Consider the following 137,881-nt stretch of genomic DNA (forward strand, 5'->3'; position numbering starts at 1 on the left):
CGTCTTAGGGAGAACCCACTTGCTTTCCTTCTCTTAGCATTGGACAGTCATGCTGACATGGGGGTCACAGTCAGACCTTACACTGCTGAGATGGAGACTGGTTTCTGTGTTCTACTGACTCCTGGGAAGGGTGACCCAGGAAGGATGTTGAGTGCTTATTTTTAGTGGAACCATGATTATACTGCTAATAATATTAATAACAATATAATCCTACTAATCATGCAAGGAGACACCCACTTGTCTGTGATTGAGCCAACCTTGCCTGAAGGCAGGGAATGGCCTCCTGGCCTCCTGAGCCTGGTCACAGCCCTCCGGTTCTATTACCACCTTGTAAACCTGAGGATGTTCTGCTTTTTCACTAAGACACTGTGGTTAGAACCTGCCAGAAATTTCTCACAACGTTTCTCCCAAGAGTCACTGCCTTTTGTCACATGTCTTGTCATTTAAGGCTTAAGAGTTCCCAGCCAGGGGCAGAGAGGAACTGGCCCCATAGATGAAGGCAGCAGCCTTTATGTGACACCTGCCAGGGCTGTGAGGCTATGTTCTATTGCTGAAGTCTGGTACCTGTCATCTATTGTGGGGTGACAGACATACTGCATCATTCTCCTTTCATTGATTACACATTTAGGGGGTCCACTGTGCTGGTCCAGCCAGAGAGAGAGAAGCAACGAAGCCATTACAATGCAGTGCAGTAGGTGCCAGAGAGGGGAAGACCAAGGGAGAGGGGAGGCAACAACTCAGGAGTAGGGGAAATGGCGGCAGGGTGAGCTAATCGATCAGGAAAGCCCCCTCCCACCTCCCTCTCCCCCCGCCCTCGCCCCCAAGAGCCAAGCCATGTTTGGGCTGAGATCTGAAGGATGTGTAGCAGTTAGCCAGGGAAGAAAGGAAGAGCAAGTGGAACAAGTGTGCTCTGGATGAATGGTTTAGCATAGGTAATGGATTAGCGCAGGGGTGGGGAACATCCGGCCTGTGGACCTTATAAGACCCATGAAATCATTTGGTCTGGCCCTACCAAGGCATTAGGGGTGAGTTAATTAACATTTGACCATATATAGCAGGCTAATTTTTAAGTTGGTAATTTTGTGGGGCCCTCGAATGATGTTATACATATCCAAATGACCCTTGGCAGAAAAAAGGTTCCCCACCCCTGGCATAAGCAGAAAGAGAAAGAGGGGGGAGATTGTCTGGCCTGTTTGGGGTCCTGAATGGAGTCAATATGTAGAATGACAGGCGAGAAATAACTGAAGATGAGGCTGAAAAAATAGGTGCCAGATCCCATGGGGCCTTGGGCTTCACCATGCATTTCACCTCCCCCTTTCTCTCCTCCACCCTCAATGATCTTAGCCATGCCCAGGTATTCTGGGTTTCACCTGTGCCAGAGGACTTGTGAAGCAGGCGTCATGTGATTTGGGCCATGGAAGAAATATTGCAGGTATCCGCTGGGAGGCCTAGTGGTATTGGAGGCAGACAACCTGGGCTCCTAGTCCTGGCTCCATCAACCACCAGCCATTGATGTGGGGGAGAACATGTTTCCTTTCTGAGTTTCTCTTCTGTAAATGAGGATAGTTTTATGGGATGGTGTGGGATTTAAAGGAGGTTTTACTTGTGAAAATGCTTTATAAACGGCAAAGCTCTGAATACATGTTTATTTGGGACTATTACACTTTATTAGAGGATTCTACTGGAGGGATGGCAGGGAGAGAAATAGAGAGATCTGTTGTGTTAGGATATTTTAGTCCTGTAGATATAAATATAGGTAAATATATGCCTGTGACAAAATTTGTACAAAGAATGTGAACTTTCCTCCCAACCCTGTTCCCAGCAACAATATTCATTTTTTTTTTGCTGTATATTCTCTCAGATACACACAAAGTATATATGTTTAAACAAAAATACTATCACATGATAAACCTTGTTTTTAACTTTTTTTTTACTGAATATGGACATTTTTTAATATCATAACACATAGATGTAACTCTATCTTCCTATATTACTTCACTAGAGGTCTGGTGCATAAATTCGTGCATGGGTGGGCTCCTGAGGGGCCTGGAGAGAGGCGGGGAAGTGATTGGCCGGCTGTGGGACGCCCTTGCCGGCCAAGGTTCTGGATCCATCCTGCTGACATTCGTGCTGGTTGTCGGGAGCCACCTGATGGCTGCTTTTATAGTGTTTCGTCCTTGCGGAGCTTCTAGGGAGGGAAGGCGGCTGACTTCCAGGAGGCAGACGGCGCTGTTGGGATTGTGCTGGTGGCGCTGGTCCATCGGTGCCTGGTTGGTTCTCTGGAGATTGGACCTGCAGGACTACTGAGGGAGTGGTAGCTGCAGGTGGGCTGGTGGGCCACCTGGGACCGGTCTCAGCTGAGCAGTGCTCCTGCTGTGTGAGCACACTGACCACCAGGGGGCAGCTTCTGCATTGAGCATCTGCCCCCTGGTGGTCAGTGCGCATCATAGCAACCAGTTGTTCTGGTCGTTTGGCCACTTAAGCTTTTATATATATAGATGGTATGTAGTCCACAGTTTTATGTAAGTATTCTCCTATTGAGGGACTCTAGTGTTATTTTCAGCAAATATTTCTGTGGTCTTGTGTACATATATCTAGGGGGAAATTCTGAGAAGTGGGGTTTTCAAGGATATGAACATTCACATTTTGATAAGATACCACCAAATTACTCTCCGTAAAGATGGTGCACACATACCCTCCCTCAAGTGGTGTGTCTGCCTCCCCAGTCCCCAACCAACCGTGGTGTCATCAGTTCTGGTGGGGCTTTAACGATGAAATCCTCCTCCTCCCTCCACTGGCCATGAGGCCACTGAGCAGCTTTGTCTCCCTGCTCCTGTGCCGAACAGGCAGAGTGCTCTGTGACACAGGAGGCAGGAGCCATCTGAGAAATGGTTACCCAACAAGATGGTAGGAATCCGGCCTGAGGCTATATGGAAAGATTGCTTTGATGTTTAAACAGCATAGCACAGATTTTTGTTGTGTTTGGAGGGACGGTAGTTTGAGATGGGAGAAGGGTGTGGACAAGATGGAAGTTGTTAGTTTGAAAAAGTATGACTTTGGCCTGACTGATGTGGCTCAGTGGCTGAGCATCAACCTATGAAGCAGGGGGTCATGGTTCAATTCCTGATCAGGGCACATGCTCAGGTTGCAGGCTTGACCCCCAGAGTGGGGTGTACAGGAGGCAGCTGATCAATGATTCCCTTTCATCATTGATGTTTCTGTCTTTCTCCCCCTCTCCCTTCCTCTCTGAAATCAATAATATATGTATATATATATTTATTTTTAAAAAGTGTGACTTTGTTATTGTCAAGCTGTGGCTGGTCACATGTCCTGGTCACATCAGGCCTTGGGTGTTACAACATGCAAAACACCAGGTAATCAAATAGTATTTCCGTGGAAAGAGCCTGTGACCTTTGGTGCCATGTGCAGGTGAGACTCTCAGAAAGCGGGGGGTGGGTGGGGTGGGGGGAGGAGCAGAGTGGAGAGGGAGGGGAAGGAGCCTCTCTAGCCTCTGCAACCTAAAACAAGGGGCCATTGGAAAGTTCCGGAACCTGATTACGGACAACACAGGCCCCACTGCTGGCAAGTCTGGGGTAACCAAAGGCTTAAGAACCTGAGTTTGCAGTTGGTCGCCAACTCAACTGGCCCCATTTTTTAAAAATATATTTTATTGATTTTTTACAGAGAGGAAGGGAGAGGGATAGAGAGTTAGAAACATCGATGAGAGAGAAGCATCGATCAGCTGCCTCTTGCACATCCCTCACTGGGGATGTGCCCGAAACCGAGGTACATGTCCTTGACCGGAATCGAACCCGGGACCCTTGAGTCCGCAGGCCGATGCTCTATCCACTGAGCCAAACTGGCCAGGGCACTGGCCCCATTTTAAAGCTCCCATAAGTAGGGGCAGGGTGTTAACCCCAACGAACAATGGGGAAATGGTGATCAAAATGAAAATCGTGAAAGACAGAGAAGGCTGAGCACCGGGGAAGGAGGAGGCAGAATTCAGATTATGGAAGTAATAAATCAAATAACTAACAAAAGTTTCCCTTTGCATGTATTATCTATTTTAGTTCCCTTAAATGACCCTACAGAGTTAGTATTGTTATAGCCTACATTTAATAAATGAGGAAGTGGAAACTCAGAGAGGTAAGTCACTTGGCCAAGTCACACAGCCAGATGTGGAACACAAACTTAGGTCTATCTGACCCTAACCCAAAACGCTGCCATAAATTGCTGGGTTTGACAGTGGTAGGTTTTTATTTTCTATCTCGATGAAAAAGGACCTATTTATAACTGGTTGTAGGACACCACGAGGAGCCATGAATTCCATTTTTCAACCACATTGCTGTTTCCTGTATATTTGATAATTCTATCACGCCCTCCTCCCATCCTTTTTGAGAGAACTGGGCTAGTGGGGGCAGTCTTGGGGGACTTAGGCATAGAGTTACGGAGAGAGGAAAGGCAAGGAGGTCATGTGAGGTGGTAGTTGGATGGCGAGTGGGGAGTTTCTTGTACTTTTGTTTAAAAAGTTCTAGTTGGGTCCCCAGTGGCTTGGTGGAACCTGTAGACCTCCTCAAAGACTTTGAGGTTGTGACTCATGCTCAAAGTTCTATAAACCAGCCAGCCCTTTGCCTCCTGCTGCCTCTCTGCCTCTAATTACCTTTGCCACAGGTTACTGCCTGGCTTTGTTCTGTGGGGAGATGCTCTTGCCTTGGTCCCTGGGGGTTGCTGAGTCACTCTTAGGTTCACAGATGCTTATCAGGATGGGACTGCTGAATAATTTGCTATCACCTCAAAGGGCAATACTGTTAGGGAAGGAGGAGGTGCTCCCATGGAGGGACTGTGCCCACCCAGAGTCCCTCACTGTCCTTTCCAGGCACTACTAAGAAGCAGGACTCTGAGAATTGTGGATGGGTATGTTCCTGTGAGTTGGGCACGTCCACATGTGTGATCTCATTGAAAGCTTTACAGAACATGTTACACAGGGTAACGAAGGAGAGAGGGTAGTGAGCAAGATTCTTCTGTTGGACCGCCTGGGTTTCAGACCCAGCTATGCCACTTTAGATGTAGGACTTTGGCCAAATTTTCTACCTCCTCTGAGCCTCAATTGTAAAATACAGATAAAAACAGTAACTGCATCGATGGGCTTTTGAGTGGATTTGATGCGAAGATGGGTGTGCTGAGCACACTGTACTTCACAAGGGGTGTCGATGATGATGATGATGATACTGGATGGACATTCTGCCCATTTTGCAGATGGGAGAACTGAGCCCCGAGTTGTCCGAAGTGGCGTTGCTTGTCAGCGGTAGAGCTGGGGTAAAAGCCTGTCCGTTTCCAAGTGAGGAGTCCTTTCCTCTGTGCTGGACAGTTTGCAGGAAGGGGTCTGCATAATAGACTGTTGAAAAAATACATGTTCAAACTTCAGTGGTTCACAGGCCTGGGTTGGTTCTATGCTTTCTCCTCAGTCTGCAGCTGAGGAGCAGTGTAATGTAATTATGTAAATACTTATGCAGGGTTCTGGGAAACCCAGCAGGGTTTCAGGGTAATCCATCTCCCAGCAAGCAAGGGCTCGCCTGCTAATTCCTCTTCTCTCCAAGGCTGATCAGATTGCCCTGTGCCCCATCAAATGCCAGTTTCCTTCTATTCGAAGCGGGGGAGAAAGTGGTCGGCTTCTACCGAGGCACGGGGAGAGAGTGGCTTCTGCATATGGTTAGGTGGTGGTTGGGGCTAGAGGCCCTGAGGTCTGTCCTTCCCAGCAGTGCGACCTTGGGCAAGTTATTAAATCTCTCTCGGCTTCAGTTTCCTCGTCCTTAAAATTGGGGATTAGATTGCTACGTGGAGGGGCTGTTGTGAGGACTAACTGCGCACACGGTACTTAGTATCTGGCACATAGTAAGTGCTTGATAAAAGCAGTAACACCGAGCTGGGCGGATGGTGGGTTTCTTTTGCTTTGCTGGCAAGTCTCTTGTTTGCTGCCATTCAGAGACCCTGGTGGAGACCACCTCTGTTGTGGCTACATGATCCTTGGCATGTTGGCAGCTCATAGATATTCAGCAGGCATTCGCCAGCTCATAGGTCCTTTGCCACTGTGGCAATGTCTTTCTACACTGCTCTCAGTCTAGCCTCCAAAGATATTACGAACAGAACTACTTAGGATGCCCTGGCCAACTCCCTAAACATACATTCCCTCTTTTTTCCCCCACCGCAGCCCTGGGGGGTGGTGTTATCTCCATTTGCAGAGGAGAAAATAGGATCTCAGAGATGGTAGATAACTGCCCAAGGACACACAGCGGTTAGAAAAGATCAGATGGGAGCACAGCCTACGTGACCTACAGCCGGATCGACAGCCCTTTCTGGTTTGCTTGGGATCACGGAGTTCCCCGGGAGATGGGACGTTCAGTACTAAAGCTGGGAACGTTTAGGTGAGTTGGTTACTCATTGCAGCCAGTTTCGGCTGTGCTTCTGGAAGAGAGACGGTGAGAGGGAGCTGCAAGGAGAGGACAGCAGGAGAACTCTGCACTGTTTCTTTCTGAAAAGAGGTCCAGGCTTTTCCCATCCCTGCCAGAGTTTTTGAGGGTCCTCCTCTCTTCAGCAATAGTTACAGAGCCTTGCACCTGTAGGTGCTCAATATATTCTGTGGGTCTGATTCCTGTTGGGAATCAGAGTTGTCTGTGCTGAAGGTGTCTCCCTGCGGCTCACCACACAGGCAGAGGAGCCATGGGAACCATGGACTTGACCACTGATGCGTGGCCTCTGGAAAGACAGGAAGATCGGTGGGGGCATCCTTGAAACCATTTCGTGTGCATCACATGTTGCAGGGACGTGGGGAGGATCTCAGGAGATGCACAGAGGAAACAATTTCTCAAGTGCCATAGACACACAGGATATGTGGGTTATGAGAACAGACACCAGAGCCCCAACTCTGGGCTTTCAACCTCTGAACAATGTCAATTCTCAGGAGTCATGCCAGGCTTTTCTGGGGATAGGACAATGAAGACCCTGTCTGCCCGGGCACCCAGGTTCACTGGGCAAAGCCACACCCCAAAGTGGCCCCACACAGCAGAATAGGACACGTGCTGATGTCTCACTTCATTAGAATCTTTGTTTCATGACAGCAGAATTTTCATCCTTTCTTTCCTCCTAAGGCTGAATTCTCGTCGCCTGGCACGGTAGAAGCTCAGTGAATATTTGTAGAATGTTGACAATTGAATGGCTCCAAGTCCCAACGCACCGTTCTGGGAGATTTAAATTCTGATGAAGCAATTGGGATTGACTGATGAGGAAATGGGTTGGGTTCCACTGAGCACAGATAAGAAAGGACAGTCCACATGGTGGGAGGAGCAGGAAGCCGGGAAGCAGGTGATACCTGTGCAGAAACGACCTGGTCCACTATGTCTGGGATGTAGCTTATGGGTCCGTTGGAGACCAGGGGGCTTAGGACATGGGTGAAGAGCAGTTGGTGGAGGATGGGTAAATGGCACACCCTCAGGGAGTCTGCCCTGTCTGTCTTTGAGCCACTGTTTCTAAAACTTCACATTTCATTGCCACTACTTTTGCAATCTCTGTATACCCACCTCTATTATTTACTTAATGATTTTCACATTGATTCTCTCTTTTACTTTACTAAGTTTGTTTTCATATCAGAATGATATAACTGTTAAAATAAAAATAATTAATTGCATTTAAAATCATCTTGCGCCACAGCCTTCGTAGGTGTACTTCCCTCTGAGGAGTACAGCCCTAAGGAAAGGAGAGTTGGCAAAGATTTGTGAACAAGGGAATGATCTAGTTGCTTTTTGAGAAGGCAGCCAAGGAATGGGCGTGTGTGTATAAAATTCTGGTACAGTTGTGACTACAATGATAAGAAATATTACCAAGGTGAGTTTTGGGGGCACTGGGATAAAACATACAGAAACTCCCCACCACCCCCCCTCTTCTGTCTGTTTCCTTCTCGGTCTCACTTTACCCTCTTTCCCAGCAACTTTCTCTACTGCTGGTGCTTGATGCCAACTGCTCTGTGGGATGGAGAGGATCTGCAGGTAGAGGAATGAACAGTCCACTCCAAGTGAGGCTGTGGGCCACGCAGTGACCTATGGTGGATCTGGATACCCGGTAATCGTGTTTATTTTGGCACAGTACTGTGGCTTCCTAGGCATCTTACCTTTCCACAAATGTTACCCCCAGCCAAGGCTCAAGTTCTCAGAGCATTGACCCAACCCTTAATAAACCCATTTTCCCAGCTGCCCATTCAGTTTCCAAGTTAAGGTGACCTGCCAAGCTAGAAAGAAAAGGGATTAGCAAATCTCAGACATTTGCCAAGGGTAGCCTCCTCCACCACAACCACACACAATTGTGAGATCTAAGGTGGGACTCCCTGAAGTTTTCTGCTCTAGTGATCTGGCAACTCTTGGAGAACCACAAACTGGTGAGTCTGAGAACAGTAAACCCTGGGTAGACTTTGAAGTCTTCAAGTGTTGATGGGAAAAGTCCATCAGAGTCGGACTTCGGTGTTGGTGGAGAGTGTCCACAGCAAGCTGACCATGCCCTTCATGCACACTCACCTTGTCAGGGGTGGCTCCTGACCCTTGCCCTCTGTATCCCGTTCTTTCCAGCATAACAGAGTTCAAGGGCCTCCTTGTGTTCCACTGTAAGGAAGGGGTAGACTGTGGCTGGTCCCTTTCACAGCTGGGCTGTCCTCCCAGAAGTTTTCAGATGAACCGACTGTAGATTTGGGGCTGGGTTTGCAGAGGAGTTCCTTATTTCACTTTTACTGTACACCCACCTACACAATATTTTTTGGTTCCCAGAATTTCAGAGCTGTTAACCTCCAACCTTAAATCAGGATTCTCATAAAACTTTCCTGGGGCCCTGTCATAAGAGAAACTAGGTCTCAAAATGGGACTGTTCTGTATGCAGTCCTTGTTCAGGAAAACAGGATGACTAATTCCAAACCCTGAACTCACATGAGGTCACCAAGAATGGGGGTGGGGGAGAGAAAGGGGAAACAATCATATACATACCATGATACACGTGGGGAGATTCATCTGGACTTCCCCCCAATATGGAGTTATTCTGAAATAACTCCAAGGGCTTCTTTCTTGACATGCCACCAGCCTACAGGTGCATATGTTTTGAATGGACCCAATGGATCATTTATTTATGCAAATGAGTTTGTTTGTGTGTTTGCATAGTCTCAGCACTTGTCAATTCTCTGATATCATTTCTAGGAGGTTTCTAGATGCATTCTTTCCAGAGGAATGATCAGGTCCAGAATTCCTGATTTCTATCTGGAGGGCATTTAGGAGCAGAATCTGGTTGATGATCATTTTACATTTTCTTGAGGCACTCTCAATTGTTTATGAAAAATGGGGATTGAGAAACTGATTTAGTGGGGGGCAGCCCCACGCCCAACAAGGTTCCCCTGCTGCCCTCAACCTTCATACTTAATGCCTTCATCATCACTCCATCTCTTTGCTCTATTCCTCTGCTGTTTCTGGATCCAGGTGCCGAAGGATTTCTCACTGTGGTATTTAACCTGCTTCAGCGCCATGAGGTCTGGGGGAAGAGGAGGACAGGGTGACCTTTGTGTTAAAAGAGTCTCATGACGTCCCAGGCAAGACCAAGTCACAGCTTCTTCCAATGGGTTTCCCCTCAATTCTTATTCTAATCATTTAATGTTTAAAATATTTGGTGTTGAAGGACAAGGGCCGAAGACTGTCCTAGGAGATCCACCACACGTCTGTTTCCCTATTTCAGACATTTTTTTTCAACTTTACAATCTGTCTTCTAAGAAAGATTTACATTTCTAATCGCCTTCCAGAACTCAGCTTGGTTCTCCATGTCAGTGTAAGATATTATAGTCCAAATTTCAACAGGCTGTTAAGCTTCTCTTTTTTGAAGAGGGTTGTGGTTAAGAAATCTTCTTTTGGAATGACAGTAACTCTGGCTACTTGCTCCACTGTGTGACCTTGGCCAAGTTACTTATCAAGCCTGTGAGGCTCAGTTTCCTCATCTGTAAAGTGAGAATAGTAATGGTACCTTCCTGATGGAGTCTGGTAAGGATTAAACGAGGTGATGAGGGTTAAATTCTTAGTCTAGGCACTGGGACGTGGTTAAAGCTTAATGTATGTGTGAATGATCATGATTACTCTTCCTTTTTCCTAGAACTTTTCCACTTCTGCCCCCCTCTCCTGCTTTGTATTTTGAAATGTGGAGTTACCTAAACACCTGTAGGTGACTTCATATACTGTGGAGGGGGTCTCTTGGGATTCAAGTTCTATACTTGGAGGACAAGGTAAACATTTCCCAAGACCCCACCAAGTGCCAGGCACTCTGCAAGTGCTTTATGCAATTTCCCACTTAACTTTCCAAAAGGAGAACATTCATATTCCCAACAAACAGATGGAGAAACTGAGACTTAAATTTTAAGTAAATGTGACAAGTTTTTCCTGGTCTGTTTGGCTTCAGAACCAATGTTCTTTCTACTGCACAGGCTATTTCTGAGAAAGCTGAGCCAGTTTGTCTTTTTAGGGTAAAGAAATAGGTTCTGAGCACCCCTAGTCTTCCAATACCAAGGTTCTCCCAAGTCATTTGACATGTAGATGGTGATTTTAAACATTTTCTAGATGGGTTGAGAGTTTGCTATCTCTCATGGTCTCTGGGTGAGAGACCAAGCACTGAGACCCACACCCAAGGTCAGCTCAATGCAAATGCCTCCTGAGATGGTAGCAACCACGTCTTCTGGTTTATCGGCAGTGGAATGATATGGGAGTCCACACCATCTAAATGGTTGGTGATGGGCGCAACATTGATTATTATCTCTGCGATCACTCCACCCCTAGAGGTGCCAATTATATGGTGAGGAACTCAAGAATCAGAACCTGTAAAAGGGATTCTGATGCTCCATTAGCTTGGAGCGAGGACACAGAGTCCAAAGGATGATATAGTAGAAAAGGCTGAGTGCTGATGGGTGAGGGGAAGGGTGACTGATTAAAGGAGACTGCAGCTGACTCACCTCCATTCCCTATGCAGCCACAGCTCTATAATCTGCTTTATATTTGGGGGTTCCATGATCATGGAAAAAGAATTCTGCTAAAATAATGTGTAAAAAAACAACTGCTGTAATTACAAGAAACTCTTTCCCACACAAAAAAAGAAAATACTGGCTGTAGGAAGTTTGCTTGGAAGTGGCCAACTTTTGCCTGGCCTTCCCTCCCGCTCAGGGACTGAGAACTGAGCCTTCCTAAAGACCTGATGGAAAACTTGTTTAGAATCCCAAATGGTTTCATTGAAAATGAGGTCGGCAGTGAAGTTGGCATTAAGTCAGGGCACTATGTACAGCGATTTGTGAGGAGAGATAAGGCCACAAAGAGAACAATAAGATATAGGTGAGGCAGATGGAGTATCACAGAGGTGAGCTAAGTTAGGCATGAATGGAAGTATCTTGAGAATAATTAAAATATGAGAGGGAGTTCAGAAAATTCATCTTTGGTACATAGGTAAGATTGGTGACATATTAAGATTGCGTGTCTGTGTGTGTGCGCACGCGCAGTGGGTCATTCTTTCCAAAAATGGTGAGCCACCTGCCCCCCTCCAGCACTGAGGTTGCCTCCCACCTCAGCAGTTCAGTGGTATGTGCCTTTGGCAGAGGATTTGCTCAGCGTGTAGGCCTGGATGTCATGGCAAAGACACAATCAGAGGATGCCCCACAAATCTGTTAGGACAGCTGTCGATGTCAGACCTCCCAAACAGAACTCAGGGGCACCTTTATGTGCCATGCTTCTCCTCAGAGGATTTTAAAAGGGCCAGGCATCTAATCTAAGCCCAAATATAAAGATTTTGAAAATGTGGCTTTTAGTGGTTGAGTAGGAGAATAAGAAGCAAGATTATATTTGTTAACCTTAATTCCTTACTTGACTCTATCCAAAGTAATGGATGATAATACAGTGGGACCTCAGTTCTGAAGGCTGTTCAAGAAGTAATTTGTCCAAAAACTGAAGAATTTTTCCCCCTTTAGAAATAATGTAAATTCAATTAATTCATTCCAGACCCCCCAAATGATTGTCTTAAACTTTTTTTGAATACATGTCAAATGTACGGTTTAATTTATTTTTAAAAAACCCTCCTTTTTCTTAAATTTATTGGAACCCCCCCCCCCACCACCACCACCACTAGCCTTAAAAGAATCACTTTCAGGATTCATGCCATGGGTGTCTTTCAAGAAGTCAGTTTTTGGCATCAGGAAGTGGCTCGTTTTTCCATTGATATTTTTTTTAGAGAACAGAGGGGAGGAAGAAGGGGGAAGAGAGAGAAACATTGATGTGAAAGAGACACACCGATGGGTTGCCTCCAGTTCATACCCTACCTGACCAAGCCTTTGACCCAGAATCAAACCTCGACCCTTCAATCCATGGGCCAATGCTCCAACCAATGAGCAAAACCGGCCAGGGCTTGGCATCGTCACTTTTTCACATATCATTACCTCTGAACAGCTTTTCTCCCTCTTCAATTGCTTGTGGTCATTGCTTCTTTCACACCCTCAGCAACATTAGCACTCTTGTGGCCTCTTTATGTTTTGAAATTGTGCTAATCTCCTTTGTTTGTTGCCTGAGAGACTTTTTTTGTCATGCTGAGGTATCAGCATGAGAGGGTGATCAGGTAGAAAACAGAACTTTGGTTTGACAACAGAGAAATTTTTTGGTGAACAACTTGGTCAAGAACCAAATTGTTTGAGATGGGAGACGTTGGAGAATTGAGGTTTGACTGTCTTCTGCTCTATGTAATCCCTTCCCCAACACTAGATAGAGGTTCTTGTTCCTGTCAGTCCTACAGTTATATTCGTAGGTGTCGCTCACTAAATAGTTGTCATGTTCTGCCCTGGAAGTAACTCCATGTCATCAGGAGGGGATGATAGACAGAAACATATATAAACACACACTTGCTTTCAAAAATAAATATAGGGCTTCTAAAAGGTGCTGTGTAAAGTAAGCAAGCATTCTCTTCCTTGCAAAGCAGGCACACACTCTCATCGACCTTGTAACCACAGCCTCTGTTGGTATTAAGACTCAGACCCCTTAGGGCTTGATACTTGGCTTAGAGTGATTCTTTGTCTTGGCCTTGATTTCGGAATTAAGGTATTTGGGCTTCTTTGGTTCTGTAATGTATATCTTCTAACAGACAATCCAACCAAAAGCAGGATCCCCAGGCTGCTGCACACAACCTCCTCTGGTTTGCTCTGCCCCCTTTTCCTCCATGGGAACCAGCGTCAGGACTCCATTCAAATCCTCCATGTTTTTGTGAGGGTCTGAGGCAGTAATAGGGAAGACCAGGAAGATCTCTCTGCAGAGCAATTGGGTCTGTAAAGTTGGTTCCAGTTCCCAGTGTTATCTTGATCTTGGCTTGAGGATATAAAGGCTCTGGTGTGTTTGATATTTTTGTGATTATACCTTTAAACTTCTGATCCATGAGAGACATGGTTGACTATTTGAGACTCATGTGATAGAAGTCCTCAGCCTCAAATCCAACTTTTAGTATTCTCAGTTAAATATCAGAACTTTATCCATTCTATCATCTATCTATCTATCTATCTATCTATCTATCATTGGTCTATTTATCTCTGTCATCAATCTTTGATGCAAGTACTATCTTCTTGAAGTTGATCATAGGGTAAAAGACTTCATCTATACATATAAAGAAGAAATATGCAAATTAGGCCGGAACACTGTAATGGGTCACTACTGGACAAGAGGAGGGTGTGCACGCAGGTGAGGCCTGGAGTGGAGACGAAGGCAAAGACAGGGGGGCTGGTGAGCCACCACACCTGGCTCGGGCCGGCCCCCCTGGAGCTGGAGCGGACATGGACAGGGAAGGGGGGCCGGCCTGCAGCCTCTACAGCCGAGCACAGGCCCAGAGAGGAGATGGCGAGCCCACCTCCCACGGAGCAGCGTGGCTCCCTCCCGCCTCCTGCAGAATCGGTGTGGGTCCGGGTCCCTCTTGGCTCCTGCAGAAGCGGCTCAGCTCACTCCTGGCTCCTGTGGGCGCCAGTGGCTTGCTTCCACCTCCTGTGGAAGCCACATGGCTCCTGTGGAAGCAGTGCGGCTCCTGGCAGTGTGCCACGGTTCCCACCCACTCCTGGTGGCCTGCTGCGGTTCCCGCTGGCTCCCGCAGAAGTGGCAGGCGGCCTACTGCATGCGATATCGCACAATGGGCTACTAGTCTATAATAATAAAAGCATAATATGCTAATTAGACCTGATAGCCAAATGACCTTCCACATAACCTTCTGGACAAAGCCAGGGTTGTAAGGGCTGAGGCAATCACCATGGCTGCGAGGGGTGAGCCCCTTGCATGAATTTTGTGCATCGGGCCTCTAGTACATACATATTCTGAAGGAATTTCTCTATGCATGCAACATGTCTAAAAATCTAGTTTTTGGGGGGAGTGAGGAGGAGATGGGGGGTATTATTTTTGTTTTTCTTCTGGGTAGTTCAACTAAGTCCCAAGTAAAGAAGAGAACCAATAGTAAGTACCCACTAAATACCAGACACATTGTTAAGTACTTTATAGACATAAAAACTCCACAAATACAGTGGCTCATGAGTATGAGGTGACATCTTTCCATCCCCTTTTGTCTCCACCATCCCAAAATGATTCTTCTCAAGAGTGTCTTAAGGGAGCCATCCTCTGATCTAAAATGGGCAGGATAAAGAAATGGAGATGTTACTGGAACTTTTCTGCCAGAAAATAAAGGGCTTACAATTATAGGTGGTTGGCACTGGCCCAGAGAGTGATGTCACTTTTGGAGTTGCTTTTGACGTTCACCACCTCTTGACCACACAGCCCCTATCCACCTCCCCTCTGTGCCCTCTGTTGTCTTCAGGCTGATCTCAGACAAAACCGTAAAAGGAGTCCCACTGGCACTAATAATACCCTGCTTCTCCAACACACACACACACACACGTACATGCACACACACATGCCCTGTAGCGGGTGGAGTGCTACTTCAGTTGCTACTCCTGATTCATCACTCAAGAAAAACAAACAAACAAAACACCAAACAAACAAACAAAAAAACCCCATACATCACCAGGCTGTTCCTTCAGGCCCTGCTCTCAGATCTGGAGCTGATAGACTAATTGGGGCTAATGTGATAATGGGCAATCATGACAGTTACTGTTTTTATCAGGCATTTACATTTTAACAAGGCTCTTGGGAAAGACATGATTGAAGAGAGGGAATGGTGGGGAATGCTTAGTGAAGGAAAGGAGGCAGAGGGGCTTTTCGGAGCCTCCCTAAGTGGCATCCCTAACCTCAAAAACCTTCCCCACCTGCCTGAGCTCCAAGACCCCACCAAACCCACCCGAACCCCCCCCCCCCCCCCCCCCCCCCCGCCCAAGTCTTCTCCACAGTCACAATCCTTGGCATTCATGTTGCATTAAACTAGGCAGACAACCAAGAAAAGGAATGTTACTACTGCTCACTCACCTTAACATGACAACCACTTAGTTTTTGTTCGATTCGGCCTTTGCTCATACACAGACTTTTCTTTTTCACACAAGGAACTTCTTGGTTTCAATCACAGAATCTTTGTGTCTTTGCCAAAACTCAATTTCCCTTTCCTCTCCCAGAGAGGAGTTAAAGAAATCTGCTTGGACGCTTAGCTCATGCCAGGCCAGTGGCCAGAAAGACCTGGGAGAAAGTTAATGGTTAGGGGAGGGAACGTTTCGGTGCCAGGAACAGTCCCTCACCTGTGTGCCCTGGGGGCCCAGTGAGCAGGCCCTTGTCCCACGGGGACTGCATGGGTATTTAAAATCCAAAGAGCCTTCCCAGGGGGCTCTTGCCCAAAAGGTGTTTTATTTCTGGTTTCAGCATCTTGGCATTTTCCTCTGTCAATAAATAGTTAAAAAGACCATGTACGTGTCAGGAGGAAGGAAAGATTCTGGATAACCCACCAACCAGATAGTCAGCTGTTCCACATGAAAGGACTCAGGGGGTCCTCTCTCCTGGGATCCTCCCTTCAACCTTTCTCTCTAGGCTGTTACCTGGGGGTGGGGGAGACGGCCTTTTCAAAGTCCATTGAAATTGCCACTGCCCAACAGGTGATTGTGGTGCCTAAGAAGATAACCCATGTGTGCGTGGGGCGGGGGGGGGGGGGGGGGGGGGGGGTACCTAAAACCTGCTAAAGGAAGTCCCTTCAGAACCTGCTACCTGCATAGCCAGGGCAAAGATCTTAATGCCAAAGCAGAGGAGACTAAATATAATGTCACTCCCCTATCCCATCGTCTCCTCCAGACTTGAATTTCTGCTCACTTTGCTTTTACATTCTCCCTTCCTGATGGGAAGGGAGCGCACAGGTACTTTTCACCTGAAACAGCCGAAAAGAACAGTCACCACCAAATCAATTCCTCACCCATTAATAGGTTGTCTCTCTGCTCCTGAGACACAGGCATAACCTGGTTAGACCTGTTTTGTTTGAACACTAACGTGTGAGTTGGCCAAATGCAAATGAGCCAATGTTTGTAATCCTTTATTTTATTTTTTTTAAAGGGCCCGGCAGCCAATCAGAAGAGGAGGAAGTGACTTAGGGAATTCCCGGTTGGTGGCTTATTGCTTAACATCCTACAAAATGATTTAAAATTATTGTCATATGCATTTATCTTCACTCTGATGAGGGCTCAGACGTGATAACAGCCCAGGTTCCCCATCCCCGCAGGAGCTGGCGTGACGGCTGCCGGCTGCCTCCCCTCCATTAGCCACAGCTATTGGATTTCCCACCCAGAATCTTTAGCAAATGAGGTAAGTCCTTATTTTTAAACCTTCTTTGGAATCTGGAATTCAACCACCTGAGTGGAAAGAGAAGCCTGCTGGAATCAGACAGATGAAACTAAAGCAGACTCCCGGAGGCAGCAGGCAAGAAGTGAGCTCCACTCCCCTGTGCTTGCCTCACTGGGTCTTAACAGAAGTGTATGTTGGGGAGCAGGTGGGCTGCGTTGGATGTGCGCTGTGAATTCCTTGTATTGAGCCTGGACGTCTAGTCACTGTGAATTTAGAAGCCCCTGGTTTCCCTCTATCTGTGTGACAAAGCCATTTCCCTGGGTTGAATTCTGAACCCAATAGGCAGCTAGCTCGGTGCAGAACTGGTTGGCTCAATAGCTGTTGGGGCTCATGTTCTCACTTTCTAGAGATGTCTTCTGTTGGTAACTTTTCTGACTCGGTTGTAGGAAAAGGCAGAATCCTTTTTAGTATATTCGGTGGTGGAAGATGGTCGGAAATGATTAAGGGCGTTCGCATCCACACCGGGAAAAGTGGCCAGGCAGCCCAGGCAGGCAAGGGCATCGGGGAGAGCTGCTTGCCTAAAAATGACTTTGCCCAGAAAAAAAAAAAATTGGCAAAGAGTTTCGCCATATCACAAGGTGACAAAATAACCTTTTGTTTGTCCCATAATGGACTACTATGGCCACACAGGCAGAACGTGAGTCAGCAGCACCAAACGCCTTCTAAGGCTGGGACTCTTTTTGATTTTGCTTGGACACCATGGGGAAATATTGGCCCCAGGGTGGATGCAGCTGGGAACAGTGAGGAATTCATCTCCTTGTTGGTAAATAACAACGCCGAGTTGGGAAGGTGACGTGTTCGCCATCTGCCTTTGGCAAGGTTCAGTATGCTCCCGGTATTGAGGGAGCATGTGTCTTTTTCAGATGAAGTGCACAATTCTGGGAGCCTATGTACACAGGTGTGTGTGCCGGTCACTTACCTTAGAGGCAGGTAGAGAGTGAGTGTGCGGATTCAGAGACTTTCAGACGGAAGGTCTAATTCAGGCATTGATTCTGTAGACACGGGTGTGAGGATGTGGTCAGAGAGAGCCTTTCCCTGTATAAAAGGGCAGCTGGGGATCATGAGTGGACGTGTGCTAATTTCCGAGGTCCAAGGAAGAGCCAGTTTCCAAGAGGAGCGATGAAGTTCTGTTGTTAGGATGAACTGCACGGAGAAGCAACATTATTCGAAAAGGCTCTCCGGAGATTGTAAGAGTGACATTAATCGCTGCATTTGGAGTGTGGAGAAGGCCCCCTGGTCCTCTTTTGGTGGCCCGGAATCCTGAGACTGTCAAATAACTCGAAAGCCATTTTTTAATCTGAAGTCCTGTAGGATCACGCCACTTCCACACCAGTGGCTGTTGGCTTATGTGGCTAGATATTTTAAAAGTTGGAACCTGGAAACAAGAAATGAGGGTCATTTGGAAGTTTGTAATCACATTTGAAAAAAATGAATACAATGGGGACAATCCTTTTCCATGATTCCAAAGTATTTTACAAAGGCATGTTTTTTAAAAAAAAGTAACTTTGAGGGAACCACTGTGCTGTAAGTTCTCCCGTGTTACTATGTGAGATGGCGGCCCAGACTGGGCTGTCTTAGGGTGGCTATGGATAGGGTGATGCCTTTGATCCAGGTGCTATATGTACAAAAGAGCTCCAATTTAATTATATATTTTCCTTTTGTGCTAATAAGCTTCTATTTGTTAAAATTCAAAGAATCCTTTTTTGTGACATTCTTATTTCTTTTAAAAAATACATTGTGAGCTCCCCAGCATGGAAATGCCTTGTTCCTTCCTGAACCTCTGAGAAGCCTGGTTCCTTCACACTTCCCATCCTGTGTTAATGCACCCATTCATTCACCAACTTTACCCAGATCCTCTTTCAATGCCTTTCGACTCCCTGAGAGGCTGAGACAAAATGAAAACTGAGAGGTTAAACTATTTGCTCAACTGCATTCAATTCGTGAATTGGAAACTGGAAGGAATTCATAGCAGGTCTCGGGTCAGAATGTGAGTGCTTTGGGTCACCGTTCCCTGCTAGGAAGTGGAATTTAGCTTTTTGTGAATCTTGTACTGTTTTATTTCCTTCTCATACCCCTCACCCCCTCCTCCAAATTAGGGGATTTTAGCCCTGGGCTGTGTTCTTGAGACCATCTTGCTTTTCTGAAAGCCCAGCGCTAAGAACCTTGTTCAATGTTAAAGCATCAAACACAGACACAGAGATTTATACAAGTCATTAAAAGGTTATTCGGTCTCCCCCGACCTCAGATGCAGTCATTTCTAAGTCCTTTCAAAGAGAGGTGATTTTCAAAGGCCTCTGGGTGGGGTGACAGCCATGGCAGAACCTGCTAACACACTGGAGAAGCAATGCCACAGTTTTAAGGAACCAGATACTATAAAGTTGGAACCTGATTTTTTGGTGACACCCTTTTGCTGCGTTTCAGCTCATTTCTCTTGTAAAGATGGCTTTCTGCTAGAATTAAAGTGACAATCACTTCTGTTGTGGGTGGGGCCCTGGTCGGGAGGCATTGACTGCACGGCAGGCTTGGTGTTTAGAGCCCACGTGTTCTCACCCTGGCGTGGTTACTGGGGGTAACCGGCCGAGTGGGTCAGCCGATCGTCATCTGAAGACAGAGTCAGGGTGGCAGCCATATCTTGCCAGGATTCTCTTAAATCCATTGGATGACTGCAGAGGTGGGAAAGTCAGACTTTATTTAGTGTGTTCTGATTGCAGTTTTAAAAAGATTTTAAATAATATGATTTGTCCTAAGGAACAGGCACTTGTGCTCTTATTAGAAATATGTGACTGCTATGTTTTTATTTAAATTGGACAGGGTGTTAAAGGGCCAGACCATTAAGCTGTGCAGGAAATAAACAATGTGGTAGGGAGAATGGTGATAATATTGAATGGGGCATGTGTTCAAGCTGAACAGCACCGATGTCAGGAAGCTGGAATGTGCTGGAGGAGAAATTTCCATGGGTCCCTCAGAGTTATTTGATAAAAAATGTATTGGACTTCAGAAGGGAAAAAACACATTTCTTTAAGAATTGTCCCTGAAGAATTTCAGATTCACCTTGGGAGTGATTGGAGCACAGCGTGGACAGGGGGTGTGCAGGACAGCACCCAGGACTGGCCGTCAGAAGGCCTGCTTTTCTAGCTCCGGCAAAGCTACGTGCTCGGAGCCACACACTCCACCTCTCTGGAATTTAGTCTCTCATCAGGACAAAGTATCTTGACTCTGATTGTCTTTAAGATTCATTTCAACCCCTGGAGTCTGATGACCGGGATAGAATGAAAGGTCAGCGGAATACATTCCCAACCCCTAGATTCTGACGACCTTCCTGTGCCTGGAGGTCAACAGGTTTTCCTGGAGTCTGTGAAAGCTGAGAATGGGGTGGAGACACCCTCCCTCTTCAGGATGAGACAGGTAAAAACACCAGTAGGAGCCTTACATGGCTTCCTTGGGGTCTTCAGAATGTTGGCTAAGGGAAACAGGTGGAGGTTCCAAGACCGGATACCTGGAGCCTCTATTGAGGTGTTAGAGTCTGTTCCCACGACAGCATCCCATCTTGATCAATCTGCCTCCTGTGTCCAAGGTTGGCGGGAGTGTCGAGGTGGATGAAGCTGACTGTTTTGTGACCACAGGGAGCAGTGGGTGTACATGAGAAGGCACACTACTGACGTCTTCTATAAAACACAAAGCTGTCTGTTGGAAAGTGAACATACAGACACTCATGGAGCCACTCAGCTTGCGTGGTGCTGATCAGCTCGCTTGACTGACAGTCCATGGATTATTGGGTAGATTGGATGGACAGGGACTCACTTCTAGAGGAAGACCCTAGGGGTAGCAGAAGGGGCGCATAATTGGCTGAGCCACTGGGCAGCCAACCTGGGGACGTGGGTGTTCCCAGAGGGCCTCAGCCTATGTCTGCACCAGGGTGAAGCAGGGTGGCCCATGTAAAGAGGCTCCCAGGGTTTTAATTGGCCCCGTTTTAAAAGAGACCTGTTGTAAAAATACTCTTTTAAAAATTGATTTCACTAGCACCTAACCACACTCTGTCTCCAGTTTGTTTTACAGGGCTGGGCCCCTTGTTTTTACAGGGCTGGGCCCCTCTTGTAGTTCATTAGATCCACATTATCTTTTTTACTCTCTACAATCTTCTTCCACACCCTGACCCTCAGAGCCCCCTCTCCTTCCTTTCTCAGAAGCATCTTCATCATTATTAAAGTTGTCTGCCTAGTTATTTAAATTCTGGCCAGCATAGGTTCATTCAAAACATGCTTTCTGATGAAAACAAAGCCGAAGACAAAAAGGAGCCCCAATGCCTATGATAGTATTTTGATTATTAGACTAATAGACCACCTCATTAACCCTACTGTTTTAACACAAGGACTTACTTTTACTTGTGTACGACCTTATCTAGATGCACACGTCCTGTGATACTGTTGTAATTGTGGTGAACTTATACTTTCATATCCTGCCCACTGCCCCCTCACTCTGTATTACAGACACAAACAATCTTGGGGGTTAGCCATCATTTACCCAATTGTGGATTTGAGAAATTTTCACCACCCCGCTGGCTCTTTCTCCGCTGGATGTAAACTTCTTCTAACTGTCTGAATAGTCTTTCCTGGAATATGAAGAAGGTCTTCTATTTTTTGCATATGACAAAGGATCTTGGAGAATGTGGCTGTCTTGTAGAGATTACTTTGGGATCCCTCTCAGGACCCTTTTCAATAGTTCCCTTAGTGGAGATAGTGATGTGTTCTGGTGGCTCAGGTAAGTGTGGTCGAAAAGGTGAGGCTGTTTTCAGCCATGTCTGCATGCCGACTACCAACAAGACTTATTTAATCTTTGCAGTGGGTGTTAGATTTGGCCCAAATCCAGCCTCAGTCTCAATTATGTCCACTTGTGAAATTAGAAGCACCTCAGTCCGATTTTAATTCCACTGGTCAGAAGGTGATGGCTTGAGGAACGCAGATGGAGGGCAGACTTTGCTTGTATATTAAAGGGGCAGGAGGCTACGAGTTTTGATTGCCTGGAAACAGCTGGAAGGGTACAAAGAACATTAGGTTTAGTCAAAATACCTGGGTTCAAATCTGACCGCGCTGTGGGTAGCTGAGTGACTCTGCGTGAGTTATATAAGCCCTAGGATCTAAGTTTCCTTACCTGGGAAATGGGGTTAATGACATCTGCACAGGACTGCTGTCGGGATTAAGTTAGACACAGAATCTGAAAGCACCGAGACAAATGCTTGTGAGTAAATATTTGGTAATATATGGAGTGGAAATCGAGGATAGCGCCTCAACATGAATCTGTTCAATGAGTCTCTATTGGGTTGAAGTGTATGAATAATTCTGGGATTTTGTTTTTTGAAATGATTGATGATGGTTCTGCACTGTGACCTTGGGAAAGAAACGCGATAGGTTTTCACTGGGGAAGGGGAGTGGCAGGGAGATGGGCTAAATCATCGTAACTGAGCCTTGTCTCGAGCTGGCTGCAAACCACACCCCATGGGGGTGCGGAAGACCTGACGGGGTGAGCACAGCTCGTTCTTATCCCTGTCTCCGGATGCCCGGCAGGCAGGAGCCTTCAGAAGAAATGGACCCTCCTCCAGGCAGTGCACATGACTAACTGCAACTTCACCTACCACTGCCCACCCCTACAAGTCTGGAGCGTGCTTCCACATACTACTGCCCACTGCAGAGAAGGCATTGCCCTGGGTGTTCCACAGGCTTCAGAAAAAATTCCTTTACTTACTTATTATGGGGCCTGCCTCCTGTAGTTTGTTCAAATGAGGCTTCTGGCCATGTGGAAGTGGTTTCTAGAAGCTGTCTGAGTTGAACAAGCAGTCTTTGCTGTTAATAAAACAGGAAGCGTTCCTAATCTGGGATCCGAGGGTCCCTTGGTGTCCATGGAGAGAATCCAGGGAATTTGTGAGCTTGGATGTGAAGAAATTGTTTTTATGTTCAGCAAGCTAACTAGAATTTAATGTTTTCCTGTGACATGAATGTAGGCGAAACTTCCGCAGTAGCACGAGCTGTAACTGTGACTGTGACCCGGAGACGGTGCAGGCATGTTCCTGTCACATTACACTTGTCACAAATTGTCTCCAAATAGTGCCATTCAGCACTCCTATATTTCATGGAGGTTATTAGACCCGCACTACATTATCTTAGTTTATGTCTTAATAAAGATGTACATATCTTGTTATATCGCACATTTATTTTAAAAAGCGTTTTGGTCATTGTATTTCAATAGAAATTTGCTTTCTACTCTTATGTAATTGATTTTGCCATTTAAAACAATTTTGAGGAAGGGTCCATTGGTCTCATCAGACTTCAAAAATGGGTCTACGTTATAAATCAAGGGTGAGGAACCCCTAATTGAGAGCATTCCCTCGCACAGGCCTAATGAAAAGACTTCTGAGCAGCGTCAGCTAATGGATGGTCTCTGTCAAAACACGAGTATGTGTTTCCCCCGCATCGTTCCTGCCTATGGGGAGCTTTAGAGTTGGGGCGGGACGTCGGCATAATGAGAACAATGGCAACAGCAATAATAATAATGGTGATAACAGCTAACGTTTGCGGAGGGCCTGCTGTAAGCCAGGTGCCTTCATAGGCACGCTCAATGTCATCTTTAGTTTATCTTTTTATTTTATTTTTTGGTGTCATATTTAGTTCAATTTCCCCAACAACTTCAGGTGGTCATTGGTGGGGCAAAGGTAGACAAGATCTCCCTCCTGTCCCCCATGGGGATAGAGCACTGGTGCAGGTGAAGGCCAAAGTGGGGACCGGCCCCTGGACCAGTCAGTGTCCAGATCTGCAACCTGTGCCGTCACGCAGGGCCCCTCCCTTTGAAAGACCTGTGCTCGGTTTCCTGCCGGTTGTTGCTGCCTTGTAATTCTCAATACACTGTGAACAGGGGCCCTGCGTTTCCCTTTTGCAAATTATGGAGCTGAGCCTGCCTCTGGATGCGGTGAAATTGTTCCAACAGGTGACGACTCCCGAGGCCGGGAAGCTCCTGTGGAGAGCCAGTCCCTGCTTCTTCTCCTCTGGCCCGTCTGGCTGAGCGGTGGGGAAAGCTGAGGCCTGGCCAGCAGGATGCTGTGGGTTTTTTTTGAGTTTGGTGCATCTTCTAATGTTGTTTGAGCACCAAAGACTTCCTCTGAATCACCTGGAGGAATGGGAGAACAGCTGGAAGGAATTTGATTCCTTGGAAAACCTTTCTAGTGAGGAGTTGCTTGCCTTGCAGATGATTCTTCCCACCCCCCCACCCCCGATTTTAAAATAATTTAAAAGTTTTTTCAATTACAGTTGACATACAATATTATATTAGTTTCAGGCGTACAACATAGTGGTTAGACATTTATATACCTTACAAAGTGAGCCCCCCTCAATAAGTCTAGTACTCACCTGACACCATGCACAGTTATGACAATATTATTGACTCTCCTCCTTTTGCATTTTTTATTTCCCAGAGGGTTTACTGCCTAGACCAGTGAGCTGGGAGAGGCAGAGTAAAGTGTGTTCCGGAAGGGAAAATGGGACACAGTGAGCCAAGTCTATCCTTCTTGTGTGAAGGCACTAAAAAGAAACTTGAGCTTTCTTGCTGTCATTTAGTGATTATCGGTACAATAAAAAACACACACCCCAATTCTTCTAAATAGGATATCTGCTGATCTGTGAGGAAAAATTCAGATATTGCCCTAACCAGTTTTGCTCAGTGGATAGTGTCAGCCTGTGGACCAAGGGGTCCTGGGTTTGATTCCAGTCAAGGGCACTTACCTTGGTTGCAGATTCCTCCCCGACTTGGGCCCTGGTCAGGGCTTGTGCAGGAGGCAACCAATCGATCTGTTTCTTTCACATTGATGTTTCTCTCTGTCTTTCCCTCTCTCTCCCACTGTCCCTAAAAATCAATGGAAAAATACCCTCGGATGAGGATTAAAAAAAGAAAGAAAGAAAAGAAAAGAAAGGAAAACTCAAATATTATTTGCTTCCTAAACTGCAAAGACGATCATGGAATACACCTTGTGAGGATCTAAGTTTTTACAAACTGTTCCAAGGTTTCAAACAGGGTGGTGGACTCGGTGGAGGAGGGTTGGAGTGATGGATTATTTATTCAGGCTCCTAGAATGACACAGCCACGGTCTTTCTCTTGTCGCTGTGATGTCCACAACACGGCAGGTCTGTCATCAGGACCCGAGGCAGCTCAGACATCAGATGCTTTTCCAAAGAAGCCCTAGTTCCCCCTTAATTTTTCAGTAACAATACCTGCTCTTTGGTCATGGCTAAGAAGTCAGAGGCGGCTGCAGGCAGCCAAGCCCAACCCCTGTGTCAATCAGGGGCCTTCAGCAGGAAGCCAGGCTGAAGTTTTGATGGACGGGTGTGAGTGGCCATGAAACAGTGCTCCTGTAGCGCCCGCACTGATGTATGCTGGGGGGAACTTTTTTTTAATAATATATTTTATTGATTTTTTTACAGAGAGAAAGGGAGAGGGATAGAGAGTTAGAAACATCGATGATAGAGAAACATCGATCAGCTGCCTCCTGCACACTCCCCACTGGGGATGTGCCCGCAACCAAGGTACGTGCCCTTGACCGGAATTGAACCTGGGACCCTTGAGTCCACAGGCCGACGCTCTATCCGCTGAGCCAAACCGGTTAGGGCTGGAGGGAACTTTTATACCAGGGCACAAGGATGATTAGTATGCCTCCTCCTCACATGTAGGGGGAAAATTATAGGAGCTGTACTTAAAGGAATCTCGACTTCCAAAATAAAAGTATGAAATGCTAAGAGACATCCCCCCCCTTTAGAAATGTAAGAATTCGTTTTCAAAGCTACAAAGAATTATGTGGCACGCCCCCCTCCGATATATTTATGATAATAAATCCAGTTCATTCACTAGCTCTGTGTCTTTGGGCAAGTTGCTTAGCCTCTCTGTGCCTCCTCATCTATAAAATGAATAATATTAGTACCGATGTCCAGGGTTATTGCAAGGAGTCAATGAGGTCATTCCTGTCAAGCCTAGCTCAATTCCTACCACACCGAGAATGCTCAGTAAATATGAACTGTCATCACTGTCATAGTTTGAGTTGTTGTTTTGTAATTATACAGTCTTTGAGATTCCAAATTAGTGGCTGTTGACCTTTCCTTAGATAGAGTGTCTTGATCTTTTCTTGGGACGAAACATGAATCTTAAAATGGCCAAATCCATGATCCCAGTCCATCCCAGCCCCTCTCTGACTCCAATCCTCCACTCTCACCTCCCTCCACCCTTTCTGCATTCCTACGCGGTTGATCTTATTTATTTTTCAGTCGACTGAGGGTGTTGTTAAATCTTTTCTTTTTCGGGCTTCCCGATTTGGTTCTGAGGCACTCCACTCCCTACCCTGCTCATGACAAGAATGCTTGGGAATGCTCAGCCAGCCACATCCCTCCCCTGTTGGAACACCCTGTTCTTAACGCTCCTTGAGAAGCGGTGTTTCTGAGGCCCTTCCCACTGCCCTGACCCCCCACTGAGCCAGTGGTCTGGTGGTAATGAAGGTCAAGGGCACAGAGACAGCTGGGGAAGGTGGTCACCTAGGGAAACATCGTGTGTTGCCCACGCCCTGTGCTTTCTTCTCGAAGCTTAAAAAGAGATGTTAAGAGGCTTCTGCTCTCTGGGTGATGATGCCATTGCTTAATTGGTGTTGTCATGATCTCCATTTGAGTGATTTGTTTAGCTCTCTGTGGCCCTTTTGGGCTTGAGCTCATCATGTGATATTGACAAAGTGATGAGAAATGAGAGTGTGATGATGCTCCGATTAATGTAGAAATCACACCTTGAGCTTAGGTCCTTTCTACCTGGGACGTGGGACCTCAAGTCACTTGGCAGGACATGGGTGAGTCTGCACAGCCCGCCTTTGAGGTAGGTATGGGTAACTTCATTTCCCCAGTGGGAAAGCTATGGTCTGGGGACTGGGGTTTTCAAATTATACTGTTTGCCCAAGGCTGGACATAGGAAGTCTGTGGGAGAGGCCAGACTGCGTTCAGACACTCCCAGGCTGTTTCAGGAGGTAACTTGCAGACCACACCTACTCCCAGGACCATATTGACTTTCGGAAGTCGACAATTTGGAGGAGTGTGGTTTGGTTTTGATCCTATCCCAGCAGCCCCTTCTCTGCCCATGTTAATCTGATTCATGATCTTACCCTGGGCTGGCTGGAGGCTGGCCATGTCATTCTGCAGATCTTGGACACCCCTCAGCGCCACCATGGAGCCAGCCAATGGAAAAGTACAGTGTCTTCTGGCCTCTAGGCCCGACCAGCTCTGGCTGGCCTACCTGATTCCCTCTTACTTCCGAGGGAGTGGGAGGGTAGCATCTGAACTGAAAATGCAGGGTTTTGTGTGTGTGTTGGGTTTTTTTTGTGTGTGTGTTTTTTTTATTTTGGTTTTTATAGGAAAAACAAATTGGCATGAATGCTCAGTCAAACCAGCTCAGGCTGTTTGGGCAGATGCCTTTCTTTGCTTTTTTTTTCCTGTTTATTTTCCAACAAATCAATGCTTAACTGGTTGTTATCGGAGCAGAGCAACAGGTGCAAAAAAATAACTCTGCTGCCAACTCAAATGAAAAGGTAGGGCTTATACCCTCTGGGGGGGTATTCCGAAGATAACAGAAGCCCCTGCCAGCACCCGAAATCACTGCTCTGTTTACGGTGGGTTTCATGTTAACAACCTGCTTCTAACCCTCCTACACATAAACACGCCATTGTCTCGGGGAGAGACATTCAGCCATCCAGACAACCGACAGCTTTATTCTGCCCCAGTGGTGATTGGTTTTGGCTGAGGCTGCTCTGTGAAACCCAGGGGCCTTACCCTGCCTGCCAACGTGATGACTGCGTAAGGGTTTCCTTGTGAAGGCAAGGGCATGGGGTTGCCGGAGAGAAGAGGATCGGTCCTGCTTTTAAACGTAGTTCAAGTTCTTTTCAAGGTTGGTCATTTCCAAATGCCAGAGAAGGTTGTCTGTCTCTCTCTGCTCTTGCTCCCCTCTGTCCCCAACCTGAGGTGGGGACTGAGCTCAGATGACTTTGGAGAGAGCTACCATTGTTTTGGAAGTGCTGTGCTTGCTGAATAGTCTACCGGGGGAGGGGTAGCGTCTGTGTTTTGTCCCCAGCACCCAGCATAGTGCCCAGCATCTAGTAGACACTATATGTATACAGATGTTATTATTTATGGAAATGGATAAATACTTATAGTAGCATGACAAGACTTTCTTGATGATCATTTCTCTCCCCTGAAGGTTAAAAGGCTGAGACCCCACTTTTCCTGGATATGAGGCCTCAAATCCAGGGTGGTTAAGTAACCTTTTGAAAGGCTAAGGTGGGGGTGGGATCAGGTAAGGGGTGAGTCAGCCAGCCACGAGATTCTCTTCGTAGGAGGAACCGTCATAAAAATCCTCTGCAAATGCTGTGCTCTGGGGCCGGGTTTGTTTGTTCAGGCTTCAGAGACTCATCCTCATATGCAGCTGAGCCCTGCTGAATTTCCCAGCTCGGTGGTACCGGGCATTGGGACCTGCTTTGGGTCAAGTTGACAGACAACATGGTGATAGAATCACACAGACAGATTGGAGGTTAAGTTCTCCGGATTGAATGTGTAGTCTCTGACTTTTTCAAGGATTTCCTGGCATCTATGGATGTTTCCTTCAAGACTGAGATCTCCTTATTGTGGGAAATGAGGGAAGGCAAGTAAGTGAACCTATGACCAGAAGTTCTTACCCATGAGAGGGCTTAAGCATTGGTGAAGGGAGGTTGGTAAAAATGCAGGTCCTGATTCCAAGATCATGGGTAGGATCCCAGGAAACTTCAAGTTTAACTCCTCCTCAGGTGATGAGGATGCGGGTGGTCTATTGAAACACCTGTGTGGCCTCTTAGCTAAGCAGGAAAGTAAGGTCATAAGGGTCATCCTAGATGCAACAGTCCCTCTGCCTCTCCAAAGACCTGCAAAGGCCTTTGGTTGTAATAAGAGGTGAGGCCTTTTTTGTTTTGTTTTGTTTTGCTATACTTTCTTTACTTTGGGATCATTTGTTTTTGGAATAGAGAAAGGGGGTTAGTGGGAAGACAGATGCTGAAGTTCAGGAAAATTTGCTGAATTCTTCACTTCATTGCCAAACAGAGGTCGAGGCTGACCTTGTTGGATGCATGGCTCCCTTGTCAGCTGCTGAAGGACAGGGACAGCGGGCCCCTTCTGGTGTCCCTGTAGGGGAACAAGGCAACAAGGCTGAGTGAGAGAGAAGAGAATCTCTCAGGCCTTCTCTTGTCGGTTGGAATAAAGGTGTCTCCCAACCCCAACTCCACTAAAAAGTCTTCTTTAAATTTCAATTCAGCCTGAGTGCAAGAGAGAATTCTTAAAGATCCTTGGTGTCCATAGACCTGTAGGGGTCAATGGAAGGTCTTTGGAAAGCCCAGGCCCCACAGAATACATGCAAAACCAGGTGTGGACGTGCAGTTTTGGTAAAAGGGAAGAGCCTGGCTTCTACTGAGATCTTGAAAGGCGCTGTGACCTTTAGATTCAAAGCTTGCCTTATTCTTCTGTTTGTTACATCTGAACGGGACTGATAAAGGCTCTGGAGGCCATGTACGGTCATCTTGTCTTTCAATCAACTTCAGCGCTTGTCTGCTGTCAGTATCTTCGTCTTGTCTGAGTCTGGCACCAAGAATGATAAAGATCAGCATAATATGTATATTTATTTCCAAATGGCTTACAGTCAGTAAAGTGTATCTCTAATGGATCAACACTTGGCCTCCCAAATCTGCATCATTGCTCACGAAAACTCTTGAAAGCCCAGGAATAGTACTTCAGATGTTGCCCCTGGGAGCATGAAATGTCTGCTTCAGAACACATTACAGGGTTATGAAATTACCTGTGATGTCATCCCGAGAGGATCAAATACATTCCCCAAGCTTGATTCACATTTTGATTCACTTGAAAAACATGAATTTTGCCTGTATTACATTCAGCGAGACCTCGCACGTACGTGAATTTTCTTCCCTCCTGGTTGGGAGTGTAGTTCCTTTGAAATGACAGTCATACTGAAACGGGAAGTCAGGACACTGTTGCAACATCCGTAAGGCAAAGACTTGGACTTCACCTGCTGGCAACTGATTAAGGGCCGAGAATGGTCTGGATATTGTTGTCATTGCCATAGCAATTGTTCAAAATGCCTACTTGCTCTTCTGGCTGGAGGAGTAAAATTACCCGGTTTTGTGGCAATTTGGGGATGGTGTGGTTGAATGAATACAAGAGCTGGGACGACGGTAGACCATGGTTTTGATTTCAGTCCCCTGGGGCTGGGGACAGAGAATACAGGCACAAGCCCTGCTTCAAGTCTGCTCTGTGGCCCTTAGCGCCCCCAGTCTGTCTTAGCCTTGCAGCAGGACCAAACTGTGCTTTTTGGCCTGAGGTCTCATTCAGGTAAAGCACAAATAATTATGGGCCAGTTTAAATCCAAAATATAAAAGAAAATGACTTTATAGAGTCATAGAGAAAGTATTTTGCCAGGATATGGCAAAAGTAGGTTTACAGTTGTGAGTACCTAAAGCACAGAGTTTATTCCTGTATTATTATTATTTATTAATTATTGTATTGTTTTCCATACGAACAACTAATCCTACATTTGCCCTATCCTGTGTGTATGTATGTATACATGTATGTGTATATGTATGCCTGTAAGTGTGTACCTATGTATATGTGCATAGTTCTGCTTTAATGGCTAAAAGAGTATCATGGGTGAAACTGTCCCAGCTTTGGAACCACTAGCATATTCCTGCCTAAGCATATTGTAGGAGAGGCAAAATGAAGGCAGCTTTCTATTCTTTCATCCTGAAAGGAGCTCTTGGATATATTAGAATGTGGGACGGTCTGAGATTGCTCTGGCAAAAGGGAAAGAGGGTCTCAATCAGGGTCCTGCATGATTGATGGGCCAGAGAATTTTATCACCTTGGAGAAGCTCAGTAAAGGCGTGCGGCCCCAAATGGCACAGGGAGGATGCATGATTATGTATGGAAGGGTGTGGGGGTGAGGATGAGCGGAGGGCAACATTCTTCTCTGAGAAATACCTTCTTCTCAGCAGAAAGTGGCTAAATTCCCAGGGTTTGTTGCTAGACAGTCCAGAATTTGAATTCTCTTCTAGCTCCAATTCTTGCTAAGCTGTGCAACCTTGGACAAGTTACCTAACTTCTCTGAGCCTCAGATTGGCCATCTGTGAAATATCTGAATATTAGCCTTATGGAGTTATTGTCTCGACTGAGGTAATGCATTTAAAACTATTAACAAAGAGCTGGCACATTTTAAGTGTCCTGTAAGCCCTAGATACTTTAATGTAATCTATTATAATAAAAGCATAATATGCTAATTAGACTGGACAGCTGAACGACCTTCCAGATGTCATTCCGGACGTCCTTTCAGACGAGGCCACCATGGTGGGGGCCAAGGCAGTAGCAGTTAGGGGTGACCAGGCAGGCAGGCAGAGTGGTTAGGGGCAATCAGGCAGGCAGGCAGAGGCAGTTAGGGGTGATCAGACAGGCAGGCAGGTGAGCCATTAGGAGCCAGTGGTCCCAGATTACGAGAGGAATGTCCTGGATTGTGAGAGGGTGCAGGCCGGGCTGTGGTACCCTACCATGCATGAATTTCATGCAATGGGCCTCTAGTAATAATGATAATTATCATTATTTTTATAGCATTCAGTCCCAGATCTCAGTAACCCCACCATGGAGCAAAAGACATTCCCTCCAGCTGAACAAGCCCAGCTTGTCTTTGCTGGGAGGTTCTCTCTCGGCATTTAAGAGGAAAAGCCTGTTGAGCAATCCCTGGCCTTGATAGGAGTCCTGAGACTGGACATAGCCTCCTGGGTTCTGGGGTACATGGCCCCAGCTCCCTGCCAGAGTCCGAGTGGTGCCTCCTTCCTCTTGCTTTCTTGTCTCTATTCGCTCCAATCCCAGACCCTATACTTTGTGGTGACTGAGCATTCCTCATGCGAAGGGGCCCTGTGGGTGAAAGGAGCCCTGTGGCCACTCTCTGGCAGGAGCTCCCATTTAGACATGATGCTCTCCTTTGCACCTGTACAACAGCTGTGGTGTGGGAGTGCAAAGCAGAGCGATACCCGGGGTCTGTGGAGGTGTGCCCTCCCACTGCTCCTGGCAGCCTCGGGCACAGTGGGAGGAATGGGGGCAGGAGGAATGGCTTTCAGTCCCCCAGGCAGGCACCATGCCCACGGGGGCATAGCACGGCTTCTGTGAGCAATGGCTGAGAGATGCTGCTCATAGCTCAGCCTAATGGTGCATCCACACAGCAGCCCGAATGGGGGATGAGGAGGCGGAAAATCCAGCTCTAGGCTCCATGGTGCCAGCTAGTAGATGGTGTAGATGGAAGAGGCTACAGGCCTTGCTTGAAATTAACTTGGCCCTCAATTTCCTCCTTGGATATTCAACAAAATAGTAACAACACAACAAATAACAAGTATTATGATAAGAACCAGCTAACATTGACAAGTGCTTACTATGTATCAAACACTTCTCTATGCATTTTACAGTATCCTCTCATTTTATCTTTCAACAACCCTTTTCATGTCTTCTTTGTTTTGTAAATGAGGAAGCTAAGGCCCAGAGAAGTTGAATTCCTTGTCCAAACTTGCCCCTTCAGCAAATTGGCAAAGCCAGGCAGGATTTGAACTGTGGCTCTTTGACTCCTGAGTCCGGGGGATGGGGGGTAACCATTATACTATCCTCCAAGGATGTTTCCAACTCCAACCAACACAGTTTAAGCAGACTCGGGGGCAGGCCCTGTGACAATCGCTAACATTTCCTGGCACTTGCCATGTACGAGATGACATGCCGAGGATTTTACAGACATTCTCGTTGAATCTGCACATCAACTCCACCCCCTCCCTGCTTTTTGTCATATGGGGAAACTGAGGCTTTAGAGAGGGTAGTACTTCCCTAAGGTCAACACAGCCAGCTGGCTGGCGGAATTGAGATTTCCACCCTCGCTTTCCACCCTCACTTCCAATCTGAGGCCTGAGCTCTGACTCTGCCCTGAGAAACACAGCGACACTGGGCTGGTGTGAAGCTCCTCTCACCTTGAATTTGTCCTTTCAACTCAGAGGCCAGTGAGCTCCCGTCTCTGTGGCCAGGCTCACCCTCTCCCATGTGTGCCACTGAGCTGCGGGCAAAATGTGAGACTCTGAAACGTTAGGGTCACGCCAAGTGTTGTGGTATCTGCCCCCCCCAGGCGTGGGGGTGGTAGAGCTGGGGCCCGAAGGGACTCTAACTTTGATGAAGACCTAGAAGAGGTGTGGGCACAGGGTGGTGGGTCGTCTCCATGTGTGGGTGGCACAGAAGCAACTTGGGGCTGTGTGGGAATTTGTGTTCAACCTGAAACTGCCCATTAACAAAGTGGGGAGCAGAGAGTGGCCTCGCTCTCCCACCACCACGCAGGCAGGGGCCACCCCAGCACAACACAGCGCTGCTTCGGCAAAAATGAATTTCGGGTTGGCCAAGCCCTCCTGGCCTGTCGTCATTTGCAGGGTGGCTGCTGCCTAAGAGGTTCTGGCTGGAAGCCTGGTGTGAGGTTCTCATCCATACATACTCTAGTCTACTGGGCAGGAGCATGGCTCCTCCTCTTCCAAGAAATTGTACATGTCTGTCTCCAAAAGTGTCCGTCTTAGAAGCTTTTGCACGGAGGTAACGTCTTGGTCAGTGTGAAAGTTTGGATGATGAATGGGAGTCTGGAGCCAAATACTGCTCCTCCCATTTTTCTTATATGTGAAGGGGGATAAGAGAATGGAGATGAAACCCCCCCTGGATAACCTACCTTCCATTTCAGTCCTTGGGTTTGAAATGCAATTTACAGTTTGCGTGTGTGTGTGTGTGTGTGTGTAATTTTTAGTAGCCCAAGCAACAATTTATGCTATATTTCCAGAATGCCACCTGGGAATACAAAGTTGGCCTTGATACCCAGTGCATTTTCTTAAACCTCCACTTAGGACGCCATTACTTGGATTACTTGGTTTGGACCAGGCACTGTCCTGGGGCCTTACTGTCCCCTATCTCATTTCATCCTCCCACAAGCCTAGTGGTAGGTAGTAATGCCATGTCTGTTTCCCAGGAGAGAATAGAGAAACTCACAAAGGGTAGAGGACAGCCCAAGGTCATCACACTAGGAAGATCAAAGTCAGAGCTGTCACTGCCATAGGCTCTACTTTTAATCCGGTGTTCTCAGCTGGGGATGATTTAGCTTTAGGGGGCATTTTGGGGGGGTTGGGGATGCTACTAGATTCTAGAGGCCAGGGATGCAGCTAGACATCCTGTAATGCACAGCATGATCCTGCAACAAAGAAACACCCCAGCCCAAAACATCAGTCATGCAGAGGTTGAAAAATGCTGCTTTTCACCTACTGCACATGACTGAGGACCACCTCCCAGAATTCCCCCTTGAGCTAGAGATGAGGAGGGGTGAGTCCTTTCTTCAGCTTGCTTTTGACTCGAAGGGTGGAGTCAGCCTTACTTTAGGCTCTGAATTTACTTCTTCAGTCCTGGAAAAAGTAAAGTGTGTTAGAGAAATATCTTGAGAATGGATGTTTAAAGAAAGGAAAGGAAACTGATGTTTATTGGGGGCACGTGTGCTGGTGCTGGGTTAGACTCCTTTAAACCCATTAGACTACGTATCCTTCAAAGCAGTCCTAGGCTTAAGGGACATCAATGTTTACCCTGACTCCCCCTTTTCAACCAGGGAAGAAATAAGTTAACATACTTAAAGTCACCTGGCTCAGAATGGAGCCTGAATTCTACCCCAGGCTTCAAAGATCCCAAGTCTCCACCTCACATCCTAGATGCTTTGCTGTGTTTTGTTTTGTTTTTTTAATTTTTTCTTTTGGTAGAAAACAATAAAAGCGACGATGAAGGTAAAGTAGGAAGCTTAAAGAAGGGCATTAAACGATCCCCCTACTTTTAAATGAAAAACATTGCTTTTCATTCCCCATAAAGGAATCACAAGGTACCACAGAAATTCTGTATTAGTAAATGGGAGTGTGGGTGGGTTGGTTATAATAATGCTTTTAAAAAAAATAAATTTCAAGGCACATTTATTATCCATGATCTCATTTGATCTCCACAACAGTCCTTGAGGCTGTTGGGGTGCAAATGCCCTCGTTTTACACCCGAAGGACCAGGCCCTGGGGTGGTTCTTTGCTTCAGCCTTTTTAGGCCCTGGGAGGGAGGGGGTAGAGCTTGGTGAAAGGCCTTCAGCTGTGTGAGCCCGGGGCCTTCCGTGCCCACCCCAGGGGCACTGTCCCTGCAGTGACATGCTGGACTAGAGACACTGACCTCCTTTTCTCACAAGCCTGGGTGAAGCTCAAGTGAACTCTGACTCACTAAGGATTAAGTCACATAAACTCTTTTATGAGTAGTAACCATTTACTGCGCCCTGTAAAAAAGGGGCCCTCGCTATGCTGGCTGCTTTCCCTACGAAAGGGGGTGCCAGCTGGGAGCAGTGCTCATGCATGCCAGCCTCTTGGGGGTGGGGGCAGGTGGTGATGGGCAGCTGCGACCTTGTAGTCCTCAAGGTTCTTCTGTGGGTTGAGGAGTTCTGGATGCCGCCCGAAGGTCATGGCAAGAAATGATGTCTGCCCCGAGGAAAGGGGCTGGTGGGCACCAGATCTCCAGGGGAGAACTGGTCCACGTTGTCCTGTGACATTCATTGAATTCTTTTTTGCTGCTCGCTAAGTTCTCTCCGGGCACAACCTCAATGGCCTCCTAGGACTTTGAGTGTGGGGTTGTTCCCATTTTGCAGGTGGAGAAAGCGAACATCAGAAAGTGTTTGGCTAAAGAGACTTGGAAGCGGCTCAAGGTCAGGCACAGTAACCGGGGGAACGAGGATCTGAGCCTGCGTCTCCCCAGCTCCGAAACCCCGGAGCTTAGCCCTTACATCACCCTGCCTCCTGGGGTTTTCTTTTGGGAAGTGGTGACAGGTCTGAGCCAACCAAGGAGGTAACTCAGAATTGGCCAGGGCAGGTCTCGCTTCCACTGAAATGGCCACTTAGAAACAGCCCTGCAGGCAGATCCTTGTGAAATAATAGTTTCAGGGAAGGCTTCCCTGCCCATCCCCCAGCCTGGAGGGCCTATTCCTCCCTGCAGATGGGCTGGGCTCTGAGCTTCAGCCCTTTCAGGGTTAAACAGTAACCTTTTTACTGCTTGTGGTTGAGCACATTTTGGCGAGGAACAAGCCCGGCCTTGAGCAAACAGGAGACCGGCCATGCCCCTTCCCTTCCCCAGCCACCCCTCTGGGGACTGAGAGGTTTTCTTTTGCCTTGAAGTCCCTCACCTGATTTCTTAGCTTTACTGCGATTGTCCTAAAAAGTTGGATGGGAAAAGGCCCAGTTATTGTGAAAAAGGGAAAGCTTTCAGTTGTTGTTGTTTTTTTTTCCTTCTCTGAGGGTAAGAATCAAAGAGGTTTCTGTAAGGGAACTTAACAAGCAATTTGGTCGCCCTGGCCAGGGTGGCTCAGTTGGTTGAGCGTCATCCTGTGTATGGAAAGGGCTCTGTTTCGATTCCCAGTCAGGGCACATGCCCAGGTTGTGGGTTCAATCCCTGGTCAGGGTGCAGGCGGGAGACAACGGATGGATGTTTCTCTCTGAGTCTTTCCCTCTCCCTTCCCCTCTCTCTAAAAAGCAATAACATAGTTTTAAAAAATCAATTTCGTCACTTTCTTTAGGTGTTTGCATCAGAGAACTGAAACCCATGGCTGTTTCTGGTTCAGGTTATCCAAAAAGATTGCGTCTCTCCTCATAGTGACACCTTCATGGAGCCGTTCCCTATTTTGTGCCAAGTGCTTAAGGTGTAGGAACTAATTTAATCTCCAATCAAGGCCCTTTCTCATCTTCAATATAGACTGGATTCAGGCCCAATTTTTGCCAAACAACTGTGATGACGATAAGAACAGGCTCAGATCTATTTAGTTATAATCATCATAAAGGTTTCTGTATAACCTAATTAACTCCTCATCACTCCTCTGTCCCTAGTACCTAAGACAATGCCCAGACTATTATAGGGCTGATACATTTTTGTTGAATAAATGAATACACGAATGATTTTGTATTCCTTTTCCAGCTCTCCCCCCCCCCCACCCCCCCCCCCCCCCCCACCCCCAGGCCCTCCACAGAACCAAAGGAGCGGTGGCTAAATCAGAGCAAGGGGTTTTCTGGGCTGGAACCACTCTGGGTGGGCACTTTGATCCTGGGGGACACTTAAGGATGCAAGATCCCCCTCTCCCCCCCAAACAGACAGAACATTTTCCATGATCTGCTGCTATGAAGCTGGCTCCCTGTCCCTACCCCAACATTTAGGGAGTGCAGGTTACATTCCAGATCCCGGTAAGGGTCAAGCACCTCTGGAACCTGGCTGATCTCCTTTTGAATGACTGAGCATTCATTCATTCGCATGGGGCTGAGGTCTGATGGTGGAGGGTTGCCTGGCTTGGGGTGAGAACATGATAGATGCTGGAGAAGTGAAGAAGTATTTTCAAAGTGTGAAATTTGTACATTGTTTAACAAATTCAAGCAAGCCCATGGAAGACAGGCTCTTCTCCTAGGCCCTTTGCTGAGAAAATGAGCCCTCAGACTGAAAAAGTCACTGCTTGATCACTTTCGGAGCTTATGATAGTCTAAGAGGAGAGAGAAAGCTGGTCAGAATTTGTACCGAGAAGGAAGGGGAGGGGCAGTATCTTGTCAGGGAAACCAATGGATTCCTGATGTTATCATGCAGCCAGATACTGGAGGAGCTCTGGATGAAATATGACCGAGGCCCTCTGACCCCTGCCCACCCATGGCAGATACACTTGCTGGGTGCCCGGGTGAGGGCCTGCCTGGTGGGCTAGGACTCCCATGCAGGTGCCAGGTCTGTGCTCTACCAGCTTGGATTTTCATTGTTTGCAATTCCACTTTAAACAAAATCTCTTTGGCATTTTCACCATTGTTAAAAAAAAAAAAAAAAAAAAAAAAAAGAAGGCTTGGCTTCTGGCCAGACGCGCCCGGTGAGCAGGTATTGCATTTTCCCTTCGCTTCACTCCCGATCGGAGATTATTCATTTATGAATGGGTGGCTGTAAAAACTTGCCTCGTGCATATGAAAACTGAACCTGGAAATTTTTAATTGCCAGTGAGTTTTGCTTTTACGGAAAGGGCCGTAGCAATAGGCTTTGGAGGCAATGGTGGGAAGGGCAAATTCTTTTTTCCTTTCCTCCTAAATTAACTCTCTGACCTGTACTCTCCGGTGACGTTTGTCCAAGAGGCACTGACTGAACAGGTTGTTTGACTGCCTTACAGATCATGATTCTGGAAGGAAGTGGTGTAATGAATCTCAACCCCAGCAACAACCTCCTCCACCAGCAGCCCACCTGGACAGACAGCTACCCCATGTGCAATGGTAAGCCCCTCCCGGCCCCCCTCCTATGGGTGTTGAGTCTCAGGGGGGTTTTGCTTTGCTTTCATTAGGCTTCGTTTTCCAACTTAAGGTATGAGATGCGGCAGGAGATGTGAGGAACCGCAGGGATGGGGGAAAGTCTTCGTGCTGGAGTTCTCTCTAGGCCCCCGGTGCTGCAGGCTGAAGCCCACTTGTTAGATGTCATGGTTTCCTCCCAAGATTCAAGGTTCTGGGTGGGCAGCCTGGCAGATAGGGTTGGAGAGGAGATGCCCAAAGGGAAGGCCACCTGTTGAAACTTTTAACAGTATTTGGCTTAGGATATCCAGATAGGATAGGAGAGAAAGGTGTGTGTGTGTGTGTGTGTGTGTGTGTGTGTGTGTGTGTGTGTTGCACGGAAGCATGGAATTCGAGGAGGAGAGGGTTTAGCGGCTTCAACTTTTTATTTCATGCTCCAGTGACCTACCTTTGTCAGCGGAGAAGAGCCTTGCCAGGAGATCGTGGGCCCCCCTTTGGTGCTTTAATCTAGAACCTATTGATTAGAAGAGGGAGGGGTTGGTGGTGGGGCTTAGAGAGGGTTTGGTGACCAAGCCCGTGGCTTACTGTAGAAGCGAAACTGAATAAAGTGGTTGCTGAATCAGGGCCCCACACCCCGTGTGAAGGCATTCAGTTGGGGCAGACTGCTGGGCGGTGAACTGCGGGGCTTTAAGGAGCTCTGAGTCTTCTCCTACCCCTGCACCTGCTGCTGATCTCCACTCCAGAGACTGCTCCGACTCCCCTAAAAAATGGAAAAGGCCTGTTGTGAGCAGAGTCCGAGGAGGAGTGGGAGGATAATGGAAGGATTATGCTCTCCCATTGCAGCTGGTCCATGTGCAGCTCCGCCTCTTAACAAGGAACCCCAGCCAAACATGGTTGAAAGTGTGCACAGGTGACCTTCCCTTGCGTGGTCACCTGGCCCACCACACTGCTGCCTTTTCTGGGCAGTGACGTTTTCTGTTGCTGTGGGACCTCCAAGGAGGACTCTAAACAGAGCAGGAAGGGTCTTCAGACTGGACCCTCCATTAAACAGCATTTTTCCTGTTTGCTTAGTTGAAAGCTGGGGCCATTTGTTCAGCAGGGAGTAGAATGTAGGTGCTGCTTTTATTTCTTAATTTCCAGAGGCCTCCCAGAAGGCCCAGCTCCTGGTCATAATTGATGGGGTAGGGCAAGTCCTTTGAAAGACCGAGAAGAGCTGAACTCTTAGGAATCTAAAATTTCAGGAATCTGACCAGTCCACTGGCTGATGGGGAGAATTTTCCAGGCAATTTCATATAAAAGTCTCTGGTGCTTTGAAGTTCCGACAAGATGCACTGTCAGGAATGATCCTTTCATCTGGGTCATGTGCAGTTGAGAGAAGAAATTACTGCAGGCAGGTTGTTGGGTTATTGAGAGTGACTGCCTCTTGTTTGCACTCCCAAAGCTGCACTGTCATAACAACACAATTATTTTATTCTATTTATTTTTTAAAAAATATATTTTATTGATTTTTTACAGAGAGGAAGGGAGAGCGATAGAGAGTTAGAAACATCGACGAGAGAGAAACATCGATGAGAGATAAACATCAATCAGCTGCCTCCTGCACATTCCCTGCTAGGGATGTGCCCGCAACCCAGGTACATGCCCTTGACCGGAATCGAACCTGGGACCCTTCAGTCCGCAGGCCGATGCTCTATCCACTGAGCCAAACCGGTTAGGGCGACACAATTATTTTTGAAAAAAGAGAACAAAGACTCGTGGAACCACACAAAAATATCCCCCTCTTAAACAGCTGTACTGTGAGACCTCCAAAATGAAGAGGAATTGGAAATATCCAGTCTAAGCTCTGTGTGTTTATATATCTGGAAATATTTCTATGTAATTTAATTTTTGGACTAGATTTTCCCAATCCTTGTCCCCATTCCTCTCTACCACTGGATTTTGCTTCAGGGCCCAAGCTGAGGGTGTAGGGCTGCTTCTATCTGGCCGTGAGGTATGAGGGATAAAGTGCCCACTTGTGAGTGGCAGCTATTACCCAAGCAGCCACCTTCATGCCTAAATCATCTGGACCTCCTGGTCTTATTGCTCCTGAAATCTGGAAGTGGGGGATGGATTCTGAAGGTGTGAGCAAAAGTGGGATTGGGTTGGTAACATTCCCCCTTCAGCCTCTCCTGAGAGCTAGACCGTGGGCATTATGGGAATCCAATCTTTAGGGGTTCTTTAGCTCCTTGCAACTCAAACTGTATCTACAGACGATCACCATTACCATCACCACCACCACCACCATCATCATCATCCAGTGGAAGCATGTTAGGAATGCAGAAGCTCAGGATTCTGTGGAATCAGAATCTGCATTTGAACTACATTCCCTGGTGATTCATATTTACATCAAGGTTTGAGAAGTACTGGTGTACGATGACCTTGAAGCAAAAGTTAGGGACAGTTTTCTTGTGCTACACATTCCACCCTTGAGTTTGTGGAAATATCTGTGTATCAGGTTCAGCTAGATTTCCCCTGCTTCAGCTTAGTGGGCTGCAACAGTGTATTCCCCTAGCCCAGTGATGGCGAACCTTTTGAGCTCGGCATGTCAGCATTTTGAAAAACCCTAACTTAACTCTGGTGCCGTGTCACACATAGAAATTTTTTTTTAAATATATTTTATTGATTTTTTACAGAGAGGGAGGGAGAGGGATAGAGAGTTAGAAACATCGATGAGAGAGAAACATCGACCAGCTGCCTCCTGCACACCTCCTACTGCGGATGTGCCCGCAACCAAGGTACATGCCCTTGACCGGAGTCGAACCTGGGACCCTTCAGTCTGCAGGCTGACGCTCTATCCACTGAGCCAAACCGGTTTGGCTAGAAATTTTTTGATATTTGCAACCATAGTAAAACAAAGACATATTTTTGATATTTATTTTATATATTTAAATGCCATTTAACAAAGAAAAATCAACCAAAAAAATGAGTTCGCGTGTCACCTCTGACACGCATGTCATAGGTTCGCCATCACTGCCCTAGCCCCTGCCCTCCACCTTTCCAGAAGAGAGCTATTCCCCCTAGATCTCTGTTTACAAGGAGACCATAAGACCTCTCAGCCCTGTTACATGCCCCCAAAGCCTGGCTGGCTCTCTCTTCTCCATCCCCTAGGACTTTGGGCTGCTGATGTTCTCTGAAGAGAGCATGAGATGGTAACCATGCACAGATGGTTATACTAAACGTAGCAACTCTTATTGGCTTGAATGAAATTTTCTTCACTGGTATTTGAACTAACCATCTTGTGAATGCACCTCACAACTCTTTCAGGTTCCCACATTATTTCTTTTTCAGCAACAAATTCCACTAAAGAAATCTATAGCGAGTGCCTAAGATGGCAAGGCCTCTAAGATAGTTTTCATTGGAGGCACAAAGATGTGTGAGAAGGGCCCATGACCTTGAGCATACAATTTACAGAGGAGAATAAGACGGTACTTAGATACTCCTAAAGGAAAGCAGAACATGACAAAAGTCATTATGAGAAATACCCAACACGTCTCCTGGCGATTCACAGGACAGCAGCCCTCACAGTAAATGGGAGTCTGTGATGACTTCCCTCGTGGGGTGGTCAGAGTTTGAAAGCTGGGTAGGAATTCAACAGGGAGCGATTGGTAGAATAGAAACTTGCCTGAAAGAACAACATAGAAAAAAGGCCATAGAAGAATCAATAGCTAGTGAAGAGCCTCAATGCGTGGCTTGGCAGTTTTGTGCCTAATTTCAGTGGCTGATGGGAAGCGACCTAAGTTAAGGTAACTGAATAAGGAAATGACCTCATAGTAGCTATAGTAACCAGTGTGGGGCAGGGATGGGTCAGCACAGTTAGCGGATGAGGAACCCGGACCACTGTGAGGAGAAGCAAAGGCATCATAGAGAAAAGAACCTTACTCTCAGGCCTCACTTTTGGCTGAAAATGGTCTGAATTTGAGATATGGATGTGTATATGTGTGTGTAAGAGAGAGAAGAAGATGGGAGGGAGACAGGGGGAAGAAGAGAGAAAGAGAACTATGTAGGGGTGAACAATACCTAATAAGTTGCTGAAACCAGCAATGCTTTCTCTTTCATGGAACTTTGGGGAAGGTGGGGAATAAACTCAAGATCTCAGAGTATTTCAGGACTCCTGTCCTCATCCAGCTCCCAGGGGTAAGTATTTGATACTGAAGAGAGCATCAAGATGCACAGGGGCTAAATGCATGGCCCCATCACAACTAGAAAAAGGACCACACTTCCAAGGGCCTCCTCTACAGAGCTTGTCTCCTGCTCCGGCCCCCTCTGGTGCACAGGGACTGTGGTTGTGATCCGATCCTCATGACTTCCGGCAGCCAGTGATGCATCCCCACCCCACCCCACCCCTGCCTGGGATTATGCCCAGGAACAACCATGGGTCACTCAGAACCACCCCCTGTTTTGCAGTTTCCAGTGGATTTTTTGGAGGCCAGTGGCATGAAATCCATCCTCAGTATTGGACCAAGTACCAGGTGTGGGAATGGCTCCAGCACCTGCTGGACACCAACCAGCTGGACGCCAGCTGCATCCCTTTCCAGGAGTTCGACATCAACGGCGAGCACTTGTGCAACATGAGTTTGCAGGAGTTCATCCGGGCGGCGGGGACGGCGGGGCAGCTCCTTTACAGCAACTTGCAGCATCTCAAGTGGAACGGTGATTGTCTTTCTTTCCATCTCGCTAGGAGTCAGCTGAGAAGAGCAAAGTCTCTGCAGCCAGCAGGGATCCTAGTCAGGGGCATCAAAGGATGGTCTCACCTCCAAATGACTGTTTCCAAGACAGGGAAGTAGAAGGGAGGGGAGAGAACAAGCAGAAAAACTAGGCTGCGAGTGTGTCGAGACCCATACAAACCCAGTGTAATTTAACTCTCTCCTGTGGCCGATGATCCAGGAGATGTGCTAGCAGGGTATTCACAGAATACTCGCTCCTCTCAGAAAACCTTTCCTCTTTGACTTGCAAACAGGGTTTGATAGCTTAATTCCCAGTTACTTGCTTGCTAAGATCATCATGGCTATTTTTTTTCGAAACTTCCAGACCGAGGTTCTTAAGATGGAACCTAAGATAGTAAAAAGATATGCAAAATTAGGTCTATGTTTGTGTTTTGGGAGGGAAGGGGAGCAGACTTACAATATTTCAGCAGATTCTTAGAAGTTCTGTTAAGTAACAACAACAAAAAAGGGAGTTAGAGCTAATGGTCTGGACACGTGTAGGAAGTTTTTGCAGTGATTTCTGGAGTTGGTGCTGCCCTTAGAGCTAAATGTCTTTCTTAAAAAAAATCATATATACATATATATATATATATATATATATATATATATATATATAAATATATATATTTCAGAGAGGAAGGGAGAGGGAGAGAGAGATAGAAACAACAATGATGAGAGAGTCATTGATCTGCTGCCTCCTACACACCCCACACTGGGGTTTGAGCCTGCAACCCGGGCATGTGCCCTGACTGGGAATCAAACTGTGACCTCCTGGCTCACAAGTTGATGCTCAACCATTGAGCCATTCAGGCCAGGTCAAATGTCTCTCTTTCAAGGTCTCACCTAGCCCCCTGCCAGCCACCATTTAAACACTGTGCATCGCGATAGCTTATACACACACGCACACATTCTATACTGGCTTGTAAGACATAGTGGGCAGACAGCTTGTCTTGCAGAATGTCTTTGACACTGGCATAAAGTTGCCCTGCTAATGGCTGTAAAAAAAGAAAACTGGCTCCTCTGAGAATGACGGCTATTTTGGAAAGCAGTGATAGACAACAGGAGTGAGCTGGCCTGTCCACATCAGAATGGTCAAGTCTGTCTTAGCAGAACCTGTATGTGGGCAGGTAGCTGGGGCTTTGGAAAGCATGAGACCCAGGGCTATGTGCCACATTCGGTCCCTGACAGCTGCCATCAACGCTGAGCAGGTCCCTGCCTGGGCACAGAGCCGGCTTCGGTGCTGGCCATTTTGGATGACCTCATTCAGCTCCTGGGCACTTCCTTTTCCCCGCCTCCCACCCACCTCACAGACATGGTTGCACATTTTTCTTTTACTAGAACCAAACCAAACAAGGCTCTATAAATAATCCCCAGGAATCTTCAGAAAGAGCAGACTTACACTTGAGGAATTAAAAATATTTACCTTCCCACCTCCAATTAAATCCAGACCTTCAAAGCTTTGCCCTGATTGAAGCCCAAGGTGGGGAGTCCTGGGAGGTGATGTGGCTGTCTTTGACCTTCCATCTCTGACCTTCCATGACTTGTTTGGTCCCGCTGGGTGCTGCTGGTGCCTCTGGAAGTGGCTAATGGCCAGATTTCTCACCTTTGATTGTTGTTTGCCTTTTTGTAGACATTCCATTAACTTACATTTATTAAGTGTTTACATATCCTAGGCATGCTAAGTGGGTTGATTCATTTAATGACTTTCTGAGAAAATAAATATTGTACCCATTTTACAGATGGGACAACTGAAGGCCAGAGAGGTTAGAGCATGACCCCTGCTCCTGAGATATTTATAATCTGGCTAGGGAGAAAAATCATATGACTTTTATTCATCTGTATATACATGCTTTTTTACTTATGACACATCCAGAGAGGAATTGCAAGGGATAAAGAAGGGAAGAATCACTGCATTTACCCAGCCATAGCTCATAGATTGGATCTAATAAGAATAAATTTGATTACTTTTAAGATCAAAGAAGAATAAAGCCAGTTAAATTAAACTGATTTTCCTTATATTTGCGTTTTCATCTCGTGTCATATCTTAGCTGGGAAAGCACCTTAGATACCATCTAGTAATGACTTTATCTAGTTTAATCCCCTAAATTTACAGATGAGGAAACCAAGACCCAGGAAGGCGAAGCGCCTTGCAGTTCTTAGTGGAACACTGATCTTCTGACTTCTGAAGTTCTATTGCCACCAGACTGGATGCCTTCGCTATACAAGGCCATAATGCCATCCGATGTGGGTGCCCCAGCTACTGATTTTTCTGTGCCAGGAAGTGCAGGCTTGAGTTTGTAGATCCAGAGAGGGAAGCCCCCTCCCATAAGCAAACAGAGGTGGTCAGGCGATCAGGCAGTGGGACTGGCAGAAGCTCTTCCCAGAAGTCGGCTCCGTCCTTGTTTAAGTTTTGGCTCCCTGCGGGCCCGCTCTGACTTTCCCACTCTGCCCTTCACAGGCCAGTGCAGCAGTGACCTGTTCCAGTCCACACACAATGTCATTGTCAAGACTGAACAAACGGGTGAGTAGTAGCAAAGAGAGCCAACTTGGTAGGCAAATCCCTGGGGGGGGACAATGGGGAGCGAGTGCGAGGGAGTGTGGGAGCAGGAAGGAGCCAGTATTTTGGCAGGAAACCCAGGGACGCCTCTTCCCTGGCTGTCTCCAAGGGGCCACCCTCCGTGAGCCTCATCCCCTGGGCTTGGGACCAGTGACTGCCAACTATTTCTGATTTCTAGACTGATGGTGAGACCAATACTGCCCACACTTCTCTGCTTCCCACTACTGGTCAGGACATCATCCAGGCTCCGCTCCAGGAGCTGGGAAAATTGCAAAGTCTATGTGGGCCTCCTTCTCACCACAGAGTCAGGGGACTTGACCAAGTTAGGAGAAGCAAGGGGAGAGAAGAGGAAGGGTTTATGTTTCTCCCTCTCCCCCTCCCTTGGTAGGAGTGTTACATAAAAAGGACGAAGATGCAGACTTGCTGTTGTACTTACTGTGGTTTCTAGGGCTCTCAGAGGTTCCGTAGGAATGTCAAAGGCAGCTATGGAACCCAACTTCTGCTTTCTGTGCTCTTTTAGGTGAAAGATTACTCTGGACTCTCAATGGGGTCTGCAGTCCCACGGTATCCCTATTCATTTTTGTTCACCTTCTCCCATCCTAATCTCTCACCTGGGGACTTTCGGTCACCCCTGGAGACTTGCAGGGAGCAATGACTGCCTCAAGAAGTTTTGCCCAGTGGCCTTGCACAAATCAGATGTCCTTACACATTGACCTTTGGCCTATGGCCTCTTGGTCTAAGGGGAGCTATGCACGTCCCTGAAAGTCCACTGGCCATGATGAGACTGTGCAGCTGCCACTGCTCCAGGGTTGCTCCCCAGGCCCAGGTCCTCATCAGTGAGGCTGCAAGCCATGAGAGCCCGCAGGCCCGCCTGAGGGTTGCGTGCCAGCCATTAAGGAATTGCACCTAGGAGTGATTTGTGAGCCACCCAGAGCCCAAATTGGCCCCATGCAATTATTTGCTCTTTTATAAGGGGGCTAGTCTATTATTATTAAAGCCAAAAACAATAGCTGCTAAGCATGTTAATTAGCTTTTCCTAGCTCTGCCTTCTCCCACAGACCAGGGGTTGGGTTACCTGGATGGTCTGTACTTTATGGGTCTGGCTGTCGTAGAGGCAGACACAGGGGGTTAGTGGAGAGATGGTGTGCCCCACCCCCACAGTGACCGGGCAGATAGCCCCACCGTAGCCAGGATGGCATGCAGAGGTCCCAAGTAACTTGATAATTCCTCCTTGACCATCCAGACATTCTTGTGTTGCCAGTTCAGAAAAGCTAAGCCAAAGGGTGGAGGAGAAGGTCCGCCCAGGGAGGAGGGGAGAAGAGGCTCACAGAGGGGCCAACACCTCCAAACCTTTTGGTTCAGTTTGTTTTCAGAGACAACAACAGGTGTACGAGGTGACCCAACAAGGAGAGAGGGTGTAACCCCAAGAGATTGGGCTTGGAGTGCCCAAACACGTAGCTATTAGTTAAAATACCAGCTAAATCCCTGTGTCGTAAACAAGAGGACTTAGCCAGTGACTCAGGTTTTATACCTTTTATGTTGTAAAAACAAAATGAAACTCGGCCAGTGACTTACCACCCGGCCCAGAAATTCAGAAGCCGGGCAGGAGGGGAGCCGAGGGCAGCCTTGATCTGTGAAGAGAAGAAAGCAGGAAGTTCCTGGAAGGGATGAGCGAGGTGAGAGCTCCTTGCCAGATCTTGCAGCTCTCGGCCAGCCAGGAAAGAAAATGCTTCTGTTGGAGACTAGCCCAGATGTGGGGGTTGCGTAGGAGTTGGGCTTCATTTGGGGTAGGTAGAGGGGAGTTTCCTTTGACTCTGAAATCTGAAGAGTCAATCAAAGACAGGCATGCTTGCTGAGAGAGAGAGAGAGAGAGAGAGATGCTTTTGCAAGATGAGGCAATGGGGCCCTACTCTTAACAGTTGTTGGATTTGTGTTTTGAGAATTTCACGTTGTCCCTTAAGCTAATTGGAGAAATCCTAGAGGGAGGGGGCTGTCGCTCAACTTGAGGAGAGATCTCTCTGGATTATAGCAATGAAGACACGATGATGAAAATGACTAGACTTTTTTTTTTTCTGATGGAAACATTAATTCTCCCAGGAACATATTACTGAAAAAAGTTGTTCATTAATCATGAATGTATTTGTCTCTAACAATGTCTTTTTCTAGTGTAAAAATATTCTGGTCCCTGTGTAGTAGAATGCAAGACAAGGCCAGGCTCCTGAACCCACCCCCTGCCATGTGCAGTCTGAGAAAATTCCCAGGAAACCCAAGCATTGGTCTAGGTCAGAATTCCACTGTTGCAACTTCCCCCACAATGCAACGGGTGCAGAACACATGGATAGGGCTATAGCAAAGTCCATTTCCCCAGGACACTGGAAGAAACAGAGGGTAACATTATTATAAAGTAACAGGTGGCCGGAGTAGCATTGTCTCCCTACTCTCTGGAGACCACCCCCTAGCTCCTATGCCTTCCTAATGAGCCATGAGTTAGAAAAGGGAAGCTCCTCCCCAGGGATGATGATTGCTGACCGTTCCCATTTTCTGTCCTTTGTAGACCCTTCCATCATGAACACCTGGAAAGAAGAAAACTATTTATATGACACCAACTATGGTAGCACAGTAGGTAACTAACTCCCCAGCACTGCATGCCCTTTTCCATTCTGATTTTGCTCTCCTAATAGCCAAAAAGTTCTGTCGTCAGAGGGGGCTCTCAATGTCCTTTATCTTTTCATGGCTACAGATTTGTTGGACAGCAAAACATTCTGCCGAGCCCAGATCTCCATGACAACCACCAATCACCTTCCTGTAGGTAAGTTGTCCTGACATCAGAGGCTGTGTGCCTCATGTAAGTCGCTTACTGAGCGTTAATGAGAATTGCCAACATCCTATGTTTCCACTTTGCTGGAGTCTTTCTCATTAAAAATCGAGGAAAGGGACAGAGTTACTATTCATAAAATATCTGCTTTTGAGCCAATATTTGTACATGGAATATGACCAGTTCGGGTGCCTCTAGGAAAAGTGTTTGTCTCCTGTGAAACCACGTCACTCTTCTTGTGATAACAAAAACTCTCTTTTCAACAAAAACTGGCTCTTGGGAAACTGTCTGATAAAATTATTCATACTTGAGTATACTTATGGGGGAAGAAGGCTATATTTGATTTTTGATAACTATTTGGCTTTAGAGAAAGAAGATCTAACAGAGGTCCGTGAACCTGTGGCAATAGTCTTTGGGTAGAGGGGGAGCAATTGGAAATTTTCAGAAGCCCAGAAATCACACTATTTTGTCAGTTCTTGAAGCCTGGCTCATCAGGACTCTCCAGTCACTTTTTGAATTCTGTTCACGTTAGTTGTATGTATTTGGTTAAGATTAGATGCACCTGTTGGCTATCCATGACTCAATCAAGGTTACATTGAATGAGAGGGTTGGTCTGCTCAAAGTCTGAGAGAGGGTCTTTCAGATTATGCTCCCCCCTCCGTTTACAAATAGGTACCTTGGCATGTAGCAGGTAGGACTGAGTGCATTGGGGAGATGAATAGAGGGTTTCCCATTGACCTTCAATCTGGGTGCGCACTTGTGGATCTGTCTGGGTCTGTGAAACGGAGCTTAGACTTGTCGCAAGTGAATCGCCCTTTCTTGGAATTGAATTTGGGACAACTTCAGACCTTGGATTTAAATGAGTGTTTGGGGAAGAAAGCACAGAATCAAACAACAACCCCTCCTCCTTTTTTTTTTTTTTCTGCTTTTGCTGAGTATGTTTTTGAGAACTGAAATAATGAAAGCTTTTGGTTTGAGGTTTTGTACGGTCAAGCCCCTGGAACGAGACAGGGCTGGGAGCCAGTGTCAATGCTTCTGGGATTGAGGTTAAGAACTGAGGCCAATTCATCTCTCTACTTCCCCCTCCCCCCAGTGACCCATACTTTGTGTCACTCTACATATCTGTGGAAATTAAGAAACAGATCCAACACTGGATCTGCCCTTCTGGGGGAACTGAGCCAATCGAGGTAACATTTCTGTGGCAATCGTTGCCACCCCCGTCCTGAGCAAGGTTTCAGAGCCGAGGAAACCACCCTCCTGCTCCCCCTCTGACTTCCTCTCACACTTCCTAAGGTGTCGCCTCCCACGTCCTTCCGGTTGGGTCTTTGGCTTATGGCAAAAGATTCCAACCAGAAGTAAGGTGGAACCAACCACTTCCTGAGCCTCGGGGGTTGGTAGGTCTTGAGGCGCCTAGGAAGCCTAAAAGCCATAATCACAGCCCTGCTGCCCTCCCCGCCAGGCCTCTCTTCCGTGTCCTGACTTCTGAACCTCAGCGTCTGTGGGGCCCCAGAGGCCAGTTCCTGCTTTCAGATTGGCAACGGCAGAAAACTCACAGTCTCCTATTTCCGAAAAGGCCTTCTTTAAATGGGCTTTACAAATCTGCTCCCCATGATCTCCCCTGATCCTTGATCCCCCTGCCCCTCATCCCTACCCCACAAGTGAAGAGTGTAACACAGGCTGGAAAATGAGATAATCAATTCAGGTCTTCCACCAGAATTATCCCTTAAAGAACCAATTGAGTGTCAGGGGTTGCCAAATTCTTTGGCATAACAGCCCTCCAGTAGGATATGTGATTATTAATTCCTTTCAGTATAGTTTAGTGTCTATTGGATGGGCCCAGAGCCCCTCCCCCAGCAAAAAAAAAAAAAAAAAGAGCGTGGTCGTTTGTCTGAGTCTTTACCTTTCATGCTCCCATTAGACTGAATGCAGTTAAGTACCTTTCTATGTTTTAATGCAAGTTACCAGTGGAGCGAAGGCGAGGCCCGGTAAACTGATGCCCTCGGTGATAAAGGTGGGCGGGGCAGCGGCCTTTGTTTTGATTTCCCTGCCATCTGCCCATTTCATAAAATGGCTGCCGCCAGTGTTCCTGATCTGCCCGATAGTCCTCGAGCCAATCACACCAACTCGGGCCTGATGTGTTTATTCACCGACTTGCTGAGCCTAAAGCTAGGGTGGCACGGTCTATTATAACACTCAAATTTGTATATCCCGTAAAGAAATGGCTCACAGCTGAATCATATGCAAATGCTTCTAATCTTCGCTTCTTGCGAAGCAGCTGAGCTGAAGTCACCATCTGGCTCTTGCATCATAAACCCGGGGCTTCGTGCTGCCCCTGCCCTGGCCAGACCTTGGCCTGAGAGGCCTGGGCGCCCAGCGAGAGAAAGCCAAGCTGGACCACTGCCCCAGAGCGAGCCCTCCTTTTATAAGCATGAGTCACCTAACCACATGGCTGCCTTCAAAGGTTTTGACTTTTATTGGGGGTGAGGGGAATAGGAGGGGGAGAGGCCATCGTATTAAAGGGAGGTTTCAGATCAAAAGATTTTAGTGTGAAGGCAGCTCAGGGATTCCAGAGCTTGCCCTCGCGCTCAGGACCGCACAAGGAGGCTGGAAGAATGAGGGTTTCCTTTAGCTTTGGGCTGCATAATCCTCCGTACGATGATGGAAACATTTGTATTGGGGAATAATTTTTATTTGGTCTTTTCCAAACTGGACGGAGATCTAGCCTAGGTAAATGGCTGACATCTCAGAGAGAAAATTCCCTCATGGTCTATCTGGCCTGGGGTTTTTTAATCTGGAGTCCGAAGTGAGCCTCGAACCCCTGGGATTGTTCACAGATTTTCACAAGTGAACAATATGTGCATTTTTTTTCTGGGGAGAAGGGTCTAAGGTTTCCGTCTTATTCACAAAGTTACCTTAAATTGATTCGACACCAGCATGGAACCCATACGCAATGATTGGGGCCAATAAACTGGGAGACACTTTCTTTTTTTTTTTTTTCTGAATTCAACCTTGGCTTTGAAATAAAGGCCCTACCATTTGAAGACGAGCTTTGCTTGTGGCCTGCTGGGTAAATGCCACTCTTTGTCTGAAGAACAACGTGGCCCTGTCAGAGTGATGTACACTTGGAAACCGGGGTGAGCGCCAGACCTGTTGCAATATTGTCACATCCTGATGGGATGTTGCAACCTCACCCTGAAACCTACAGGGAGGGAGAGTGAAGTCTCCTTGCATTTCCTGTGAATTTGTCCTTCTGGATTTCAGAGAAACCCAAGGCAGGTGCGGGACTCTGGCTGACAAAGCCAGGGGAGGAATTCTTACCCAGAACAACAGGTTCCTTTTCTGACCAGATCTTATTAAATCCCTCTCCCCCAACTTGCCACGGCTCTCGGGGAAACTGCTGGGAGCCCCGCGTCCTGGCAGGCTGGGTGATCAGAGAGGCGAGTGTGTCCCTGCGCACTGGGAAATACGAAATGACTTTTCCCCACTAACTAGAGCATAATTAGAGAACTGGCCCTGATTCTCGGCAGGGGAGACTTTCGTCACATGTGTTGTGTGCCACCAGCTTAAGAAATGGCAGAGACTACTATAACTTTACTAGTTATAGTAAAGGCTCTGGGTTCAAACTGATGGTGTTAGCATCTTGGCTCCCCTCTCAGGCTGTGTGACTTTAGACAAGTCATTTGACCTCTCTGTGTCTCAGCTTCTCCATTACTGTAAACGTTGGGTCTTAATAGTACCTACCTCACAGGGTTATTGTGTGAATGAAATAAAGTGAGTCAGGTAATATGCCTAGCTCCGTGCCTTTTACATAGTAAGTGCTCAATATCAGTAGCTGTTCTTCTTAACTACTTAAAATAGGAGCGAATGGTTATTCAAACTTTTTTTTTTGAATAATGGCCCACTCTTGACGAATGAATGCTTCAGACCCTCTCCCTGTGCATATATTCAGCCAGTATGAAATGCCCTTGAAGGCCACACCTACGATAGTGAAGCCTAGGTTAAGAAGTCCCAATGTAACACACGCATTTTGCTGGCCCAGTTTCTTAGCAAAACTGGCTTGCATTTAGGGACTACTCTATTAAAACTGGTGGATTTTTGATTGTGTGATTTTTTTGTGTGTGCTAAGATCTGCCTTGGACATGGGAAGTACACACACACACACACACACACACAGAGCTAGATCATTTATTTTTCTTTTCAAGAAGTTTTATTCCGCCTCTGTCATCTCCTCGCTGGTGATAGTCACAGGGTTACCATAATGAGTCATTTGTTAAACTAATCTGTGTTTCCATAGCCCGCGTGGCCCTCTGTACTGAGCTCAGGCCAGTCAATGGCCTCTTTGTCAGGCTGATTAAAATGTAAACTTGCATGCCAAAAAAGGCCCTCCTTTGGCTTAAAAGCCATCTTTCTTTGTTATAAATGTTTACATTTTTGTATCATGAAAAACAAAAACCCTTTCAATGACCTAAATCCTTCAGTGGCTCAACAGATCTCTCAGAATACAGGCTAAGATCCTACAAAGCCTTAATGGTATGGTCCTCCTCCCCTCTTCCCCTTGCTCACTGGCACACTGGCTTCCTGCTGCTCTGTGGACATAGCAAACTCACACTGACCTCAGGGCCTTTGCACTTACTATTCTCATTCTTGGAAGACTCTTGCACAAGCTCTCTGCATGGCTGTCTCCCTGACGCCCTTCTGGTCTCTTCTGTAACCACCACCTTATATGAAATTGCCAATTAGTCCCATCTCCATACTTCTATCCTCAGTTCTTACCCTGCAGTATTTTTTTCCAGAGCAGTTATCCTCTCTGTTTTGTACTGGAAATGTGCCAGGCATGTAGTAGGTGCTCAATAAATATTGGTTACATGGGTAGATGAAGAAATGAAAATGACAATTGAAGGGAAGAGGGAAATTAAACAGCTCTTGTTTTTCTCTTCAGCAGAGTCACCTGATGTGAAGAAGGAGCAAGACCACCCTGCCAAGTCCCACACCAAAAAGCACAGTAAGTCGGCTGGCTTTCAGATGGCACTTAGCCCGTTCTTCAACTTGGGTATAATTGGAGGCCACTAGTTTTTAGACAAATGTTGCCTCTGCCTGCTGCCTCCAATTCTTCACCTCAGACTGGGGAGGGTGAGAAAATAGAGGCAACACTTACTGGCAGAGTAACCCCCTGAAGTAACCCCCAATGAATATATGCCCTCATTCTGTTCTTTGTTCTTAAAAAACTGAAATTTCCTGTAGGCATGGGGCTAGCAGGTTCCCTTTCTCCAGAAAAAAAAGCGGGGGAGGAGGAGAAAGAGAGAAACAGCTGAGATGCAGTATTATTTGCTTTTGCTGAATGTTGGCTTCCTACCTTTGTAGACTTGTTGTTCCAAGAAATGACTTTATTCTTAAGATTCAACCGTGCTCCTTGGTTGAAGTTGTATGTCCCCCAATAATAAAACCTTATGAAAGTGTGCGAAATATCAGAGATAAGGTGTGTGTGTGTAGGGGCGGGGGTTTGTGTAGAAATAAATGAAGATGGTGTAATCTAGAAATTACAGGGAACTGGCCATCTTCCTTATCTGCTACTCCAGGTCATCCCACAGAGCCCCTCAAACTGGCAGGCGTGGGTGGGTTTGTGTGTCACAAGTCTACTGGGGGATATAATTGAATTTGCTAATCTTATTACAGTTACCCCTTCATTTTTAAATTGACCCCCTCAACCTCAGTGAGACCTCACCCCCATCTGTTCTAGGAGTTACAATACTAGAACCCAGTCGGTGTGCACAGCTGCTGGGTGGGAATGATTTAATGGGTGAAGTACTTGCTAAGTAAAAGTGGTTGAAAGTTGCCTTCTGGGGAAGTAACACGTTGAAATGAATCCCAGAACAGTTGTCAACAATACTTAGAAGATACTCTAAAAATAGGCCACCTAACACCTATTCTTTCCTCTTGATTTTGCCACTAGTTAACTACGTAACTGTGGTCAAGTCACTTAAATTCTGTGTCCCAGTTTCCTGTTTTGCAAACTAAAAACAAAATAAAAAAAACTATGCTAGTTCATTGTCAAACATCTTGTTAATATGTACAATATTTGGGAATTCTGTGATCTGGCTTCGTGGGTGGGTAGGGGGAGAATTGAGGATCTCCCGTCGGATGGAAGATGTTCCAACTCTATGCTTGCTTGGCGCCTGGTTCGCTGTGACTTCGGCCATCACTAAACTCCTCTTTCTGCTTCTCAGACCCGCGAGGGACTCACTTATGGGAATTCATCCGGGACATCCTCCTGAACCCAGACAAGAATCCAGGGTTAATCAAGTGGGAAGACAGGTCGGAGGGCATCTTCAGGTTCTTGAAGTCGGAGGCAGTGGCTCAGCTATGGGGCAAAAAGAAGAACAACAGCAGCATGACCTACGAGAAACTCAGCCGGGCCATGAGGTGAGGGGGTGCTGGTCTCCGCACACAACACGGCCGCACGACCAGGTAGTCCCCGGCAGGCTCATCTGAGCAGCCACCTTACCAATGTCCTCTGTTACAGATATTACTACAAAAGAGAAATCCTGGAGCGGGTGGACGGACGGAGACTGGTGTATAAATTTGGGAAGAACGCACGTGGATGGAGAGAAAATGAAAACTGACCCTTGGAACACAACCCGAAACAGACCCCACATCCCAGCAAGCCGGGAACTCCTGGATGTAAATATGTCCAAGACGACTTTTCTCTGCTATTTATGTACCATGAGGGAGAGAGGGAGAAAAAAAAAAAATCGACTTCTAACGGGAAGAAGGAACACTACAGTTGATAAACTCATTTTGTTACTTTGAAGTACATCCTGTTTGGGGAGCCAACGTACACAGTTTTCTGTGAATTATGATGCTGTATGTGGTTGTGATTGGTGTTTGCCTTTATTGTGAAGTTCATTCCACTTGCAAGAAGAATGGGTCTGTGGCCTTCATGTTTCTTGCCGAGAGAAGGGGGAAAAATTGGAGGGCATTAAATATTTTTATATGCAAGTGATTTAGGAAAAGGTGGCGTGTGTCCTTCGTACCTAAGCAACTACATGGCCTCATTAAGAGAGGTGGGCGTGGTCGCAAGGATGAGCTCCATCCAGGGTCTCCTATTGACGGCATGAACTGGAGGCTGCTGGGAAGTTTCACCTGACCCTTAGGAGCCACTGCGTGGAGAAGGAGGACTTCCAAAAATCCAGATGGACTGTAACCGCTGCATAATCACATGACTTGCAATCAGTAGATCAGCCAGAAGAATAAGGGTGGGGGCTTTTGTTTTCTCACTCAGAAATGATTCTGATGCCAAGGCTGTCTTCCTCCCTTCCCCGTGGATGATTGGTGGAACAAACTTCAATCACCACCTCTGCTCACCTCTAGATACTTAAGAAAGGGTCCAGTCTTGGTTATTTTTGTCCCAATTGCTGAAAAACTAAATGGGAAAAAGGAGGTGGCAATGAATTTGCTCTTGTATTCCTATAGTCCATGGTTTCTCAGTGAACACAGTTGGCATTTTTGGCTGAATAATTCTTTGTTGTGCGTTATTTGACTCTCCTGTGCATTGTAGGATGTGTGGCACTGTCCATGACCTCTACCCTCTAGAGGCAGTAGCACTCCTGTCCCAAAGCTGTGACAACCAAAAATGTCTCCAGACATTCTCAAATGTCCCCCATGGCGGAGGGGCGGGGAGAGGGCAAAATTGCACTTGATTGAGAACCACCGATTTAGCCAGTCAAGATGACAGTGGTGACTTATTCTCAGAAGAATAAGATATGTAAGATCTTTTAGTCCCTAAGAAGAAGCTGAAGCAAGATTCAAAGTCCAGCTTCTTTTTAATTTTTAAAATATTGAGGAAAGTGGGCTTAAGTAACTAGAGGGACTTCTTTTCAGAGCCCCAGATGAGAGACAAAGTCAGACAAATTGAACAAAGCAATGTAGCAAGAACGAAAAGAAGACATTTTCTCTGGGATCACAAAGCAGACTAAAAATTATATTGTAGAAAGAAATGCTGAGAGAAAACATGTGTGTGTGAGAGAGATAGAGATAGAGAGAGATAGAGAGAGAGAGAGAGAGAGAGAGAGAGAGAGAGAGAGAGTGTGTGTGTGTGTGTGTGTTCCAGGGGAAAACTGCTTTGCAGATATTAATTCTTAGTCTTTCCTCTTTGGGATCATCTTTTTCTTGTCTCATATGAACTCATCCCAAAGTGAATGGTGTATTGTGCAGATTTGCAACCAGAGGAAAGTTTAAAAAGAAAAAAAGGATGAAAGAGAAAAACAGAGAAGAGCTTAGGAGCTATAGTCAGTAAGGAGTTGGAGACTTCAGTGGTGGGGTTGTTTGGGGGTACCTGGGGACTTATCACTGGGTCTTGTAATCTGGGAGGTCTGTGAGCCTGTAGACACTTTGCAAATGGATTTGAACATGCACCCTTTTGCAACTTTTCTTTTGGGATCCCCATGTCCTTGGCTTTCTCCTCCATCCTGCCTCTCTTGAGCAATACTATGGGGCGGAAGACACGTACCAATAAGAGGGAGTGCTCTTCATCAACTAATGGCCCGCCTGACACCATGTCTTAGCCAGCAGAGGTGAGCAATTCTTAGTCAAAGATTGCAAAGTGTTTGTAATGTATCTAGAAGGCTAGGAGTAAGAAGAATTAACAATTTGTCTTCCTTATAATGACAACCATTATGAATGATCTTTGCACACCACGGTAGTGAGATGAATGACCTTCTGAAGGTACAACCAAGTTCATTTTTGTTTCTGCCTGGCTTGGTCACCTCCACAAAGGTGTTACTTAGTGTTGTTAAGTAACAGTTACTGAGGGAACTGAGAGAAATAACAGTGAGCAACCCAGCTCCGACACATTCCTGTAAAAGGCACACCTTGTTTTCCAAGCCAGGCTAAGAACTATGAGGCCTTCCCAGCATTTGACTATACTTCACACAGAATGAATAAAACATCCAGATATTTGAATTGGTGTCAACACATGACTGTTTGAGTGTCTGTGTGCGTCCGAATTGTGTGAAGATATTAGGGGCACCTGCTAATCCTCTCTCTGCTATTCCTCCCTTGGCTTTGTTATTTGTCACTTAAGGTGACTAGATTGTTCTCTGAGTTTGCCCTTCCCCTGTAAGTTTCTTACAGTCCTCCAAATTGGCTCTTTCTGCACCTTCTCTGTTGAAGAGCAATCTTTGCTAGGTAGTAAGCGAGACTGGGGAGTACCGACTGGAACAGTTCTGCAGATAATTAGCAGATTGTGTTATTTCTTGAGAATGACGGTTTCTTGGCACCCAGTTCCTACTTAAATAGGCCGGAGTATTAAGTTCTCAGATTATCTCTCTATTGTCTTGGCTTGAGTTTGATGCATTTTCTCTGTGCTGTTCGTGACTTGGAGAACTCAAGGTAATCGAGCCATGCCAACTTGGGGTGTGAACAGAATACTTCCCACCACAGTGTTGAAAGGGAGAGTAAAATCTCAGAGATAAGCCAGCATCAAGTGAAGCAACCCCTTCTTTGCGGGGGACACAGAGCTTCTCCCTTGAGAAGCTTGTCTGTGCTGAGTGCTCACATGGTCACTGCACATGGTCTCCGTGAACCTTCCTTACGCTAAAGGCTTAGACTCTTATATGTAGTTTTCATGGGAACCCGAGGCAGGAGATGTATTGCTAAGACGTTACCAGACTCAGGTTATCCATGGTGCCTAGTTATTTGACTTGATGAAACTTGAGTATGGCCCAGGGCCATACCGACAGCTTCTTGAACTTGCCTTCTGAGCCAGGCAGACCCAGGTGATGAGTTTTCCTTTAGACAAGCTAGTCCTTTCTCAAAGTGTTTGCCTTTCTAGACTGTAAGCTCTTTGTGGGCAGGGACTACATCTTATCAATATTTCCCCCCTGCAACTAGCATGAGATAGGTGCTCAATACATATTTGTTGAGTTAACAAATGAATGTCTTCTGGAAGACTCCTTGGATTGGGAGGCCAGACCCAGAATTGGGATGTGAATCATTTCTTCACCGGAATAAGAGCACAACGGCCATAACTTCAAGGCCATGTGACCCTATTAGATGAACATTTTATTGTGAAACTCCTTACTTGGCCTTCCAACCTTCGCTGAAATGAAACCAAAACAGGCCGTTTGCTCCCGAAAGTCATGTGTTGGATGAGAATTCTGTTGCTTTATTAGGAACTGTGAGATTTGTCTGGTATAAGAAACCAGGAATGTACCTTTGACCTGTTTTAACCAATGAAGATTATGAATGTGTTTATATGATGTAAATTGCTATTTAAGTGTAAAGCAGTTCTAAGTTTTAGTATTTGGGGATTGGTTTATATATATTTTTTTCTTTTTGAAAAATATGGAGGGATCTTTTGATAAGGTGAGTCATGCATGTTAGATTTTAGTTTCTGCAAGTGTGATGTTTTCCAAATGTATAAAAGATAGGAAAAATAGTAAGAAGGAAAGCAATCATATTATTCTTCTGTAGTTCAAAACAAAAACATTTGTCAAGTGCCTACGATATGCACTGCATGAAACCAAGTATGTGAAGAGTTTATCTAATTATATGGGGTGTAATAGATGCTCCATATGAACCTAATGGACGAACACTTACTGTCTGAAAGAACAACCTAGCAGTCACAATATCAGAGCTGAATTAACCTCATTTCTGCAATAAGAGATACAGCGTTTAATAAAAACACATTGAAGCTGTGCCTTATGAACCACTGAAATGTGTAAACGGTCACAAATTTAGCTGAATTGGGATCAATCTTTTCATGGCTGTCTGCATAAATCTTGCTTTTCTTCCCATCTGATTTCTGGGTAGATCATTTGTAGGAAATGACCCTATTACAACTATTTTTTAAAGATCAGAAATCTCGCCCTTTAAACTATGTTAAATTCAAATTGAGTATTCCTCTTCTATGAAAGAATTATATTTTTCAAAATACGTTTGTTTTGTTTTTGTTTTTTTTTTGTTTGCTGGGTCCCAGAAAGCACTAATAAAAACCACATAGACCATCTTGTAACTGTGTATTCCGTGCTTCCACAAGCCATCCACAGCTGGGCTTAGAGGAAATGCACGCAGTCTATAGCAACAAAACCTATGCAGTTTTCGCATTTATTTATTCAATTAGCGTTTATTGAGCATCCACTCTGTGCCAGGCACTGTCCCAGGCACTGAGTTATGGCACAGAATGAGAGACAAAACACACTGCTCTTGTGAAGTTTATGTTCTATCAAATGGAAATGGGCAAGAAACGAAGCACTAATGGACAAAACAGAGCATGTCCGATGTGTAGTCAAGAAATGAAGAGCAAGAAGAGGAGCGTGCTGGAGTATGTAGGGATATATTGCAAGTTTAGGCAGGGTTAAGAATGAAACATTCTAGTAAATATCTGAAGGATATAAGGGAGGGAGCCATGATGATAACTGGGGAAATGATTCTTTATTAAAGGGACCAGCAAGTGCAAAGGTCCTGAGGTAAGTGTGTTTCTAACATATCCAAGGAACAGCAAGAAAATCTGTTTATCAGAGTAGATAGACTAAGCAATAGAAGGAAATAGCGTAAAAGAGGCCCCAGTCGACCAGATCACGTAGAACTTAGAGGCCATTAATGAAGGCTCTAGGTTTTCTTTTGAATGAGATGGGATGGAGGGTGGGGAGGGGGCGAGGGGAGAGACACAGAAGAGTGACATGCTCCAACTGCTGGTTTAAAAAGACCCCTCTGGCTTTGTGTTGAGAATGAATGCAAGAAGGCATTCAATGCCGAGTGTACACTCTTAGTGAAGGATATACAAAGGAAGGTAGAAAAGATTGCTCTCGCATTCAAGTTTCCAATACAATACTTAAAAATATTTCAAAGCAGTAGTGAGCACTACCAGTTCATAACATATTTCTCCCGGGCCCAGAAAGTCCCAGCCATTCAGTCACTTGACTTCATAAATAATAATGAAAATAATAATAGCCAACCATTTGGGGAAGATCCCCTTGGTCCCAGAATCTGTGATATATTCTTGACATCCATTTGATCTTCATGGAAGGCTGTGATAGATAGATATTACTCCCAATTTTTAAAAGAGGGAAAAATGAAGGTCAGAAAAGGTTAAATGACTTCCTCAAGGTTGAACAGCTAAAAATATGTGGGACTTTTCCCAAAGTCCATACACTTAACCCTAATATTCTCCAGTTTGCCATGATACTAATGTCACACACACACATGCACATACACACACAGTTGCATATAATACTGAGTTAAACAATGTATTTCAGAGTTACCTACTGTTAGAATTTCTCAGAGCCTTTATTGTGACAATGTTCATTGTGAATCTATGAGAGGGAAAAAGTGTTCCCAATTTCCCGAGCCCATTTGACAACAGATTCTTTTCATCAAAGACATTTTTATGAAACCAGTACCCTTTAAAACACACTTACGGAAATGATATTCTTTAAAGACTACTTCTCTGATGTAGAAGGAGCAGTATTTTCATATCGGGCCAAATTAGTATGCTGAAAATATTCATGCACATCAAACTTGGCCAACTTTGTATATATTCCTTTTCTTTATTCTCAATGAAAAGAAATCCCCTCACTGCCTTGGGCATTACTTATTTTCATTAATGCATTTCTCAAAAATCACCATGCACTTGCAAAGTGACTTCTTTGGGAACTATAAACTCTCCTGATTTTTTAAAAAATACATTTTTATTGATTTCAGAGAGGAAAGGAGAGGGAGAGAGAGATAGAAACATCAATGATGAGCGAGAATCATTGATTGGTTGCCTCCTGCATGCCCCACACTGGGGATCGAGCCTGCAACCTGGGCATATGCCCTGACCAGGAATTGAACCTGGTCAAGGCTGTACAGCTAGAAATACAGCTAGGTCAATGCTCAACCACTGAGCCACGCTGTCCAGGCTCTCCTGAATGTTAACTCTTTATAACTATCTGTGCAAAACTACAGGGACTAGCCACATGTGGCTATTTAAGCTTAAATTAGTTTAAATTATATTAATAAAAAATGTAGTTTCTTAATTGCACTATCCACATCCCAAATGTTGAATAGCCACATGCGGCTGGTGGTTACTGTATTGGACAGTGCAGATATAGAACATTTCCATAATCAACGAAAGTTCTATTGGACAGAACTACTCTAGAATCTAGCCTGGGAGGATGAGGTAAGGGTGGGAAGGGTAGTGAGCAAAACTAACCAACAGTGAAATAAGATCCAGTTAGCCATAGAAACCAAAGGTGACCCTGAATCATAGAGAACAAAAAAATAAAGACCCAAAGCAAATATCTCTGTGTTTGCTGGAATGGTGACAGCATCTACCAGTGCAAACAAGTTTGATGCTGTCAGTGGAGTCTTGGTGTGGGAGGCTTTGATTATTCTTATCTCCAAATCCCACAAATACCCTACAGTCATTAATATGAATATTCGTTCCAAGGAGGTGGCTTTCAGGTTGAGAATACTGGCAGTGGGGGGAGATCATGAAATGGTAAGGGAAAGGCAAGATCCCCAAATAGGAATGGCTGGCACTGCCCACTCTCTGCTCTAAAAGGCAGTAGTACCATTTTCTTCCTTCTTTTTAAGACCATCTTCCTGAATAAGTAGCTCACCCATAGGCAATCTATTTCCCTATAAGTCAGTTCTCTTCCATTGTCTATCACAATCTGGCTTCTGTTCACATCAAGTCACTGAAAATGCCCTATTAAAGGACAAGTCAAATTCATCCTGGCCTCAGGGACTTTGCATTAGTGGTTCCTTTTTTCTAAAATGCACTTTGGATCTTCATGAGGCTGGCTCCTTCTAGTCATGCGGGTCTCAGTTCAAGAAGTCGCCTTTGCTAACTGATCACACTGGCTCCAGTGGCTCACCTACCTCCCATCACTTCCTAGTGCATTATCTTCCTTTTATCTTCTTCTCAGAAGTTACACTATCTGAAATTATATTTTTAATTTATTAGTTTACTTTTCTAGTATTTTACTTTTCCTGCCAAATAGTAAGCTCCAGGAGAGCGGGGACCTAATCTGCCATGTGCACCAACATATTCCTAGAGCTAGGAGGTGCCTAACGTATATATGTGACTCCATAAGTATTTGTTGAATTAAATATATTCAGATTCCAAAACCTTTTATTTGACTTTATGATTTTTGACACAGGTGACCTGCTCTCTACTTTTGGAAAAGATCTATTCCCTTGTTTTCCGTAACAGTTTTCTTCTTCTGCTTTCCTGAGTACTCACTCTTCAGTTCTTATTCTCCCCATCCTTCTAACTGTGTGTGCTTCCCAAGATTAAATCTCAGTTCTCCTCTTTCTTTACATGCTCTCCCTCAAAGCTTAGCCCTTGAATGCTCAGTTCAGAGATGTCATAAGGATACAGGTAGATATAGGTTGTTTTCTTTCTGGTCCTGGCTTCAGACTGTGGACATGTCACTCAAATTCTCTATTCTTTAGTTTCTTCACCTTTTAGATGGAGATAAATACCAACTTCCTGTTGGTATTGTGGGAATGGAGTGGAGAGATTCTAATATTTAATAATTCTATAATTTATGGATGGTTTATACATGAAGGCACTGTGCTAAGCACTTCGCTTTTTTTTTTTTTTACTTTTAATGCTCATTCTAATCCCATGAGACAGTTACTACTGTTATCTCCATTTTGCAGATGAGGAAACTGAGGTTCACAGAGGTAGAGACTCTTGCTTGAACTCACTTTCCTGGTATGTGTCTGAGCTGAGATTTGAACCGCTGTCTGGCTGAGTCCAGAGTTTGGGTCTTTATCATGATACTCTATTGTCTTTTTTTGGACAGTGTTATGAAAAGAATGAGGCACTGAATGAAGTAAAGGAATTATTACTAAATTTGTGACAACTCAAAGAGAAGTATTTAGAGTGGTTAGTCTGGGAGCACAATGATACCTAGACAACAGGGGTGTTTTCAAGCCATTTTACCCTGAGTTAAAGTCAGACCTGATGGTTTCTAACTAGGGACTAAAATTCAAAGAGGATTTGGTGTCTGATCCAAATACTTTTTAGTCTAAGAGATGCTCATTTGTGCAAACTCCCATCATAAGAGCACAGAGAGCTTAATGCACAGACTCCAGATCACCCAGGCTCTTAGCGAGGAGGGGAGCTCCTGTTCATGCATCTCTCATCCACATGTGAGCTTTCCGAGTCCTGTGTTTCTCATAATCACATGGATCTTCCATCGTCAACATAGAGACGTCCTCAAAAAGGCTCCTTTTCCTCCTGGCCTTCCTGGTGATGCCCTGCAACCTTTTTATGCTGATTCTTCTAACCCAGCCAACATCATCTCCCATCTGGGTCCCAGCCACGTCTGGGAGGAAAACTTGCACATCCTAGATGTTAGCGGAAGCAGGTGTGGAGCCAGAAAGAACAAGGCAAGAGCTTCTGAGAAATGATGCATGCAGAGGTCCCTAGCAGTGCTAAGGAAGGAGCACACGAGAGTGTGTATCTGGCAAAAGATCCCATTAAGCATCAAATCATCAGCTCTCTGACGTCTTTGCTTTGCTTCATTGTGCACGTCTCTGTGTGTGTGTGTGTGTGCGCGCGTGCACGTTTGCACGTGGTTGTGTGCATGCCTGTCTTCTCTCTCTCGTGCTCTCTGTGTCTCGTTCAGTGTCCCGGTTTCTTTCTCATACCCTTCCTTCCCCTTACTCACCAGTCCCTTTCAGACTCCCTTTTTCTTCAAACCCGTCTTTCCAGGTTGCTGAAAGACAGAACTGACAAGAGGACAGTCCCGGACCAGGAATGGTGCCACCTCTCTGAAAGCCTCAGAGTGACAATAACAAGTGGTATTTACCTAAGAGCTATAAACACACCAACTGTTCTCTCCTTGACTGTTTAGTCATGTCATTCAGCATGAATGGACTTTTCCAATGGCAAACAGACAGAGAAGAAGAAAAACAAACAGTGTATTCACGTAAGATAGAGTCTGGGATCCCTGCTGAAGCTGTGAAAACAGGACATCTCTTAAATTTGACCTGAGGACACATCTCACCTTAATGGGGGTACACGGGATTCTGGGCCCATGTTGAACTCTGTCCTGAGGTTCCCTGTGAGAGAGAAAGCAAAAAGTAAAGGATGTGGCTGTCTGGCATGTACAGGGGGAAAAGTGCTTCACCTATTCAACAATTGTTAGCTATGTGTTGATCACAACCCAGGCCCTAGCACTGCACCAGCTGCTGCCACAGTGCCCACAACAGAGTAAAGGCAAAGTCAAGTGACAGGTCCAAGTTCACATGGCAGGTCAATGTGAGAGCCCACTTGACTTCCGGTACTACCTCACCATGCTGCCTCCATCCTTGATGCCTATTCTTTCTTTGGGAAGGAGATATCTTTAAGTCCCAGGACTGAAAAACAGGCTCATAGAGTAAAAAATCACACCATTTTAGTTGGAACAACCCCAGTTCCAAATCTCACACCTTCACTTACAAGCTGGGTGGCCTTGGACAACTGACTTAACTTCTTTAAGCCTCAGCTTCCTCATGAACAAGCAGGCATTCTAAGTTGGAGCTTCTGCTTTATGGAGGAGAAGCCAAATAAACAGGGTAATGCGTGGCAGTGTGATCAATAATAGAAAAATGCAGGAAGATGGAACTTGGGTTCCAGTCATAGCTCCGCTATTGAGTGGCCATGGGCCCTTAGGCAAGTTTCTGAAACTCTCTTGCTTTGGTTTCTTCATCTGTAAATCAACAGGTTAGACCGGGTCATCTCTGAGGTTGTTCCAAATAGAAAGTCCCAGAAATTTATGAAAATAAGTTTGGATCTAGCCCAGCATTTATTTCAATCTTTATAATTTTGTCAAACTATTTATTTATTTTGAGAATAAATTAAATTATATTTATTAAAGTGACTTGTAAATTCTTTATATTTTCTTTTTTAATTGAAGAGAGAGAGATAGAGATATTTGTTGGTCTACTTATTTATGCATTCATTGGTCGATTTAGTATGTATGTGCCCTGAATGGGATCAAACCCTCAACTATGGTATACTGGGACAACTCTAACCCACTGAGCTGCCTGGACAGGGCTAAATTCTTTTTTTATTAAATGAATTTGATGAGTTTTGAATTTCAAATTATACTCAATGCCCCAGGGACCTGTTTATTTTTGTGTTTTCAGCAAAATACTACTTCCTGTTTCTAAGAAAGCTTACTCAAAGAAGGAACTTCATTCATCTGTTCAAACCTTCCTTCTTTGAGTAAGCTTTCTTAGAAACAGGAAGTCGAATTTTGCCGAAAACACAAAATTCAAGACTCATGAGAGGTACTGACTTTTCTTGAGTCTGGTTGGTCCCAGTAATAATAATGGTGGAACCACACATTGGACTCTGTCCAGCCCCTGCAGCAGGAATGCATGCATGTCCACAAATAGCACTGGTCTCAGGGAGTATGTATGTGGTGTGTGAGTGGTGCAGAGTAAGGGATTCGTACACAGAGAAGAGAAAGGTTAATTTTTGGTCCCGACAACCAAGAAACTCTTCACAAAGGAGTGGGATAGTCATTGGCCTTGGAAGGAAAGACGGAATGAGACCATGTATATACAGTGCCAGCAGCTACCGTTTGTTGAGCACTTACTAGATGCCAGGGGCTCTACTAAGTGTTTTATATATGATGCCCTTTTGCAACTTCACAACCACCTTGTGAAGTTGGCTATTTGGTCTGTGACTGGCCACACGAGAAGCAGTCAGTACGTGGGAGCTGTCATTACATGGTTTTGCTTTTACAGAGACATGGTGTTGGGTGGGCTGTGCCAGGTGACTGCTGTGAGCGCCCACATGCAGTGATGCTGGGCTGGACCCTCCAGGTGCTGCCTCTGCCTCATTCTCTCGCTGGAGAAGACACCACCACCACAGAGCGAAGTGCTTCTCCCAGTGAGCTCGCCCTGTCGGGGTTTTCTTCTCTCTCGATCCAAAGAACTTGTGACCCCTTCCTCAATCTCAGTCCCAGCCAGGCCCCCATCAATGGATGTTGGTAGGCCAGAAGGCAAAAAGAATTTTCAAAAAATGCATTAAATTTTAAATCAGAAAACTAACTAGACTTGAGCTCCAGTTCTCCCACTTTCCAGACAGAGAATGGATGTCTGTTCTTCACCATTGATGCATGAAATTCTTTGGCAAATCATCGAATCTCTCCAAGCCTAACCTCCTATATCTGAAAAAAACTGGAAAGAGAATGAATAAGGAATGAAATGTTCATTGAGCACCTACTACACACCAGGAGATTCACATAAGCTGTCTCGACGTTTCATCTCAGTACCCTATAATTATTGTCACCATTTTACAGTTGATAAAACGGAGGGTCAGGGGAGTTAAGAGACTCACCCGAGATTATATGGCCATGCAGAACTTGAAGGCAGGTTTTCTGAAACCAAGTTATATGTTCTTTCTATTATATCAACCAGCAATTTCAAAGGCTGCCCTAGAATCGCCTCCCACCTGCCCCTCTGGATATATGGAAGGACAAAATCTCCTTTTTTCATAAGTAAACATCTCTTTGCAAACTGCCCACTACAATGGGGACAGGTACTTTTCAAGAAAGTTTCATCTTCTATCCTATCTCCATCCTTAGGAAACTTAGCACTTATACCTTTTGTGGATAATTTGGAGTAATGTGAGCCTCTGGCTTTTTCCTGAGACTGTTTCTTCCCTAAATCTATAAGCTTGAATGGACACAAGCACAGCTTTGGTCCCTGTAAGCAAACGCAGTGACACAACCACATGACTCACCCACCAGTCATTTCCAGTGGCTTTCCAAAGCATGGGCATGGCATGGCCCTCACCACCTGTTCTGTTATTCTGTTTCCCTGGAAACTGGCTCTTAGGACATACGTGGGAGGACCAGTCTACATGTCAGTCACGCACTGTGTCATTCTGGTTGGGTAGATTGGAGGAAGTGGGGGAGGGGGATTCATGACTGCTGGGAAAGAAGGAGATCTTTTTGCTAGGAAAATTAATCATTGGGCAACCAATTGATTTGCCATAAAATCTGTTGAGAGCCAGGTCCCTGAAACATAAAAAGCGATGAGTACATGGGACCTTAGAGGCAAAACCAAGGTTGGAACACATTGCCTGACCAGCATAAGTGGTGAAATAGTTGCTATTATGACTGTTTAGAAAAACCTGGAATTCTGCCATAGGTTTAAAACATGGGTCTCTGCCATTAATCCTATCTTTTGGTAAAGGACATTGAAGTTGTTGGGATTGAAAGGCACCTCTTTCCAGATCTCCTATCCCATATATTGGGAATTCTACCTTGAGTTTTTGTCTTTAGCCTAAAGTTTTTGATCTCGTGATCAAATATATTAGCAGTTAACATGTAAATATCCCAGGTAGGAATAATGCATGAAGGCAGAGATAGGCTTCACCGTTGTACTACTTCAATTGATAAGAAGGAAAAAACTGGGCTACTGTATTGAGAAGAAATCTAAGTTTCAGGTAGGATTGAGGGGGAGAGTCACCGGGGCTGTGATTGATTAGCAGTGTCCTTGATGAGAAGTGATAGGATAGATACTTTGCAGACACATTGGTTGACCCTCCAATCGGTGAATTTGTTTACTCATTCAGTGGTGGTAACCAACTTGATTTCTTATCACTATTGCTCCTCAGGGCAACTTTCACTCCCACCTGACAGTCACTATTATTGTAGTCTACACCTTACCCAGCTAGTTTCTACTTGATATTTCCAATCAGTCCAGCCCACATCCCTGTTCATGGAGCAGCATTGGTAGCTTCGATGGCCTATTTCAGATCCTGCTGGAAGGAATCAGGGGTAGGCCTTGCAAGACAATGTTTGTAAAGTCTAAAGTTGTGTCCAGGAATGTCCTAGGCCTTCACGTTCACTCATCACTTACTCACTGACTCACTTAGAGCAACTTCCAATCCTGCAAAATACACCCATGGTAAGTGCCCTATTCAGCTAACCCTTTTATCTTTTATACTATAGTTTTACTGTACCTTTTATTCTATGTTTAGATATGTTTGGATACACAAATACTTACCATTGTGTACAGTTTTCAGTGCAGTAACATGTTGCACAGGTTTGTAGCCTAGGAGCAATAGCCTGTACCATCTGTGGGTGTGTAGTAGACAGTAGCATCTAGGTTTGTGTAAGTGCACTCTATGAGGCTCACACAACCATGAAATAGCTTCATGTCACATTTCTCAAAGTGTATCTCCGTCGTTAAGCGACGCGTGACTGTATATTTATACCTAATCCATTGTTTCTCAATGCTACATAATGCCCAAGGTAAGTGTCTTCACAATTTACTTCTCTCCTCTTCCACCCATGAATACGCTGCCTGTCTCCAGTGCTCTGCCGGCACTGTGATAACACTGCAGGACTTGGTCTGTTATGGGATTTGGTAAAGAATTCATTTACGATGTACACTTAGGGGTGGAATTGCTGGGTCTAAACTCCCACCCGTAGTGCATGAAGGTTCTTGTGGCTCCTTGTCCTCACCAAGACTTCATTGTCCAGCTTTGGGAAACTTGTCGATAAAGTGATATCTTATCTCAAATTGCTTTTCTCTGGTTACTAATAATTTTGAGTGCATTTCATATACTAAATAACCTTCTGTATTTCCTCTCCTATATACTGCCTTTTAACCCTCTGCTCATTTTTCTATTAGGGTTATATTGAATTTCCTTGAAATTTTTAGGTGTTGGTTTTAGAGATCATTCTTTTCTTATTCTGTTATACACCTATTACTTTTGTTCATGGTGTCCTTAAGGGAACAAAAAATACTTAGTTTTGTTATAGTAAAATTCATTCTTTTTTTCTTGTCATAGCATTAATGTTCTGGAAGTTTTATGAAACCTCACTAATTCCTAGGTCACAAAGGTATTCTACATTTTCTCTATTAATTCTATAGTTTTGCTGTTCACATTTGGGTTTTTAATCCATGTAATTAGATAGAAATCTAGTTTTTATTTTCTTCCTGTAGTAGTCAGTTTTGTAGTTTCCCAATGCTATTTATTAATCAAGTGTCCCTCTCAATTATCTGTGGGTCTATCTATCTATCTATCTGTCATCAAACTTATCTAGACACTAATTTCTTCTCTACCGTTGGGTGATTTGTCTGTGTCTGAACCAAGATCACACTGTTTTTATTATTTTTTAAAAATATGTCTTAAAATAATGATGTCTTGATTAGTTGTGAGCCAATATAAATGTTAGATCAAGTTCCTGAAAAACAATCCAACTGGAATTTCTATTGGGATTGCATTAATGTTACAGGTCCTCATCTGGAGCCCAAGAGTGTTTTTGGCTGTTGGTGACCTTGTGACCGTTGGCAAGGGGCCGGATGTGGCGCTCGGTGTGAGGAGAAGGCTTGGTGCTGCCAGCACATCTGGTGAAGCCAGCACTTCAGGGCTCCTGGAAATCCTCACCAGTAGAGATGACTCATGGTTTCGTAAAAAGCTGCTGATCTCATTAGTTTCAGAAACAATTGCATGACTGGGCAGGGCCTCTTAGTAGATACAGTGCTGACTGGGGCCCCCAGAACAACACCTCCACTTCTCCTAAGGTGGTGAAATAGCCAGAAACTGGTTCCCATCCAAACCCTGGAAACCACCGTCGGTGAGGTCATTCCATACATGCCAAGACCTTTATGAGATTACCATCTGCATAGTCTGGAAAAATCACTTTTCCACCAAATGTTCTAGATCAGTGGTTCTCACCCTTCCTAGTGCTGCGACCCTTTAATACAGTTCCTCATGTTGTGGTGACCCCCAATTTCATTGTTAAAAATTGAACATAATTAAAGCATAGTGATTAATCACAAAAACAATATGTAATTATATATGTGTTTTCTGATGGTCTTAGGTGACCCCTGTGAAAGGGTCGTTCGACCTCCAAAGGGGTCACGACCCACAGGTTGAGAACCACTGTTCTAGATGATTGATGGAGAAAAAAATTCTTCAATTGTGTCAACTGTCCTTGTTATTATTAAAGGAATATGTGCTATGTCATACATATACACATATACACACATTCAAATTATTCAGATGGAGGAAAATCCGAGTCTTCCATATTCAGTAAAAAATACCCTTCTGAACAACAAAAAGATGAAATAAAGGAAAAGAAATCCTAAAACAACAACATTAATTCACAGACCCAGTGATGATCACTGTTAAAAAACTTTGATTTTACTTTCCCTTATGGATTTTTTAAATGATTGTGAAATATTTCAGACATAAAAAAAAAAATGCGTTGTTTTTTTCTTTCGAGAAATAAAGAATGACAATAACAAATACAGTTGGAGACCACTGGGTGCCCTACCCTGAGTCCTATTACCTCCCTTCTCTTCTGAGAGATAATTATACACTTCTGAATTCTCATGCTTACATTTATTTTTAAAATTTTTTTTTAATTGATTTCAGAGAGGAAAGGAGAGGCAGAGAGAGCTAGAAACATTAATGATGTGAGAGAATCATTGATCGGCTGCCTCCTGCACACCCACCACTGGGAATTAAGCCCACAGGCCAGGCATGTGCCTTGACCGGGAATCGAACTGTGACCTCCTGGTTCATAAATCGACATTCAATCAAAGCCATGCCGGTCAGGCTCATGCTTAATTTTATACTTTTGCTACCTATGTATCTACCCCTAAGCTGTAAGTAGCCAAGTTTTTCACACTTTAAAACTTTATGTAGATGGTTTTATGCTGTCTGTATCATTATGTAATTTAAGTTTTACCAATATTCACATATGCTCCTCTCTTACCTTCATTTGAAGTGCTAAATGGTATTCTATAATATACACATGTCTCAATTTATCCATTCTTCTATTGATAGATAATTAAATCCTTTCCAAATGTTTGTTCCTATGAAAAAAGCTGCACTTTTTTCTTGTGCACATGTTGGAATTTCTCCAGAATGCAGCATTGAAGAGCGCGAGTGTCTTCTGTGCTCCCAGGTAATGCCAACATGTTTCCCAAAGCAGTGGTGTCCATTTAAACCTCCCACCAGCAGGCGTAGGGTCACCATTGTTCAGTGTCCTCACAAACACTTGGCATGCCTTTACTTTGGACTGTTGTTGATATGATGGATGTGAAATGGTATCCCATTGTTAAAAGTTACATTCACAAAAATTAATGAGGTTGAGCACATTTTCACATATTTTTCATCTTTTCCATTTTTCTTTACTGCAAATTGCCTGATATTATACTTGTTCCATTTTTCATGACATGGATTTTTTTGTAAACATTTTTAATATACTCTGGATATGAACCATTTGGCTATATATTTTGCAAGTACCTGTACTTTGTACATAGTTTGTCTTTTAAAAAAAACCAAGAGTGTTTTTTAGAGCAGTTTTAGGTTCACAGCAAAATTGAGGGGAAGATATGGAGATTTTCCATATATTCCTTGCCCCCACACATGTATAGTCTCCTCCACCATCAACATTCTTCACCAGAGTGTATACATGTTCCAACTGATGAACCTACATTGACACATCATTATCACCAAAGCCCATAGTTTACCATAGGGTTCACTCTTGGTGTTGCACATTCTATGGGTTTAGACAAACGTGTAATAACATATAACCCTGATCTTTTTACTGCCTCTGCTAGTGTTGCTTTTTCCAGATGTCACGTACTTGGAATCATATAGTATATCACCTTTTCAAATTATCTTCTTTCATTTAGTAAGTGCATTAAACTCTCTTCCATATCTTTCCATGGCTTCATAGCTCATTTTTTTTTTTTACCTCTGAATAATGTTCCATTGTTTGGCTATACCACAGTTTCTACATGCACCCACTAAAGCACATCTGGGTTGCTTCCAACTTTTGGCAATTGTGAATAAAACAGCTATAAACATCTATGAGCAGGTTTTTATGTAGACTCCTTTGAGTAAATACCAAGATACATGATTGCTGGATCATGTGGTAAAAATATATTTACTTTGGTAAGAAATTGCCAAACTTACTTCCAAAGTGGCTGCACCATTTTGCATTCCCATTGGCAATGAACGAGAGTCTCTGACCACATCCTTACCAACATTTGGTGTTATCGGTGTTCTGGATTTTGGCGATTCTAATAGGTTTGTAGTAGTATCTTACTGCTTTAATTTGCATTGCCCTGATGACTTATGATGTGGAGCATCTTTTCATATATTTATTTGCCATTCCTATATCTTCTTTGATTTGGACTTTGACCCATTTTTAAGTCAGGTTATTTGTTTGCTTATTTTGTTTTAAGAGTTCTTTGTGTATTTTGGATAACAGTCCTTTATCAGATGGGTTTTTTGCAAATATTTTCTCCCAGTCTGTGACTTATCTTCTCGTTCTTTTTTTTAAATTAAATCTTTATTGTTCAGATTATTATAGTTGTTCCTCTTTTTCCCCCCATAGCTCCCTTCCACCCGGTTCCCACCTCACCCTCTGCCCTTACCCCTCACCCCCACTGTCCTCATCCACAGGTGTACGATTTTTGTTCAGTCTCTTCCTGCACCCTCCAAACCCCTTCCCCCCCCCCCCCGAGAATAGTCAGTCCACTCCCTTTCTTTCCCCCTAATTCTATTATATTCACCAGTTTATTCTGTTCATCAGATTATTTATTCACTTGATTTTTAGATTCACTTGTTGATAAATGCATGTTTGTTGTTCATAATTTGTATCTTTACCTTTTTCTTCTTCTTCCTCTTCTTAAAGGATACCTTTTAGCATTTCATATAATATTGGTTTGGTGGTGATGAACTCCTTTAGGTTTTTCTTATCTGTGAAGCTTTTTATCTGACCTTCAATTCTGAATGATAGCTTTGCTGGATAAAGTAATCTTGGTTGTAGGTTCTTGCTATTCAACACTTTGAATATTTCTTGCCACTCCCTCCTGGCCTGCATAGTTTCTGTTGAGAAATCAGCTGACAGTCATATGGGTACTCCCTTGTTGGTAACTGATTGTTTTTCTCTTGCTGCTTTTAAGATTCTCTCTTTGTCTTTTGCTCTTGGCATTTTAATTATGATGTGTCTTGGTGTGGTCCTCTTTGGATTCCTTTTGTTTGAGGTTCTCTGTGCTTCCTGGACTTGTAAGTCTATTTCTTTCACGAGGTAGGGGAAGTTTTCTGTCATTATTTCTTCAAATAGGTTTTCAATATATTGCTCTCTTTCTTCTTTTGGCACCCCCATAATTCGGATGTTGGTGCGCTTGAAGTTGTCCCAGAGGCTCCTTACACCATCTTCATATTTTTGGATTCTTTTTTCATTTTGCTTTTCTGGTTGGGTGTTTTTTGCTTCTTCGTATTTCAAATCTTTGACTTGATTCTTGCTATCCTCTAGTCTGCTGTTGGAACTCTGTATAATATTCTTTATTTCAGTCAGTATATGCTTAATTTCTAGTTGGCCCTTTTTCATATCCTCCAGGGTCTCACTAGATTTCTTGAGGGTCTCACTAAGTTTATCAGCAGTTCCTAGAAAATTCTTAAAAAACCTTATAAGTGTGGTTTTGAACTCTATATCCAGTAGTTTGCTTTCCTCCATTTCTGTCATTTGTGACCTGTTTCTTTGTCTCCGCATTTTTTATGCTTCTCTGTGTTGATAGAGTGGCTTTCTGTGCTAGGTGTCCTATAGGGCCCAGTGGCTCAGCCTCCCCAATTACCTGAGGTGGACACTCTTGGTGCACCCCTTTGTGGGCTGTGTGCACAGTCTTGTTGTAGGTAAGCCTTGATTGTTGTAGGTATCACTGGGAGGAATTGACCTCCAGGCCAATTGACTGTGAGAATCAGCTGTGTCTACAGTGGGAGAACTTCTGTGCTGGAGACAACCTTCTGGGGCAAGACTTGCTTCAGTGGGGCTTTGGTGCTCACTGAGTCTGCCCCCTGAGTGTGTCCCTTTTGGATCTGAGAAGTTGTAATCTGGATGATCCCACTCTGACCACTGGGTACACTGGCTCTTGGATCTAAGGAGGTGCTAATTTAGCCTCTGCCTGAGGCTACCCAGCAGGAGCTACGAAGAGATCTGCAGATTCCCCTTCCTTGTTTGAAGTTTGGAGGTGTACAAATGAGGCCCAGCTGTGAAGCAATGCAAGCTGCTGTAGGGCCTTGGGCCTTCTCTTGGAAGTTCTGGGTCTGTCTGGCCCAGCTGCAGTTTGTTAGGTAATTTTCAGATTGAAAAGGGCCAGGGCATTCATATGCAAAAGCTTCTACTGCAGCTTGGGTGGGGCGGGGTCTCAGGGAATGAACAGGGCAGAGCAAGCAGCTATGGCTGATCCTCAGCCCTGCCCTAAGGGGCCCCGAGTCTCAGTGTCCTGGTAATCGCTGCAAGCACCTTTGAGAGAAAGCCGCCCTCGAGTTCCGAGTTCTGCCCGCTGCCAGACAGTCCAGTTTCTCTCTGTATGCGTCTGGGTCCCCAGAGACTCACCCGGAACTGGAGTTCAGAGCAGTCAGGGGCTTGTGACTCCCTCCCGATTCAAAATACAGCTGTGTCCTCAGTTGTCAGCCCTTGCCGCGTGCGCCTCCGTACCTCTGCACATCCGCACCTCTTCTGAGTCTCAGTGTGCTTTTCTCTTTCCTTCTAGTTGTAGAGTTTCCACTCAGCCAGCCTTCCTGTGGTTCTGGATGGTGTCCATTTTGTCTTTTAGTTGTATTTTTGAATTTGTTGTGGGAGGCAGCAATTTCCGGTGTTTACCTATGCCACCATCTTGGTTTCCTCCCGAAAACTGCACTTTAGAGAAAAAAATTCTTACATAGGAAATCCTCTTAAAAATCCATAAAATCATCATTAAAATTAATGTGAATTTAGCAAAGTTACAAGATATAGGTTGACATACAAAAAACAATTGTATTCTATATACTAGGAGCTGATAGCATAGGCTCTGGGGCAGGAGACAACTTGATGTGTTCAAATAAAAGGAGACCGGTGTGGCTGGAGCAGAGTAGGAGAGGGAGGAGGTACATAGGAATGAAAGCAGGCAGGTAGCTGAGCTGATTACACAGGGCTTGGTTGGCTATTGCTAAGTCTCACTTTGAATGAGAGACAAAGCTGCTACTTTGAGCATGTTTTTCAAACATAGCCTAATGTTTGAAAAAAAATGAATTTGGCAGCTGTGTTGAGAAAAATGTGTGGTGATGGGGGAGTGGGGAAATGGAGGGTGTAAGGTAGAAACAAGATCAGCTAGAGCAGTGGTTCTCAACCTTCTGGCCCTTTAAATACAGTTCCTCATGTTGTGACCCAACCATAAAATTATTTTCGTTGCTACTTCATAACTGTAATGTTGCTACTGTTATGAATCATAATGTAAATATCTGATATGCAGGATGGTCTTAGGCGACCCCTGTGAAAGGGTCGTTAGACCGCCAAAGGGGTCGCGACCCACAGGTTGAGAACCGCTGGGCTAGAGGCTATTGCAACAATCCAGGGAACAGATGATGGTAGCTTGAACCACAAGGGGTAGCAGTGAAGGTGATAAATGATTGGCTACATTATCATAATCTGGATATATTTTGAGGATAAAATGTCATAATTTGCCTCATCAGTGTGGCTTAGTGATTGAGCATTGACCCATGAACCAGGAGGTCATGGTTTGATTCCTGGTCAGGGCACATGCCCAGGCTGTGGGTTAGATCCCCACCCAGTTGGGGGCGTGCAGAAGGCAGCCGATCGGTGATTCTCATCATTGATGTTTTTATCTCTTGCTCCCTCTCCTTTCCTCTCTCTGAAATCAATAAAAACATATTACAAAAAATGTTTTTTAAAATTTCATAATTTGTAGTGGGATATCAGGAAAAAGAGAAGTCAGGGATGGTGAGGATTTGGGCCTGAGAAGATGAAAAGATGGAGTCATCAGTACCTGAAGAGGGAGTCTTCCTGAGGGCAGATCTAGAGGGGAAAAGGAAGGAGCTCAGGTTTAAGCATGTTAAGTGAGATGATTATCAGACATTCAAATGGAGATACTGAGTAGGCAGGTAGATATACAAGTCTGGGGTCAGGGAGAAGTGTGAGCTACTTGTAAAAACTTGGGTGCTGTCAGCATGGAGATAATATTGACATTTATAAAACTGGATGAGATCATCTAAGTGAGTGTAAATACAGAAGATAGTTTAAGATGTATTGGTCTTACTACCTTCAAGTGTTAGAAGCTGCCTTTCTCTTTGTTACCACCATTTAGCACCCAGACCACAGTCCCTTTCCATGCAAGTGAGAGGGGCTCCTGAGCCAGGCCCCGCCCTTCAGAAGGTTCCACTCTGGCTCTTCTCTTACTAGGTTTCTCCCAATAAGGTGAAGGGTCCATGGGAGCAAAGGAAGGGGCTCACCTGGAGCCCATATCCTTCCTTCAAGACCATGCTTCTAAACCCAATAATTCCCCTGTTCAAATGATCTTGAACCTGCTTGTTGGGTTTGTATAGGCTTCTTTCCTAGGTCTATTCTCCTGAGGACCACTGTGCTTCTAGGAGAGTTAGTCGTCAGGCACCAATTTGTGAGACGTATGGTGGAGGTTGGATGTGTGGGCTATGATATCTACATATGTGTGCAGGTAGGACTCTCTTAGTGTAGGATGGTGTCAGGGGTGGGACAAGAAGGAGAAGGGTTCTCAGAAAATGCCAGGAGCTGGTTCTTCCTAAATTGAAACCTGAACTTTCATGTTGTTTTCAAGGTGCATTTGTCAAGGTAGGAGGCTAGAACATGCTTTATTTAACTGTGTGAACTTAGTTTATAATTTTTAAATATTTAAAAATATGGTATGTGGGTCTTCATTTTAACTCTTGCTTTGAGCTCACCTAAGTGTCCTCTCTCATTCCAGACACCTTGTCCTCCAATCCAGCATGATTTGGGGCAGGTAGTCCTTGGAGTCCATTCCTTATAGAAGGAGCAGGTGGTTAAACATACCACCCCAAGTCTCTTCCTGGAGAGCTGGATAGTTGGTGTTATTGGGCATGGCCAGATGAATACTTCAGGACATTTTATTTCATTCCAAATCGACAGGTTCACAGAGCTAAGAAAGCTTGAGAAGTTCCTAAGCCTTGCCTACCTGTCCACAACCTCGTGAACTTGTGGTTTGGCTTGGCTGATTTTTCAAAAAACACTTCTCTTGGTAAACCAGTTTGAAGTTCTTTCCTGACGTCATTGTGGTTTCTGGTCTGGCACAACAAGCTGGATGTAACTCCACCACAGAAATAAACTGTGGCCAAACTGAGACTCTTCACGGCAGAAAGTGACCAAGCTGAAAAGTATCCCTTGCCCTCACGTAGCTCACGTACACAGACAGCTGACTTAGGAGATAAACGCCAGCATGGAAATGCCACGTGGGAGCAAAGAGCAGTCAAATAAATTCCAAAGGAGACTTGCTGGGTAACACCTTTGGGAAAGAAGTGGGATCTTGATATTTTGACAAAAGTGTTAGGAGATAGGCAACTGATAAGGATAGGTCAGACCGAGGGGACAGGTTGAACCGAGACGTCATTGTAGACCTCTTCAGGGGACAGTGATTGGTTCATTGCTATTGTTGCAGAGTGCGTGAGAGGAAAGAGTGGGTGAGCTCATTGGGCCCTTTCTTGCCTAAGAGCTTTCCAGCTATCCAGTTTGCCTGGGATGCTCTTCCCACCAGCACATCACCACATTTTGCTGAGTATCTCATAGAGTTTCTATCTCTCCTTCATAACACTTATCACAATTCATTAAATATTTATGTAGTTCCTTGTTAATATTTGTTCCTCTTTACTAGCATACTCTATGAAGAGGAAGGTCATATTTGTCTTATTCAGGGAGATATTCCCACTATTTGGCATAGAGTCTTTCACATAATGGTTACTCAAAAAATACCTGGATAACGAATAAATGTATGAATGAATGAGTTAGTAGATAATCTATACATGAATTAACAATGCATTAATTGAGTAATAAGGCTGGAGGAGTAGGTTGTAGTTAGACTGTAAAGTTACCTGAGTGACATGCTAATAAGTTTGGGCTTCATTTGGCAAACAATGATGTTTTATTCATGTATGTATTCAAATTCAAATAAATATGTTTATTTTTGTGTCCTGCACTTTGTTAAGTGTCCCACTTAGAATGATCATTAAAACAGTCCGCCAGGAATTTGCAGACTAGTAGGAGGAAACAGATAAGCAAATAACTACAATAAAAAATGTGGGAGGTCTTTATTCTAGGTATGTTTTAAGTATGTGAGAACACAGACAATGCACTAGTTTATTCTGCTTTCTAGGGGACAGTGAATGTTCTCCAGAGATGATGAGTGAGACCTTTCCAGGTGGAAAAAAAAAATGGGAACAAGAACATTATGGGGGTTTCTATTTTCAGCAATATAGAGGACAGGATAGTGTAAAATTCTTCTGGGGGGAAAAAAGAAAGACTGAAAAAGTAAGGAGGAAAAACTACAAATGCTAGGTAAAATGTTAAGCAAAAATCTTTTAAGCAACCTAAGTGATATTGTGAGAAGAGAACCCTTCAGATACTAAATCCAAAATTGGAATGCAAACCTGAGAGAAGTTAAGTACTACATCTGGACGCTTCTCCAGTAACCTATAACCTTGTTGTTGTTTTTTTTGTTTTGTTTTTTTTTAGTTTTTGTTTATCTAATCATTTATTTTAGTATTATTTTTCCTTTATTGATTAAGGTATTACAAATGTGTCCTTATCCCCTATTGTTCCCCACCCCCCACCCCAATCCTGCCCTTACCCTCATCCGCTGTTGTCTGCATCCATTGCTTATGTTATATGCATGCATACAAGTCTTCTGGTTGATCTCTCCAGATCACCCGCCCTCCCTCTCCTACTTGTTTTGTTTTTGACAACTACACTTGTAACAAATGAAGACAAGGAGCAGGGCTTGAATCCTCCAGGTGGGAGTCAGAACAGAGATTCCTATACAACATTGAGACCCTGAGAGGACTACTTCCTCAGTGAAACAATGTCTAAGAAAACAAGGTCCACCCAGAAAGAGGGCTGGTGAGGAGAGGGGTGTGTGTCAGTTTTGGCTCTGAGTAGAGGAGAATGGCTTCCTCGAAGAGTTCCAATCTGCAAGCACGCCCTCATATGAACTTAGATCTAAAACCCAGACTACCTGTGTGTTACAAAACCCTCCAACCCAAATGTCAAAAGTAGTTCCTGAGTGAACTCTCTCAAGTAAGTGGCAGGTGCAAACACGAGTCCTCTCTGGTGAGTTGCCATTTAAACCCAACCACAAAGAATGCCCATAGGTAATGTCTTAACGATCACATAAATAAAAATCCAATATACATGAAAAAACAAGCCACAATAAATGAGAAATAGGTCCCCCAAAATGAAGCTACTTGATTCACAGATAAAGCATAAAAACTGAATAGTAAAAATATGATGAATAAATAGGGCCAGGCAGATTTAAATAATAATCAAATAGAACATCTAGTAATGAAAAAAACACAACAGTAATAGGAGTGAAAATCTTTCTAGAAATCAAAATCTCCTGGCTGAAGGATTAATTATTAACTTGAAGATACATCTGAAGAAATTACCCAAATATGTAGCATATTGAGATCAAGAAGTGGAAAATCTGGAAAAAAAAAAAAATTGAAAGACATGGAAGGATGAAAGAAAAAACTGGGTTGGTGATACACTAAGAAAAGCTAACATATCTAATTGGAGTTGCAGAAGGAGGGAATAGAAAGATTTGGAAAAAACAATGTTGAGAAGATACATACGAAGAATTTTCCAGATTTTAAGAAATATATAGATTAGAAAGTCCAACAAATGACAAGCGGGATAAATTTAATGAAATCAATAGCTATTGTAGTGAAATGTACATCACCTAAGAAAAAGAAAAGACAATATGGATAAAAAAAAAATCATTGCAGCATTATTTACAATAGGCAAGATTTGGAAGTAGCCCAAGTGCCCATTAGTAGATGAGTGGATAGAAAAGCTGTGGTACGTTTACACCAGGGAATATTACTGTGCTGTAAAAAGAAGGAAATCTTATCTTTTGCAACAGCATGGATGGACCTGGAGATTATTATGCTAAGTGAAATATGCAAGACAGAGAACGACAAATACCATGTGATGTCACTTATATGTGGAATCTAATGAACAAAATAAACAAACAAAATAGAAACAGACTGGTAGGTACAGAGAACAGATTGACAGCTGTCTGAGGGGAGTGGGGCTGGGGGACTGGATGAAATAGGTGAAGGAATTAAACAAAACAAAACAAACCAGCAACACAAACCTCAGAGATACAGACAACAGTACCGTATATCACATGCAGAACACCGAGCCCTTAGTAATGTTCAGATGCCAACTAACAGACAGCCTTACTACCTGATAACTAACAATTCCTGTGCCATGAAACAGGTCGCACAGTGACCTACAAAGAACGAAAAGGAGAGGATGGGAGCCAGCTGCTTGCTGAGCATCCCAAACCTCTCGGTCACTCCCCAAAAGAAGGGCAGATAAAATCTTTAGGGCGGTAACTCCAAATGAGAAGAGTATTCCCTCCAGGTAAAATGTGAAGCCAGGTATGAGGGTGTGGTGGAAAGAACGCAGGACTGAGACTCGAGGCCTGCATCTGAGTCTTGCCTTCACCACGTATCAGATCTGTAACTTGTGGCGAGGCATTTAAGCTCTTTAAGTCTGTTTATTCTCCATAAAAAAGAAAGGCTGCTGTGAGGATTTGGAGAGAAAATATGCACAAAAGGCCCAATCTGCAAAGGTATGAAAGTCTTAATAACATCAATAGTATTTTTCACCCTTCTTTGCAAAATCCTCCTCTCTGAAACTTTTTGGTACCCAGCATCCTATTGCTGGTTCCAGGGCTCCTGCTCCCTTGAATTCTCCCAACTATTTATCAAAATCACTCCCCACAAGTCCCATAGCTCAGGGTCTTGCTAGAGAACAGGCTCACCTGATGATAAATATACTGTATATGGATCTACCGGTAGATAACCACGGATTCCTTCATGCCCCCCCCCCCCCAATCTATTTATTGTATGTCAGCTGTCATGTAGGCACTTTAAAAAAATATTTTTTTATTGATTTTTAGAGAGAGAGGAAGGGAGAAAGATAGAGAGAAACATCAATGAGAGAGGAACATCATTGATCAACTGCCTCCTGCACAGCCCCTACTGGGGATTTAGCCTTCAACCCAGGCATTTGCCCTGACCAGGACTCGAACCTGCAACCTCTTGATTCCTGGGTCAATGTTCAACCACTGAGCCACACTGGCTAGGCTCATGTAGGCACTTTAAAGGTGAACCTTCAGGAGGGAAAATTCTTTAATGAAAACACTGACAACTGCTCAAAATGTTAGGTGCTTGTGGCCGACTGTTGGGTGAGACACACTGGGTCATGTAAGGCTTCCTCACATGACACCCCGAGGCATCTTCTTCCTCATTGATTCATATGTCAAACTTAAGACATTTCTATCCCCAAGTGAAGTCTGAACAAGTGTCTGGGAGACATAGATACAGTTCAGACTCTGACACTGAAGATCATAATTATAGAGATAATAGTCAATGAGCATTTTATGCTGCACAAAGAACTTTGATATTTGTTGTCTCATTCAATATTTACATCAATCCTTGAAGGATAAAACTGTGATAGGGTTTGTGACCCCCAGTTTTTTAGATGAAAGGATGGAGGCTAAGAAGTTGAAGGAATAATTTGCACAAAATCACACACCTGTCTAGTGGCTGAGTTTAGCCTCACCTTTCTTGAGTTCGTCCTCCCTACCTGGTCTGTAGAATACTTTTTCACACCTACCTACAGTAGGTGTGGAGCCACCACAGACCAGTTCCTCTTATTAGTGCTTGGTAGTTCCAATTCCTGTGAGAGCTAATTGTCAGGTAGGACCCCGGTGAAAAGACCAACAGCCCAGTCAGAAGCCCAGAAAACCCATTACAGATACCACTCTTCATATATCCTAACACATGCCATTATTGTTCCATGGGTAGTAGAAAGACCTGGTTTTCCAGCACAGGCTGAGAACAAGTGGTGAGGGCTACACCTCTGTCCCTTCCACCTTCCCCACCCTTTTCCACAGCTCCCTCAAGGTTTTCCCCATCTAGAGCAACAGGTGGTTGCCCCCTTCCATTAGCAACTCTTGAAATGATAATTAACAAGTCCTAATAACTTAATAACCATGCCTTGCATATCAGTGGGCTTGTGTTTCAAGCTTCTTCATAGTCATTAATTAATTCTGCACCCAGATGCCCCGAGCTGTAGGTCACCTTGATTACCTTTAGGGTGTGGCTGAGTCACCAAGATAGTCCAGAGATTGGCTAAGGTCACCAAGTGTCTGCAGCCTTCACCTCACCAGCCAGTGGGAATCAAAGTTAGGAAGTCAGCCCTGCTCTTACACATACCTTCCCAGGATCCAATGTGTCCCAACTGCCTTTCTCCCCAATTTACTTATCTCCAGAGAGCCTCCCATCCAACTTATGTGTCCTGGTTCATGTAAAATAAGGAGACAGTCCAATGCAATAATTTACATGAAAGCATTACTGATCAATATGCCTTATTTTATTTCCTCCTTCCTCCCCAAGTATGTGCATTTTAACAGAGGGTCTTCTGAAGCTCTGAAGCTGTAATCCATAGAGATGAAGTTCTAATGGTGGAATGCCAGGCACTTGTCACCCTCAGTAGACAAGCTACACTAGCAATGGTGCTCTTTGGGGAGAAGTTTCTCACACAATCCTGCAGGCCATGTAAGCTTGAGGCTCTTGCTGACGCTGCCCCCAAGACCCTTCTCTTGCTTGAGTTTCATCATTAACTCCCTCTGTAGGAACTGAAGAGGAACAACCAACCTAGATGTAGGAGGAACACATTAATTAAGAGCTGGAAGCCAGTTCGTCCTTAATTAACTCCACCTAGATCCACATCCCTCAGACAGCCAAGCTGTGTGCCAAGCCAACCTTTGCCCTGGTGTGATCTGGGCCGGCCCAGCATATGGTGCCAGATTTTGGGATATTCAAACACATGACTCACAGTGGCCCAATGCATGCATGCATGTGTGAATGCGCGAGTGTATGTATGTGCGTGTGTCTGCCTGTGTGTGAGACAGAGCAGCAAAGGTGACCCCTAGAAGGATGATTCCTGCTCAAGTCACTCTAGCTGGGAGGCCTGTGGGAACCAAATGAATGAAGTCTAATAAAGCACAGATGAATGACAAATTGAACTTTGTTTAAGTCAGTTCTCAATTATGACTCTAATGAGGGTCTAGAGAAGCACAGGGGTGCAATGGCCAATCTCAAAGTATTGATAAGGGTTTAGGAATAACCAGTTGGTTACTGGAAGACTTCTGATTTATAGTTGGGTTATTATTATAAACAAGGAATTGACTGATTGGAAATAAAAACAGGGAGGATTGGGGGTGCCCAGAGTTTGGAAAGTCCATCTTGAATAGCTGTGGTTTACTTGCAGGTCCTTATCCAAAGGGAACTTTTGGAGCAAAAATCTGGATTGAAACTATTGACTACAAATCAGTTTAGTTGATGGCACTGAGAAGGTTCTGGAGCAAACCGTCTTATCCCAGACTAAAAACCCTATAGAAACTTTGCTCTCTCTCTTTGTTCACCTTTTTTGGGGCAGCACTGATATTGGGCTTTGAATCAAATAAATCTGGGTTCAAATCCCGAATTCACGACTTATAATTTATGTATACTGAGTAAATGACTTAATTATCTGAGCCTCAGTTGTTGTTGTTTTTTCATCTGTAATCATTTGGCAGAGTTTCTGTGATGATTAAGCAAGATAATAATAATTATGATTCTGGTTTATGATAACGATAATTGTTAACATGTATGGAATATGTTTACATTTATATTACCAGTTTACAAATACCTTGTGAGATATATGGCAGGAAACTAGGGTTCAGAAAGGTGACATACAGGTGCTTAATAAATATTCATTTTCTCAAGATAGCATATGCATCATCATTTCATTTTGGTTAAATTGAAAAGTGCTTGTGTGGGAATAAAATGAAAAGGAAATTACAAAATATTAATGGTTTTATCTAGGAGGTGGGTCTGTACCTGAACCTTCTTGTTTAGTAATCTGTATTTTCTGAAATTATTACTTATCACCTTGGCCATAAGAAAAAACGATCATAGTTGGGGTGGAGGTTGTGGTGGTGAGGATAACAGGCATTCCTCTGATCTGCTGCCTGCCTTGTCGAGGGCAATTAGAGCTTCAAGTTCTGTGCTGTTCTCTTAGCAGGGCTTGTACTAGCTCTAGAGCCCTGCAGAGAAAATTAAGAATTGAAAACGTATTGTTAATTCTGATACACGTGTTTCTCCTCCTTCATTTGCTTTTTAGCTTAGAGTTACAAAGTGCTTCGGAATCAACAATCCTGAGAAGTATATTTATTTTATATATATATATTTTTTTTATTTTATTGTTTTATTGCTTAAAGTATTACAAGGAGTATTACATATGTCTCCTTTTTTTCCCCGCCCTTGACAATCCCCTGGTCTCCCCTACCCCCCAGTGTCTTATGTCCATTGGTTATGCTTATATGCATGCATACAAGTCCTTCGGTTGATCTCTTACCCCCCTCCTTACCCCCCTCCCTCCTGCCCCCCAACCCTCCCCCGTCTTCCCGCTGCAGTTTGACAATCTGTTTGAGGCAGCTCTGCCTCTGTATCTATTATTGTTTATAAGTTTATAATGGTCTTTATTATCCATGAATGAGTGAGATCATGTGGTATTTTTCCTTCATTGACTGGCTTATTTCACTTAGCATAATGCCTGAGAAGTATATTTATTGATGTACACATGCATGCATACTATCTTCCTATTGGTGTCCTCCCCCAAATCCTCTGAAGATGGGTTCTAAACACTTGACTCCAATTCAATTATGCGGAACAGTCGCGTCATGGTAGGTAGAGCCCAGAATGTGTAGACTGAGAAACGGAGATCTGGACATAGCAAGCTCACTACCTGGGGTCATAGCAGAATGTGTTGGTAAGATCACCTTGGAATTGAAGAGGTGCCCAGCCCCTTTTCAGGGCACGGGAACACAGTTTTGTCTGAGGATTGGTCTTAATACTGCCCCTTTGTCCCTCATGGTTAAGTGCAGTGCCAGGGCAAGTTCAGGGTGGGCAGCTTTTGTAGACTAAAGTAGGCTCTCCCCTCGAGGCACAACAAAGGCATCTGGTGTGTGGGAAAGTCACCCACGCAACCCATGGAGTTAGCTCTGGAGGTGGGTGAGGAGGCTGGGCAGAATTCTCCTACAGACACCTGTCTGGTTCTCCCAGATTCTGTGCCTTCAGTGCAGGTGGCCCAACCACAGCAGGAAAGGCATGACTGGTGAATCTAATAGCAGCACCCTTCATTACATCTTAAGCATTTTGAATGTTATCTTAATTAACCGAACAACCCTATGGGATAGGTACTATTGTTAGTTTCTGTTCCCAGTCGAGGCAGTTGACATGCACAGAGGCTGTCAACTTGTCATCATCACACAGCTAAGTGGCAGAGCCGAGACTCAAACCAAGGTCTGTCTGACTGCACAGCCCCCACAGGCTCATCTCCAGCAACATGCTGCCTCGCCAAACTCACCAAGTCAAGCCGCCTCACCTTCATGTTCTGCCTAACCTCCCATGTCTCCACTCCCTCCATTGCAGGCACACTAGCCGACTCTCAGTTCCATGAACACACCAGGAACAGACTCACTGTCTTCTTTATGCATGCTCCACCCTCAGCTTGCAATCTCCCCACTGCTGTCTGTTCAAGTTTGAGTAATTCCTTCTGGCCAGATCAGGTCTTCCTTGTCTTCCTATTGGGAATTAATCTTTCCCTTCTTGGCTCAATCACAATGATATATATGTACACAGACACCTACGCATAACACATATACAATTTATACATATATGGTTTTAAAAACTCCCTTGGGAGGCAGAATAATGGTCCCCCAAATATATCCATGCCCTAGTCACTGGAATCTATAATTATGTTACCTTATGTATCAAAAGGAACTTTGCAGATATGTTTAAGATTAAGGACCTTGAGAGGGGAGATTTCCCTGAGATATCTGGGTAGTCTAAGTCTTATCACCATGTCTTTAAAAGTAGAAGAGAAAAAAAAAAAAGAAAGAAAGGAAGTCAGAGAGATGAGAAGAACTAGACCCACTATTACTAGTTTTGAAGATAAAGGAGGGGTTTATGAGCCAAGGAATGTGGTGGCTTCTAGAAACTGGAAACAGTCCTCAGCTGACAGCCAGCAAAAAGTGGGTGGACAGTCCTACAACCCCAAGGAACTGAATTCTGCCAACAAACTGAATGAGCAGGAAATGAATTTAAGAGCCTTCAGGAAGGAATATAGCCTGTCAGCACCTTGATTTTAGTTCAGCAAGACCTGTGTTAGACCTCTGACCTATGGAACTGTAAACTAATAAATCTGTTTGTTTTAAGCCACTAAATATGTGGTTATTTGTTACAGCAGCCATAGGAAACTAATACACTTTCATAGGGTGTTATAATTTTATTATCCCATTTGTGTCACTGTACCCACTGTCATTGCTGGAATATGTATATTTGTCTCTGGCTAACTTCTTATTAAATAGACTAAGCCTTACTCATTTTCATATTTTCCTCCAGAGCCTCAAACAGTACCTGAATTCTAATGCATGGCATTAAACCATCTGTACTACGAGAGTGACCACGATGTGCCCAGCATTATCTCGAGGAGAGACATACAGCTAAGTCAGTGGCATAGTCTGCCAAGTACTTCATAGATATCTGGACTCTCCCTCCTTCCAGGCACAAGAGAAGATTTCACCTCTCTGTACACTTGAAGTTCACCTGTACAAGGCCTTCTGATGGGAGATGACCTTTCTGTGAAGTTCAGTGTGGCCATGTCACTTACTTTGTCCAAGAGCTCTGAGCAAAGGCTTTAACGTTTGAGATGGCAGTGGTCTGGCAGCTTTGCGTCTCAGTGACTTGGATGTGCAGAGCCTGCCAGAAGCACAGTGGACATGTATTCCCCACAAGGGAGGAATAACCTTGCTTTTCAGCACTGGGATTTTGAGATAGTTACCACTGAATGATTAACCCATTGTAACTGAGAAAGTCAGCTTTTGCCTTACATACTTTTACGTACAAACAACTACTATATAGAATACTCACAGTGGGATTAACTATAAGTGTTAATAGTTAAGTGTGTGTACTTCCAGACTTTATATACTTACTCACACACAAACAGATCTATAAGTCTGCAAATTTACAAAATTTATGAAAATGGGGTCATGCTCTCCACATTACTTTGTAATTTGACTCATTGCTGCTTGCGAGAAAGGGCACTTAGCTCTCATCACAACTTACTTGTAAGGTGGGGCATTGTCCCTTTTTAACAGATTAAGGAACTGAGCCTCCGAGAGGTTAAGCAACCTTCTCAAGATCACTCTGCTGGGAGGTGATGAATCGGGACTTGGACCCAGTTCTCTCTGGCTCCAACGTCACTGAATAATGCAACACATTCCCTGCCTTCATGGTGAAGGACACACAAAACACCTTACAGGTATAAGACAGCGCATGCTGAGTGGCAAACATGTGGTTTTACGTGTTCTCCGTGTTGTGAGTGAACCACTGGCTCTGTGGGCTGGGATGTTGGGGAAAAGGCTTCTCAGAGATGGTGGGGCTGGAGCTTGACCCTGGAGGAAGGGCAGGACTTAACTAGATGAAGTGGAAGGCATTCATGCATCCATTTGCCTCGAGTTGACTCATTCAACGACTATTTATTGCGTGCTTCCTCCGTGTCAGGCACTCCAGGCAGTGCACACACCGGGGACATGGCCTTGGAGGTGGGAATGTTCAGGGACAAAAGGAAGCCCTGGCTGACTGGCCTTGAGGACGGAGGTGAGGGAAGACAGGTGTCAAGGCAGGACAGGCAGGTAAAGAAACAACCAGAGGAGACCCAGGTGCCCTCCCCCACCACTGCCTGAGAATAACCTCAAGCTTTGGAAGAATTTTGAATATCACCATAGACGTTTAGGATGGGGCAGGGGTTGAGGGGAGGTGGAGGATGGGGGAAAAGTTGCAACTCTTCCTAACATGGTTTCACTAGCCTTGAACTTTGATGTCCCTCATTCACAATGGAACAGTACATGGCGGGCACTCCGTGAGACCCAGAGGAAGGGAGACCCAGTTGCTGACACAGCTAAAAACGATAGGGTCCACCACAAGGCAGTCTATGGGTGATGCTAGACTGTGGGCAGAGGGATTGAAAGCAGCCTTGTGTGTGAAGTGACGCAGACTCTGTTCAAATCCCAGCTCGGCTCCTTCATATGAGATGCTGGGCATGTCACCGAGTTCCCGCCTTGAAAAGTAAAGACAGTTATGTCTGGCTTACAGAATTGCAAGGATTGGGAAACAATGTCTATAGACAAACCTAGCAGTGTCTGGCGCATAGCTGGTGATCAATAGACGGCAGTGAATGGTCAATATCTTGTTGTGAGAATGAGCAGTTCGTTTGGGGCAGGTAGTGAGCATAGTTGCACCTAAGCTAAACGTTAACTAGAAGGCAGGTGAAACGCAGTTCAGGGCTGTGGGGTGGCTTCCGGAATCTGCCCTAAGGAAAGGCTTCCTCTACCACATCATCACCTTTGTAAGGGCTTCTGATGGGAGATGACCTTTCTGTGAACTCCAGGTTTGATGCTTGGATGCTTCTTGCAACAGCATAGAGCAAGCCCTGACTCACCAACCTTACGTGGGTGGCCGGGACCCTTGTGGCCAAGGCCAACACCTAATCTCCTGGCCACCTGCAGCTTTGTCTGCTCAAGCATGTGCTACAGCAAGCCAGAAACCATAGGCTTCTGGAGTAAGGCTTGCAAAGAGGGGGCTCCTGGGCAATCATGCCTCTTGAGGAAGCCTCTTTCCAGATTACTGAAGCCCTTCCGGTTTTCTTTATCCTATATATTTAAAATACTTTACATTGTTGTTTTCTTATTACAAAAGCAAAGTAGGATTATTGTGGAAAATATAGATAAGAAAAAAAATGAAGAAAAGGAAAAAGCAACCAACCATTATTCCATCAACCCAGAGATAACCATTCTTAACTCCTTGGTATTCTCATTATCTTTTTCTGAATATATGTGTGTATATACATACATATATGTGTATATGTGCACATATGTATATATGTACATACACATGTACAAAATAGTATACATTATAAATATCTTTCATGAGGGTACTGCCAAATTCTTAATCAGGGAGCTGTTTAGGCTATTTTTAGTTTTTAATTTTATAACCATACTAGAGGCCCAGTGCACAAAATTTTGTGCACTGGGTGGGGGGTTCCCTTAGCCAGGCCTGCTCACTCTCCCAGTCTGGGACTCCTCAGGGGATGTCCGAAGTCCCTGCCCTCCTGCAGCAGAGGCAGGAGAGGCTCCCACCACTGCCGCTGTGCTTGCCAGTCACGAGCCCAGCTTCTGGCTGAGTGGCGCTCCCCCTGTGGGAGCACACTGACCACCAGGGGGAGCACCTGCGTTGAGCTTCTGCTCCCTGGTGGTCAGTGCACATCATAATGATCGGTCATTCCACTGTTCAGTTGATGTGCATATTAGGGTTTTATTATATAGGATTTCAGTAAATATCTTTAAGATTATATCCTTTCTCACATCTTTCATATCTTTCATTATTTCCTTGGGATAAAGTCTAACAGTGGTGTTGCAAGGTCAGAAAAGAAATGCATTTTTAAGGACAGTAGCCCGTACTTTTGGTTGGGTCCCTTTCTTGGAAGTTCACTTACTGATCATGAAAAGCATCTCTGGGAACTGAAGCAGAAGTGAGGGTTATAACTTAATGTTACTGAGCCCTTAGCATAGTGCTAGTGTTCTAAATCACCCTATTAAAGTGGTATTTTCCTCTGGCTTCAACAGCAACAATAACAACGATTACTGTTGTTGTTGTTTGTACACAGTTGTTACTATGTCCTGTGTTGTTATCCTTCTCTGAGATCCCCTCCATTTGGGCTCATGACGAAGGAATAGGCCACCTACTGGGAGCTCGGTGGACTTCTCATGGAGCATAGCACAGAAGTTCTGAAACATTCTCTGTCTGAGCAGGGGAAGTAAGCTTTTTCTGACCCCTCAGAGCCCCTAAACTCTAGACAATAGGTCTTCTATACTGTTTGCCCAGTGGCACCTGCAAGAGTCTGGTGTTCATTGTTATGCCCTCCTCTTGGCAGGCTCACCTATTGAGTTTGGCTTCTGCTGACTAAAATAAGGGAAGCTGACCTAGTTGAGAAGAGTCGCTTGAAAGAAAAGTCTTAGTGTTGCCATATGGCCCGAGGCCTCCATGTGAACCTGTCAAAATAAACGCATATGGATTATGCATCCCAAATCAAAACAAGTCCCAGCATTGAGCACAGTCCAGGGCACATTGTATCAGCACTATTCTCCAAGTGTTTGCTAAGTGAAAATATGGATGGTAGGTGAGGGACAGTGCTAATTATCTCTTGCCTTATCTTGCTATAGAGGGCATGCCATGTCCCCAGAGTCAGATATTTATGTCTCCAGGAACCCTTTCACAAGAGAGGAGGAGGATCGTGCCTCATGTAGAGAGTTAAACACATACCTATTCTTCAAGTCTTGGGCAGACAGAGCCAAATGCATGGGTCTAACAAGTGCCATTGAGTTTACAGTAAAGAAAAAGACTGACCTGCCAGCTAGAGAGCATGTGATCATGGTCTCAAAAAAGTCACTTCCAGCGCACCTTTTTTTGGGGGAATACTGCAAAAGAATTCATTTCACTGAAAAGGGGGGATTAAGCCAAGCCATGAAATCTGGGAACCAGGGATCAGCCCAGGAGACAAGGCTTAGGGAATTCTCAGGATGTTGATGAGAAGTAGACCATAATATTAGCAGCACAGCAGACTTACAGAGCAACCAGCATAGACTGTGGGAGGAGGACTGAGGGTCCCCAGGAGGAATCTGCCCCGTCCCAAGAGAAAATGGAACCCTCCGACTACAGGAGGGATTTGACTTCACTGGGAGAAGTTTTATACCTTTGGTGAATTTGGGGGATGAATGTTAAGTACACAAAACCACAAATAAAAATTGAGGCCATTATTAACTATAGAAAAATATACCAGAAAGGAAATATAACCATGGTATGTTGTGTGGCTCATCAGTGAACAATATTTTTTGGGATGTTACTATTGGATTAATGAACATTTGATGTAGTTATATGTGAGTGAACAGGGGAGGGAAAGTGTGTATGTGTTGGGGGATAGGACAGGAGCAAACAAAAGGTGGCTGGGTCCTAATACTCCAACACAGTAAGTCAAAAGATAAATGTCTAAGACTGAAAAATGAAGAACTAGCAGCATAAGCATGTCATTTCAAGACAGAGAGGGAAATTCCAAAGAAATCGCTGAAAGGCGAGTGTTCTGTCTCAAAAGTCCTTGCCATTGGGAGAGCAGTTTAAGGGTGGGCAGAAATAGAGCAGGGACCACTGTTTTCCATTATAAGACTGACTTTTAAAAATGATGTCCATATGTTATTATTTTAATATATCATTTTTAATATGAAATTAACAAAAGTGCCCGAGGGTGAGTAACTGAGGGAATTGACGCAGACGTCTTCTCTCAGGGGCTTTTGGTCACTAAGGCTGCACTGGTGTTTCCTACAGTGGCTTCGGGACAGTCACAGAGAGAAAAGGGCTAACTAAGAAGGTGCAGCTCTTCCACACTTGTGTTGGCTTTATGGGGGGTTCCTGGTGAGATTTCATTTGAATCAGTCAGTGGCTTTAGAAATCGTTTTGTGTGTTGTGTTTTTCTTCTTTTTTTTAAAGTTTGAAAGCACAGACCTAGACACAACTTTCTGGGGATTAGATTTCTCTTGACAACTCAGTGGGTCCAGGTGCCAAGCCCAGGGACTCGCTTACAGGTGCAATGCATTCTCCTTCAGGCCGGAGAAGGACCCTCCCTCATGACTGTGGCCTTGAGCTTTTCTGTCCAGAAGGAAGGATGTATGTGTGATGCACTGTGTACACCTTTTGATTTACTCCCTTCTGAGACCAAACGCCTGTGTCCCTGAGCTTAGTGACTTGGATGAGGAGTGTGGTCTGATTCCAGAAAGAGACTGAGCTCCCAGTCGGACCTGAGGTCCCACTGCTCAACCGAACCAAGCCACTGTCCGCGCAAAGCCGGGAGCTCGCCAACGCGGCTCCTTTAGCAGTAACAGCCAGCAGACGTTGCGACAGTATAATTTGCCAGGCACTGCTCTCAGCACCTCACATGTATGGACCCCTTTAATCATCACAACCACACGAAAGGTGCTGCTACTTTTCACAGTGTACAGATGAGGAAACTGAGGCACAAAGATGATAAGCAACATGCTTGGATCACACGGCTAGCAAGGGACAGAGACAGGATTTGAACCTAGACAGCTAATCCAGAGCCTACACTCGCAGCAGCTTCACGGTCTCCCTAATACACACACACTCTAATACTCCTTTTCCTTAAACGCACCCACATACCCTTTCATGGAGACTTTCAACGAGGCATTCAATGCCCTTTTCATTCTCTCATTCATCTGAGTGTTTGTTTATTTCTGTGCTTTTTTTTAAAAAAATTAAACTAGAGTTTCAGCAAACACCAGACTCACTAGAAACCAAAGCCAGGAGAGAAATCCTTCATTGACAAAATGTCTGGTGCACACAAGCAAACCATCTGAAGTAATCAGCAGCAATTGGATACCCATGTCGTAATGGCTTGGAATTAAGAGTTTAAGTCTCACACCCAAGGGCTGACACCCAGAGAAATCGCTCACTAATCTCAGTGCTTGGTGCTTGGGCGAGGACATGGGGGGCTGGGTTTCTCCTGGGAGGCCACATGGAGCCCTAAGTCCCCTCCATGCAACAGATAGTAGAGACTTTCCAACCCAGCGCCAGGTACCCTTTAACTGGATGGACCCAGGCACAGTGTAAGGGGCAGGGCACTGTGGATGGGTCCAGTGGCTGAGGGGACAGGAAGGAGCCTGGAGGTGAGCCCTGCTTCCATGACTTCCTGGAACACCCTTGATGCCCCTGTCACTCACTCTAGCCTCAATGAAACTTCTCTGTGTTTCTCTAACTTGCCAGGCTTGCGACTACCTCCAAGCCTTTGTACTTGCTATTCCCTGTGTCTGGAATGCTCTTCCGCTGCCTCCGTCTCCTCACATGGGTCTCATCTTAATGTTACCTCTTCAGAGATGGCGTCTGTCCACCCTAATTTAAAGTAGTCACATATTTCCTATGTTTGTTTCTTTCCCGTATCCTGGTGTTTTTTTGTGTTTTTTTGGAGGGGGGGAAGGGTGACGGGGGACTCATAGCACTTAACCCTATCTGAATTGATTTTTAAAAATTTTACTTATTCATTGTACATCTCTTTCTCTGTCATGAAAGCAGAGACTTTGTCTTGTGTAAATTTCATACCCCCGGAGCCTAGAATAGTAGCAATCCAATGGCTATTTCTTGAATGAATGAATGAATGAATGAATGATATTCACAAACTAGATAGATAGGAAGGCTTGTTCTTGAGCCTGTGTTTTAGGAGGAAGAATAAGGGCTTTCTAATTGGGGCATTATCCTTCTTGTCAGCCTTTAACAAGTCACCTCAATTTCCAGTCCTCCCTCCTACCTACCCAGCATCAAAGACCTTGATTCCATGCTCAAGGAGAGAGCATGGCCACTTCCTGTTGGGAACCCTATGATTTCCCTGGGAGGTTAAGGTCATGATAAGTCAAGGCAGAAGGAAATCTGAGTTCCTTTCAACCCTGTTGCTGTGGATCATTTGGGAAGGGGTCAGTGAAGGGAAAGGCCATCCTCCATGGATGCCTCCCTCATCTAATACCATGCCCATGTAATGCCATGGCAACCTGGCCTATGTCATTGACCCTGGCTGTCCAGTCAGTGCTTTCCTGACTCCTCTTCTACTCCTCGAAGGCCTCTGGCTAAGGACACCTCTAAGCAGATGAGCAGGGCCAGGCAACTCTTGAAACAGGGGCTGAAACTTAATCACGTGGGCAGATGTTCCTCTCCCCTTTTCTTGTTCTGATTCGAACAGTGAGAACACTCATCTCTAAGAAATTCCTGTCTTGCCAGGATTATGGAGACCATGATAGCCGACAAGTCAAACCCAGCTTCAGTGGGGCTTTCAACTCAAGCCTTTTCCCTCCCTCCCCTCAAGCCCCACCCCAGGGTGGTGCAACCCCATCCTAATGGGTCACCAGACTGGTGAAACCTGAACAGTTGGAGGCCATGGGAAGCACTTGATGACAAGAGGGTGGGGAGGTGAGCAAGTGAGGAGGAGCGGGGGCTTCAGGAAGCGACCTGGGGAGTGGGGAGGGGGGGGGGGGGAGAGTGCCAGAGAAGAACAGGGTTATTTATGTTCAATGTGGATGGCTTTTATATTTCAACCTCAGTGTTTTTATCATAGTGAAATCTTATGAGGTTGATGTGAACGGGGCTCTGTATGCATTGTTATGCTATTTGGTTTTGATAAAAAGTGGCATTGTACAAGATGTTCTTTGGCCACGTAAAGCCTCGCTGCATAGCTAGTGGTGGCACAGAGCCATACCACAAGTTGTGCAATGCAGTGGCGGGGAAAACAGAGCTGTTTCTCAGGGATTAAGGCTGGTATTTTAATGTGAACTTTAAGAAAGAGATTGGAGAAACAGGAGCAACAATAAGAAAGAAAAAGAGAGAAGAGAAGGGGGGGGAAGAGGAATGAAAGGAAGACATGAAGGAATGTGGAAAGAATGAAAGAACAAAGGCAGAACCAAGAGAATGATGTCGTTAAATGGAGAAGAGCTTCTTCTTAAAAAAGGAGAGGGCTAACAGGTTCTGAAAGAGGAAATTTCTTTTTTTTTTTTTTTTTCTGCTTTCTTTCCCGTCTACTTTGGTTCCAAAGTGTTTCTGTATCTGTACGTATATTCTTTTCTCTCCTTCTTTCCATTTAAGACTAGGAGTCAAAATGTCTGAGGTGTCTCTCTTGGTTTTGCAGGCTTACAATAGTCTAGTAATGTTCTTGCATTTGCTCCAAGGCCTGGGCGTTTTTCCTCACTTAAATCTAAACCTGGAACTCTGGGTGTCTGGGTGTCAGTGGCCTCAATGAGTGTGAGGACGGAAAGAAAAAGCCCTTTTCTTCTCGTCATGTTCTTTTCATTTTGGATCCTTAGAAGCTAACTGACCTACCCCAGGCTCTTTGAGAAGATCTACAGCGGTTCTCAACCTGTGGGTCACGACCCCTTTGGGGGTCGAACGACCCTTTCACAGGGGTCGCCTAAGACCATGCTGCATATCAGATATTTACATGATGATTCATAACAGTAGCAACATTACAGTTATGAAGCAGCAACGAAAATAATTTGATGGTTAGGTCACAACATGAGGAACTGTATTTAAAGGGCCAGAAGGTTGAGAACCACTGTTAGAGGCAGGGTGGTATTGAGGGAGGGGTGCTGCTGTTGGAATCAGGAAGTGTGCATCTGAATATCATGCAGGGTGTTGAGAAGGTTAAAAAGCACCTAGCACATTTCAGAAATTTGATAATTCTTGGTTCTCTATTGACAATTTATTTTATAGAAAATTGTGCATCATTGTCTCATAAAAATAGTTATTTCTTAATCTGGAACTCCTAACCTTACACTTGAGCAGTGAACTTGTAGACAGTAGAAATATGACCCCATTTCCACAAAAAACTCAACCATACTATTGGAATCCAAACAAATGGCTTCTGCTTATGCTGTTTCTGGTGACTATAAGCTGATTTAGAAAAAAAGTCAATCCAGTTGTCGTTGAGCCCTTGAAAACCCTGAAGAACCATGTCCAGCCCCATCAACACAACAGAGCAATGACCTGCCAATGTGAGTGCTTGGCACTTGAGTTGGGACATGATGAGTTGCTCTTCTGTTGTCACCAACAATTGTGCAGCATCTGATGTCCTCTTTTCCTGAGCAGACATGCATTTGCTTAAAGAAAACCCATTAGGACTTCCAGCTCCTTTTCTCTTTGGGTCCACCACACTATACTCTACTCTCCTACCACCGCCACCTGGATGTAGTTTCCAGATTATACAGGGCTATTGCACATGCATACACGTGGGCCTTCATGCATGCTGTTCCTTCTGCATGCAGTTCCCTTCTTTACCACCTTTGGCGAACATCTACTCACAGTCTTCTCTGGACCTCTAATGTCATCTTCCATTAAGTGACAAATATTAAAACAGGAATTCATAAAGAAATTCTCTTTTTTCATCCTACATTCTGTAGAATTCTTGTTGGCTTTCAGAGATGTGCATACTTGAACAAGCTGCCTTAGAAAGAAGAGCACATATTGATCCAAGTGCCTTATAGGTACAATTTAACTTAATTTAAGTTAATTGTGGTAGCCCATATTTATTTCTCTAATGAGATGTAATTTAAATACAGTAGAATTCACACTTTTTAGATATACTTTATGAGTTTTGACAAGAATATATATATGTTTATATATGTATACTAGAGGCCTGGTGCACAAAATTCATGCACTGGGGCAGGGGGGGGGGGGTCCCTCAGCCCAGCCTGCATCCTCTCCAATCTGGGAACCCTCAGGGATCAGGCCTAAAACTGCAGTCAGACATCCCTCTCACAATCTGGGACTGCTGTCTCCCAACCGCTCTCCTGCCTGCCTGTCTGATTGCCCCTAACTGCTTCTGCCTGCCAGCCTGATCACCCCCTACCCACTCCCCTGCCAGCCTAATCGATGCCTAACTGCTCCCCTGACGTCCTGATCGTCCCCAACTGCCCTCCCCTGCAGGCCTGGTCATCCCCAACTGCCCTCCCTTGCTGGCCTAATTGCCCACAACTGCCCTCCCCTGCCAGCCATCTTGTGGTTGTGGGCACTGCCATCTTTGAGGGTGGGGCAGTCAATTAGCATATTCCCTCCTTATTGGCTGTGGGCGAAGCCATCTTTGTGACAGTGTGAGGGTCAATTAGCACATTCCCTCTTTATTAGATAGGATATTTGTGTGCATATGTGTACATATATGTGTGTGTGTGTGTGTGTGTGTATAACCACAAACAAGCTATCAAATATTTCCATTAGTCCTGAAAGTGAGCTTTTGTCCTTTTTAGTCAATCCCATCCCTCCAACTCTAGACATCCCATCTCTGTAAACGTAAAAAACTATGGAAATGAAATAAAACGGAATGTAGTTTTTTGTTCTGGCTTCTTTCACTTAGCATGACGCTTGTGAGATTCATCCATGTTGTGAATTACTTTTATTTTCCTACTCTACATGTGAAAAGACTAAATCCCAGATTGGTTATGTGACTCACTCAAGCTTACAAGTGGTGGAGCCAGAACTCAAACCCAGCCAGCCAGATCCCAGTGCCCAGTGCTCTTACTCAGCTCCCTACACCTCTGCATTTGGGGCCAGGGCTCCTGGCCTGTGTCATAACCCACTGAGTGGGCATGGCTAAATGTTTCACTTGTTTGGGTGGACCCCACTGTACAATCATAATTGTAATTTTTAAATATGCACCCCCCTCCCAGATGTTGTACAAAGAACATGAGCTTTTTTTTGTTTTTTTCAGTGTTAAGGTTTGATCAGAAAATGTTCCAGCATAAAGTTACAGTAAAAAAAACCTTTGTCCAGATATCAGGAATAATCTGGACTTGTGCTCCTCTCTGCTTGTGCTCCCTGGGAGGTGTCTTTGCTGTCCTCTGACTCTCTGAATCCTAGTCCTTAGCTCTTGCTGCCACACTGTTGGAATTGAATGAGTATTTGCTGATTGGTGAGCTACTCCTATTCAGTCACTAGCTAGCTGAGTCACTTGCTAGCTGGGTGCCTTTGAGGAAATAACTTAGCCTCCTGAAGCCTCAGTCTCCTTCCCCATATGGGGCTCACAGATTGCATTGACTATTAAGTGAAATAATGCATATGAAGCTCAGTGCCAAAAATCTAGCGACATCTCCATCAGTACTGGGCCCTTTTTGTTTTTCTTCTGTCACAATAATCACTAGAATTGAATTAAAGTTCAAGTGTGATCATGTTTAGAAACACAACAAACTATGAAAATGTAAGGTTTCATAAATACATTGACCACCTACTATGTGTTAGGACCTGGGCTAGACTTGGATGCAGCAGTGAACCGAAAGGCTCATCCTAACAAGGGAAGAGATTATGCTGTTCTCCTGAGTCACTCCTGCCCACAAAGATCCCCCCACCCCAGCATATTAATTTTATCAAATAAATTTCAATAATGAGGATAATAATTGCTAACATTTATCAGGTCTTTTCTGGGTGCCAACTGTGGTGCTGAGAGCTCTTCACATATATGTTATTCTATTTAATCCTCACAATAATCCTCTGAGGCTCCAGAATTCCTGTTGTCCAAGGGAGTGAGAAAGAAGCTCAGAGCATTGAGAGACAGTGCAGGTAAAGACTGCTGGGATTTGGAACCAAAGCCTAAGCTTTAAATCACTGTATTCAATGGTCTTTAATGATCTCATTTCACTAGAAATTGAAGAACAAGAGCTGGTAGCAGGGCTGCCATAACGCACAACTCCTAAGACACACCACTGTCTTCGCTGCCTGGGTGAGTCACATCCCTGCAGTGATGCGGGGCCTGGCATGATGAAGGAAGGCTTGTCCTAGTCATCGAAACTAGTCATTGGAAAGGATGTGCTTGTCACTTAGCAGGTCCTTAATAAATAATTGCTGAATTTTTATAAAGAGCTTGGCTTTAGGCTGATTCAAGTGCTCACACAAGAGTTTACAGTCGGAAACAAAGCCATCTATACCAGACAGGTAGAAAAACATACCATCTGTGTAAGAGCTGGAGTCACCAATGCCGCCTGATCTCATCACCCTGTCATCCTGTGCTCAGGTTCCTGAGTTTGAGAAGGTAAGGAAGGAGGTACGCGATCACGTGCTTCCGCTTAGTCACGGCAGGTGTGTTTCCCAGAGAGCTGTGACAGTGGGAAAAGGGAGCACCGAGAAAGCCAGGAGGCTTTTTCAAGACAAAAACTACAGCCTAAGATCATGGTCACATAAACACAGTGGTAAGTAATGTGACAATTATGATCTGGCATATAAAAAAAAGAATCACCCAGGATTCCTTTTTAAAGAGGAAGACTCTCCTTTCTAAGAGGAAGAATAAAAGAGAACATTGCTACTATTCTTCAAATAACCTCCTCCTTCCACTCTGCACAAGTAGATCTTTAATGTTTACTCATGTTTAAGTCAGAGGTTCCCAAGTCTTCTCAGGTGAAACACTCTGAACATTCCCTCACAGTTCTATTATTAAGTGGTGAGGTTCATTTGACTTAATAAGCATTTATGTGCTAACAACTTTGCAGCTGTTAGAAAATAGAATACACATACATCAAAAGAAAAAACTTTTAATTCTTAAATAACCACAATTACTTACTAATGAGATATAGAGCCTTTAAGGCACTGCACAACTTCTCAAACTTAGGAGTCAGATTGGGTACCGCCACCCCAATTCCCTGTTCTACAATGATTTTCACAACATTGTGGGTATATGCAATCTGCAATCTTCCACATGGAGGGAAGCTGTGTTGACCTAACATCCAGAGCAAGGTGGCTGCAGGCACTGGTCCAGAACTTCGATCGTCAATACTCGACCTTTTCCTTTTGTTTGCAAGACGGCTGCTACAGTCCCCCAAATAAAGTGAACAAAGCCAGGAAGAAGGAGGAAAAAGTGGTGCCAACTTCATCTGATCTCTCCTAACAAGGAAGCAAAAGCTCTATGAAACTGTTCCCCACCCCAGAAGATATTCCCCATTGGATCTCAGGGGCCAGGAACTGTGGCATATGCCCATTACTGGCTACACGGAAGGCTGAAAAAGTCAGTATTTAGCTGGGTACAAAATGCAAATCAGGGCTCAGTAAAAGAGAGGAGGGTTGGATATTGGTAAACAAACAACAGCATCTACCATAGAGCCACAGCTACTCATCCAAAGACCAGCAGGACAAGAATTAATTCCTGCTCTCAGTAACCTCAGGTCTAATTTGGAGACAAATCCTCCAAAATGTTGACTATTATACAAAAAGATAAGCAGAGATATATCGCTGTAAGAAGGTATTTAAGTTGCCTGGGAGGGTCAGTGAAAGTTCTAGGAAGAAGCTGACCACACAGTAAAAGAACAGCATTCAGGAGAGGATGTGGAGAAAAAGGAACACTTGTGCACTGCTGGTGGGAATGCAGACTGGTGCAGCCACTATGGAAAACAGTATGGAGTTTCCTCAAAAAACTGGAAATGGAACTCCCATTTGACCCTGTGATCCCACTTCTAGGAATATATCCCAAGAAACCAGAAACACCAATCAGAAAGGATATATGTACCCAGATGTTCATAGCAGCACAATTCACCATAGCTAAGATCTGGAAACAGCCTAAGTGCCCATCAGCAGATGAATGGATTAGAAAACTGTGGTACATCTACACAATGGAATACTATGCTGCTGTAAAAAAGAAGGAACTCTTACCATTTGCAACAGCATGGATGGAACTGGAGAGCATTATGCTAAGTGAAACAAACCAGTCAATGAAGGAAAAATACCACATGATCTCACTCATTCATGGATAATAAAGACCATTACAAACTTTTGAACAATAATAGATACAGAGGCAGAGCTGCCTCAAACTGATTGTCAAACTGCAGTGGGAAGGCCAGGGAGGGTTGGGAGGCAGGAGGGAGGGGAGTAAGAGATCAACCGAAGGACTTGTATGCATACATATAAGCATAACCAATGGACATAAGACACTGGGGGGTAAGGGAGGGCAGGGGATTGTCAAGGGCTGGGGGGAAAAAAGGACACTTATGTAATACCCTTTGTAATACTTTTAGCAAAAAAAAAAGGAACGGCATTCAGGAAGAGGCACAGCAAGCATGGGAGTCCAGGCAAGTGAAGAAAATGGTGTTACTTGATTTGAATAGCACATGACCCGTTGTCTAGAGCAGAGGATGGATGGTAGGAGGGTGGGGATGGCAGGAAATGATACAGAACAGGTCATGGAGTCAGCCCACCAGCTCTGTGAATAGTAAGATGGGCAGTGGACACCTACCATTTCTTTTTTTTCCTTTGGCCTCACATGACTTCCTTGGGGGAAACACTGTTTTTATAAACTACAGGTCAGCCAGGCCAGCGATACCCACCTCCTGTCGACCTATGAACCAAAAGGTCACGGTATGATTCCCAATCAGGACACATGTCCGGATTGTGGGCTCAATCCCCAGTAGGGGGCATGCAGGAGGCAGCCGATCAATGATTCTCTCTCATCGTTGATGTTTCTGCCTCTCTCTCACTCTCTCTTCCTCTCTGAAATCAATAAAAATATATTTTAAAATAATAATCTACATGTTAGCCAATTACATGGCCCAAACTTCCATTTTCTGTATGTGGACCCCTGACACAAGCAGAAGCAGAATCCTGTGCAGGGACTGATTTAGATGCTGAATGAGAGGAAGGCATAAGCCTGGAGCTGCCAGTAACTTAAGTTCCTCCTTCAGAGAGAGCTTGTCTAAAGCACAGGGTGAGGAATGGGGGTGGGGAGTCGGGGTAGGAAGAAGGGAGAGAAGGGAGAGAGAGACTGGTGAAAGAATTCTGACATTCTGGATCCAACTGATCTACAACCATCCTGGACTTACTTAATCTAATGACATTTCTGTTTTTATCTGAGCCATTTAAGCTGGTTTTTGTGAAGCTAGTTTGAGTTGGGCTCCTATCACTGGCAGTTGGAAGGGTCTTGGTGGAGGAGCTACAACCTGGAAGCAGAAAGACCCAGAAAGAAGACTCTCATCACATTCTCTTCTCCCTCTGGCTACAGGCTGGGCCTTCAGAGGCTCCAGGACTACCTGCTGTGGCTGTGGAAGCATCACTTCCCTGGAGATTTCCACGGTCCCCACCTCCATCTCCCGTGCAATTAGAGAGAGGCATTCATTCTCGCCCAGCTGGCTGGATGGCACCCATTTCCTGTCCTGCAAATGTCGGCTGCCTTCCCAGGCTGTTATCTGACTCCACTATCAGCCAGTGGCATCCAGGAACACATCGGACTTCTAGGAAAAATGATGTTCTGCAAAAGCAAACGCATGCGGCCAGAGCTGATGGTAACTCTAGAAGCCACGTGCACAATGAAGCCCTGGACATTTCTCATGGCCTCTGATACTCAGGAGCCTGGCACGAGCTTGGCAATCAAGATAACCAGCCCACTGCAGGCATTTCGGAGCTGGTGACTCAAATTGTCAGAGGCTGTAGGAAGGACTGAGGTAGGACATATTGCACCCAAGGACTCTCACCTCCAAGTTTCAGTGCTTCTTACATCCAAAACCAGCCACTTACTAGCTGGGTGATCCTGGCAAAGTTACTTTACCTCTCTGAGTGTTCACTTCCTCAACTTGAAATAGGCATATAACAGTGGTTGCTAACATACATTGAGGCCTACGATGTACCAGGTATGCTAAGTCACCTCCCTCTGCAAGGACCGGCACTTTTTGAGATTTTAATATGGGTCTGTCATTGTTATTATTATCTGTGGCACCATAGGGACCAGAAACTTCACAGAAACCAACACCAGAAAGCAGTGAACGATATGCATAAAATCATAGAGCATCATCAGGGACAGAGTAAAATCTAGAACCCAAATCTCACCCAAATTAAGGTACATACCCAGGAGCAACAAACATTTAACCTAGACTACACATTGCTTCTATGGAGAAAACTTTAAAATTCTAATGAAAAACATCAAAACTAATCTGAATACGTGGAGACTAGAGATATTCAATGGGCTTGAATAGGCAATCTCACATTATAATGATAGCAATAGCTCCCAGGTTGATCCATAAATTCAAGTCTATCAGGTACCGTTGGGCTTTTTGAGGAACTTGAGAAATGGATTCTAAAATGTCTTTGGGAGAAGAGAGAGCTATGAAAAGGCAAGTCAACTTTAGAAGAGGGGGAAAATGTCTTACAGCTTCTGAGATGTATTACAAGGTGATAGCTTGGTATTTGTGTAAGAGGTGAATAGATCCGTTAAATATTGTAGAGGGGTGAGAGCCACACCCATGTATATATGGATTCCAGTATATGGCAGAGGGGACATTGCAATCCTATGGGAAAAGGCCAGCTTGCTCAATAGATGGAGTAGAGAAAACTGCTTCACTATTTGGGAAAAAATATAACAGGATCCCTATCTAAGGAGGTTCCAAGTGAATTAAAGATTTAAATGTAGAAGATAAAATATCAACTATTAAGGAGAGAAAGTGAAAGGTATTTGTAATCGAAGAGTAGGAAAAGATTTCCTGAACACAAATAAGAATTTTTTTCAACAAAGAACACTATGGACAAGTTACTAAACAGATGGCAGGAAAGATAGGAGTTTTGTAATAACTAAAATTGAAAGACATTTATATATAGCACATATGATACCATGATACTCAACTAGAAGAAGAAAGCAATCATGCAGGAAGTGGAAAAAGAATACCTAAACGGTAATTACAGAAGAAGAAAACTTAAAAGTTAATAGAGAATGAAAAAAGGCTTACAGTCATTAAAAGTCAATAAGTGAAAGTTAAAGCAATAAAATATTCCTTCAAAGCTATTAAATTAAAAAAATTAGATACTGTATTATACAAATGTTGGTTGGATTTTAAAAAACACCCACATTTCACTGAACTACACTGATGACAGTGTATCTGGATTATTTAATCTGGGTATTTCATTAAAGGAAGAATATACACCTACCATGGAGTGCTAATCCCATTCCTGGCCATAAATCCCAAAGGAATGCTTACCGAGCTCTCAAAGGGGTACTACTGTTTGCAATTATTTACTCTCCTTTCCCACTGGCAAGACTACCCAACCCACCCATCAACATATGGTTTTCAGTGCCTGCCTGTCGGAGATAATACTTTTCTGCCCCATGTCAGGCTTGGCCACCTGACTTGCTTTGGTCACTGAAACAGGAGCGGAAGTGACGTAAGCTAATTGGAGCAGAAGTTTCAAAGGTTCTTGCATATTTCCTCCAGCTTGCCTGCTCGTTTTTCTTTCCCAGGAATAGAGCTTGTCCCCAATAAGGGCTGTTCTTTCAGCCTGGATCCGGGAAGGCTCATGGAATCAGAAGGAGCCTGATGCCAGCAGTGGCAACATGTGGCATAAACAAGAAGGAACCTCTGTAGTTGGAAGCCCTTGAGGTGTTTCTTTTTTATTATTATTATTACTAGAGGCCTGATGCACAAATTTGTGCATGGGTGGGGTCCCTCAGCCTGGCCATCTTGCTCAGTCCCGATCAGGGCCGATGGGGGCGGGCTGCCTGGGAAGGGACTGTGGGAGGTTGCCTGGCTGGGGAGGGACTGTGGGAGAGCTCCAGGGCATGCCTGGCTCTCTCACCCAGTCCCAACTGGCCAGACCCCAGCAGCAAGCTAACCTACTGGTCAGAGTGTCTTCCTCCTGGTGGTCAGTATGAATCATAGTGGCTGGTCGAGCAGTCGACTGAACAGTCAACCAATCGGTCAGACACTTAGCATAGTATGCTTTTTTAATATAGGATTATTATTATAGCAGCAAAACTGACCAATACAGGAATATATGAACTAATTGTTCGTTACAGTGCTATTTGTGGGAACAGGTAGTTGAGGGCAGCCTCAGTGTCCATCACTGATAAAATGTGGCATACGCTATGGGTATTGGTCATAGATGCAAAAGATTTCATGTTCACATGAAAATATGGATGAACCTTAAAAATAGTGTTAATAAAAACATTAAGAAATAATCTCTGTTATAAAAACCCCTCCATCATGACACCATCATGATGTCATGTGGAACGACCAAAGACTGGTCACCAGGAAGCTGATGTGCAGGTGGGCCGGGCTGCGAGCACGGCCGGGCATGTGATTTCGAGTGCTGGGCTTCTAGTATAATAATAATAAACCAATTAATGTAAAACCCACAAAACTACAATACTTGTTTTGTAATAATACAAAAAGATTAAGACATTGGCATGATTATCTATAGGATGGGAGTGGGATATGAAGATAAATAAATATTTTGAATGTCCAATCAATTTAAAAATCGAAAGAGCAATTTAAAAAAAAAGGAAAGAAGGAAAAGAGATCCACAGCTCCTGTCAACCTGTTTGGTGCTTTTTCTTCCATAACCCATTCCTCTGCATTATTCATACTCCCAGAATAACAATGAATTTTAAATCATAAATTGTTTCGTATGCTTGAACTATAATATTCCTTCAGACCCTTGAAAGAACTATATAATATAAGGAAGGTAGAAACCCCATTCTCACTTAACAATTTGTTAAATGGGGCTGGTTGTCCACTGGTTTTGCTGGTGAGAGCTTAATAGTGGCTCACCCTGCCCAGGCCGCGTGGCTCAGTGGTTGAGTGTCAACCTATGAACCCAGAGGTTACAGTTCAATTCCAGGTCAGGGCACATGACTAGGTTGAGGGATCAATCCACAGTGGGGAGGAATGCAGGAGGCAGCCCATCAATGATTATCTCTCATCATTGATGCTTCTATCTATCTATCTCTATCTCTCTCCCTTTCTCTCTGAAATCAATAAAAATATATTTTAAAAAATAGTGGGTTACCCTGACATAGCACATAGGTGCTATTTTGAGCATTTTATAGGTATTAACCTATCAAATGTCACAACAATACCAAGCGTGGGTTCTATTATTATAATCATTTCCATTTTACAGCAGTGGAAACTGAGGCATGATGAAGTGACTTGCCATGTAAATAGTGTAGGATTTGAGTATAGACATTCTGACTCTAGAGTTAAGGTGATCACATATTTTAAAGTCCAAATTGGGGGAGTTTTGGGAGTGAAAAGGGGTGCTAATACTGATTAGTGTGAGACTACATTCACACACTAAGATGTCCTGGAAAACCAGGGCACATGGTACATGGTACACGGCCAAATCCGACCTTCTAGACACTCTGCTCGGCTCTCTCAGAAGGAAGCCCAGGGTCTGGGATCTGTAGCCAGTGTCCTTTTCATCACAGCAGTACTATTTAAAATAAGATCTTGCCAATTCCCAGGAAAAAAATAACAGCAGAAATTGGCTCACTGGGTATTTAGAAAACAAAAAAAAAATGGAGAACACGATCTTGTTTCAGAGTTGAAAGTGGTTGAGTTTGGTTTGGCCTTCGGGGACTTGGGTTGGAGCTGTCATTAGCAGGAGGATAAAGCCCCAGCAAAGTTTTGGCTCCACGTCAAAGAAAAAAAGGATGAAGAACCTGGAGACGTGAGCTCTCCCTCCTGACCTGGGGCTAAATTGGCTGGTTGATGGAAATCACTTTGCTCCAACGCAGTCTACTCTGCCCCCGCAAAATGGAGATATTTCTCTTATTTCTTTCCCACCGAATCACCTCTGGAAGAATTAATAGTTACACCATGATGACTATATTAAATTGATGTTTACAAAATGGCAGCATTCACCTACAGCCTTATAGCCATGATCGCGTTTATTCCTCACAATAACCCTATGAAGCTATTATTATTATTATTTTCATTTTACAGATGAAAAAACTGAGGCTAAAAAAGGTTCAATTGCTTACTGGAAGTTACACATTTTGTAATCAATCCAGGTCTATCTGCCTTAGAGCTCAGGCTCTAGGATACATACTTGTTCCCTATATGAATTTTATTTAGCAATTCTCCCCCATTTCATGGAATGATGTCTGGTGGACAAATAGGGTCAACACTCCTCACGCTAACCCGCCCACGGACAGGAAGTAGTGATGGCTCTCAAGATGAGCTTCATTTCCCCCTTGGTTTTAGAGAGATCTGTAAACACTCAGTCTTGGGAAGAAATATTTGTTGGTTAGAATGGAGAGATAACCTTTGGACATTTTTTTAATACATAAAGAATTGAGATGAATAAAGTAACAGGAAAGGAAAGTCTATACTTAGGATGGAAGAAAGAAGGCACCCAGATGTAGAGAAATTGAATCATCATAACTGGCATAACATCAGTGCCCCATGCTGGTGAGAAAAGCTCTCCCTCTCTCCAACTATTGTAGCCATTGATTCCAGCAGCCTGGGCCCCCTCGGGCATGCTCATCAAATTACTAAAATTAAGAACAACTTTGTGTTGGCAGGTCCAAGGAATTTCACACAACTCCAGTCTGAACCCTGAAGCTCAACAGTCTTTGTTAACCTGCTTTAGCTTTTGTAGATGGATAAAAATTAAAGGATTTAGTGCTGGTGTTTAAAGCACCTTAGGGGATAACTTTTCCTGTGTCAGGAAATAATGATCTCCATCCACTTCCTCTAAGATACTCCAAAGGGACTTAGTGTGTCCTCGATTGTATATAACATAGTACAGAATCACAAATAATGTTTATCCCTGTATGATTTGCAACTGATTCTCAGCTCTCAACTCTTTACTTACCTCATTGTTTTTCAACTTAAATTCAAGTCTTAAAATCAGAGACGGAGAGAGCTATGGTGGATTCTCATTCTGACCCCATGAATCAACTAGAACGGAATGATTTAACCTCTTTGGAACTTTGTTTCCTTCTTCTGCTTCAACAGGAGAAGAGAAAGTGAGATTTTTATTTAAGAAAAAAATAAATTCAGAGAAAACCACTTTGAGACTCCTTTAGTTTTTTGGGGGGTAAATAAGATTAGCTTTTCCTAATAGCAATTTTTGGCGAAGTTCCTTAGCTAACCTAGCTAAATTGAATAAATAGCTCAACGATGTGGTAAGGCGGAGGTAAAGTCATGGTGGCTAGAAACTATTTGGCATCTGCCAAAAAGCACACACAAACTTATAAAGGCAGTACTGACCCTAAGCCTTATAGGTAGAACAAAATTATTATTCCTTTTCATGCAGCTTAACTTTCATAATGCTCTTCAATGTTGGGAGATTAGCTTGGCAAATGTCCAAGAAAACAGAAGAACAGAGCCAACTTTTAAGGTATTACAATTCCCAGAAGGTAAAGCAGAGAAAGGGTTAGATCCCAGGGGTAGAAATAGCCTGGCAAGAACACTGCATGGCTGGTGCATTAACACCAAGGACGAGAGAATCTTCTCTCCAAAGCACCTACTTAGTGCCATCTCTCTGAAGAAAAGATCATTGGAAAGTGCACTTTATTCTAATGTAGAAGTCAATTTTCTAGGACCTTACTGATTGGAGGAATTTCTCTCAATTCACAGGCATTGTATCTACTATTTTCTTCATTTGAATATTAATATATTAAGCACATGGGACAAGAGGACTGTAAAAATCAAGTCTCAGAATCTAAGGATGTAGTAAGATTATATATAAGTAATTGATTTTTAGAGGGGGAAAAAGAAGAAGAAGAAGAAGAAGAAGAAGAAGAAGAAGAAGAAGAAGAAGGAGGAGGAGGAGGAGGAGGAGGAGGAGGAGGAGGAGGAGGAGGAGGAGGAGAAGGAGAAGGAGAAGGAGAAGGAGAAGGAGAAGGAGAAGGAGAAGGAGAAGGAGAAGGAGAAGGAGAAGGAGAAGGAGAAGGAGAAGGAGAAGGAGAAGGAGAAGGAGAAGGAGAAGGAGAAGGAGAAGGAGAAGGAGAAGGAGAAGGAGAAGGAGAAGGAGAAGGAGAAGGAGAAGGAGAAGGAGAAGGAGAAGGAGAAGGAGAAGGAGAAGGAGAAGGAGAAGGAGAAGGAGAAGGAGAAGGAGAAGGAGAAGGAGAAGGAGAAGGAGAAGGAGAAGGAGAAGGAGAAGGAGAAGGAGAAGGAGAAGGAGAAGAAAGAAACATTGAGGTGAGAGTGAAACATCAATTAGTTGACTCCTACACATGCCCTGACTGAGAATGAAACCCACAACCTGGTATGTGCCCAGACCAGGAATCAAACCTGCCACCTTTTGGTGTATGTGATGACACTCATCAACTGAGCCACACCAGCCAAGGCAACAAGATGATATTTTTAAAAATATATTATGATTTCAGGTATCTGCTTTTTCAAGCAAGAGTCATTGTCCAAAGAAGATTGAGCAAAAATGGCAGCAAAAGCAATAACCTATAGCTATTGAGTCCTAAGTGCCTAGACCACTTTATACCTATTATCTCATTTAATCTCCCCAGAAACCTTAAGAGAAGAGCACTATTATTATCTCCATTTTACTGACCAGGAAACTGATGCACAAACAGTTTAAATAACTTATCTAAGATCAATGAGCTAGGAAATGCAGAGCCCTGAGATTCAGTGTTTAGCTCTTGCCTTCCAAACTAGTCTTATCTCAGAAAAAATGATTCTGAAAACAAAAGCATTTGATTTCCTCATTTTTGGCTTTTTAAAAAATGGTTTGTTGAATGATAGCATTCACAGATATTAATGTGCACAAATCAACTGTATAGATCAGTGATGGCGAACCTTTTGAGCTCGGCGGGTCAGCATTTTGAAAAACCCTAACTTAACTCTGGTGCCGTGTCACATATAGAAATTTTTTGATATTTTCAACCATAGTAAAACAAAGATTTATATTTTTGATATTTATTTTATATATTTAAATGCCATTTAACAAAGAAAAATCAACCAAAAAAATGAGTTTGCGTGTCACCTCTGACACGTGTGTCATAGGTTCGCCATCACTGGTATAGATCAATGAAGTTTTGCAAGGGAACAGTCTTGTGTAATCAGTACCCAGATCAAGAAACAGCATTGCCAGCACCTAGAAATCCTCCCTAGGTTCCCTTTCAATTTTACTGCCCCCACAAGAGTATTTTGCCTTTTAAAAATAATTCATTTAGCCCTAGCCAGTTTGACTCAATGGATAGAACGTCCACCCATAGACTAAAGTGTTCCAGGTTTGATTCCGGCCAAGGGCATGTACCTAGGTTGCAGGCTCGATCTCCGGCCCTGGTCCAGGCCCAAGTAGGAGGCAACCAATTGATGTGTCTCTCTCACATCAATGTTTTTCTCTCTGTGTCTCTCCCTCTCCCTCCCACTCTCTCTAAAAAAATCAATGGAAAAATATCCTCAGGTGAGGATTAACAAAAATAAACAAACAAACAAACTAACTAACAGAAGATATTTTTAAAAATTAAATAAAATTATTTACTCTCGTGCATTTTTATACTTTCTATCATTGTAATCATAATTGTGTGTTTGGCTTCTCTTATTCAATTTTTTATTGTGCAATTTATTCATACTTTTGTGTTGCCCCAATGATGTATGGTATGCAACATGCATACACCAAAATGTATTTATCCATTTCACTGTTGATTGACATTTAGATTGTTTCCCAGTCCATTTCTTTTCCCAAATTCCTTCTTGCAAAATGCTTCTTTGTCCTTTTATAGTCTTCTTGACACCTTTCTTTCTTTCAAAAGTAGGTGTGAAGCTTAAACTATAAGAATCTGTGGTAAAATAAAACTCAGATTCAGTATCTATAAACCCAGAAGGTAAAATCATTGGTTAATCTGAGTTCTGAGGGCCCCATAAATTTAAAAATAATGGTGGTCATTGAGCTTTTTGATTGTACCTAATGGAAACTATAACAACAACAAAAAACACAGATTAATGGAAATGCCACTATTAGTTGGGGATCAGGAAACTGCAAGTGATAAAAAAACAAAACCTCATTCAACTTGCTAAAGCAAAGAAGTTAATTTATTTTGTTCCCATGACGAAGTGGTATGTAGACTGTCTTCAGACTCATCAAAATCCAGGCGATCAAATTATATCCCCACGGCTCCATTCTGGCATGACCAACCATTCTGGTTAGTCTGGCACACTGAGGGTTCCTTATGTTGGGAAACCCCTGTCTTGGGAGAACTGGGACACTGGTCATTATTCCCCTCTCTTCATCAGTCTGTACTGGTTGCTGGTTTTATTCTCAGGTGGCTCTCTGCACATGGTAGCAGAGATGATCACTGGCAGCTCTCAACTTGAACTTGCATGATCCTTACAGCTGGTAAGCATAGAAAAGAAAGAGGAATACATTCCAACAGTTCCAGCAACTTGCTGGGGATCTCTGATGGACTTGAGTTAAAGGACCTCCTCCAAACCAATTATTGGGACAGGGGCATCAGTTACTCAGTTGTCCAGCCTGAGTCACATGGCCACCCCAGGATTGGGAGAAGTGAACCATCTTTTTAATACCTATTATATGGGATGGGGTAATTTCCAGGAAAAAGGGTGCTGAAAAGAAAAAAAGAAGAGATATTTATCACGCTGACTATTTATTGAATATTTACCCCCAACCTAATAGCTTTCATTATAATTATTACTAAGTAAATATTTGAGATGGAAAATCCTCTAAATAATGGAGAATGGAGAAAATATATTTAAAGAGTCCTTATTGGTAAAAAGACTAAACAGAACTGAACTTGATCCTGAGCTATGGGAGAACCTAGAAGTGAATTTGCCATTCAGTTTCTTTATAAACAAGGGCACTTCCAGCACTTCTATTCTTGTCATCTTTCTATGTGTCATGATAGAGATACGGTCACATGCAAATCAGAGAAGCCAAGATGTGCTCCATCACATGGAAAGATTTCAAAGTTTCCTAAGGGCCATCTGTCTGAATGCTTTTCTTACTTGTTTCTTGGCTTCTTGATGCTTAAAATTCAACTCAAAGAGTTAAAAATAAGCCTTAAAACACAAGTAGCTTTAGGTGAGAAAGGAGCTTCAGATTGAAAATCAAACGAAAGTACGCCTGACTGATATCACATCTTTCAAAGCTGGTTTGGCTGAAAGCCGGGCAATGGGTAGTGTCGGAGGACAGGTAGCTGGGAAGGAGTCTGAAAGAACTTGGAAAATAAGAACCTTGGTTGAAACCAGACTAAGTGGCAGAAGCAAAGTCATGAGCAGTTCATAGGTTCAGGGGCTGGGACTCCCCAGAATCCTTGGAAGACCTGATCCCATTCTTCTTTTCTCACACAAGAAGGCTCTGAGTATTAGCATACACATCAGTTCAATCAATAAGAAATTCCAATTTTAGGGACTAGGGCAATTGCAAGAAGGGGAGAAATATATTGTGATCCATTTGGAAAAGAAGGGTCAGTGATGGCGAACCTTTTGAGCTCAGCGTGTCAGCATTTTGAAAAACCCTGACTTAACTCTGGTGCCGTGTCACATATAGAAATTTTTTGATATTTGCAGCCATAGTAAAACAAAGATTTATATTTTTTATATGTATTTTATATATTTAAATGCCATTTAACAAAGAAAAATCAACCAAAAAAATGAGTTTGCGTGTCAGAGGTTCGCCATCACTGGTCTAGAGAAAACACCTCCAGATGCCCATGATGCCAATTCTCCCTCAGAGTCACACCTCTAGTTCCTCCAAGTAGTATGGAAAATCAACAGGTCTTATATCCACCATGAAAGGAGACCAGGGACTGTGGAGGTGACTACATGCTTGGCCTGCTTGGCACCTGGCTTTGGCTCAATCATTTTACAAAATGTAGAGGTTTATATAGATTTATTAGGAGTTTGGGGAACTGGTCCAAGGTTCAGTAAAACACAACAACAACAAAAAGCACCCAACAGCAACACTATTTGGGGTTGGTCTTATGAATTGTGAGATGTCCTTCAAGTCTTTGTTCAAATGTCAGCTTCTCAGCAAGGCATTCACTGAATGTTTGATTGAAAATTGCAGCTCCCCACACCCAACTCTATCCTTCTACCCAGTATTATTTGTTATTGATAGCAATAATTTCTGTCCCCTAACAGACTATATAGTCTGCTTATTTATTTGTTTATTGGCTTTCCCAAGAATGTGTAAGGTCCATGAAAGGAGGAATCTTGGAGGGCTTTGTTCATTGTTCATGCCCAGAACTTAGAGCAGTGCTTGGTTCCTAATACATGGTCAAGAAATTTTTGTGAAGTGAGTGAATGAAATTAATTTATATACATAAATGATTTAGAAAAGTATCCAGCACATATTTAACATTCAAATATGTTAGTTTTTACTATTTTTATTATAAGGCTTAGAATTCAACAAAGTAGAAATATCTGCTATGTCCCTAATGTCAAAACAATAGAAAATGGGAAATCCTTTTCATGATTTTTACAAAATAAGGCCAACTCTGTTCCTAATGCCTTCTGCTGCTCAATTCGATCTCCTCCAGGTCCTGATCACTTCGTTCTTACTTAGCCTTGAATTCTACTGTATATTGTCATCAGGAAGGCAAGTGTCTAGACCAGTGGTCAGAAAACTGCGGCTCGTGAGCCACATGTGGCTCTTTGGCCACTTGAGTGTGGCTCTTCCACAAAATACCGACTTCTGCGCATGGGCTGCGAAGTTTCAATCTCATTGTACGTGCGTGCCCGCATGTGGTATTTTGTGGAAGAGCCACACTCAAGGGGCCAAAGAGCCGCATGTGGCTCGTGAGCAGCAGTTTGCCGACCACTGGTCTAGACAAATATATAGAGTAACTCTGTAAAGAAAATAATGGCTTTTTGTTGTTGTTGTTATGAGGATTAAGGGCATAAATTGATTTCCTGTAAATAAATTTTGATAAGGAGAATGGCTCCAGATTTTGTTTGTGTTCTTACATTTTTGCTAACCTCTGGACACATTAGGAACCAGATAAATGAAGTTGTGCACTCTATGTTAAACACACTTGACCCCTCCCCTTCTCAACTTTATCTTCACCAGATGTCTTCCTGGTTGGTTAGTGATTCTCAGGCACCATGTGACTCCTGCTTTATATACCAAGGGGCTATTTGGAAGGTTGAGGTGTTCTTTCTTTCATTAGGAACACCTCCCTCAAAAGCAAACATGGTGAGAAATCAGGTTGTCAAAGCTTTGTCCTCACCCACCACTTTAAAAGTTAGCAAACTGCTTCACGGGTGTACTCTTTGCCAGGTTGTCCAGAACTAGACAGGGACACATGAGGTATTTAGGGAGGGGTCCAAAGGCTTTTGAACATTGATCAAAAATATGTTGCTTAACAGGCAGTGGGAATATCTGGGAGAGGTTCCTAGTGCAAAGGACGTGCCCAAGACTCAGGAATGGGGTGGAGAGTGTCCTGGCAGGTGGTGGCCATTTAGAAGAAAGGACTGCTTTTCTGAAGCAAAACTGGGTAAGATGGTCAGGACAGGTGCCATATGAATGGCATCAGGGGGCTCCTTGGGGCATGCACCTCATTGCCTCCTTACACGACCACTTCACTTCAGGCTAGTAGAGCCAGTGCCCCATTGTGGAAATAAGGAAAGCAAAACAAGATGACTCAGTTACTCATTATTTACTTGCATACATTCACAGAGCACTGGGCCAGTGCTGGAGATAACAATAACAATAATAAAATAGTGATTGACTATATGTGCCAGGACTGTGTCAAGTGCCTTTCTTGATTAGTTTATTTGTTACAACAGTCCTGTGAGGTAGGTACATTATTCAGATTATACAACTGAAAAAAACTGAGGCTTGGAGAGGTCAAGTAATAGCCCAAAGTCACACAACTAGTGAGTGCAGAAATAGGATAAAAATCCAAGTCTGTTGAACCAGGTCCTTTGATTTTAACCACCATAAAGACTTGGGAGGATCCTGACACTCATGAGGCTCACAGTCTAATGGAAAAGACAGACAAATAAATATGTGACAGATGTGGTAACTGCTAAAGGGTTGATTAATTTAAGCCACAGTGCAGTAATTCCCATAGCATGAATATTATTGTCTGAAGCTTTGAATTATACCTACATAGTCTTTATGTCTTCTACAACAGGGGTTCTAAACCTTGGCACTATCGACATTTGGTCCAGATAATTCTTTGTTGTAGGGGGTGTCCTGTGCATTACAGAATGTTTAGCAGAATCTCTGGCTTCTACCCACTAGATCAGTGATGGTGAATCTAAGACACTTATTTTTTTGGTTGATTTTTCTTTGTTAAGTGGCATTTAAATATATAAAATAAATATCAAAAATATGTCTTTGTTTTACTATGGTTGCAAATAACAAAAAATTTCTATATGTGACACGGCACCAGAGTTAAGTCAGGGTTTTTCAAAATGCTGACATGCTGAGCTCAAAAGGTTCGCCATCACTGCACTGGATGCTATCTATAAGAGACCCACCTCAGAACAAATGATTTTCCGAAAGTAAAGGGGTGGGGAAAATATTTCATGCAAATGGAAACATTAAAAAAACTGGATAGTAATACTTATATCTGCCAAAATAGATTTCAAAACAAAGGCCATAAAAAGGGACAAAGAAGGTTACTACATAATACTAAAGGGATCAGCCCAATAAGAGGATATAACCCTTATAAACATATATACACCCATCATAGGAGCACCTAAATAAATAAAGAAAATCTTGGTGGAGTTTAAGGGGGAGATGGACAGCAATACAGTCATAGTAGGGGACTTTAAAACCCCATATCGTCACTGTATTCATCTTCCAGACAAAAAATCAAAGAAGAAATGGTGACCTTAAATGACACACTAGGTCAAAAGGATTTAATTGATATTTACAGAACATCTCATTCAAAAGCTGCAGAACAAAAAATCAGTGGAACCAAGAGCTGGTTCTTTAAAAAGATAAAGAAGATTGATGAACCTTTAGCCAGACTCATCAAGAAAGAAAGACAGAAGACCCAAATAAAACTAGAAATGAAAGAAGCAAAGTAGCAACTGACATCACAGAAACACAAAGGATTGTAAGAAAATACTATAAACAACTATATGCCAACAAACTGGACAACCTGGGCAAAATGGACAAATTCCTAGAAACATACAATCTTCCAAAACTCAATCAAGAAGAATTAGAAAACCTGAATACACCAATAACAACTGATGAAATTGAAGCAGTAATTTAAAAACTCGCAGCAAACAAAAGTCTTGGATGGGATGGCTTCACAGGCTAGTTTTACCAAACATTCAAAGAAGAACTAACACCTATCTCCTCAGACTCTTGGAAAAAATTCAAGGGGAGGAAAGACTTCCAAGCTCTCGTTATGAGGCCAGCATTATCCTAATTTCAAAACCAGGTAAAGACAATACAAATAAAGAAAATTACAGGCCAATATCCCTGATGAACGTAGATGCTAAAACTCAATAAATTGGATCCAGCAATACATTAAAAAAATCATATACCATGATCAAGTGGGATTTATTCCAGGGATGCAAGGCTGGTAAAATATTTGCAAATCAATAAACATGATCGATACATCACATAAACAAAATGAAGAATAAAAATCACATGATCACATCAGTAAATTCAGAAAAAGCATTCAACAAAATCCAGAAGCACCAATGAAAAAGAATATACGCACCCCTATTCATAGCAGCATTATTTACAAAGCCAAGATCTGGAAAGAGCTCAAGTGCCCATTAGTAGACAAGTGGATAAAAATCTATGGTATATTACACAATGGAATACTACACAGCCATAAAAAGGAACTCTTTCCTTTTGCTACAGCCTGAATGGACCTGGAGATTATTAAGCTAAGTGAAATAAGCCAGTCAGAAAAAGGCAAATACCATATGTTCTCAGTATGTTCTCACGTATATGTCAAATCCAATGAAAAAAATAAAACCAGAGGCATGGATACATGGGACAGACTGACAGTTTTCAGAGGGGCAAGGGATGGGGGGACTGGATGAAAGAAGGTGAAGAGATTAACCAAAGAACACACATGCATAACCAATGGACACAGACAACAATGTGGTGATGGCCAGAAGACAGCGAGGGAGCTGGGTGGAGGTGGGCAAAGTCAGGGGAAATAGGGACATCTGTAATAGTGTCATCAAAAAAAATACAGTTATAAAATTAAAAAAAAAAGAGTATCCGAACCTCATAGGATCATTATGAGGATTAAGTTGATATTTGTAAAATGCTTGGAATTATGCCTGGCATGTAGTAAGTACTATGTAACTGTTCATTAAATAAATATACTTGTTTGAATTGATTTCAGGCATAAATTTTCCATGAGACAGTTCTGAGATGTCAGGGTGTGCTCTGAACATGGGTGAGGTACAGGTGTTTGCTTTTGGGGTTCAGTATTAGGGGCCTAAACCCATCCAGATAGCATCTGCAAAGCTATCTTGCAAGGAAACCAGAGTTCCATTGTGTGTGTGCGTGTGTGTGTGTGTGTGTGTGTGTGCGTATGTGTGTGCTCAAATGGGAAGGACAGACAGGAAACAAGTAAGCGTGCAACAAAAAGATAATCCCAGGTAGTGGTGTTAGGAAGTAAACAAAACAGAGTAATGTCATAACCAAGAGATTCTGGTCTTGTTGAAGCGTTCCCTTTGTGGCCGCCTCTGTCCCATCCCTCCCCAGTCCTACCCAATCCCAACCCACTACCCCTCCCATCCCAAGATTGGACAGCCAAGGCCAAACAATGGCACATGTTGAGTCCACATTGCCACACTTGATTTGGTCCACTCCTAAGGGTCAGACTGGCCAATTTCCCACATCCTGTGCTTGTCTTTATTTAAAAGGCCCAAATGACTATTCCAGTGACAACCTTGTGAAAAATTTTCCATGAACTTGAGGATAAAACCTTCCTCTATTTAATTTCATCGTAATTGCTTCAATTAGGCTGCTTTCATGTTTGCTCAACAAACCCTTTTGTTTATTTCACTCAGCCCTGAGCAACAGCTGCCAAATGGAATCTTTGTTCCGAGGGCCTTTTCTAATGGTCTTCACACCAATCCTGTTTGTTCTCCTCAGTGGCAGCACCTAACAACCCCAAGAGGTGTGGCCATTAAGCCTCTGAGGGCAAGCTCAGTTGCCAGCTGCCATTTACCCCCCATTCAGTTCCAGGAATAGAAAATGATGCCTTTCTTCTCTCGTTTTGAAAGGGACTATTTTTGCTGGTAAAGGGTAAGGTGTCAGAAGCCCTCCGGTAACTTGAATTTTCCTCAAATTCTCATTCCATGACACCCCTGCCCATCATGAGGCTTTCACCCCCACCCCCAAAACACTTTTGTTCTTTAGGGCTACAGGGATCGCACAGTTCTCCTTCCTGCCTCCAGTCTCATCCCATTACATCTCATTCTCTGAGCAGTCAGAGGTGAATAATTCTAAAACGAATCTGCTCACACCACTATCTTAACTGCATCTCACTGCTCAAACCCTCCCTCGGCTTCTCACAGAATCCAGGGTAAATTGCTCACTCCTTATCTTGCTGCTCCAAGTCCTTCCGGCTCAATTCTCTAGTCCGAACTCCTTCTGCCCCCGAAACACACTGAGAAAGCTTTTCTCCAAGATGACTCCTGTCAAACTTCTTCCTTCCTTTTAATGCAAGCCCTTCCCCGAGTAAGCAAGGGGGAGTTTCTCTCCTCCTCTTGGATCTTGGCTGGTCACAGTGACTTGCTCGATCGTTAGAACACATCACAAGTATGTTCTGCAACTTCCAAAGTGAGATGGTAAGAAGCTTTAAAGCTTCCATTTAAGCCTCTTGGAAAACCCACTTTTGGAAAGATTTGCTCTGGGGCAGTGATGGTGAACCTATGACACGCGTGTCAGAAGTGACAAGCAAACTCATTTTTTTGGTTGATTTTTCTTTGTTAAATGGCACTTAAATATATAAAATAAATATCAAAAATATAAGTCTTTGTTTTACTATGGTTGCAAAAAATTTCTATATGTGACACGGCACCAGAGTTAAGTTAGGGTTTTTCAAAATGCTGACACGCCGAGCTCAAAAGGTTCGCCATCACTGCAAGCTCTGGCTGCCACGGAAGAAGCCCAACTATCCTGAGGCTGCCATGTCACGAGACACGCAGACCCCATGGAGCCGGTGATGCTGGATGATAGACACCATGTGGACAGGGAGAGAAGCCAGGGAGCCCAAGGCACCAGAGAGGTCAAAGGAGAAGCCACCTGGGAAGTGGACTATCAGCTCCTGGTGCCAAGTGAATTTGAGGTGAATCATCCAGCCAAGCCCTTCAACCTTCCTTACCCTCAAAATTATAATAGAGGCAAAATGATTGATTGAGGCCACTACATTTTGAGGTAATTTTTTAATGGCAGTAGACAACCAGAAAATCGCCTCTTCAGACAATTCATTCAAACCTTCTTAAAGTCCATCTAAGGCTATGACGCATGTTCCCATCCATTGTCCTTGCACCTGTTGCTATTTCTATCTGAAATACCCTCCCCACACTCTCTGCATGGCTCACTCTTGCTTTTTCCTTGAAAACCCAAGTAGAATTTTCTTTGGCTAGATTTTTTTAATGTTCCCAGTTTGTGTAGAATGGCTGTCCTCTAAGATTTCTTCAACAAATCTTTATTAAAACCCTACTATGTGTCAGACACTGAGGATTCAATAGTGAAGCCTTCCCCGGGGAATGCATGCTTCCCCCTTCTGTCAAGGACTTTGCATTCTGTTTGAAATGGCTCCTGCCTTTGTCTGATGAGGAGCTCCTGGCTCTATGCTTCTCTCTCCACATCCTAAGGCTCTAGCACAATGCTGGCATCTAGTAGGTGCTCAATAGATCCAAACCAAGTGAGCAAATGAATTGTTGTATCTGTAGTTGACATTTGTTTGAGCAATTGACTTTAGGTTTGGCTGAGTCAGTTCAAGCTGATCAAGTTCAGCTTTCTCTAGTGGAAACAGTGTCAAAACCCTGAAGTGACAGTGGTGGGAATAAAGCCTAATAGCAAGTTTCCTGGTCTGGGTGCCCTTCAAATGCAAATCTCAAGTGCAACAACACTAAGAGCTCAATAATGGAAACTATAGAATAAGTTTGGAAACTTATTCTATAGAATAAGACAATTTGGATTGGATTATTCTTTGTAGGGGGGAGGGGCTGTCTAGTATATTAAAGGATATTGTCTTATTCTATAGAATAAGAAGTGTTTGGAAACACTTGCCTAGGAAATGCACACGGAAATCTTCCATTCTGAAGGTGAGAGAGATTTAGCAAATGTCCTATTCATGTCACCAGACGGTAGGTATACACCTCTGAACTCAGTCCCTCTTTCTCTTCTGCCCTGGGGGGTAGCAAACCCAAAGAGGATGAGAAGAACCCAAGCTCTGATGGTTTTGTTTTGTCTTGGGTATACCAAGCAAGCTGAGCAAGAGAACTAGCTCTTACAGTCAGTCATGTGCTCTAGCCTGTGGATGGATTGCAAAACGAAATCTTCTGTTAGGTGGTTGTGTCTTTTTGTTCATCATTATTGCGTGCTAAGAAGCTCCCAGACAGTGGGAAAGTCATTTGTCACATGATTCAGAGAATGAAAAGCCCAGAAAAATGAGTAGTTTGTCCATTATTTCAACCACGGACGATTTACCTCCTTTATCTCTGGACATTTGTCAAGGACTAGAGGCATTTTTGGTTGTACATTGGGAGGAGAGCTGGAAGGGGGGCTACTGGAATTTAGTGGGTCTCAGAGGCCAGGGATGCTGCTAAATAAATATCCTTTAATATACTAGACAGCCCCCCGCCCCTACAAAGAATAATCCAATCCAAATTGTCAGTAATGCTGAGCTTGAAGAACCCTAGCCTGGAGCACCATTTCAAACTTTAGTGTACATCAGAATCACCCAGAAGGCTTGTGAAAATACAAGTTGCTGATTTGGTAACTCTGGGATAGGGTCCAAGAGTTTGCATTTCTAACAGATTCCCAGCAGATAGCGATGGTGCTCCTGGGACCATACTTTGAGGACCAGTGGTTCGGAGCTTCCCTTCCCTGTGTGGCAGAAGCTAAGAGGGGTGCCTCTCACTGAGACACAAGGGAAAATCAAGGAGGGGATGCACACCTTTTTGGGGACCTCTCTGACCTCCCACCTGGAATCTTCCCTTTGGGTCAGTGAATTTCATTCCAGTCCAATCTAAACAGCTGCTCTGAGTTGGAACTGAACAAAACAAAACAACAACAACATGCCTGAAAGAAAAAGAGCAACCTGGACAAGGAAGGGACGGCAGCCACAACTTGGTCAAGTTTTTGGCACATTCCATGGAAGGTCTCACGGAGCAGATAACAACAGCTCCGGTTCTCTGGAGGGGCAGCCAGACCAACTAAAGTTCAATTAGTAAGTCTTGGCAAATAAAGACAACAAACAGTTTGGCAATAATAAATTAAGGCCAAGCTTGGCTGTCACCCAGGCTCAATACTGTATCCCTGCCAGGCTTTGTGAAAGGGTGGCTTTGAAGACTTCTGAAAAGGGTCCATTTCTCAAACAATTCTAGCTTTTGTTTGTGGCCACTCTGTTCTTCTCTTCACTGCTTTTTTCGCTTATCGTCAAGGGCACGTCCATGAGCATTAGGCTTCTGCCCTACCAAGAGTTTGCCAGGTCACTTCCCTTCTTCCCAAGGTGGCACAAGGAGTCCATTGCTTACTTCTGTTGTCACTCATGGAAGACACCCATGGATGGGACCTAAGGGTTGGGAGATTCAGAGAAGTGAGTTTTCTAGTTTCAAAATTTCATTTCCAAGAAAACAGAGAACAAATGCTGCTCACATGTGAAGACACTGTTTGCATTTTTAACGTGTTTTTAAGAGTGAAGAAATGGCCCTAACCGGTTTGGCTCAGTGGATACAGCGTCAGTCTGCGGACTCAAGGGTCCCGGGTTCGATTCCAGTCAAGAGCATGTACCTTGGTTGCGGGCACATCCCCAGTAGGGAGTGTGCAGGAGACAGCTGATCGATGCTTCTCTCTCATTGATGTTTGTTGCTGACTCTCTATCCCTCTCCTTTCCCCTCTGTAAAAAATTAATAAAATAAAATTTAAGAAAAAGAGTGAAGAAATGAAATTATTTGGTAAACTTGGTAAGCATCTTAACACCTTGCAGAATATGGTGTGGAGTACCCATCTTTCAGGATTATCTGTGTCCCCTAAGTTGTTGCTAATGGCATTAATGATGATAATGGCATTATCTAATATTTACTGAGATTTTCCTATGGGCTAACCATAATTCTAAGTGTACTACACCTATTATTTAATTTTTGGAAAAGCCTTTGGGGTAGATATTTTATTATTTCCATTTTACAGATGAGCAAGCAAAAGAATGAAGTCACTGAGCTAGAAAGTGATTCGTGTCTCTGAAACAAGGATAGGGATTTTATTTCCTTTGTGTGGAAACTGCAGTCTGATTCTCACCAGTTTTTTCTATAACCTGTGGAGAGCCCTGTATCAACAGCACTCTTAAGCAGCTATCTCTGCTTCAGGCAAATATGTTGCTGGAGACCAACTCTTGCCACCATTGGGTGCTGTCCTGCTGGCATAGATGGTCTGGGGAAAGGATAATGTTGGATTGTACTTGGGGAGAACTGAATGCACAGGAAGGAGACTACGAATACAGAAGGGCAAACTGGCCTGCAAACAAAAGGGAAGCCACAGACCCAGTTCACTATTTTGTGAAATTCAATCTGACTGGGTGATTTTAGGTTAGATTTTAGTGATCCTCAAGGTCAGTCCTCACCCTCCTCCCCGTTCCAGTGTTCCAAAAGGGGCAATAAGGGCTCAGGTGATGAAACTACTCAAGGATGCACCATGGATGGAAGAAATAAGACTAGAACTTGGGGCAACTGACTCTTAATTCCTGTGCTCTTTCCATTATTCCACACAGTCCCCTATCATTGGCAGATCAAATGCGAAATTTCTGGACCCAGGTGATTTGGAAAAATTCCCAGTGAACCTGAGCATCCAGAGAAAGCTCACCTGGTTTAATCTCCTACCTTCTACAAAGGTAGAGTGAAAGCAGCAGTGGCAGCATGTTCTTGGGTCTGCGGTTAGAAGCATGAGTACCACACGATAAGCATTGACTACCCACTCCAGTCCCACTGTGAGCCAGGCACTGCCATGGGTTACAAAGTCCAGCAAGACGGTGCTCTCCAGGCTCAGTCCTACAAGAGTCTAAGATCAAAGAGACTAAGTGATCAGCTCCCAGAGAGCATCAAGGGCAATGCAGGAAATAAACATGGGGAGAGAAAGTTGAGGTCAAATTGTCAGGGTTCTTGAATGCCAGGCCAGGCAGGTTTGACTTTACTCTGAAGAAAATGAAAGACCATAAAAGCTTCATAAGTAGATGTCTGAAATGGATAGAGTTCTGCTTTGAGAGGGGAGGAGGAGGGAATATGTCCTGGTGCTGATTTGGGGGCTGACACCAGGTTGTAGGCGTGGCAGCTGGGAGAATATTGCAGCCATCTAGACAAAAACTATTGCGGTAAATCAGAAATTTGATACCTAGGATGTATCAAATAGAAATTAAAATATAGGTCCACAAAACACTGGACAAAAGTGTTCATAGTGGTTTTATTCATAACAGCCCCAAATAGAAAAACCCAAATAAATGTAGGAGAATGAATAAACAAATTGTGGTTTACTCGCGCAATAGAATACTACTCAGCAATATTTAAAAATGAACTACTGATGAATGAAACAGCATGGAGGAATCTTACAGACATTATCCTGAGTGAAAAAGCTGGACACATTTGAGTACAGACTGCACGATTCCATTTATATAAACTTCTAAAACACCTAAACTAATCTAAAGATTTTTTGTTAAAAAATCAGAACGGTGGTTGCTATTGGGGGAGGAGAGAGATTGGGCAGGAACACAAAGAAGCTGGGAGATAAAAAATGTTCTAAATAGTGATGGAAGCATGGGCTAAATGGATGATTCCACTGGTCCAATTTGTACAGCCAAGATTTGTGCTGTGTAAATATTGCCTTACTTAGAAAATAACTGTAAAATAATAACAATCGAGCTATGGATGGAGGATGACATAATATTGGTAATTGTCAAAGCTGAGTGATAGGTACATGGAAGTTCATTATACTATTCTGTTTATTTTGTATATGTTTGAGATTTTGCTGTGACGGTGTTAAAATAACTAATAGGCCTAGATCAGGGCAGTGTCAGCCGAGAGCAATACCCTATTGGATTGAAGTCACTTCTCTCAGTGTGAGCCTAGTGCCATGTCCTAATGGATAGAAGAAACTGCTCCCGAGTGTGAGTCTAGTGTAATACATTATTAGTTAGAAGTCACTTCTCCCCTCCATGTTATCCTAGTTCAATACACTATAAAATTCAACCCTGGGCAAATGGTACTGCTGACTTGCTTCTATAAGAATCCAATCTCAACATCAATTAGGCTCTTATGTAATCTCTGATTTGTGATTAAACACATCTTAAAAATACAATTAGTTATGGGCCATAGCTATGGAAGCCTTTGACTCATAATTGGCTGATTGTTTCCAGAAAATTAACCAAGGGAACAATAATACCCAGTTGGCTCTGTAAAACCATTGCAAACACACACCTTTATTCCTACAGCTGCCCAGGGTTGAAGGGACTCCTTGCTGAGAGGGCCCCTAGCTTTTGCAACCAGTTGGTAGAGCCTTCTATTGAGAAAGAAAGGACTCTTTCCCATTTCTCTGTCTGCCTTAGGGCATTTTGAGAAGCAAACAAGCCAACCTAGAAGAATAAAGGGAAAGAAACCACCTGCTCACTCTGTATTAACTTCTAGGACTTTAGGTGGATAATGCATGTCTTGCATTCGGGTCAAAGCCATGGCCATCTAGGAGTTTATCTTGTATCTTGTTTTCAAGATCAAGACAATTTATAAACTTCATGACCTTCATAAAATCCTTATGTGGCACCAACTAAGAGATAGATAAGGAGACCAACAGAAGGAGATCAGTTATCATCATTATTGCTGGTAAAGCCAGAGCCTTGCCACATTCACTGGATAACTGAAAGCTGGTGAGAATGGGTCTTCTTGCAGACAGCTGGTCCCTCCCCAAAGAGAGGGTTGTGTGGCTCAATGAGCACAAACTCTGGGCTCCAATCCTGCCTCAGTCACTTACCAGCTGTGTGATGTTGGGCAAGTTACCTAACCCCATGAGTCCATATTTCCTTGCTTGTAAAAGGAGGATAATAACCTGCCTTGCAGGGTTATGATGACAATTAGAGATAAGGTACATACCTGCTACATAATAGGCTTTCAATAATTGTACCTATCATTATCGCTGTGCTTCTCTCTCCTCATCTATAAAAGAAGGGTGAGCTCCATTGTATCTGCCTTTGCCAAGCATGGGTAGCTGAATTCCTCTGGGTTAAATGCCTGTGGTGAGGTGATTCTACTGTAATTATCCAGTTGAGAGTTTCTTTGCAAAGTAAGTGCTTTTCTGTCCAAACCTAAAGAAATAATAGATGTAGTAAAGGAAAAGAGACAATAGATATAGTATTTCTTAATGCCACCACAGTCACAATTTCAAAATTTTTAAAATATAAATAAGCAAACAATTCAGTCAGCTAACTAAATACAAAAATAGCTAAATCCATCAGTATTTATTGAGCAACATGTATTGATTTACAATAAATCAGCATGTACTATATGCCAAAAACTGTGCTGAATGCTTTATTTATCTGTATATACAAGAAGTAGCATGGCCCTGGTTAATGCTGTTAAATTAATTGTTTGGGTTCTAATCCTGGCTACACTATTTACTAGTACTAGCTGTATAACCTTGAGCAGGTGTTTAAGCCAACTGGACCTCAATCTCCAGTATGGAAAGAATAATAGTACCTTACTCACTGGGTTGTTATAATGAATTAGTAATAAATGCAAAGTCCTTTGAATAATGTTTAGCCTATAGGAGGCACTGTAATATTAGATTCTGCTATCATTACTTTATCTGATTCTTTTCACTATTTTACAGACAAGAGCACTAGGACAGAAAATTTAGATAATAATATTCAGTTAGTATTTATTACAAACCCAAGACATTCTTAGTGCTTTACATTAAGTTCCCTCATTTAATCCTTAATTCAGCAACCCCATGGGATAGATTCATTGCATTTTTCAGATGAAGATATCAAGACTCAGAGGGACCACTGATGGAGGAGAAAAGTCCACTTGAATCTCTAAATAAGGGGCCAGAACAGAGCTTATTTTATAAATAGCCCTTTTCAGTTTACCTTCATTTGGGGTCAGAAAAGGTCATCTCTCTTTACATTTGTTCTGTCTCCTTACCTCTATTGTCCTTTCCTGACTGTTATATGTGTATAGTGTGGTGAATGCAGAGATTTATTTTCATTCCTTCAACAGCTCTTTATTGAACTAGCTTCTGGAGACACTACAATCAAAGATCTGCTCCCTGTCTACACTTGCACTAGAACATTAGGAGACTGAGAGAGTACAATTTTCCATATTGCACTTATCCACACACATCATCTCTTGAGCTGCCTGCTGGAAGAGGTTGCCCTGATAATCATAACTCAGCCAAGATATTGACCCCATGAGTTTTTCTAATGGTTAATTGATCCAACTGGTCCCAACTAGCTTTTCAACCAAGAGAAGTCTCCTTCAAGATGGGATACCTCAACAAGGGAAAATGTATGTATTAAATATTTTTATTGATTTTAGAGAGAAAAGGAGAGAGAGAGCGAGATAGAAACACCAATGATGAGAGAGAATCAGCTGCCTCCTGCATACCCCCTACTGGGAGTGGAGCCCACAACCCAGGCATGTGCCCTGACCGGGAATCAAACCATGACCTCCTGATTCATAGATCGACACTCAACCACTGAGCCAGTCTTGAAACATATTCATGAAAATTTTAATGTCCATCAAGTGACTGTATCATGGTTTCCTTAATCACTTCCTCTACCTTTGGACATTTAGATTGTTTCAAATTTTTCATTTTTATAAACAAGATGAGATAAATATCTTTGTACACAAAGTCTTTTCTGTGGTTAAGATTATTTCCCAGAATTGCAGATACAAGGTCAAAGGTAAGAACATGTACTTGGCTTTGGATCCTATCACCCAGTGCTTTTCCAAACTGGCCCACTTTGTGTCAGTAGCCAGCGGCGTCCTGACTCAGCCCTGGATGTTCTGATCCAGTCGGTGCTGGATGGTTCCCAGGAAGCTCTATTTTTATCAACTCTCCTGGTGATTCTGATGCTGGCCAATTTTGGGAGGTTTGTCCTATCCAAGTGGTTTCCTTTCCTAAGAAAATATTCTAGGATTTTATATTAGTTAATTCTTTGCTACCACCTTGAGGAACAAATCCAAGATAGTACCTCCAATGACATAAAAATGGTTGCAAACATTAATTTATTCAACAAATTCAATAAATATATATGGGTGCTGGGCATACAATACCAAGTTCCTACTTTCACAGGGATTTCCCTAGAATATGATTTGGTAGGTAACATACAAGAGAACAAACAGGTAAAGAAGGTGATTTCAACCCTAGCTGGTTTGGCTTGGTGGATAAAATGTTGACCTACAGACTGAAGAGTCCCAGGTTCAATTCTGGTCAAGGGGACATGCCTGGGTTTCGGGCTCCATCCTCTGTAGGGGATGTGCAGGAGGCAGTTGACCAATGATTTTTTTCTCATCGTGATGTTCCTATCTCTCTCTCCCACTCCCTCCCTCTCTAAATCAATAAAAATATATTTTTTTAAAAAGGTGATTTCAGAGAGTGATATAAGCTGTGAAAGTACCAAAATGAAATAATGTGATAGCTAGCGGTGTGGCATGGGAGGAGTTACTGTATACAGTAAGGTCAGAAGTGACACTGTGTGAAAAGAAGGATGTGTAGATCTGCCAGAAAGTGTTCCAGGCTGAAGAGATTGCAAACTTGAAATGTTTGAGCAACAGAAGCAAAACACCAGCATGGGTGGAATGTAGCTAGTAAAGGGAAGAGTGAAGAGGAAAGGAGAGGGTTAAGGATCAGATGACGAAGGGCTAGTAGGAATAACTGTGGCTACATTCAGGACACAATTGGTGGGTTTAAGCAGGGGAAGGACATGCTATGATTCACACTTTGAAAAGACCACTGTGCTTCATATGTGTAGAAGGGAATGGAGAGAAGCAGGTAGTGATTAAAAGGCCACCGAGGAAGCGCCTGAAATTCCAGGCAAGAGATGGTGAAGTTCGGCCTAGAGTAATGGAAAAGGGGTGCAGAGAAGTGAATGGACTCCAGCTGTGTTGGAGGCAGAGGGGCTGCGACACTCTATAGAAGATCTAGTATCTCATGTAGTTTTAGCTAAGAGCAGACATTAAAGGTAATGCCTTCAATGAGTGGATTGAAGCAGAGGGTCTTGGATTCTAGTTCTAGCCTAGTCACCAAGCCATGTGACCTTGAGCAAGTCACTTTATCATTCCTGGCCTTGCTTTCCAGAGTTGAAATAAACATAAGATCATTTCTAGTGCCAATATTTTCCTATGCATTTTGTGATGTAATAATTTCTACATTGCTCCTCCTTTATTCAACAAATATTTATTCAATGCCTACTAAGTGCCAGCACTGAACTAGGTGTTGATGATCCATCAATACTTAGTCTCCTCGATGGAGCTGACAGCTCAGGAGAGGTGGCAATAAATAAATAATTGTACAAGAAATCATTTCAATAGTTATTGTGATAAGAGTTATTAGGGAAAATCACAGGGGATGTAGGCTTAACCGGAGGTTTGGGAAAGACCTCCTTGAAGAAGGGGCATTTTGGCTGTGGCATTTGGTGAGGGCACACTCTATTTAAGACAAATCCAGAAGCCGTGTCTTGTGAACTTTGACTGCAACCCATAGTCACCTTAAAGTCAGTTGCCTGTGACACTGAAGTGACTCAAGCCCAGGCCTGCCGCAAGGGGCCACATAGTTCTGGGTACGTGCTCTCCTGAGGTCAGCTAGTTCTAGTCCAACAAAGCCAAGCATTTTTCCTAGAACTGACAGTCATCGGAGGCACACTCCATGACCTGATGTCATGATACCCCAGAGCGAAGGAGGCATTTGGCAACACATCAGGCTCCTCGGTCTCCTTCTCTGCCTCCATCCAGGGTCCTGAGCCAGGAAGCCAACTAACTGCTGAGCCTCCTGGGGCCACATTTGGCCCATCCATTTGGAAAATAGGTACCCTTCAACTTTTGATTTTGAGGATTATGTCAGGAATGACTGTCCAGTATGAGAGAGAGAAACGAGTTTCAAAGCTCTTGTCACTTTTGAACATGACTCCAGTTTCTCCATCCCCCACCCAACTGTTACAGGCATTGAAACAGGACCTAGACTGGGCAAGCGTTTTCAGGATCCGGGGCTGATGTGATCACACTGCTTTCTCATCTGGAGGCCGATCCTAGAAAACTCTCACCGGGTAAGATCACCAACCGTCCAGATCCAGGGTGTTCGCATGTCTGGCAACACTGCACACGGGGAAGAAGCCCTTTTACCAAGGCTGAAGAGCATGGGGGGAGGACTGGGGCTCTGCCTCTGGGCCCTGCCCCAGGTACCAAGGAAAGCCCGCAGCCCATAAGGAGGGTGCCCTGTTTGCCAACGGGTCTCCTAATCAGGAATGCTAAGGTCATTTAAAAAAATCCATCTTTATGGAATATTTCCATCACTCTGAATAAGAACCCATGGCCCCACAGCCTCCCCTATAGCAAGGCAGTGTGGTGTAATGGTTAGGTGAACAGATCCTACAGCAGGACTGCTTGGGTTCAAATCGTAAACCTTGTGACTTCAGACAAATCACCCTCGAAGCTTTACTTCCCACATCTTTTTGTGGAACTGATCAAAACACCTCTATCATGGGTAGTTTTTTAAAATAGAGGTGTAATTGAAAGATAACACTATATGAGTTTCAGGTATACCTATCATAGGTTTTTTTATTTTAAGAAATGAGCTGATGTAGGTCATGTGTGAGGCACAGGATTTGAACTCAATAATTGATGTAACGTTATTACCAGGTGTCTGCAGGAATCTATGTTTCCATTGAGGGATGGTCTAAGTACGAGCTACTGAGCACAAATGGCCACAGGGTCCATGGAAAGAGAGACAGATGGGAAGCAGAAGATCTGCCACCAATTCTTCCTGTGGCCTAGCCCAAGTCGGTACAGCTGAAGACCCAGGGTCTGAAAATGCAAAGGATGAAATAAAATGGACTCTAGGTCCTGATTAACACTGTATCCTTTTTCAGAGGGCTCAGATTGGTCACTGGGAGGAAGGACAGGCTCCAAAGTAGTGGTGTGATTTTCAGGGCTGCTTTTGCCTTTTGGCATCTTCATCCCACAGCCTACCCCACCTCCTGTCATTTCCCAGGCACTCCAGGTAAGAGGAGAGCATCTGCCCATGGACATTCGTGGTCCAGGTGACTCTGGAGATCATCTGTCCTGGCTTTCTCTCACTGCAGGTGAGGAAATGGAGGCCCATCCATGTGAAGGGATCTACCTACCATCACACAGCTACGGGTCCCAGAGCCCGGACTGGAACCCACTTTCTCTTGCTCTAAGTTTACTCTAAGTCACTCCTCTCCTCTTTCACCCAAGTCAGTGGTAGGAGCACAAGGAAGGAGTGACACTGGACCCCTCATGTGACCTCTCAGTTCCTCAGCTTGGCTTGGAACTGAGCAACCTCCAAACAGGCCAAAACCCAAGAACTGGGAGGCCCAGTCCTGCCTCCATTTTTAGCCCGAGCTGGCTGCGTGTTTTGAGTAAACTACCTAATTTCTCTGCGCCTTTTTTCTCAACTTGACCCCAATGACTCTTCAAGCATGACTTTCCCATACCTTACCACCCATTATACAAAAGGCCCTAAGGCGATAAAACCTTCCTTAGATATGAAGTCGCCCAAAGGGATGACTCAGCCCCTGGCTCCTGCTGGGGGAATTCGAGTGAAGCTTTAAGCTCAGCTCCCAGGGTTTGACACTGAGCCTCGGAGAGCGTTCTCTTCCAGTGAGTGAACAAAGCCCGTTTAGAAACCAAACCTACGGGCCAGCCCCTGGGGTCCAGGCCCAACACTGGGATGTGTGCGGCCCAGAGAGCACCTGCTGCCCGACTCAATGGGCCCATTATGCCCGGCTAATTCCATCGCAGAACATTGTGTCTCCGAGAGCCGGGCGGCAACTGGTCCTACCTGTTTAGAGTCCGGGCATTGTGTTTGCCGGACGGATGGGAGCAGAGCAGCGCACACCACATCTCAGTATCGTAAACGCCATTTCGGGTTAATGATTACCACGTACAGTAGGACTGTAGTCAAACTCCGCACACACCGAGCGCCCTTCCCATGGAGGCTGCCGGGCGGTGCATAAAGGGAGTCATTGTGTGCGCTGGGCGAGGAGGGAGAGGTGCCTATGGGTGCCAAGTGTGGTCTCATAAGCTCACACACTCGGGAGGGGGGAGGTAGGGACGCTGTGCACGTAAGCTCTCATTTTATACGACAGTCTATTTGCAGTCACTATTGACACTGGGGTACTGTTACTGAAGCTGGCATTTGTGTCATTCAATAAAATACCCGATCGGCCTAACCTGACATCATAGAACATCAACTCGATCCCACACGAAACGTTCCCGTCTCCGGCCAGAACCGGTTCTTGGGCGACGAGAGCCATTCTCCTCTGCAGGGGAGTCATGTGGGCCTGTCTGCAGACTGACAGTTGGGGGGTTGTTTCTAACCACCCGGATGACTGCAGTTGATGGTATCAGGCCCCGACCAGCCTCTCTGTCAGCCAGAGACAAAGCAAGAATGTTCCCCTCCTGAAGTCTCAGTTTACAGGCTTTCTACATTGAGAATTAGGCAAGGTGTGCCACCTGCCCTTCTGTTTAGAGATCCCTCCCAAGACAGCCCTGACATGCTTTAATCAGCCCAGCTGGGACACCACCTGTTTCCATTGCATTGCCACCCCCAGACAGGAGATTGCTCTAGGCTAGAAGGCTGTGACCTTGGCCAGTTTTATGGGTCAGCAAAACCAGTTGTGTAGTTTGGCAGGACCTAAGAGACCTTCCTCTCCTAGAAAAAGAAAAAGCTCCCATCACTGGAAATGCCATCTCTAACGTACAATTCTTTGTGTCAAGCATTGTCCTCTGTTGCAATTCTTACTTCAAGTCCCAATAATTCCGGGAGGGCTAGGAAATATAGATTTTTTTTAGCATCGAAATACATTTATCAGACTGGGAAAGGTAGAATGAAACCTTTGGGTGTTGGAGATGGGGGCTGCATCAAAAATGGGGGAAGGGAGTCCGAGGAGATGGGAGCCAAGCTGAGTGTTAAAGAGGAGGTGTGATATCAAAGGCACAATGACAGGATCTCCTGAGTAACCAGAGTTCCGGATTCTTATCTCCTTTCCCCCCCCTTACAACAAGCAAACACCAAACAAAAACACAGGCTTTCACCTGCATGAATTCCCAGTGACCACAGTTGACACTGTCGTTTGCCCATCCAGCAAACAACATTCTCCTACCCGTTGTAAGCCTTTCCTCTGTACTTTAAGTCCATGTGGTTCAAGGGAAGCTGACTTCCCCCAGGTTGTGAGTGTCATCTAGGCCTGGTCCATGAGATCACTGCCTCCCACAGCCCCACCTGGCACAGTCACTGTTACATCAATAGACAGGCATGTGGCCTGAGCAAAACAACAGAACTCAAATGTAGGCTCTTGCTGAAACTATTGGAAAAGAGAGATGTCTTCCTGCTGGTGGTGCTAAGCTGATGGAACATCGGCCTAGACCAGCTAGTGGCCTTCCGGCCCTGGCATGTGACGAGCGAGGAGCCTGCCTGGGAGTGAAACCAATTCGGAGGATCCTTATTGGTTATGTTAGCATTCAAACACCTAGATCAGACTACACCTGCAGCCCGCATAACCTCAGGCGTTTTTGTGACGTGAACCAAAAAATTTCCCCCTCTTCCTTAAGCGGATTTGAATTTCTGATGCAACAGAACAAGTTCTCAGTGTTACACTGACTTTATCATATGGCTGCAGGTAGAAGCATTCTTCTCTTCCTGATTCTGCCACAGTACCGTGAACTTGACCCAAACCTAGGCCTTGGTATACCCACAAGCTAACTGGGGTTTATAATGGGGGAAGATAGAAGGGAGAAAGAAAGAACTACTGATATGGAAGAACTTTGCTCTTTTTGGAAGACCTCCACTGCAGAAATCCAAAGTCTTAGATGGTCAGAGCTAGACTTCACCCTTGGGCTTTGAGGGGACTCTGGAGCTTTGCCACTTAAAGTGAGGTCCCTGGGCCGGCAATGAGCCTCCCCTGGAACTTGTCAGAACTGTGGAACCTCGGGTGTACCCCTGCCCTAGGAATCAGAACCTGCACTTTCACAAGGCCCTCGAGTGACTCATGGACACAGGAAAGGTAGCAAGACATTGCTTACGAGCCTCCAGGAGGGCAGAGTCCCAGGAACACATATGGGTTTTATATGCTCTGGCACCATGCATGGGCTCAGGCAAAAGTAGGTTCCCTTGCTTGCAAAAAGCTTGAAAAAGTCTTCTTATCATTTAATCTCCACATTGCACAGAGGGTTTCGTTAAGGCCGGGAAAGGGTACATGACTTGTTTAGAATCAGAAGCAGCTTCTCAATCAAGAAGAAAAGCAAGGGATCTGAGAGGGTTTGAGACCTTGGCTTAGGCAAAGATTTCTTAGGTAGAACACCAGAAGCATGATCAACCTTTAAAAATCATAATTTGGCCCTAACCAGTTTGGCTCAGTGGATAGAGCATCGGCCTGTGGACTGAAAGGTCCCAGGTTTGATTCCGGTCAAGGGCATGTACCTTGGTTGCGGGCACATCCCCAGTAATAGGTGTGAAGGAAGCAGCTGATCGATGTTTCTCTCTCATCGATATTTCTAACTCTCTATCCCTCTCCCTTCCTCTCTGTAAAAAATCAATAAAATATATATTTTTTAAAATCATAAATTGGGCTACACCAAAATTAAAAACTTCTATTCTTTAGTAGTTACTGTTAAGAAAATAAAGACAAGCAATAGTCTGGTAGAAAATATTTGCAAAACACATATTTGCTAAAGGGCTTTTATCTTCTCACACTCACTAATAAGAAAACAAACAACCCAATTAAAAATGGGATAAATAGTTTAATAGCTACTTCACAAAAGAAGTTATATGGATGGCAAACAACCACACAAAAAAAATGCTCAGCATTGCCCAGCTGGTGTGGTTTAGTGGTTGAGTGTTGGCCTATGAACCAGGAGGTCACAGTTCGATTCCAGGTCAGGGCACATGCCTGGGTTACAGGCTTGATCCCCAGTGAGGGGTGTGCAGGAGGCAGCCAATCAATGATTCTCTCTCATCATTGATGTTTCTATCTCTCTCCCCCTCTCCCTTCCTCTCTCTAAACTTAAATAAAAACATTTTTTTAAATGCTCAGCATCTTTAGTTATTAGGAAAATGCAAATAAAACCACAATGAGATACCTGTACATACCTACTAGGTTGGCAAGAACCAAAATGACATCACAGAAAAGGCTATTTCTCTGCTATGTGAATTTATCCATAAGCAACATTCCACCAAAGCATAGAGATTCCATCACATCAAATGGCCCCTTTAATAAGCTGCCTTTTTGGAGTGGGATGAGGTAATTCATGGCAGGGGCCTGCTAAGAAGGTCTGGTTTGGGACCTGACAAGGGTACCTGGAGCTGGGCTCCATTCCCAGGGGGTAGAAGCTCCACATCTTCCGGAGTGACTGCCCCACTGGAGGCCACTCGGGGGACACCTGCAGGCGAGGGAGACAGGAGCTCAAGCAACCTGCCAGCAACACACAGATACACAGGAAGTGATCTCATCTTCACGGGAGGGGAACAGGTGGGTGAACTTGCTCCACACACTTCCTGTGGAGGGAGGGAGGTGTCTAGATTAGAGACATACAGACCTTGCTTCATGAAGGAGAAAACAGTATTGGAAGCGGTCAGAGGTAACAAACCTTGGAGCACCTCCTACCACCACCATCCCTGGCAGCTTCTGCCCCTGTGCAGTCTTATCTGTCTTATTCTGCCACCATGTGACTTTCAGCCATTCTGCAGGTCACTGACTGTACATGCTCAGGTCAGATGGAATGGCTTGATCAGTAGTGGAAGCAGAAAGTCCATGTTCCTTCTTGGGGGTGGGGGGCGGGGGGAGGCCTAAGTCAAGGTGCACAGGGATGACTGGAGAAGAGAAACCATGATTCTGGAAAAATCCGAAGTGTGCTACAGCATAGGGGGCAGTTCTCTTGGTGGACAGCTCCTTCTGAACACCCCCACTTCGTCAGTGTGCACAGGGGTGGCATGGCTGAGACTGGGAACGTAAGCCAACAGGGATCCAACTGGGAAGCAGGGAGTTCTGAGCGAATCTTCTCCAGGGGCTGAGGGAAACATTCCCCCGGGGGTAGCTGAGAGGGTGGAGGAGCGCGGAGCCACATGGCCCCGCTGGGCCAGACTGCTGTTGGCATGTTGGCTGGCTGCCGGCCGGGCCTCTGCGGTTGTTGGCAACACGGCTTGTCCTTTCCGGTTACTGGTCAGAAATGAGCTCACTGTTTTGTTAACCTTCTCAGCCCTCACCTATTTGTGGAGCCTCTGTCTAGTTTCTATGTGGTCTGGCCAGGCTGTTTTTTCTTCTTTGTGCTTTTATTTCAGGTTCTTCTTTATTCCAATCTCCTAAATTTTATGGCCCTTAATGTCATCTCCTAAACTGAAACCAAAAGATCCCATTTGGATGGACTTCGTTTTCTCATCTGTGAAAGGGACACAGCAGAAGGGCGCTTCTCTCCGTCAGCCATGCGTGCAGAAAGCAGGGATCTGCATGCAGGGGGCCTGGGTTCCATGTTCCCTCCTGACACACATTTATAAACACGGCTAGAGACTACGTGCCACACACACTCCCTCTCTCCCTCTTTCTCTCTCTCCTTTATGCTGTCTTCAAGACAACCCTATGGGGTAATATCATTATCTTCAGTTTACATATGAGGTAACTGAGACACAAAACTCCCACATTACATGACTAGTCCGAGGTGGTGGGCAGGCAGGATTTGAACGCCAGGGTGCATACCCTGCTCCCCCCCCCCCAGCTTTGTTAAAATAGAATTGGCATATAACATTATGTAAGTTTAAGGTATACAGTGTGACAGTTTGATATATGTACATGTTGTGACACAATATGTGGGCTAACACATCCATCCCCTCACAGAGTCACAATTTCTTTTTTCTGATGAGAACTTCTCAAATCTACCCTCTTAGCAACTTTCAAACACAGTATTGTTAACAATACAGTATTGTTAACTACAGTCACTATGCTGTACATTGAAGAGATAGCTGCACCTACATGTTCACTGTAGCATTACTCACAATAGCCAAGATTTGGAAAGAACCTACCTGTCCATCAACAGACAGATTGAAAAAAATGGTGTGTGTGTGTGTGTGTATGTGTGTGTGTGTGTGTGTGTGTGTGTGTGTGTAAATATGCACACACATATGTATAGAACATGGGAGGCGTATGTGTGTGTGATGGAATATTATTCAGCCAGAAAAGAAGAAGGAAATCCTGCCATTTGTGACAACATGGATAACCCTTTAGGACGTTATGCTACATGAAATAAGTTAGACAGAGAACGACAAATACTGTCTGAGCTCACTTATATGTGGACTCTAAGAAAACAGAGCCCAGCTCTGGCCGGCTAGCTCAGTTGGGTAGAGATTGTCCTGCAGAATGGCTGTCATCAATAAATCAACAAATAAGTATTGGTGAGGATGTGGATAAACGGGAACCCTCATGCACTGTTGGTGAGTGTGCAAACGGGTACAGCCACTGTGGAAAACAGTATGGAACGGTCTCAAAAAATTAAAATGGAATTGCTTTAAGACCCAGCAATCTCACTTCTGTATATGTATCCAAAGAAACCCAAAACACTAATTCAAAAGAATATATGTACTCCTATGTTCACTGAAGGGTTATTCACCATAGCCAAGAGATGGAAGCTACCCGAGTGCCCTTCAATAAATGAATGGATAAAAATGCTATGATATGCATATAGTGGAATGATACTCAGCTATAAAAAAAAGAATGACTGTGACAGCATGGATGGACCTAGAGGGTATTATGCTAAGTGAAATAAGTGAGTCAGAGAATGACAAATACCTTATGATTTCACTTATATGTGGAATCTAATGAACAAAATAAATAAGCAAACAAAATTGAAACAGACTCATATAGAAAACAGACTGATGGTTGCCAGAGGGAGAGGTGTTGAGCGACGGGGTGAAAGAGGTGAAGGGTTTAAGCAGTACAAATGGGTAGTTACAAAATAGTCACAGAGATGTAAAGTATAGCGTAGAGACTATAGTCAACAATGTTGTAATAACTATGTATGCTGTCCTACATGGGCTTATCAGGGGGAACATTGTCTGATGTGAAGTGTCTGGCTGTCTGACTCTTATGCTGTACATTCGAAACCAATTCTTCCTATATGATAAAACCCTAATATGCAAAATCGACCGAATGGCAGAATGATAGGTCACTATGATGCACACTGACCACCAGGGGGCAGATGCTCAACGCAGGAGCTGCCCCCTGGTGGTCAGTGCGCTCCCACAGGGGGAGTGCTGCTCAGCCAGAAGCCAGGCTCACAGACTGGCAAGCGCAGCTGTGGTGGTGGGAGCCTCCACAGCAGTGCTAAGGACCCCTTGGGAGATGTTCGACTGCCGGCTTAGCAGCCTAGCGGCGACAAAGCAGGCTGGGCTGAGGGATCCCCCTCCCCCAGTGCACAAATGTCGTGCACCGGACCTCGAGTACAAAATAATATTGAATGTAAACTGCAATTTAAAAAAAAAAGATATGTATGGATCAATGCTAGGACAAAACAAACAAACAACAACAACAACAACAAAACCAGCTGCTGCTACTGATGTATTTAGATGTCAGCTTTTCACTTTCAAATCTCTACTTAGCACTTGGCATTGCCCTGGCCAAAG

General features: G+C 44.2%; 1 protein-coding gene and 1 long non-coding RNA gene across 5 annotated transcripts; one reads left to right on the forward strand and one right to left on the reverse strand.

Annotated features, from left to right (window-relative positions):
- Positions 1-14,604: 14,604 nt before the first annotated feature.
- On the reverse strand, positions 14,605-17,823 carry LOC139018862 (uncharacterized). The gene is made up of 3 exons (XR_011472957.1): positions 17,752-17,823; positions 15,483-15,686; positions 14,605-14,686 (listed from the first exon to the last, which is right to left on the reverse strand). It is a non-coding gene; the product is annotated as an uncharacterized lncRNA (long non-coding RNA).
- On the forward strand, positions 16,633-59,395 carry EHF (ETS homologous factor). 4 transcript variants are annotated; one of them, XM_070427777.1, is made up of 9 exons: positions 16,633-16,793; positions 38,165-38,264; positions 42,720-42,965; positions 45,477-45,539; positions 48,130-48,198; positions 48,316-48,384; positions 53,330-53,392; positions 54,615-54,810; positions 54,911-59,395. In XM_070427777.1, exons 2-9 carry the CDS (start codon positions 38,168-38,170, stop codon positions 55,008-55,010), a joined length of 903 nt encoding a protein of 300 aa, XP_070283878.1. In that variant the 5' UTR covers positions 16,633-16,793; positions 38,165-38,167; the 3' UTR covers positions 55,011-59,395. The 4 variants fall into 4 exon arrangements, with proteins under 4 accessions (XP_070283878.1, XP_070283877.1, XP_070283879.1 ...); XM_070427776.1 differs by lacking the exon at positions 16,633-16,793 and adding an exon at positions 16,831-16,914 and having other exon boundaries at positions 53,333-53,392; XM_070427775.1 differs by lacking the exon at positions 16,633-16,793 and adding an exon at positions 16,833-16,914.
- Positions 59,396-137,881: the final 78,486 nt, after the last annotated feature.

The sequence above is a fragment of the Myotis yumanensis genome, unplaced genomic scaffold (genome assembly GCF_028538775.1).
Source record: "Myotis yumanensis isolate MYYU_CA2020_CCGP unplaced genomic scaffold, mMyoYum1.0.hap1 SCAF_10, whole genome shotgun sequence".
Lineage (NCBI taxonomy): Eukaryota > Metazoa > Chordata > Mammalia > Chiroptera > Vespertilionidae > Myotis > Myotis yumanensis.

Coding starts and splice junctions, on each gene's coding strand:
- EHF (XM_070427775.1), top strand. CDS start 16,876: ATGAAACTAAAGCAGACTCCCGGAGGCAGCAGGCAAGAA. Junction 45,540..48,129: donor TGTCAAGACTGAACAAACGG/GTGAGTAGTAGC, acceptor TGTCCTTTGTAG/ACCCTTCCATCATGAACACC. Junction 54,811..54,910: donor AAACTCAGCCGGGCCATGAG/GTGAGGGGGTGC, acceptor CCTCTGTTACAG/ATATTACTACAAAAGAGAAA.